This window comes from Molossus molossus, unplaced genomic scaffold, assembly GCF_014108415.1.
Source record: "Molossus molossus isolate mMolMol1 unplaced genomic scaffold, mMolMol1.p scaffold_m16_p_21, whole genome shotgun sequence".
In the NCBI taxonomy this organism is placed as follows: Eukaryota; Metazoa; Chordata; class Mammalia; order Chiroptera; family Molossidae; genus Molossus; species Molossus molossus.
The window spans coordinates 27,933,686-28,077,864 of record NW_023425357.1 but is presented as its reverse complement, the minus strand read 5'-3'; the positions used below and the strand labels follow the sequence as shown (position 1 = coordinate 28,077,864).

The 144,179-nt window shown below is 43.2% G+C and overlaps 1 protein-coding gene and 1 pseudogene across 1 annotated transcript; one reads left to right on the top strand and one right to left on the bottom strand.

Annotated features, from left to right (window-relative positions):
• The first annotated feature begins 38,498 nt into the window (after positions 1-38,498).
• LOC118639538 lies at positions 38,499-39,039 on the top strand (annotated as a pseudogene).
• Positions 39,040-50,344: 11,305 nt separating this feature from the next.
• On the bottom strand, positions 50,345-119,705 carry ADAMTS18 (ADAM metallopeptidase with thrombospondin type 1 motif 18). The gene is given in 20 exon segments (XM_036274510.1): positions 50,345-51,946; positions 54,605-54,752; positions 56,990-57,202; positions 59,130-59,315; positions 60,613-60,817; positions 64,114-64,240; positions 67,171-67,312; positions 83,890-84,134; positions 84,842-84,965; positions 85,776-85,906; positions 89,979-90,151; positions 96,651-96,799; positions 100,974-101,069; positions 108,705-108,858; positions 110,516-110,653; positions 114,004-114,109; positions 115,479-115,638; positions 117,182-117,265; positions 117,536-117,729; positions 119,444-119,705. Coding segments are annotated over 20 exon segments (3,153 nt in total). The 3' UTR covers positions 50,345-51,830.
• Positions 119,706-144,179: the final 24,474 nt, after the last annotated feature.

Sequence of the window (144,179 nt, the reverse complement as noted above, 5' to 3'; positions counted from 1 at the left end):
AATTAGCCCCTTATCTGATATATCATTGGCAATTATGCTCTCCCATACAGTGGGTTGCCTTTCCATTTTGGTAGTTGTTTCTTTTGCTGTGCAGAAGCTTTTGAATTTGATGTAGTCCCATGTGTTCATTTTCTCCTTTGTTTCTGTTGCCTTAGGCGATGTATTAGTAAAAATTCTGCTTTGTATGATGTCTGTAATTTTGTTGCCTACATTTTCTTCTAGGATTTTTATTACTTTTTAACACAAGTATAACTTAAATGGGACCTGATATACATTAAAATTTTTAAAAATGTAATTTCCACAATTCTTTTCAATATATTTTTCTTAGTATAATTGCTTTTACATCCAGCTTTACTCCAAGTATTATTTATTTATGCAAGGTTGAAATGAAAGAACCTCTGGATATTTAGACTCCATCATTTTTTGTCATTCTCATTCATGAGCTCCAAATAGCAGACACTTAATCACTGAACCTAGAAGACAGGCCATAAATGTAGTCAGTTGTTATAAGTAGTTTGATTTCTACTTTTCTTTGGTTGAAGACAGTAAAGAATTCTTAGTTTGAAACAAAATTTGTCAGACCAGGAATGAATGTCTGTATATATGTGTGCTTGTATGTATTTTCCCAGGATTTGTTTCTGAAGGATATCAATGATGGCAGGATGCCTGGATTTCTGTCTTATATTCATAAGACTACTATATAGAAATAGCCTTAAAACAGAACTTTCTGACTGATATTTATATAACCTTATGAATTGTCAGGCTCCGTTGTTAAGGCACCCGACAGTTTCTCAGCAGCTTCCCCTAGAAGTTGACAGGAGGAGTCACATTGCTCAGCGGTTTCCACTCTACATGCACAGTAACGGCTGTGCGTGCGCAGGGAAGTGATCGTCACGACGTAAGCCATTGAAGGCCATGGCGAGAAGAGTCTCCGGCTGGGTACACGATACAGGAGAGTGGAAAGGGGCACAGAGAGACCGAGCCCCTCAGCCTGGTCCAACCACTCTCGCTCTGCCGCCGGGCAACTCAGACCACCTGCGGCTCAGCTTTCCCACGCGGGTGAATGACAACGAGACACACCTCCAGCATCCCACAGTGACCTCGTCTGTTCAGACAGGTGTTGACCTGGCCGTTTCTCTCTCGTTTCTTTAAAAGAGATGGACGGTCAGTGCTCTTCGCATTTCAGTTTCAGGACCTTGCTGTCTTGCAGTGTGACGGCTCTCTGCTCTCTCGATGAGGTGACGGCATGTTGTCCCCGGAAGGAGACCGCGATGAGTCCCACCCTGGGGACGGCTTCCCTTCATTTCCTAAAATGTGCCTCAGACAGGCTGCTCGTTTGGGTGAATGATAACACAAAAACTCTGCAAAGCTAAATTAGAATGTTTGCTCAGGAAAAACAAGAGTGCAGGGTGAAATTCTATAGAGGACTAGTAGTAAAAGATTGGGTTTGATCAATGAGATATTTATTATTTCATTTATGCAAGAATCTTTCTAAATGCCCTCCAGGCATTTTACATTTCAGGCACTATGTTATGCTTAGTTATACGTTGATAATAAAAAGAAAACATGACCATGACCCTGGGAACTCAATCTGGGATTCAACCAATAAAGAAGTGGACAAATGAAAATTTTAATTGTATATTAAAATGCATATATTTGATGAATACTATGATAGAGAATAATTTAGTTGGGCTCTTTTTCAGAAACTGTTATGGCAAGTCCCTCAAGGAATTTGTATTTAAACCACGCTCTGAAATGTGAAAAATTGGCAGTGTCATCCTAGGGAAAGGGAGTAGCATAAGCAAACGTCTGGAGCTGGCCAGAGCTTTAGCATATTTGAAAACTGAAAATGGACCCATGTGCTGGGAGGCAGAACTGAAGCCAGGGAACGTGTCGTTTGGATTACATAGTCTTGTAGATGGTGGTAAAATGTTTGCAATGCAAACAAAAAATGGGTCAATATGGTAATCCCACTTCTTCTTTACTAATTGGTATTACTTCTGTTATTCAATACAAATTATTGAATAAAATATTAACTTCTATTATTCTATATACATCAATCGATACTACTTTAATCATGGAAACAATCTCAGATCATCCAGTGGAAAAGAACTGGCATTGTGATAGGCTGACATGCCGAAGGAAATGACAATGGATTTTTTTTTTATTACATATATTTCTTCTTTTTTCCTCATTGACACCCCCCTCCCAATCCCCCCACCCCCTCTGCATTATTGTCTATGTCCTTGTTTACACATACATGCATATAAGTTCTGTGGTTTATCTCTTCCCTCCCCCCACGTCCTCCTCTTCTGAGGTTGTGACAATGACTTTGAAATGGCATAGACTAAGGCTAAGTGGTGGAAACCAGTCAAACTCAATTTATTTTTAATCTTTAACATGATTCTTTTGAACTTCACTGAATTGAAAACTCCTGGGTTTACTGATGCATTATGGTGTGACATGCTGTACTGTGTGAGAGTATGGCAAGCAGGATTCAGAAATCGATCATGTAATGGAGATAGAACCATTTTCTCGTGTGGATCTCTATACTTTCAAAAAAGATGGAAAGAGTAGAAACTTAAAATATTATGAACTACATAAGATGCAATTTATACATGCATGTCAGAAATGGTAAAATTAAGAACTGTACCCAAAATATTTCTAATTATGTGGAACATTTACTTTATTACTATAGTTGGGGAGAGGGTAAAGTATGCAGGATAGATCAATAGTGTGGATAACGTTGTCATCAAAAGTATATTTCTGTAATTATTAGTTTGCCCTACTTTCCATCTCAAAATGTATTTTTCTCTCTACCAGCTAGCCCTTTGTGTTTTTCAGTCTCCTAGGCTCTTTCTCGTTCTTGAGTTCTTTTGACAGTGTGCTCTCTATAAATCCTCCTTTACACAACAATTCATTATTTTTTAATGTTTTTATTGACTTTGTTTAGAGAGAGAGAAACATCAGTGTCAGAGAGAAACACCTATTGGCTACCTCTTGCACAACCCCCACTGGGGATCGAGCCCACAACCCAGGCATATGCCTGACCACGAGTTGAACCCGGACCTCTCAGTCCACGGGGCAACACTCAATCCACTGAGCCATACCAGCCAGGCAAGAATTCACTATTTTTATACAATTGCTAGAACACCTGTTACACAAAACATCCAATAAAGAAGACACTGTCCTTCCTCTCAAAATTTTGAAATGAGATCAGTAGGAAGAAATTATACTAACAAATGCAATATAGGAAAAATGGTGCAAGAGAAATTAAAAACATCGGAGAGGGGAATTCAGAAGAGAAGGTGATAGCATTTGGTTGGGAGGACTGGCATGTGACGGAGGCAGTAGAATTTAAGCTGATACTTGAAGAATGGGCATTATTTTCAGGAAAGGAAAGAATGTGGTGAGCAAGGGGGAGGCATGCATGCACTAGTCTTGAGCAGAATAGACTTATTGCTGCAAATGGATAGTTATTTTGACACAAGCCAGTATTTCCCAGCATGTTCACCCTCTTGATTCATCCTGGTTGGCACCAAACAGCTATTGGTTATTATTAGTAATAGAACTCACCTAGCAAGATAAAAATATTCTGATGTATGTTTATTCTGATTTATGTTTATTTTACTCTGCAACCCAGGTTCCCAATGATTCACTCCCTGTGTACTGAACTCCCTAATAACCTTCCATTTTAGGTAAGATTATCTCCAATCTACAGATGAGGAAACTGAGGCTTAACAGATTAAGTGTTTAAAGCACTTGGCATTGGAAAGTCATTTGGAATTTTTTTTTTTTTGAAGGATGAAAAGAAAGCAAATGAAAGATATGTTACATTTTAAAAGGAAATATAGAGAAAATAATATGACAGGAGAATTTTCTGGAGAAAATGCTTATTGAACAATAATTTTTTAGGGTCTTGATGTAGGCTCTGACAAGACTGCAGATATAGTAGACGTGATCCAATAAGAAAGAAACATGTTGCTTCCCAGCCCCCGTAATGATGAGTGTGGACGGGGGACCCGTGAGAGCTACGGAACTCACAGGAGGGACTGGCCATGGTACAGTGAGACGGGCTACATGCTGAGCCCTGATGGGCTGGAATAGGACATTGTAATGTATTTTGAATAGGCAGAGAGTGAGAAAAATATTCTAGACCAGCAAGAATGGGTGACCAAATAGTAGGAAGGTGACAAGATATATGGGAGGCAAATTTGAAAAATGAAATAAGTGCAGAGCTGAAGGCAGAATAGAAGAGGAAAATCACTGTGCATTTCTCTGCTCCTAAAGGTCAACATCATGACCCGCAGGTCCCCAGTCTGAAACCTGGTACCATTTTCACACTGGCCATGTTAGTTTGCTTCAACTGACAAGACGACTGCAATGGCTGAGCTAAGTGCACTCTTCTTCACTGGATTCGGTGAAATTTCCAGAGGGCTCATTCATCTGGGCTATTTTATTTCAGCTGCTGTGTGCGTGGCTCAGCTGGCTACTGCATATCTGACTGAGGGCAGGGTGCACGTAGAGTTTATATTTGCATTTATCACAGTCCTGTCACAGACCACTGAACAGCAAGGTCTTGGGAAGTATCTGCTGAAGAGCCCTGGGTGGAGATGGGGGAGGGAGCTGCATGGAAACGTGGAACTGGGGGCCCCCTGTGCAGGGAGAAGGAGGGGCGTGTAGCGCAGTTGGGAGCAGCACGGAGAAGCCCAGGTGCTATGCATCGGGTCGTGAGGTCACGAGCGGCCACTGAAAGGTTTCCTGAGCAGCAGCGTGGTCATGAGCAGACCCACTCTGACAAAGCCCACTGAGCGGAGACTGAAGGAGGAAAGATGATGCTGGGATTAAATATACTGTTTCAGGAGGAGGCAACAGGGGCCTAATGAGACAGTGAGAATAGAAGAAAGAGATGATGATAAGAAGATCTAAAGAACAAGAGAAGAGAAGTTCAATTCTAATTCCTCCCTTGAGCAGCTCGACAGTGTGAAAATCAAGGGAGTTATTTCATTTATTAATTGTTGACATCAAGAAGGAACTCATGTTACTTTCTTTTGGTGGAACCTGTGTTGAGCGGTAGTATGTTGGTACAGGCCATCGATCTTTCACAGAGCCTGATGCCTGCCTGATATTCGGGAGAGTGCGGCTCCCAGAGGGAACACTCAGCTGCTGGGTTCAAATCCACGCCTTCCCACTCCTGTGGCTGAGAGTTCCTCGGTGCCCTGCCCTGGTCTCACGGACACACGTGCGTGTAGGTTGGTAGTGGTATGAGTGTGGTGTGGCCACTGTGGGGAGGAAGGGATTTCCATGAAGCGCTGGGCACTGTGCCTGACCCAGAGTAGGTGCCCAGGCTCACTCACCAACATGCAGACTGGTGTCAAGGCACAAGATTCCAAACTCTGATCCTATTCAGTGAACAAGCCAAGGAGCATATTGTCCCACTTGATAGGGTCTGCCTGTGTATAGCATGTTCTTAAATGTCAGCCCTGCAGTTGTCTTTACGATGAAGCCTATTATGCTTATTTTGTTAAGAACAAAATTGCTATGTGGTGCCCACTCTCAGTGAGCAAAATACAAGGTTCACTTTCAGACTTTCTTCTGAACAAGAGGAAGATCCCCACACAATGGAACTGTAAATTTAAGTGAAAGAACACACTTTGGAACTGACAACAGATGGCAGGCTGTGTTCTTAGTCTTCCTGAAGGTGTGAAATTGTAGTTAATTGCTCCGTTCTCAATTTTAAAGAGCAAAGAGCTCATAAATAATAAGTTCGAGTAGCAGTTTGCAAAGGATCTAAAACCTCTCAATGTATTTCTTATTGCCCAAGATGTAATTCTTCTGAGTGTTGATCACCCCCATGGATTTTAAGGTGCCCCACAGAGACTCGGCGGATGAAACCATCTCTGCTCCCTCTGGATACAGAGCTGCCTGTGTCAGAGAGAAGCCCACTGACTGCCTTTGGTTCCTCTGCACCTGCGTCCTTGATTGAGATACAGCATTTCTTAAAGATATACTGTAGGGTCCGGCCGGTGTTGTTCAATGGTTGAGCATCAACCCATGCACCAAGAGGTCGCCAGTTCGATTCCCAGTCAGGACACATGCCCAGGTTGTGGGCCCGATCCCCAGTGGAGAGCATGCAGGAGGTGGCCAATTGATGTCTCTCTCTCTCTCTCTCTCTCTCCCCCTCCCTTCCTCTCTTCCTAAAAACCAATAAAGGGAAAAAATGTTTTTTAAAAAAAGATATAATGTAGGGTCATATCATAAAATATAAATAATAAAATTTCTACTTCCTGACTGGGTAATGATGGTAAATTTTCCCTAAAGCAGAAGTAAAAGTTCCTCTGAACCTGCAGGGGCTCCACTCCCTTCAGCTCAAAATAATTCAGATGCCAAAGCAGCACAGCTTGGGGAGGCCTGTTCGGAACCCCTTCAACAGCAAAAAGTAGCAAACATAAAACAGTATGTTCTTGTAGGGAAGGAAGAATTTTCTTTCTACCCTTCTTGGTTCTTGGCTGAGACCTTCTCCCTGAACTCCTTAATAAAAGACAGATCAATGGGAGAGAAAGAAAGAGGTTTAGGAACATGTGTATCTCCTGTGTACAGGGGACATGCCCAGGAACACTGAGTAACTCCCCCAAATGGCCCAAGCCACCACTTTAACATCTCCATTGAAAGAGGAAGGAAGACTTTGGGGAAGGCGTGGCCGGCTACAGGAAAAGCACAGCAAACAAGGGTCAGGTTGTTATGCAGATTTAAGTCCTTGGCTTCTCCATTGATAAAAATATTTAATCACCCTCTTCTTCCTGGTATAGACACCCTTACAAAGGGGACATTTTCATTGTAAACATAAATGTTTCTTACAAAGGGTCCCTTCTACTACTCAGTTTTCAGAGCTTCTTCCATGTCTGCTGTTTCTTAAAAATAACCATCTCAAAATAATCAATAGACCAAGGAGACATATTTTGGGGTGCATATTCTGTTCCCCTGTACTCCTAAGAGGCTCTGGGGCCAATAGAAAGGGTACCAGGCCAGGACTCAGGTGCTTCCTTTTTTATTTACTGTGTGACCTTGTTGGGGAATTATAACTAAAACAGTCTCCTGCCAACCCAGAAAATCTCTCCAGAGAAACGTAGGAGAGAAAGGAGACAGTTGCATTCTAGAATAAGCATTACACTAGAGTGTGATGGACGTCCCAGGCAGCCACTAAACAAGAGCCAGAAGGAAATCTCGCCCTTTTACATAGCCAAGCAGATAGACAGCCACTGACAGACAATAACTAGCCTCAGACAGAGGACTTGACCACCATTTGTCACGTATAAGTCATCCGAAATTAATTTGGTAATTGGGGTGACCTTCTGTGATAGCTAATTGGTTTTATCCAAAGGACAATTAAATGACAGGAGGTAGTTTGGGAGGAAGGCACCTGCCAAGTCAGCCTGCTATCCTGCCACAGAAACTGGGTGACAGGGGCACTCCTCCTTGATGATTACATTTCAGAGAGATGGGTCCTAGGTCCTTGCGGCAGAAATTCCTGGGCTGTACACGTGGTAAGAGGTCTACTTAGCTTTGTCAAGATATGAACTTCCCAATCTTTAGAGAATTTTTATGAGTTTGAACCCAACCTGGTAACATTTGCCAGGAAGCAGGTCCTTACATCCTCTGGAGAGGGACAGTTTAGCAGTTTCTTTTATGCATTTGAAATTAAGGAAGGGACCTTAGGAGATTGCATGAAGGTGGAAGGAAGGAAGGAAGGAAGGTGGGGATTGGATTACAGGATCGTTAACAGGATCGTTAACAAGATCGTGAGCTTCTGAGGATGGTTAGCCTTCAAGGGGCATTACTTCTGGCATTCCACAGGTGTGTTAACCCAGAGGCACAAGCGCCATGGTTAGGGCTGGCCTGAACACCTTTCATTAAGGAAGTTATAGGCCTGGGCTTTGACTACCCACTGTGACCTGCCCAGTTAGGAGTTTATGATCAGATCACACTGTGAGGTTACTCTCTGTAGAACCCCCTTTTTCACAGCTTTAGAAAGCTATACTTTTCAAAGGGGAGAAAAAGGGCCGATAAGTTTTCTAACGTAGATTTTCTCAGAAAAGGCAGGTAAAGTCTCTTCCCTTATTTTCAACAGGGAGAATTCAGTCTCTCTCTTAAAATGGGTGTTTGCTCTCACAGCCTGGCAGAAGTCACTTCCTCTTGCTCCTCATCTGTACGTAGAAAGGGCAGGGGTCTACATCTGCGCTCACAGACTGCTTGCCCCCCAAGTTGGAGAACGACTGAACTGCCACCGGAAGAGCTTTCGCACTTTGAAACTTTTTTCAGGTCTATTCTTGTGGTGGAATCAACAACAACAACAACAAAACCGAAAACGTAGCCTTTGAAGGCAGATAATGTCAGGTTCAAGCCTGGGATCCTCACCACTAAAAATGTGACCCAGGACAAATTATATTCCTCTCTAATGTCCAGTTTCCTTGTCACTGGATGGGTTCCGTGGCGGGGCTGGGATCTAGGGCCTCCAGGTTCCTGCCTTGTGCAGGAGAGGTTTCAGGAACAACTGGGGGGAGAAGGAAAGCAAGCTTACTCAGGTAGGCTGGAGAAAGAGGCCAGGACACAGGGTGCTGTGATAAAAGAAGCATAAATACAGGTACAAGGACGTGGGCGGGCCATGGAGCTGTGCTGCGTCAGTCACTTGGGATTTCATGTGTTTCCCAGGGTGGGTTGTTTCTGAACTTTGTGGCAACAAATTCTGACTTTACTTTCTGGTTGGTGGGGGCTGAGGGGTGAGGGGGGGGTGAGGTCTTGTTCCTAATATGGTCCTCTCTGGAAGCATCACGAAGTTTGGCCCCTCTTCTGCTTGTGGTATTCATTTTCATTATGACAACGGTACAGTGAGCTTGGGGTGGGTCTCTGGTCAGTTTTTCCTCCATCTTGGGTGGGTTTGGTTCTACCAGTCCTTGCTGTTCTTCACTTCTGGGACCACCCCAGGGGTGCCCTGCCAGTCACTGTTTCTTTTTGATCATGCGTGGAGGTGGGAGCTCTGATGAGAGGACCTAGCTGCCTACGGGTTTGTGATGTGGACCCCTACTCCCTCACCCCAGGGACTTTCCCTAGCTTCCACCTTGCCTCAGCCTCATCTGTAAATAGAAACTGAGATAATGGTTTCATCAATGTTATTGGAAGGATGAAATAAGACATTAAGTTTCCTCACTTCCTTATTAAAGGGATCACTAGTTTATGATATTCTGTCTATGCATTAGGGAGAAGGATAAGCACAGCGATGTTCCACCCTCAATCCCAGCTTTGAATGAATGCTAAATATATCTGTCAAAATGTAATCAGTGCTCTTTATCAGTGGCTTAGGTCCCTGTTTCTCCAAGATATGGGACTCATGTCACTCTCGATTCATGTGGTCCAGGTGGCTCATGTTATACTGAATCATGGGTGCAGATGATTCAAATCAAATTTTTAAAGGGGAATTCTGCCCCTTTCAAAATTTTCATAATGGTTAAATATGATTAAACAAACACATTTTTTTCAAAGTATTTTTTTAATTTTAATTAATTAATTTATTTTTGTTACAGATGTTTCTCCTTTTCCCCCCCCACTGATTCCCCCTCTCCCACCCTCCCTGCCCTTTTCCCAGCTTTGTTGTCCATGTCCATTGTTCATGCATACATGCATATAAGTTCTGTGGTTTATCTCTCCCCCACCACCCCCCTCTTCTGGGGATTGTCAGTCTGTACCCCAGTTCCACGTCTCTGGGTCTACCCCATTCCTCAGACTGTTATGTTCATTATATTCCACAAATAAGTGAGATCATATGATACTTGTCTTTCTCTGCTTGGCATGTTTCACTTAGGATAATACTTTCCAGGTCCCTCCATGTCATCTCAAAAATTAGAGATCTTTCTTACAGCTGCATAGTACTCCATTGTGTATATGTACCACTGCTTTTTTTATCCATTCGTCTACTGATGGACATTTGGGCTGTTTCCAGATCTTAGCTATTATAAATAGTGCTGCTATGAATATGGGGGTACATATATTCTTTCTGATTGGTGTTTCAGGCTTCTTAGGGTATATTCCTAGAAGTGAGATCACTGGGTCAAAAGCAAGTTCAATTTTTAATTTTTTGAGGTAACAGCATATTGTTTTCCATAGTGGCTGCACCAGTCTGCATTCCCACCAGCAGTGTACTAGAGTCCCCTTTTCTCCACACCCTCACCAACACTTGTTGTTTGATGATTTCTTGATGGCAGCAGCCATTCTGACAGGTGTGAGGTGATGCCTCATTGTTGTTTTAATTTGTATCTCTCTGATGATTAGTGACGTTGAGCATTTTTTCATATGTCTCTTGGCCATTTGTATGTCCTGTTTGGAGAGGTGTCTATTTAGGTCATCTGCCCATTTTTTTTTTTTTTTTTAATCTTTTCTTTTTATCCTCACCTGAGGACATTTTTTCCATTTTTAGTTCAGATAGAGTGGGAGGGAGAGAGAGGAAGAGAGAGAGAGAAAGAAACATCGACGTGAAAGGGACACATCAAGTGGCTGCCACCCGCACAACCAGCCAGGGCCAGGGACAAACTGCAACCGAGGTACATGCCCTTAGTGGGAACCAAACCCGAGTCTCTCTGGACCACAGGCCGATGCTCTAACTGCTGAGCCAAACCAGCCAGGGCTCTGCCCATTTTTTAATTGGGTTCTTTGTCTTCCTTTTGTTGAACTGTATGAGCACTCTATATATATTGGAAATTAACCTCTTATCTGATGTATCATTGGCAATTATGCTCTCCCATAGAGTGGGTTGCCTTTCCATTTTGGTAGTTGTTTCTTTTGCTGTGCAGAAGCTTTTGAGTTTGATGTAGTCCCATGTGTTCATTTTCTCCTTTGTTTCTGTTGCCTTAGGTGATGTATTAGTAAAAATTCTGCTGCGTATGATATCTGAAATTTTGTTGCCTACAGTTTCTTCTAGAATTTTTATGGATTCATGAGTCACATTTAAGTATTTTATTCATTTTGAGTTTATTCTTGTGTATGGTGTAAGTTGAAGGTCTAGTTTCATTTTTTTTGCATGTAGCTGTCCAATTTTCCCAACACCATTTATTAAAGAGGCTGTCTTTACTCCATTGTATTCTCTTGCCCCCTTTGTCAAATATTAATTGAACATATTGTTTTGGGTCCATTTCTGGGTTCTCTGATCTATTCCACTGGACTATATGCCTGTTCTTGTGCCAGTACCAGCCTGTTTTGATTACAGTGGCTTTGTAGTATAACCTGAAATCTGGTAATGTGATCCCTCCACCTTTGTTCTTCTTCTTCAAGATTGCTGTGGCTATTCAAGGTCTTTTTTGTTTCATGTGAACTTTTGAAGTATTTGTTCTAGTTCTGTGAAGTATGTCATTGGTTTTTTTATTGAGATTGCATTGAATCTATAGATTGCTTTGGGTAGTATGGACATTTTAATGATGTTACTTCTTCCAATCCATGAACAAGGCATGTGCTTCCACTTTTTTATATCTTCCTCTATTTCTTTTTTTCAATGATCTGTAGTTTTCTGCGAATAGGTTTCTTATCTCTTTGGTTAAGTTTATTCCTAGGTATCTTAATTTTTTTGTGGTGCTGGTAAGTGGGATTGTTTTTTTAGTTTCTCTTTCTGTGAGTTCATCATTGGTGTATAAAAATGCCATCGATTCTTGACATTAATTTTGTATCCTGCTACTTTTCCAAATTCATTTATTAAGTCTAGTAAATTTTTGATGGAGTCTTTGGGGTTTTCTGTGTATAGTATCATGTCATCTGTGAATAATGACAGTTTCACTCCCTCCTTTCCATTTTGGATCCCTTTTATTTTTTGTTCCTGTCAGATTGCTGTGGCTAAGACTTCCAGTACTATGTTAAATAAGAGTGGCTAAAGTGGGCATCCTTGTCTTGTTCCTGTTCTTAAGGAAAATGCATTTAATTTTCGCCCATTGAGTATGATGTTGGCTGTAGGTCTTTGATATATGGCTTTTATTATGTCGAGATATGATCCCTCTATTCCCAAATTCCTGAGCATTTTTATCAGAACTGGGTGCTGGATTTTATAGAATGCTTTTTCAGCATCTATTGATATGATCATATGATTTTTGTCTTTCATTTTGTTTATGTGGTGTATCACATTTGTTGATTTGCAAATATTGTATCAGCCTTGCATCTGTGGGATGAATCCCACTTGGTCATGGTGAATAATTTTTTTGATGTATTGCTGGACTCGATTTGCTAGTATTTTGTTCAGGATTTTGGTCTTTAGGTTCATCAGGGATATTGGTCTCCATGTCATTTATTTCTGCTCTGATCTTGACTATTTCCTTCCTTCTATTTGCTCTGGGGTTTTCTTTATGTTTGCTTTCTAGTACTTTAAGTTATGAGGTTAGAGAGTCTATTAGAAATTTTTCTTGCTTCTTGATGTAGGCCTATAGTGCTATTAACTTCCCTCTCAGAACTGCTTTCGCTGCATCCCATAGATTTTGTGTTGTTGTGTGTTCATTTTCATTGGTTTCCAGGAAGTTTTTAATTTCTTCCTTGATCTCCATGGTAACCCATTTATTGTTCAATAGCATGCTATTTAGCCGCCATGTGTTCAAATGTCTTTGCGTGTTCTTGTTGCAATTGATTTCTAGTTTCATGCCATTGTGATCTGAGAAGATGCTTGATATGATTTCAACCGTCTGGAACTTGTAGAGACTTATTTCGTGCCCTAACATGTGGTCTATCTTTGACAATGTCCCATGTGCACATGAGAAAAATGTGAATTCTTCAGTTTTGGGGTGTAATTCTCTGTAGATATCTATTAAATCCATTTGATCTAGTGCTTCATTTAAGAGTCTGTGTTTCCTTCTTAATTTTTTTGTCTAGAAGATCTATCCAGTGATGTCAGCAGGATATTGAAGTCCCCTGCTATGATTGTATTGCTATTGATTTCTTCTCTGAAGTCCTCTAGAAGATTTTTAATATATACTGGTGCTCCTATATTGCGTGTATATATGTTTACCAAGGTTATATCTTTCTGTTGGATAGATCCTTTCAATATTATTTAGTGGCTTTCTTTGTCTCTAGTTATTGCCTTCATTTTGAAATGTACTTTATCATATATGAGTATTGCTACCCCAGCATTTTTTTTGCTTTCCATTTGCTTGAAAGATTTTTTTCTATCTCTTCACTTTCAACCTATGTGAGTCTTTTGTTGTGAGGTGGCTCTCTTGTAAACAGTATATATGTGAGTCATGCTTTCTTATCCAGTCAGCCACTCTGCTTTTTTTTTTTCCATGGGAGCATTCAAACCATTCACATTTAAGGTGATAATTGATATGTACTTTTTTATTGCCATGTTTGTCTAGTGTGGTTCTATTTTTCTTCCTATTTCTTCTACTAATTATAGCAGTCCTTTTAGCATATCTTGCAGTGCTGGTTTGGTGTTAATATATTCCCTGAGCCTTTTTTGTCTGGGAAGCTCTTTATTTGACCTTCTATTTTGAATGATAGCCTTGCTGGATAGAGTAATCTTGGATTCAGATCCTTGTTTTTCATGACCTTGATTACTTCATGCCACTCCCTTCAGTCCTATAGTGTTTCTTGTGAGAAGTCGGCTGAGAGCCTTATGGGGGTTCCTTTGTAGGTAACCTGTTGCTTCTCTCTTGCTGCCTTTAAGATTCTCTCTTTGTCTTTAATTTTTGGCATTTTAATTACTATGTGTCTTGATGTGGGCCTGTTTGGGTTCTTCTTACTTGGGGCTCTCTGTGCTTCTTGAACTTGAATTCCTTCTTCCTTCACCAAGTTAGGAAAGTTTTCTGTCACTATTTCTTCAACTATAATCTCTAACCCTTGTCCACTTTCTTCCTCTTCAGGGACTCCTATGATGCAAATGATATTACATTTCCAGTTGTCCCACTGTCCTCTTAAGCTTTCTTCCTGTTTTTTAATTGTTTTTTTTCCTTTTGGTTTTCTGATTGGTTGATTTTTTTCTACCTTGTCTTCTAATTCACTGATTTGGTCCTCAGCTTCCTCTACTCTGCTGGTTAGTCCTTCCGATGTGTTCTTAATTTCTGCTATGTCATTCTTCTTTTCCACTTGATTGGTTTTCAGTGTTTCTATATCTTTCTTTACTCATGGTGCTGATGTCCTTATTTATGCTATTGAGCTTCCTCAAGATCATGGCTCTGAACTCTACCTCTTAGAATTTGCTTAGCTGCATTTCATTGATCACATCTTTGATAGAGTTCTCTTGTTTTCTCATTTGGGATTTGTTTCTTTGTTTCACCGTTTTGGCTATTTCAGTGGGTTTTGGAGCCTGCCAACTTTTCCCTGTGGGTGTTGGTGTTCTGCTGTTTGTGGCTCCCTCTACTGGGTTTGGATGAGCCTGGGTGGGCCCATGTTAAACACCACTGTCAAGTCTTACTTTCTTGGGTAGATTTTCAAGCCCAGGAAAGTTTCAGTTATCCTCTAGCTTTTTCCTGGAGGCTAGTAGTCTCAGTTAGTCAGTGCCTTGGAATGTAGCCCTGGTGTTCTGCATAAGAGGATTTCCAGAGGGTGGGATAGATGCTGTTTATTAATGAGCCTCCATTTTCATTTCTTTGCCTTACCTGGGAAAGGCTGAATCTCCGTGGTGGGGGGGGGAGGGGGCTGTTGCTTTTCCCCACCACTCATGGAAGGAGCACACTGGCCACTGTCCTTTGTGGCTGCAACTCAGCAAAAACTCTGAGTGCCCTCTAAATCCTAGGTGTCCTCACAGAATTCCAGCCCAGTCTGCCCTCCCTCTGCTGTAGCCCCCAGGTGAGTGGCTGTGGCTATTTAAGTTTTCTGTCCCAGCTCTCTGAGCTGTGGAGCAGGCTTGGTCTTTATTCCCGAAGGGCACTGCTCACAGCTAAGACTGCTGCTGTCTGTGGGCTCCCAGCCCGCCACCCTCTCGTGCCTCCACAGATCCTACCAGTGTCCCTGGTTATATGGCCCTGTCCTGCTGCTTTTCTGTTGCTTTTTCCCGAAGGATTTGTCTCTATTTTAGTTGTATTTCCCATTTGGTTCTGGGAGATCATCTGCATAGCTTCTATTTACTCCACCTCCATTTTCACATCTTTAATGCCTATCTTGTGAGCAATTGGGTTGCACAGGTGTTTCTAGTGCCCCCGCACCCTGCAGGTCCTGTGGGTAACTGGATCACACAGTCCCATTGGGGACCTGGCTCTGTGCCTATGTTATGGGCTGCTGGGTCGCACAGGCCTCTCTGATGCTTCAGCACCCCGCAGGCCCTGTGGGTAACTAGATGGTGCCGTCTCTGCTGGGTTGCACAGTCCTCTCTAGTGCTTCAGCACCCCACAGGCCCCGTAGGTAATTGGATGGCACAGTTCCTGCTGGGTCACACAGTCCTCTCTTGTGCTTCAGCACCCTGCAGGTCCTGTGGGTAACTGAATTGCACAGTCCCTGCTGGGTCACACAGGCCTTTCTGTTGCCCCCACACTCTTCAGGGCTCACGGGCAGGCAGCTGGATCACACCAGGCTCTTGGGCTCCAGCTTCCTACTGCACTTCTGAGCTACTGGGCCACACAGGCCTGTGTGAAGCCCCCGGTCCCGCCCCTGGAGGTTGGAGAGTGCTGCTGCCCTGTGGGGCTCAACTCCTGCTCAGCTTTTGCTGTAGTTGTTGGGGATGGGTCTCAGCTGCTGGTCTGTGCTTCTGTTGCCTGGGGATGGATGTCTGCTCCCCAGCCTCTGCTGCTGGGGGTATATCTCGACTCTGATCCGGCTGCTACTGTGGGGGATGGTGCTGGGCTCCGGGCTGTCTGTGGCTTCCGTGACCAGCACCTTGGGAGCTCCGCTACTGTGCACCAGTCTGTGTTGACACAGAGTGTCCACTGGTCCGATGGTGCCAGGTGTGCTGGTGGGCTCAGGTTGCTGGGCCCTAGCTACTCCCATTGCCTCCTCTCAGGGAAGACCCGGGATCTTCCAAAATGCTGGGACCTCCCTGGGGCATAAGGAGAAGCGCCCTGAGGGGCCGTTCACTGTGGTAGCTGCTGCTCCGTCCACAGCACAGGGACCTTCTGCTCCGGGCTCTGCACTGCTCGGGTGTGGTCGTCCACCTTCACGTCCACTCACACTCTCTACATGCTCACTGACTCTCTCACACACTCACCCTCCCCCCGGTCCTGCCTGCCACCATCCTCAGCCTGAAGTATTTTTATTAGTAAAATATACATAACATAAAATGTACCATTTTAACCATGTTAAATGCACCTTTCAGTGATTTTGAGTACATTTATAATGTGTAAGCATCATCTCCATCTATTTTCAAAATTTTCTCATCACCCCAAACAGAAACTACCCAATTAGCAATGACTCCCCAGTCTTCCCTGAAAAAACACCCTTATTTTGGTTCAAAATGCCTAAAATATTCCTAAAATTTCTGATGTCTTCCCTTTTGATAAAACATTTGACAAACAACTATGTTTTTCTAGAACTTAATGTATTTGTCTGGTTTTCCTTCTATTTACTTTTACATTTTCCTCTAAAGACAAGTGGTGCTAGATGTTCAGATATGATGGTAACAAAAACAATCTTTTAAATAAATTTAAGTAAAATGTGTTTATTTAAAGAAATATTTAAAATAAAAGGAGTAAAGGCCCTGGCTGCGTAGCTGGGTTGGTTGGAGCATTATCTGATATGCCAAGGTTGTAGGATCGATCTTTGCTCAGGGCACATACAAGAAGCAAACAATGGCCCTGGCTGGTTCGGCTCAGTGGTTGGAGTGCCAGCCCATAGACCAAAGAATTGAGGATTTGATTTCCAGTCAAGAGCACATACTTCGGTTTCAGGTTCAATCCCTGGTCCTGGTCAGGTCATGTGGGAGGCAACCAATCGATGATTGATGTGTTTCTCTCACAACGATGTTTCTCTCTCTCTTCCTCCCTCCCACTCTAAAAATGTCAATGGAGAAAACAACCATGTCCACATCTTGGCTCTGCTATACATTAACTCTCTGATCTTGGGCAAGTTACTCTCATTCTCCAACCATTTCTTTTCTTTTCTTTTTTTTTTTTTTTGACTCTTAATCAATTTATTAATGTTACAGATGTTTCTCCTATTTTTCCCCATTGACACCCTCCTCCCGATCCCCCCCCACCCCGTACCCAGCTCTGCTGTTCGTGTCCATCAGTTATGCGTACATGCATATAAGTTCTGTGGTTGATCTCTTCCCTTCCCCCTTGCCCCCCTTTTCTGAGGGTTGACAACAAAGCCAGGGACGGAGCGGGGGGGGGGGGGGATGGGGAGGAGGACGTCCTTAGCAAAGTATGTGATATATAATAAACATTTAATAAGAATTAACTACATTATCCCAATTTACCCATCTGATAAACCTTACAGCCTATGTCAACTATTTCCTGTTGCTTCTAGCTTTCCCAGACTCTTTCAGAGTCAAGGAATGTATTTCTTTGTCTTATGTTTTCCCTGCACCTGTACCCTGCAGTGGGAAGCTTCTGTTAAGGCTCTTGGAGGGCAGACTATCTTACTCTTGTTTGCATCCCTGGCCCCTAGCACAGAGTGTGGCACCTATTATTCATGTGTCATCTAAAATATCTCCATTTTGCCTCATTATCACTTAATGCTGCATGATACGCCACTGAGGAGATCTTCTTAACCATTCCACTTCTGTTTTGCTTATTATTAATAGTATAATAAACAATTATAGTTTAAAAAAATAAAATAAAAATGTCAATGGAATAATATTCTCGAGTGAGGATTTAAAAAAAAGCAGCAGCAACCAATGGGTGTATAAATAGATGGAACAATAAATAGATGTTTCTTTCTCTACCCCCCCCCAAAAAATCAATAAAATTAAAAAAAAATAGAGTCAATGTTGTGACCAGTGAGGGGCATGTGTTCAAGTCAGTATTTCCCATACTTCAAGGATGGGAAACAGAAATCACAGCCTTGAACTGCCCTAATCAGAGAGAGAGGACGAGTATATGAGAAGTCTGAAAACAGAGGCCAGAACCAACCTCGTCATGGTGTGCATGGGAATAATTTATAGATGCTAAAAGACCAGGGTGAATATATAAAAAATCTATCAGATGTTCCTGGGGAAAAGATCTGGATGACCTTGTGCAGACAGGTTTATTAACCCTTTAAAACCATATTTATGCATCTTTAAAGACATTGATACAACTCTAGTGTTCAGAACAAGGAAATCATGGTTTGTTGATTTAGTACTGCTCAGGGCTTTTTTTTAAAACTCTGATAAACTCAGTTTGAGATGGATATTACAAAATGGAGCACATTCAAATAAGTAAGATAAGTACAATAAAGATTTTGAAATGTATGTTGTGAGTGCTAAGTCTGAAGAACCTAAGAATATTTATCCTGATGGACAGAGACCTGGATACTGAAATTCTCTTTGCATATCTGAACAGATATGTGAATAAAGGAACCAGTGAGACAAATAATGAGGACTTGTGAACACATACCCTTGTCCAACAGTAGAATCAGGAGCCACATTGGGTATTGAGAGCTCCGTCAGCAGAGGTAATCAAGCAGGTTAGGCGGCAGCTGATGAGTATGTAGTGTCAGATGTGTGCAGTGATTGGGATGCTACTGTGAAAAGCTTGGTTGGGTTGTGGTATGTTGGGGAGCATTTAGAAAGGGAGTTAATATGGGAAAAATACTTATTATGTTATAGTACTTTGGATCACCTGTTTCAGTGTAGGAAAAACTTTAAAAGATTACTTTCTGGTAAAGTTGTTTAATTCCCAACAACAACAACAACAAAATATTTATATAACATTGATACTTCAAAGACCTGAAAGAAAACTGCCTGCACAGGCCAAAGTGGAGTGGCAAAGATTCGTGTAGGGGATGAGGGTCAGATTATGTCTTAAGGGAATTATGGGCTCTGCTGACAGTTTGCTTATTTATTTATTTTTTTCCATGCCTTCTAAAAGCCGACTCTGATTCTCCTGGGATACAGGTGAAAGAGGCCAGAATTTGGCAGCTTCCAGCCTAGAACAGTGGACGTCCTGGGATTTGCTAAGTGTGACAGTAACCAGGAGATGGCAGCATCTGCCTAGAGATGCACCAACCAGCCCCTTTCTCACCTCACACCACCATGGAATTTGTTTACGAGACACTAGGGGGCGCTAAGCTCTCACCGCTAGTTACAGAGGGGGCTGCTTCAGAGGGTCTCTGTAGGAAACAGTCCTCCTGTGTCTGCACCCGATATATAACTACCCTCCCCCAACACACACCTACACTTATTCACAAAGGGGATCCTGTGGCTGTACAAAGCTTTGGCTATTACATACACACAGGTACACACACACACACATGCACACACATACAATCTGCCATCTGAGACGGCCAATGAGCCCCCACATCCCAAGGTGCAGAGGGAGCTGTCATCTTTCTTTATCTACTTTTGTACACTTCGGTGATCACAGGATGTGTTCTTCATTAAACGCATGTTTCAGTGGCAGGACTTATTAGACTCCAAGGTCAACCAGGGTACCAGACGGACAGAGGTCGTGTCCAGTAGGAAATAATAGCAAATCAAGAATGAGGACTGAATTAGTGCCTCTGTGTGCCTGGTGCGGGTGCGGTAGTTATGGAAGCACCATCCAAGGAGGTTTTAGACCTGTGTATGGTTTCCTCTTGTGAGAGAAGTAACTTGATTCCCCCTTTACACCTTAGGCAACTGGTTCTCGGGGTTACTTCTTAGTTACTCGCCACTGTCATAAACTGCCTAGTGACAGAAAAGAGATTTAATCCCAAATGTATCTGATTCCAAATACTCTGTTCTTTCTTTGCTTGTAAAATTGATCTTTAGCCCCGCCAGTGTGGCTCAGTGGCTGACCCATGCCAAGAGGTTGCCGGTTCGATTCGGTCAGGGCACATGCCCAGGTTGTGGGCCCGATCCCCAGTGGGGGGCATGCAGGAGGTGGCTAATCGATGTTCTCTCTCCCTCCTTCTCTTTCTAAAATCAATAAAGAAAAAAAAATTAAAATGTATCTTTATTGTTGAAAGTATTACAGATGTCCCGCCTTTACCCCCACGGACCCTCTCCACCTTGGTCCCGCTACACCCGCCTTCCCAGCCTCACCGCACTACTGTTTTTGTAAGTGGGTCATGCATCTCTGTCCTTTGTTTCATCTCCTGTGTGCCCAGCCCTTCCCTCTGAGATCCGTCAGTCTGTCCTTTCTACAGCCTGTCTCTGCTGCTCCCCCTACAATCCGGGCACATTCAAATCTCTGAAGAAATATTCAACTCTGAAAGGAATTTAGTGTCATGTGCAATTGTGTTTTTTGTTTTCCAAATAGAATACAATCGAATTAAGCAAAGACTTTTGCCAAGCGCTAAATAGAACCTTCTCTACCAAGGGCCGGTTCCGGTCAAGTGAATGCAACGTGGAATTCGGGCCTCCTGAGACTCCGTGGGAGCATTGCGTCCTGCCCCGTTTCCTGTAATCACACCGGCACCTGAAAGCCCAGTCACTGTACCCGTCAGAACGAGGCTAAGTGACCATTGCTGTGCTTGTTCTCTAAACGGTTAATAAAGAAAATGACATCAACTGCACCTTCTCGGGTCAGCGTGAGACGTGGATGAACGGGACCCAGCGCTCCTCCCCCACGGGCTGCTGAGGGCGGGTGGCCTTCTGCACAGTGAGTCCGTCCAGGGAATCTGGATGAACTTCAGGGGCAGTCACGAAAGAATAGAAGTTCTAAACAAGGAATGTGGTCGTTCCTCTACTGTGGTTTGGTCAGATCCTCCCTGGCGGTGCTAAGATCTTGTTGCCACATTTTGGCAAGAGACATAGGCGGCCTGGTGAGAGGGATCAATAAACACTTGATTGACTGATGAGATACCGAAGCAGAAAACCCTTTCCACGTATGGCACGTGCTAAACTGAACCTGGGAGCACGGTGGTGACTTAGGCAAGTTCTGCCCTTGCTTTGTTGGACCTTCTTCTGATGGAGAAAACAGGCATTACAACCATGGGGTATAAAATGACTGCAGCGGGGAAGAACTGGGTGGAGAAGAGCCCACCGGAGAAGCACCCACCCCCATGTCGGGGGAGTCGGAGAATTCCCAGAGAAGGGTGGTCTGATTTGAAACCTGAATAGTGCATAGGAATGAATTCGATAGAGAGGGTTGGAGAACGGGAGGATTTTCCCAGGAAATAATCTGCTGTCCCAAACACAAAGGTTCCTGTGACTGTCTCTATGTACGTGATCTTTCTAAAATGCCAAGAAAAATGTCTTTTGTAGCTATTATGTATTGGTTCTTGCCGTGTCTCCTGGTTTGATCATCTCTGTAAGTCCCACGTCCTCGTTTTGGGTCATGTTACTTGAGTGGGAGTGGAGGCGAGGTTCTGCTCTGTAGCTGGCCGCAAACCTCCTGGCTTCACTGTGGACACCGACACCAGCGACCGAGGACCGTTACCAATGCACACAGACTTCAGCACGTGAGGGCAGGAGCCTCTAAGCCAGCATCTCCTACCGCCAGTTGGATTTCCACGCTTTTCCCCGCTCTATTTATCCCCACTCAGTAGGGAGAAGACATGTTATTGCTGAACGGCCTTTGAGAGGAAGAATTGAACAGCAATCAACTTTTTGGCAAAGCCAGGGTAGAGGTGACTTAGATCACCGAAGGTCATATGATAGCCAAATGACCTAAGCCACTGGGGATGGATAGCAAACATTTCCTCACATGTTTGGTTGCTCTGTGGGTAGGAACAAAGCATGATTGAAAATTAAAGTGCAAACTCTCTCTTTTGAGTAAATCCTTCTGTCATTTTGAGGCGGGCTGGCAACCACCTAGTTTATGTTCAGAACGTCTTTTGAAAATCAAGTCGAGGCATGTCCTAGAAGCCATAGCAAGGAAAACAAGTGTCTTCCACTTCCTTGGTGTACTCCTTTGTTCCTTTAAACCCAAAGGAGCATCTGGAGAAATGCAAACTAAGAACCCAGCCATTCTCAATAGTTGGCAGTTGGGGTTTATGTTGTTCAATCAACCTTAATGCTGGCAAAAATGACTCCTTTGTGTTGCTCTGGGGAGAAACGGAGTCTCCTAGAGATGGCAGGAATGAAGACCTGTTGATTCAACGCATTTTGTGTTAGATTAGCTGGACTCTACAGAGTGACCTGCCCTGCGCCTCAGGTTGCCTGTGTTTTGCTAAGATAGGAAGGATTCCCTCAGGGACCCACAGGCCTGGGGCTAATTATGCTGTAGGGTGAATTCATCACTAAATCTTTTTCGCTAACAAAGACAAATGACCTCATGCGTTGTAAAAGGCCCTAAAAAATTAGGTGAGTGAATCTAACTTGCAGCCAACACATGAACCCAGAGTCAGCAAATGGCAGTCAGCCAGAGAGGCTCCTCATTGTTGGTTTGCAGAGACAAAGGCAAGACGAGCAACAGGCAACCAGCGCCGGGCATACAACCTCTGAGTCTCGCACATGCCGCGGTCTTCGCCGCGGTCATCGAGAGGGAGGCATTGTTAGGATTTTCTGTGCAAACCCCGAAACTGTGGTTCAGGAACTTCAGACTCACACGGTCAAAGGAGCTTGGGTTTTGCAGACGTGCAGCTCCACCACTCGTGGGCTGTGGGCGTGACATTTGGCAGATGTTTACATCTCTGAGACTCCGTCTCCTTATCATTAGAATGGGGATGATACTACCTACCTCCCAGGCTTGTGACAACAGAACTGGATTCATTCACACTCACACACTCACACACACAACACATGCACCTCAAAGCGTTTACGAATTGAAGAACTGGTTTAGCTTCTCTGTGTCACATTTTCTTATTTGCAAAATGTGGACAATAATAACGGCTGCTCCAGTGGTTGTTTTTTTTTTTGGTTTTTTTTGTGTGAAGCTTAAGCTGATAATTGTAGGTAAAGTCTACCAATAAGCACCTTGATTATGATGATGGTGGTGGTGGTGGTGATGATGATGATTATATTGATCCTCTTATCCCTTGAATGATCAGGCCAGGGTCACATATCATGTCAGTTCAGAGCCAGGGTCCAACCCCAGGAGTTCTAACTTTAAGATACAAGGTTTTACTGTTGTGAGAAAGGAACACAGAATTTAAGGGCAAGGATGGGAAACAATGTGAAATCCTGAGACTTGTGATTTCTGTGATGGGATGAAAAGACTGAGCTGCTTTCAAGAGACAATGGAAGTGTGGGAGGGCTGGGCTAATGCCTTCCTGATGGCCAGGCCGATGGGGGTGGCTCAGACGGATATTATGTTGCAAGACCCGCATAGCCTCTGTGTGGGTCATGGGTCCCGGTTACAGAGCTTCTGGATCTGCAGTGCGATGTTCAGGTCACGTTTGAGAGCAGGATCTGTCCTGATCAAAGGGAGACCAGATTCCTTCAGTATTTCTCCCTTTTATAGCTTCCTCTTTCAGGGGAAGGATGCGGGGGTTACTGATTTATATCTGTAGTAAAAAGTGTCTTATCCTGTATATTCCTTCATTTACTCATTTTCCATGTACTACCACTAGCCCAAGGTCAACTGGCTAGTATTAAGTTTCTATTTCCTTATCTGCAAATTGGTAATAAGAGGATCGGTCCCTTAGGATTTTAATCAAGATGTAAGACTATGAAGGGAAAGCACTCAAGTATCATTTATTACTCACTGCCTTACTAGTTATTGCTAACCCTGTTGAAAACACGTTAGGGATACAGCCGCACGAAAGGGATTTGGTCCTTTGGTTCTTTTCTGAAGGTCTAGGGTCGAGTCCTGGTTCCGATGACGCGTACGACCTAAGGAAAGTCATTTTTTTCCTCTCAGACTTTTATTTTTTCTCATCTGTACAATTAGGATATTGGAGAAGGTCAACACTTAAAGGTATTTTCCAAGAAACCTTTGTCCCCTGAGATGGTCCTTCGATGAAAGGAGGTCGGTGGACATGCACGTCCGGTAGAGTCGGTGTCTTGTGTTCCTTCCCTAGACATCCCCGGCGCACACTGCCGCGGAGGCTCTGCAGCGGACGGGTCCTCTGGTAGAGAAACCGTGTCACTGACATTCAAGTTGCCCCGAGTCATTTCACCTGGGGAAACATTTCTCTCCAGGACAGCAGATCCCCTTCCTGTGGATTATTCTTTGGGACATGCTGAACCAGGTGCTCTCCCAAGAGCCTTCTCAACTTTGACAATCTTTTTTCTCTACCAACACACCTGCATTTGATGTTTCTTTCTGTGGTTTCAACGTCAGGTACAAGTGGGGACATTCTCCAAAGCATGTGGCGTAGGCAACTGACAGGTCCGTGTTTACACAGAACCACACGGATAACATATACACCCTTCAGTGTCTGCACAAACAAGATGATAATATGCAAAATCTAGACATGCATTTCACAACATTCTTATTGCTGCCAAAACTGTTCTTTTTTTTTTTTTCCTTTTCTTCCCCCCTTCTCCCCGCTGTTCCCTGGGTAGCCTTTTCTCTCAGAATTGTATCCCATTTTGCTCACCCAAATGGAAAGAAAAACTTGGAACCAGAAGCCTTTCATTTCTTTCTGAGCAGTGGAGCCAAACGAGAGTGATGGTCTGGAAACCAGACAGGTTGGAATCTAGTTCTGCCTGCGCTGTGACCTTGACCTTGACCTGGAGCAAGTCATCTGTCCAGTTGGATCCTGCATTTCTCCATCTACAAGGTGAGAAGTTGAGCTAGATTGGTCTCTGTGTTCTCCCCTAGCCTGCGACGTGGTTTCTTCCAGATGATTGGCATCGGAAGGCAGATGCAGCAGAACCAGGGTCCGTCCCTGCGGTCTCCGGCCGTGGCCACCTGACCCTGCACGGTTTGCATCGGGCTCTCTCCACCACAGACAAGTGCAGGGTATGGACAGCTCAAGCCCCTCTGGCTCTTCTAAAAGGGGCCGCACTTCACAGCACATTGCCACCCCACACGGATGTCACCCTCGTTCTCGGGGCAAAGGCTCTCTCCATCTGTTAGGCCAGCCTGTGTCCGCTAGATCAGTGGCCTGGATTTTAGGGATTTGGGTGTTTTTCTTTTTCTTTTTTTATACTATAACAAAAGAAATATCATCAACACAAAACCTAATTTAAGTTATGGAAAGGATTTCACTTCAGTCCACAAAAGCAATGAGAACCAGACCTGGGCTTGCAAGTGGGGCCAGACACAATGGATTCGATTAAGGCACAAGGATCAGCCTCAGTTTTGAGGTTGAAGATTGTTCTGTCTTTTGTGGCTCTGTCGGGCCCTTAACATCACTTAAGCATAATTGATTCGGGGGAACTGAATGCTGTGAATGTGTACATTGGCTTCTGTTTCCCCCAAATTGGGCTTTCATGGAGCTCACATTCCCCGAGCGCCTGAGCGCAGAGAGCTTCTCTTCGGAAAAAGCCTCAAGTGTTGATTTTGAGGTTGTTTTCTGTGTCCCTCTCCCCGCTCCATAGGCGATCAGCTGATTAAGGGCTGCTTGGGGCTTGTCTGGATCACTCAGTAACTCCCAGGAGAGGGGCATCAAAGTGCTGGGCTGTGTCTCTTGGGGGCTCAGTGGCTTTACCACTCTGTGATCCTGGGCCAGGTAGTTAACCCCTCTGGGCCTGCTCAGCTTCCTTCTCTGCACAATGGGGCTGATAATCCCTGCCATGAGCCCTCTACTGGGACCCTTCTTCCCCTTCGTCAGTTTCTGTATAATGTCTATGGAGCACCTTGACTTTGGCTCACTCTGCCTCCTCCTCAGTGTCTTTGACACTGGGCGAGGGCTGTCCCTTCTTTCCCTTTTGCTCGGGGAACGTGTACTCATCCTTCCAGACTCAAATAGAGTTTCCTCTCCAGGTAGTTTTTTCATGACATTCTAGGCTAGATTTTCCTGCCCTGTGCTCCTGTCTGTGTTTGCATTTGTCAGAGCACCCAGGACACCCAAAGTCACTCTCAAGATGCTCACAGACTTGTGAGAGCCATGTCAGACTCTCCTACAAAAATATGTGTCCAGCGTCCCATCTCCCTTGTGGTGGTTAAATGCTATCCTAGGCATATTATAGTTGGTGAATAAAAGTGAGGAATGTGTTATATTTTTACACACCAGTGATGAGAAAGATCCTACTAGTGAAGTGAGTGAAGGGGACAAGAATATTGGTGACAGTCTCCTATGACCCAGGGCAGATTCTTTCTTCTACCTCTTCACCTCTTCAAATTCTGTTGATGTATGTGCTACAGTGTAATTTGAAAGAGGAAGATGCTGAATCTCACAGAGTTTAAGTAACTTACTCTTGTCAGTTGGATCCTTTGGGAAGCAGATACTGAGATGGAATTAATAGTTCAAGTGGTTCACTGTGTGTGTGTGTGTGTGTGTGTGTGTGTGTTGGGGAGTGGGTGGTGGGGCAGAGTGGACTTTAACAAAGTATAGACCAATTCAACAGGGAACTCCAGAGCCCAAATGCCCATTAGAGATGCTCTACATTCAGCAGAAATGGTGATGAAGGTTCTGCAGCTGGAGTTCTCAGCTAACTGTATCCCTTGCCATAAGGAATCTAGATGTCCCAATGCAGCCATGATTTGAAAAAGTGTTTCAGTTTGTCTTTGAAGTCCATTTTTTCCTACACTACACTTTTCACCCTTAAGAGACTTTCTGTTACATGTATTGACAGAGTTTTAAAGATCACAGAAATGACCAAGATCAGTGCAATACCAACACAGATATGATACTCGAGTCTAAGTTCCCCTGAAGAACCAGATTCAAGGTGACCTTCTCATTCACAACCTTGCTTCCATTACTGTTTCCTCTTTCTTGAAACTGTGTCTTGGCAGAACCTATAGGGATCATATAATAAACGAAATGATTAAAAGTTATTAAAACCCCAGATGATTGAACCTACTGATTAAGCAGCTATATGGACATCCAAATCATTTAACAGGGTTCTGATGGTCGCCAAGTGTCGTAACCCTGGACTGGGAAGTCAAGGGATTTATACAAGCTGGAATGCTTCTGATACTTCCTCTACCAGAGATTGGTCTGAGCCAAGTCTTGATTAACCATGACCTCATCTTCGTTATAGACATCCTGGGACCACAGCCTTTCAACCACCTCCATCTATGGCCACTCGAGGGCCATCAGAGGGGGGTGGCATAGGATCTGTTACAGTATGAACTCTCTGAAGTATTCAGAAAACTACAAATCAATACAAATTCGTTTTAAATCCAATGCTTTAAAATAGCTGCAAAATACGATGTCAAGTAGAGAAATTGAGATGGGTTCAGCTTTCTCTCAGATGATTCTGTTGCTCAGTTTGGTAAAGCCTACAAATGGTAGTAAGTGTAAAGTCTCAACCACTCTACACCACAGACCCAACCTGGAGATAATAAGTATCTCCAGGGTTGGAGCTCAGAATCATCACTTTATTACTGATTCATGTGAGTTCATCTCAAGAGAGAGAGCCGACTGGTGGCAGGCACTAGAATCTTGAACCCCATTCAAGTTCATGCTGATCTTAAAAGTTCTAGTCCCAAGGTCACCAGTTTTTTAGTGAGAGAAACAAGCCTAAACCCCAGTCCAGTAGTCTGTCAGAATTATAGGGAGTCATACAACTCTTTGAATCAGCATGTCGATGGCGGGCTCAGTTGGTGGTGAGCTTCCCATCCATGGAACTATTCAAGCAGAGGCAGGAAGGTACTCTGTCATGAAGGCTGTGGATAAGAGTCTTGAAGAGGGAAGAAGGTTGGAATTCATAAATTCTCCTGCAAGTCTGAAAGTTAACCTCTCAATCTAGTAGGAAGAAAATTCGATATAATTCATGCCTGATGTATCTACCCACACCTTTCTTCACATCATGATCTAGTGTCTAGGTATTTACTTTCTACTCACAAATCCAACGCCATCATTTCATTGTTAAAATCAACAACAATCCCCTTTTATAATTCTCTGTGGTTTACCCTGAATACAAAACCTTTCCAGTTGGGTCTCCCCCTTTCCCTTTGTACCCCCATCCCTTACCATTTCCCTTCTTATCTCAGAGAATAACATGAACTTGGATGCCACCTGTATTAGCTGTCTATTAGAGTGTAACAAATCACCCCTAAGCATAGTGGCTCTCAACAGTTCCAGGAATTCGGAAGTGGTTACCTGTGTGGTTCTGGTTTGAGGTTTCTCGGGAGGTCGCAGGGAAGATGTCAGACAGGTCTCAGTCTCTGAACTCTTGGTTGGGGAATCCACTCCCAAGATGCACTCTCCCTTGGTTCTAGCTGTTGTCAGGAGGCTTGACTTCATTTCGGGGGCTTCTTCATGGGCTGCCTGAGCCTCACCACAAAAAGATGACTGACTTCCCCCAGGTGTGAAATCCAAGAGCGCCCAAGACAGATAGCACACTATTTTTTATGGTCTGGCCTTAGAAATCACACACAATTATCCTAGCAATATTTTATAGTTCCATGGGTAAGCTTTCATTTTCCCCTTCAGTATGAGAGGGAACTACACAAGGGCCCGGACCAGGGGGGCAGAGATTATGGGGGCTTTCTTGGAGGCTGGCTGCTGACTCATAACTCTGAACATGCTTCTGCTTTTGCCTTGATTGCCCAGGCTTCATCTTTACCTAAATCTCTCCTATCCATCCTTCTCGAATCTCCTCACCTTTGTGACGTCTTCTCTGAATCCATTAAACAGAACTGAGACTATTCTTTTGTTTTCCCATAGAACTTTGCATGTATTTCTATTAGGTTATCTCTTTTCAAAAGATGCATTTCATTGTAAAACACAGTTTTGTCTCTCTACCAAGAGACATACATAGAAAAGAAAGGGCCATATCTTATCTGGTGTCTCTAATACTGAGTTAAATTTTGGCAAATAACAGGTACTTATGGAACATGTCAATGAATTAATATCACTTCTCTTATCTGATCATCTCTAACCTTCTTTCAGGGGCCAACATTAATACTGAGGAAGTAAAAATACAAAATAGTACCTAAGATAAAGTAAAAGGCACCAAGTATTATTTTTCACTTAAATCATAAACTTACATATCATTTTGATAAGAACCAATCTTCTATGCGGAAAAGTTGAGATAAAATGGAAATCATAACCGTTAGAAAAAAAGCCTTAAAAATAATGTTGTCCAAAGTTCTCCTTTTGGAAGTGGGAAGAACTGAGGCCTGATATTAATGCATGTTTTTCATGGCAGATGCTCGAAAAGAGGGTTCACTAACTTGGATAGAAAGAAGAGAATTAAGTCACCGAGTAGCTTTGGTTTTTATTCTTGTATCCCTCTCATAACCCGACATCTCTAGTTTCATCCCCATGGGTCTTCCTTAGAGAAGAACAGTGTAGAGTGAGTGAGTTGATGGAATGAGTCGCTGGGGACAGGAAAGCAGATGTAAACTCCAAAGCGTTCAGAGAAGGCTTGGGCATGTGGTGCCAGGCGCAGGTAGGGAAGAGCTTCTCAAAAAGAGAGAGAGCATCCGGCCGGTGTGACTCAGTGGTTGAGCATCGACCCACACACCAAGAGGTCGCCGGTTCTATTCCTGGTCAGGACACATGCCCAGGTTGTGGGCTAAATTCCCAGTGGGGGGCATGCAGGAGGCAGCCAATCGATGTTCTCTCTCATCGATGTTTCTATCTCTCTCTCCCTCTCCCTTCCTCTTTCTCTAAAATCAATGAAGGAGGGAAAAAAAGGGCACCTTCAGGCAGCCCATTTACCTCTCCTCTGAGCTCAGTGTTCGCTGATCTTGATGCAGAACCTGAACTTCTCGAGTGGGTGGATTTTCTTTGGAGAAGGAAAAAAGATATACAATGACAAAGGCTTGCTAAGCAAGTCCTGGAGCTCACTTCTCGGCAATAAAAGGGACATTCTTTTAGGAGTGGGAAGTCGAGGAAATTGGAAAGGGGACAGAGAGAGAACACTGCCTTTTCCAAATCCATCTTGAATGTAAGCTTTATTCTTGTTCTCTGGGGAGATCAGGGCTCATTTACACTGTCTCATTCTTCTGTGACCTTCGCCGTCCTCAAGGGGTACAAGTGGTTTCTCCTTGTCAAGGGTTATGTCAATATCCATGTAGGTTTTCAGATGTTCCTGGATGAGGAGAAGGGAAATGAGGTACCTGAGAGCTTCAGTGCCCGCTGTACCAAACCCACCAATGAGGTGTAGGCAGGGCATTTGCTGCTAGCACCATAGCAACAGTGACATACATCTAAAAAGGTTTTGGTTTGAGTTTTCCAACAGTAAGCTCCCTGAGAACCCTTCCCCCCATTCTTCTTGTGTCCCTTGTCACTACAGCAACTAGTACTCAGCACAAATGTTTTTAATTTTTGTTTGTTGAACCCACCCAGGGAAGATAAAGAAATTGCTTTAGCAATTGCACTTTCAGACCACTTACACAATAGGCTGAAGTCATTCTTAGATTTTCAGTGAGAATAGAAACCATCGTAAAATTATGGAAGGTTCCAGGGCTTGGAAGAGCCCTTAAGTGACTCATCTACAATGTTGTTGGACTTGAACCAATGGTTCCCAGCCCTGCTGAATAAGAATAACCTGGGGAACTTGCAGCTCTATTTCAAATCAGTGGGATTAGGCTTTCTGGAGGTGAGGCATGGGCATAATCTTTCTTTGCATTCTCTTTGGGTGATTCTAATGTACATCCAGGGTTGAGTGTCACAAGATCTCGATGTGAGAATAAAGCAAGTTCTTCCAGAGGGTGCAAGTTTATACTCCAGGTGTTCTGTCTTCCTTTATTTAAAGGCACCAGAGCACTGTGCTGAGTAATTAATGCACTTAGTAATGCCTGCTTAATCAAGTTAGGGAATAGAGAAGTAGATCTGAAGATCTTTTTCTTTGATTAATGAGCCTCCGGCATCCAAGGTTCTCAGTCACCAGAATATTGGGCTCTGATGCTTGTTGGTAATTGGGCTGAGTAGATTCCTCCTGGGAAGCAGCAGAGTGTGCAGAAGGCATGTTGGGCTGCAAGTCAGGCAAAGTGCAGGTATCAGCTTTGCCATAGACTAGCCATGCCATGTAGGTGGATGCATTCCGTCTAGGCCTGTGGCTCTCCAGCCAGGCTGCATACCAGAATCACCTCGGTTAGCCTGAAAATATATAACATCTCCGACTCTACGCTCAAGTATTTTCATTTAGAAAATCTACGGTGGCTCAGGAATATGTATGTTAGAAGACCCTCGGGTGACCCTGATGTCCACCCCTAGTTGACAAATCCCTGGACTAATGTTTTCCAGAGAATGTTTATTTTTCAGTTCTGATATTCTGTGGTGAAAAGATTTCTATGCTATACTGCTTACATTTTTGTTGTTGTTATTGTTTTAAAAACAGCTTTATTGGGATATAGTTTGCATGCCATACAATTCATCCATTTAAATGCAATGGTTTTGATATATTCACAGATAAGTGCAACCATCACCATAGCCAATTTTAGAACATTTTCAAAACCCCCAAAGAAACCCCACATGCATTAGCTATCATTACCTCCTGACTCCTAGCTTCCCCCTAGCCCTGGGCGACCACTAATGTACTTTCCGAATCTATAGATTTCCCTGTTCTGGACATTTCACATGAATGTAATCTTATGTAATCTTTTGTGGGTTACTTCTTTCATTTAGCATAGTTTTTCCAAAAGTCATTCATGTTGTAGCATATATCAGTACTTCATTCCTTTCCCCCCCTCTTTTTATTTATTTTAATTTTTTAATTGAATGTATTGGGGTGACATTGGTTGGAAAAAGCATATAGGTTTCAAGTGTCCAGCTCAATAAAACATCATCTGCACACTGCATCAGGTGCCCATTGCTCCAAGCAGAGTCTCTTTGAATGGCTGAACAATATTTCACATTGTGGTTATACTCCACGTTGGTCAACCATTCTTCAGTTGATGGACATTTGGGGTGTTTCCAACTTCTGGCCGATAGGAACACAGCCTACCAAGACTAAATCATGAAAAACGGGAAGCTTAAACAGAAAAATAACAAGCAGGAAGATTGAAGCATTAATTAAAAACCTGCCAACAAAGAAATCCCAGGACAGATGGCTTCATGGATGAATTCTTCCAAACATTTGACAAAGAATTAATGCCAAACCTTCTCAAACTCTTCCAAACGTTGAAGAGGAGGGAACAGGTCCAAACTGATTTTACAAGGCCAGCGTTACCCTCAGACCAAAGCCAAATAAGGACACTATACGAGAAGAAAATTACAAGCTCTATCCTTGATGAAGATGGATGAAAAAAAATCCTAAACAAAAATACTAGCAAACTGAATTCAACGGCACATTAAAAGGATCATACACCATGATGAAGTGAAATCTATCCCTGGGATGTAAGGATAGTTCAACATACGCAAATCGATAAACATAAAACACATGAACAGAATGAAGGCTAAACATCATATCATCTTAATAGATGTACAGAAGCATTTGACAAAATTCAACATCCTTTCGTGATTAAGAAAAACCCTCTTATCTAATTAGGTATAGAAGCAATATACCTCAACATAATAAAGGCTATATATGACAAACCTGACAGCTAACATTGTATTCAATGGTAAAAAGCTTCCTCTAAGATCAAGAACAAGGATTCTCAATCTCACCACATTTATTCAACATAGCACTGGAAGTCCTAGCCAGAGCAATTAAACAAGAGAAGGCATCCAAATTAGAAAGACAAGGAGAGAAATTGTCTCTCTTTGCTTATGATATGATCTTACATCTAAAAATCCCGAAGAGTCCACCAAAAATCTGTCAGAACTAATCAAGTTCAGTAAAATTGCAGATACAACATACAAAAACCAGTTGTGTTCTTATACTAACAACAAACTATCTGAAAAATAAATTTTATAAAATTCCATTCACAACAGCATCAAAAGAGTAAAATACATAGGGTTAAATTTAGCAAAGGAGGTGAAAAATCTCTACCCTGAAAACCATAAGAATTTGATAAAAGAAATTGAAGAAGACATAAATGGAAAGACCTCCTGTGTTTATGTGTTCAAAGAATTAATGTTGTTAAAATGTCCATACTACTCAGAGTGATCTATAGATTCAACATGACCCCTATAAAAACGCTAGTGGCAGTTTTCACCTAAATAAAAACAACAACCTTAAATTCATAGGAAACCACAAAAGGTCCAGAGAGCCAAACAAATCTGAGAAGAAAAGAACAAAGCTGGCGTCACCACACTTTCTGACTAAGTGATATCACAGAGCTATAATAATCCCAACGGACCTGTGTTCAAGTTCTCGGATTCTTTCTTTTGCTTGCTGAAAGCTGCTTATAATATTTTGTTTCATTTCAAAACGTTTAACTTGTTTTTGTTTTTTAAAAATAATTTGTCTTGCCCTGGCCGGTTTGGCTCAGCGGTTGGAGCGTCGGCCTGCGGTACAGAGAGACCCGGGTTCGGTTCCCGCTAAGGGCACGTACCTCGGTTGCAGTTTGTCCCCGGCCCTGGTTGGTCGTGCAGGTGGCAGCCACTCAATGTGTCCCTTCACATCGATGTTTCTCTCTCTCTCTCTTTCTCTCTCCCTCCCGCTCTATCTGAACAAAAAATGGAAAAATGTCCTCGGGTGAGGATAAAAAAAATAATAATTTGTCTTTTTATTGACATTCTCTGTTTGGGACTCTATTCTCATTCTTTAACATCATTCTTTTTTATTTTTTCAATTTTTATTAATTTATTTTTGTTACAGATGTTTCTCCCTTTCCCCCCAGACACCCTCCTCCCCACCCTGCCCCCCCCCAGCATTGTTGTCTATGTCCATTGGTTATGCATACATACATGTAAGTTTTTGGTTTCTCTCTCCCACCCACCCCCCGACCCCCTCCTCTGAGGTCTGTCAGTCTGAACTGTACTCCTTTCTATGTCTCTGGGTCTGTTTTGTTCATCAGCTTATTTCGTTCATTATATTCCACAAATAAGTGAGATCATGTTTTGCCATCATTCTTACACTTTACTTTAGTTCATTAGACATGATTTTTCCTTCCATTGTAAAGTGCTGAAAAAGCAGATTTCAAACCTTTGTTTACCACGTCTGACATCTGGGTTTCCTCGTGGAAAGGAAATGAAAGGGAAAGAAACTGACTCCTTTGCTCTGCGCTGCCTATTTATGCCACTCTCAGATCCTTCAGCAGGTGTCTTTCATATTTTGTCCGAAGTTTGTCTGTATGAGAGCTGGTCCTTAGGCGGCTTATACCATCATCCTGTAAGTGCAAACCACAACGTTTCTAAACAAATATTATCATTGGCTTGCTTTTTAAAAATGGGCTCCTCTCTTTTCTAAGTGGAAATATTTTATAACCTGAAACAGACCTGTGTTCTAAGCCCCATAATGTTATGTCTTACTGTGTAACCTTAGGTGAATTATTTACCTTTATTGAACCTCAGTATTCGTGTCCTTAAAAGGGAGGAAATTACAGTAAGGGATTTAATGTGAGAATTAAAGGAGAGGGTGCAGACCGAGTGCCGCAGACAGTATCTGGCACATGATTGGGGCTGGGTAAACGTCAGCCTACTTTCCTTTGTGTGGCCTTAAAGGCTTTGGAAAAGAATCGAACTAGCTGGTGATTGTCTGGCTACCGCTTTTGAAGGCAGTAAAACAGACATCTGAATTATCTAGGTCGATAAGATTATCTAGATCACTGCTAAATCTCCCTGCTACTTTGTAGTGGGGACACTGAGACACCTAACTCCCAAACGTAATCTTCCAAAAAGCAATCCTTATAGAGTAACTCTGAAAGCCTCTTTGTGCTCGTGAACAATACCCAGAGTGTGCCTTCCAGATAGACAGTATGGTAAAGCAGCACGTTAATCTTCCCCAATCCTATTTCACGTCTTCCGGACCCTGCGGAGGGGAGATGGGTGGAAACAATTGATCCATTGAGAACCACAGGCTGACCTCCAACGCAGACCTCTACCTGGGTGAGCAAATTTGGATGGAGAACAAGTGCTTTGGCCCTAGCCAAAGGTTGCTTCCTGTTCCCTGACCGAGGCTGGCTGCCGTTCAGTTATGAACTCTGCTGGTAAGACCGCCACTGGAAAAGACGTTAGAAGTGCCCACCCAGTTAGGATTTAATTAATAGTCACACAGGAAACAGCTTCCTCCCACTCTGGGGAAAGGAGGATTGGCAGCCGGCCATGCCCGGGCTGCCAGCTCTCAGTCCTTTGAGGACCTCAGCCATGCACCTGTGCCAGGGGCTGGCAGCAGAGGGCCCGGTCCAGAGCCTCAAGAAATCTTGGCCACAGATGAACTCGCTTCTCATTGTTTCCTGAAAATCTTCGACATTATGAACTCTTCTTTTATGCTTCAGATCTCCTTCGCTGTTTGTAGAACATCTCTGGTGTTCTTTACTATGGTGTCTTCTCTTTCTCGATTGTCCTTTTCTGTCGTTGCTGTTTGTCAAGTATCAGCCCGTGCCAGGCATTTCTGCTCAGTACAGAGTGCCTTAGTAAACATCCGAACAGTTCTAGTTACTATAGTTACTGCCGACTCGGGCAGTCACTAGTAACGTTGGCTGAGGGTCTTCCCAGGTTGAGAGGGCAGTGCGTTTCCAGGCACTTGTGGTTTTCTTTGTTTGCAGCAAAGTGGATGCCGACAGCAAGACCGTGGCCTTGGATAACGAAATGCAAGTGCTGGCTTTGGGAGTAAAATCACACCAAAGACTGGTTTGTAAGAAAGTGAGTGAGGGTTCCGATGACTATGTAGCTTCTGTTACAACCACACAGCTTTTCTGCTCAGCCCTTATTTTGTATGATTTTGTAGGGTTTTTTTCAATGAGATGTCTTGGTTAATGGCTGTCCTCATTCATGACTCATAAGCCCAATGAGGGCAGAACCCTATTTCTCCTCAACCTGGAAGTATCCAGCACAAGTGGTGTAAACTTTGTCGAATAAATGATTAAATGTTTCTAGGTGAAGAAATTAAAGTTCAAAGCAATGAGGTGACATTGCGATTGAACAAATGAATCTTTGGAGGAAAGTCAGGATATGACTTTGAGGTTCCTGTGGATGCAAATTCCTTGCTCTTCATCAACACAGTGTCTCCATGAGTCCAGTGTCACCCTATGAAATGACTGTGAGCTGCGATTCATATGCAAAATTAAGGGAGTTAATCATAATTTCACATGTTTAAGATTCAGATAACCACAGAAATTCACATTAAGGTGTGGGAGATACAATTGTATCTAGATACCTTTGTATCTAATGCAGTTGTGCATTAATGGTAGTTATTATACCATCATCTCTGCCCCTCCCTGCTCTCCCCACTCCTGCTGCTAGTCTTTGGGAACTCTGGCATCTTATTACATTGTTATTCTTGAGTTTCCAAGCAAGTCCTAGGAAAATTTTATGGAATTAAGCAAAACATTTAAATTTTATCACATGACTCTTAAAACAGAGATTTAAAACAAAAGATCTGTTTTATATAATCCACAAGATATTAAAGAACATTGTGCCCAAATCACTTCCCCCAGGTATATCTCTTTTTTATTTTTAATGTACAGGGTAGAAAAAATGGAGTAAGATCAAATTAGTTCTTCCTTCCCTCCATCATTTCTAACCTCAACCTTGTCTCATATATATATATGTAATTTCCCTTCTTAGGATGCAGGGACCTACAAATTCAGACGTAGCTGCTTCTGCCAAACTCTTAAAGAGTAGGTTGAGTAGTAATGTGTAATGTCCCCATTCTCTAAATTGTTCTCTGCAACCAGAGCTCAGGGCTTTGATAGGGCTTCCCACCCTACTCTTATCCAGTAGAAACAGTCCCATTCCTGATAGGTCCTTATCCTTCAATGCCAACATAATAAGAATGAAGGGCTTACTTTCAATCTGGTTTATTTCTTCATGTGACCCAGTCAGGGGCAGGAGGATTTAATTATTATCGTTTCGATTTTTCTATTGTGTGTGTTTTTAACACAACAAGCCTAGTAAATCAAACTATTCTTTTAACTGGGCATATATGGCCATTTTAAATAGATTGATTCATGATATTATTTGGGTCAAAACATGCTTACTATCTGTGCCCTTAACATTGATACTGTGAATGTTTCTCCGTTTGGAAAGGGTATAGGGAACCAACTTAGAAAATGTTTAAAACAAATGCTAGCATGAAATTTAACTTTTTCCTCTCTATTATCAAGTTAAATGATCACAAAAGGGAACTTGAAAGGCAATCTTATATGGTGCTCTCTATCGGCCGCATAGAGTTTTCTCTCATAGATAATTCTGTATTAAAAGTATGATTTGCTGACCGGTGTGGCTCAGTGGTTGAGCGTCGACCCATGCACCAAGAGGTCGCTGTGTTGATTCCGGTCAGGGCACATGCCCAGGTTGTGGGGCCCGATCCCCAGTGGGGGGCATGCAGGAGGTGGCCAATTGATGTTTATAACTCTCCCTCCCACTCTCTCTCTCTAAAAAAAAAAAATCATTAAAGAAAAACACATTTTTTAAAAAGTACAATTTAATTTTTTTGAATCTCAAATTAGATTACTCATTGGGTGAAAAAGCTAATGAATGAATAAAGTTGCCCCTCCTATAATTCAGATTTGTGTGGGGCCCTGTGTTGTACCAAGAAAATAGCTCCAATGGGCGTGATCAGTCCAAGAAGAAAGGGAGCTACACAGAAACATTCCTGTGTGACCACAGGTGTGAGCGCAGTCCTCATTTTAAGCATATTCCTTTTATTTTAAGAGTTTTATTGAAATATAACTTACATGCCATAAAATCAACCCATTTAGTGTCCAAGCCAATGATTTTTAGTGTATTTACAGTGTTTTTCCACCTCCAGCCTCCTTCTTAATTCAGGCTCATTCAATAGCTCGGTTTCCTGAAGGTATCAGACCTTGGAGAAGGGAACGGGTCAGACAGATTTAAAAACTGGTACTTTGATGAGGTCACCTTTGCCCTACATAGAGGAAGTATGAAAACAGCTTTATGCTTCTCGTGGTACCAGAGCCTCTCTTTCGGAGGAGGGGACCTTGAGCTAATATTATAGGTATCAGAGGAGCTCAGTAATGTTTCTTCTCAGGTTTCTATTTCAAACTTACTACTCATTAAAATTGTCCTTAAACTCAATAAAAGTGTTTGACTGTCAAGCGAAAAACTAGTAAGTATTTTATAAGGCAGTGAAAAGTATGTTTACATGAAAATCATTAAAACTGACTTTATAACTGCACTTACCATGAACTCAGTAGGTGATTGTAGGAAGCTCCTCGGATGTTTGGGTCTCAGGGTCCACATTTGAGAGAGAGAATAAAATAACAAGCTCCTTTTCCAGTTCTTAACTTCTGTATGTTAATTTGCAAATGGACCACTCTCTCCTTAGTGCAATTTTTAAATTTTGTTTTAGAAGAAAAAAACAAAAACCCATGTCTGCAATCTGCACGACCCTGATTTGCCCATGTGATACTGATAATAATAAAGACCAAAAAACAAGCATTACCGGATGTTGACTGGGGTGAATATAAAAGTGAGGAATTAAAAAAAAAATCTTCGGCTTTTTTTTCCCCCCAAAAGCGGCCAGAGGTGACCTCTGAAAATGGTTTGCTATTCACTTGACCCAGAAAACCCCACAAAATCATGCAAGTCAAGACGTTCAAATCTTCATGTTCACTTTAAGAACACTCGGGAAACTGCCCATGCCATCAAAGGTATGCATATTCGAAAAGCCACCAAGTATCTGAAGGATGTCACTTTACAGAAGCCTTTCCGTCGTTACAATGGTGGAGTTGGTAGGTGTGCCCAGGCGAAACAGTGGGGCTGGACACAGGATCTGTGGTCCAAAAAGAGCCCTGAGTTTTTGCTGCACATGCTTAAAGATGCTGAACTTAAGGTTTACATGTAGATTCTCTGGTTATTGAGCACATCCAGGTAAACAAAGCTCCCAAGATGCGCAGTAGAATTTACAGAGCTCATGGGCGGATTAACCCATACATGAGCTCTCCCTGCCACATTGACATGATCCTCACTAAGAAAGAGCAGATTGTTCCTAAACCAGAAGAGGAGGTTGCACAGAAGATATCCCAGAAGTAACTGAAGAAACAAAAACTTATGGCCCGGGAGTAAATTCAGCCTAAAATAAAAACTAATAAAAGTAAAAGCAGAAAAAAATCTTAGGACTCTATGACCATGGACCAATGCCTAATTGTTGTGTAGATAAGCATCCGTATTTTCAAACACCAGTTCCTTTGGGTCAGAAACAAAACCTGTTTCTGTGCTTGGATTTCACCTGCCAGCTGATGCTCAGTAAATGCTGACAGAATGAGTATATTTGAGACAGGAAACATGTAGAAAAAGCGTAGGTGGTCAAACTACAAAAGGGTGAGTGTGATTGTGTAGGTCAGAGATTTTAGCATGAAAACAAATATTAACCTCTAAGAAAACGTGAAATGTTGGACCCTGAGCAGACCTATTTGCAAGTAATAAAAGCCCTGGACATCATAACAAAGGAAGAAACCTGTTGAATAGAGTTGTATTGGCTTAGGACTATGCAGATATATACGTAGACATTTTCGTTTTATTTATTTTTAATGAAAATTTGTTTCAATTACAGTTGACATGCAATATTATATTAGGTGTAGATGCACAACATAATGAGTCATCATTTCCGTACCTTTTGAAGTGATCACTCCAGTAAGTCTACTGCCCACCTGGCACCATACATAGTTATTGCAACATGATCGACTATATTCCCTATGCTGTACTTGACATCCCTGTGACTATCTCTATAACTGGCGGTTTGTACTTCTTAATCTCTTTTACCCTTCTCACCCATTCCCCCCAACCACGTTCTCATTGGGCAGCCAACAATTTTTTCTCTATATCTATGAGTTTGTTTCTGTTTCGTTTACTTATTTTGTTTTTAGATTCTGCATATAAGCATATAGTATTTATCTTTCTCTGTCTGACTTATTTCACTTGGAATATTCTCTAGGGTCCATCCATGTTATCACAAATGGTTTAATTTCATTTTTTTAATGACTGAGAAATATTCCATTGTATATATAGACTTCTTTATCCATGGACATGTAGGTTACTCCCATCTTTTGGCTATTATAAATAATGCTATAATGAACATAGAGATGCCTATGTCTTTTCAAATTAGTGTTTTGGACTTCTTCAGGTAAATATCCACAAGTGGAATGACTAGGTCATACAGTAGTTTTACTTTTTTTTTTTTTTTTGGTGGTACGTGCCCCTAGTGGGAACCGAACCCAGGACTCTCTAGTCCGCAGGCCGATGCTCAACCCCTGAGCCAAACTGGCCAGGGCTGTAGTTGTACTTTTTTGAGGCCTCTCCATACTGTTTTCCATAGTGGCTGCACCAATTTGCAAACCTGCCAAGAATGTATGAGGGTTCCCCTTTCTCCACATCCTCTCCATAACTTGTTGTTTGTTTATATATTGATTATAGCCATCCTGACAGGCATGAAGTAATATTTGATTGCGGTTTTAATTTACATTTCCCTAATGGTTACTGATGTTGAGCATCTTTTTATATGTCTGCTGGTCATCTCTATGTCCTCTTAGGAGAAATGTCTATTCAGGACCTCTGCCTATTTTTTTAATCAGATTTTTTTGTTTTGTTGATGTTGAGTTGTATGAGTTCTTTTTTTATCCTCACCCGAGGACATTTTTCCATTTTTTTGTTCAGATAGAGCGGGAGAGAGAGAGAGGAAGAGAGAGAGAGAGAAACATCGATGTGAAAGGGACACATCGAGTGGCTGCCACCCGCACAACCAACCAGGGCCGGGGACAAACTGCAACCGAGGTACATGCCCTTAGCGGGAACCGAACCCGGGTCTCTCTGGACCGCAGACCGACGCTCTAACCGCTGAGCCAAACCGGCCAGGGCTGTATGAGTTCTTTATATATTTTGGATATTAACCCCTTATTTGATATTTCTTTGGCAAATATCCCTTTCAGTAGATTGTCTTTTCATTTTTTTGATGGTTTCCTTCACCATGCAAACAATTTTTAGTTTGATGTAATATCATTTGTTTATTTTTATTTTGTTTCCCTTGCCCAAAGAGACCTGTCCTATATATATATGAGCAATGTCAAAGAGTTTACTGCTTATGCTTTCTTCTAGGAGGATTATGGTTTCAAGTCTTACATTTAACTCTTTAAGTCATTTTTAGTTTATTTTTGTATATGGTGCAAGAAAGTGTTCTACTTTCAGTTTTTTGCATGTATTTGTCCAGTTTTCCAAATACCATTTGTTGAAGAGACTGTCTTTACCCCATTGTATATTCTTGCCTTCTTTGTCATAGGTTAATTGACCATATAGGCATGGGTTTTATTTCTGGGCTCTCTATTCAATTCCATTGAAATATGTCTGTTTTTATGCCAGTACTATGTGGTTGTTGAATACTATAGCCTCGTAGTATAGAATGGTTTGACATCAGGTAGCATGATACTTCCAACTTTGTTGTTCTTTCTCAAGATTGCTTTGGCAATTTGGGGTATTTTGTGGTTCCATATACATTTTAGGATTATTTGTTCCAATTCTGTGAAAAATTCCATTGGCATTTTGATAGGGATTGCATTGAATCTGTAGATAGCTTTAGGTTCTATGGACATTTTAACAATATTAATAATCCTATCCACAACACAGTATAGTCATCCATTTTTTTGGTATCATCTTTAATTTCTTTATTCAATGTATTATTGTTTCCCAAGTACAGGTCTTTTACCTCCTTCGATAAATTTATTCCTAAGTATTTGATTCTTTTTGATGCAATTTTAAATGGGATTGTTTTCTTAAGTTCTCTTTTTGAAAATTTGTTATTGGTATATAAAAGTGCAATCAATTTCTGAATATTAATTTTGTATCCTGATATTTTACTGAATTTATTAGTTGTTATAACTTTTTGGTGGAATATTTAGGGTTCTCTCTACATGGTATCATTCATCTGCAAATAATGATTATTTTACTTCTTTTCTAATTTGATGCCTTTTATTTTTCTCGCTTGATTGCTGTGGGTAGGACTTTCAATACTTGAATAAAAGTGGTGCTCCTGATCCTACGGAAAATGCTTTTAACTTTCCATCATTGAGTGTGATGTTATCTGTGGGTTTTTCACATATAGCCATTATTATGTCGAATATGTTCCCTCTATCCCCACTTTGTTGAGAGTTTTTATCAATAAATAGATGCTGAATTTTGTCACATGATTTCCCTGCATCTATTGATATAATCATGTGATTTTTATCCTTCGTTTTGTATATGTGGTTTATCACATTAATTCATTTGTTGATACTGAACCAAATTTGCATCTTGGGAATCAATCCCACTGGATCATGGTGTATGATCTTTTTACTATATTGCTGAATTTGGTTTGGTAATATTTTGTTGAGAATTTTTTTTCATCCATATTCATCAGGGATATTGACCTATACTTTCCTTTTTTGTAATTGTCTTTGGTGTTAAGATCAGGGTAATGCTGGCCTGATAAAATGGGTTTGGAGTCATCTGTCCTCTTTAATTTTTTTGAAATAGTTTGAGAAAAATTGGCATTAATTCTAATTTGCATGTTTGGTAAAATTTGCCCATGTAGCCATCTGGTCTAAAACTTTTGTTTGCTGGGAGGTTTTGGTTTGTTTTACTGATTCAGTTTTGTTAGTAGTTATTGGTCTGCTCAGATTCTCTGATTCTTTCTGATTCGGGCATGGCAGCTTGTATGTTTCTAGGAATGTATCCATTTCCTCCAGGCTGTCCAATTTGTTGGCATATAATTGTTCATTGTATTGTCTTACCGACCCTTGTATTCAGTTGTCATTACTTCCTGTTCATTTCTGATTTTATTTATTTGGGACCTCTCTCTTTTGTTGAGGGGTCTGGAAAAAGATTTATCAATTTTCTTTTATCTTTTACAAAAAATTAAACTCTTGGTTTCAGTGATTTTTTTTTTTAAGGTTCTATTTTGTCTATTTCCATTCTGATCTTTATTATTTCCTTCCTTCTTTTCACTGTTGGATTTGTTTGTTGTTCTTCTTCTTTTTCCTTTAAGTGTATATTTAAATGGAGATTTTTCTTGTCTTTTACTTTAGCATGGCCTAAAAAGCATCCGTCTAGCATCTCTTCTCTATATTATCAAAGATATTGTTTCTTTTGTCTTCCATAGTCCAACAGCTGAAGTTACAGTTATTTATTATTATTATTTTAATATGTTTTTATTGATTTTAGAGAGAGAGGAAGGGAGAGGGAGAGGTAGAAACATCGATCAGCTGTCTCCTGCACACCTCCTACTGGGGATCAAGCCCACAGCGTTGGTGTGTGCCCTGACGGGGAATCCAGCTGGTGACTTCTTGGTGCATGGGTGATGCTCAGCCACTGAACCACATCGGCTGGGCTGCAGTTACTATTTTCATTCAATTGAGTCAGCCAATGCATTTCTGGCAATTTGTAAGAAAGTTACAGTTGGCCTGATTCTTAAAATGATTAATTTACCCCTTGGCACCTAATGACTGGGCAGGAAATAGGACAGGAGCCTTCATTCTGCCTTGACTCAGTCTCAGAAGCACAACTGTTTTCATGCACTGTCGGTTGTCTCCCCATGTCCCTCCCTCTCCCCGCGTCCCTCCCTCTCCCCCTCATACTCTCCCTCTCCCCCGGGAGTAACTTGCCAGAAGACACCTTCTGCGGGTGCTTCCTCTGGTACGCCTTTTCCTTAAAGACACAACACACAGTCACCAGCCCTTCACATGGGAGCTGACTGAGAGAGGAGAGATGGCCAAGTGCCTGAATACCGCTGACGCACTGCCCAGCAACCCTGCTGTAGGCCACTGGCATGCTTGGGAATGAGAAGACTTTGAGAGGAAGACGCCCAGGGAGCTGGTCCCTGCCTGTGAGTCGTCCTCTTGCCCCACTGCTTACCACCCAGGAGCTTCCCAGGCGAGACACACGCAGGGGATGAGAACAGGCCAAGGCCCCTTTGTTATTGGCTGGGTTTGGCCCAGAACATGCCAGAGCTGCACCAGCGAGTGTGCCCCACGAGGCAGGCCGACCCGGGCACTTCTTTCTTTCCCCGAGACCCGTGGTTCCCAAACTAGCTGTTCCTTGAGAAACTTGAATGCCTTTTACAAGATAAATTTTGCCCTGGCCGGTTGCTCAGTGGTTAGAGCATCGGCCCGGGGACCAGAGAGTCCCGGGTTTGGTTCCCACTAAGGGTACTTACCTCAGTTGCAGTCTGTCCTCCAACCTTGGGGTCGTGCGGGTGGTAACCACTCGATGTGTGTCTCACATCGATGTTTCTCTCTCTCTTTTCCTCCCTCTCTCCCTCCCTCTCTATCTGAAGATAAATGCAAAAAAATGTCCTCGGGTGAGGATTAAAAAAAAAAAGATAAATTCCAGGTCCTACCCTAGACTTCCTTAATAAAATTTCTGAAATGGGGCCTGGGATGTTTTGGTGAAATATTTTTGTGATTGTGAGGTTACTAATTATTTAGAAATTATTGTCCTGAGCCCTGGCTGGTTTGGCTCAGCGGTTAGAGTGTCGGCCTGCGGTCCAGAGAAACCCAGGTTCAGTTCTCACTAAGGGCACGTACCTCGGTTGCAGTTTGTCCCCGGTCCCGGTTGGGTCATATGGGTGGCAGCCACTCGATGTGTCCCGTCGATGTTCCTCTCTCTCTCCCTCCCACTCTATCTGAATAAAAAATGAAAAAATGTCCTTGGGTGAGGATAAAAATTAAAGAAAAAAGAAAAAAATAATAAATTTGAGGGGAAAATTATATTTTAAAAAAAAATTATTGTCCTGAGACTTACTCCAGATCAAATGAGCTTTCAAAGGGGACAGGGCAGGGGAGAGAGGACCCTCTTTCCAAGACAAAAAAGACAGACAGCTGGCCCCACAGTAGGTGGAGTGAGAGGTCAGAGCAGTGGAGCTGGCCAGGCCTTCATCCCAGCGGGCTGCCCTATTCCTGTGCTCCGGTCACAGAGAGGGGAGGGCAGGGAGTCAGAGAGACACATGTCTCGTCTTTAGCCCCTGGCCCTGGTTCGCCTTCAAAGTCCATCTCCTCCAGGAGCTCTGATTGTTAACTTATTCCAGCAAAAATGCCACTTTTTGTACTGCTCGCCAGTTTTAGAAAGTCTGTTAGCCATGGGGACAGAGGGTTCAGGAGTACCAAGCGTTTATTTAGTGTTTTCCAGCATGTGGTATGGGCATTACAGTGCCACACAGGTAACGGCAGGCCGTGTCCTGACCTACATGAGGCAGAGGCTGCCTAAATGGGGAGGCCAGGCAATGCAGGGAAGAAGAAAAGAAGGGTAGAAGGAAACAGAGGGGCTTGGGGACAAATGGCCTACAGGGTTTCATTTTCCTAGACATCGGTGCCTCTTTCTCAACCCAGTGAGGACCTCATCTGTTAATTAAATGAACAAACAATTATATAAATTATTATTATTTTTTTAATCCTCACCTGAGGATATTTTTTCCATTTTTTTGTACAGATAGAGTGGGAGGGAGAGAGAGGAAGGGAGAGAGAGAAACATCGATGTGAAAGGGACACATCGAGTGGCTGCCACCCGCACGACCAACCAAGGCCAGGGACAAACTGCAACCGAAGTACGTGCCCTTAGCGGGAACCGAACCCGGGTCTCTCCGGACCACAGGCCAACGCTCTAACCACTGAGCCAAACTGGACAGGGCATGTAAATTATTTTTTGTTACTGGATGACCTGACTATGAATTCAGCTGTGATCCTCACTAAACCCAGTTCAGGAACACACTTAGAAATAGCTTGCAAGTGTATCTTCATAATATTCTAACAGGATGGTGGCTGTGCATGGGTAAGACAATTTGCCATTGCTCTGCTGGACAAATAGCTGGACACAGTCAGAAAACTAGATTCTGGATATTGCTCCTGATGGCTTCTCTATACACAAAAATTTGTTGAACAAAGTTGCTTATATCATTATTCTCCATGTCTAACTCTATCAGCAAAGGTACAGTTAATGGATGTAGTTTTTCTTTCCTATGTACAAATATAAATTAGGATTCAAGATAAAAATAATCTTATTGACAGGAAATTTCATCTTTATCCTAAGCTTAGCGATGCAAAACAGAATATTCTGAAGGAACTATAGAAAGTTCCCTTATCCTCATTGGGGTTTTTTTTTTTTTTTTTCAGTATAAATTCTGTAACTAATTATAGTGACAATATTATATTTCTACTTAAAATCAACAACTTAAATGTTAATATTATTTGGTGGGCTTACTTTTCTAGTTCCTTACTGTTTATGGCAAATCATATAGATTTTTCCATTTTAAGGCGTTGTAAGAAGTTTGCTTTTTAAATAATATTTTATTAGATCAAATAATGTTTTTACTAAGGTAACTTCGAAATTTAGTGGTGGTGGTTTGTGTCTACAGGAAACTCAAGATGATAACAAATGAATGACAGCAGTTCAAGAATCACTTCTCGCTGGGGTCCTCGTTGGAGGAGGAAGGTGGTGACCCAGATCCATGGTGACTGATGAAAGCTACTTCGGGTGGAGAGTCTGAGCATCAGTGGAAGCCACGGAGGTGTTAGAGGACCTAAGATCCTCTGAGAAAGATAAGGTAAGGCAGCCAAAACATGAAATTCGTATCCAGCAGGTCCTCAGATATCACTCTTCTGTTCAGTATCGTTCTGTTATAACGTCAAAAAGATGCTGTAGGAACTTAACTCTCGTTTATATCTATTAGCCTGTGGGAAAACTGGTTTCATGACATGTTTCACTTAGTCGCAGAACCGAGTGATGACACTGAGTGAGGACTTAACAGCATATACTTTCATTCCTGAAAGAAACCCACATAGAACGTAAGTGAATGGCCTTTTTCTACAATGCATTTAGCAAGAACGGGTTCTGTGCTGTTCATTCCCTAAACCATCTCTTGTATGGTATATGCTGTTGTGAGATCATCCTTCCCTCCGGTAAGCATACAGAATCCATACCATGCGCGCTGTTCCTCACTCTCTCTATCCTAACGGACTTGACGTTGTAGGCTCCAGACTCAGATTCTGTTGCTCAGGAAATCCTATCATCCCAGAGAGAAGCAGTTATTAGGGGATAAAGACGGTTATGCAACAAGTCTTTAAGTATCCTTTACTGAAAAGACAGGCTAAGTGGGAATTTATTACCTCCCATTCCCAATTCCCCGTCTTACATCATCCCAGCTCTGCCCATAATTCTTCCCTGCTGAGTCATTTATTTCCAGATCCTCCGCACACGGATAGAGTTCGAAGTCCTACCTGTTCTTTTCGTGTTGTCTCTCCCAGTGTAATGCAACAGTGACAAGAGAATAATAACCTTCTAAGTCCAGTGGACCTGGGTTTGAGTGCTGACCCACCTTGATGACCATGAATCCAGAGTCCTCATCTGCAATGGGAAGACAACACTGTCTTCCTAACTAGGCTGTTGTGGATTGAATGAGATAACACATATTAAGGCCTTATTAGTATAGTACCTGGCACCCATTAAACACAAATATATGGTTACTTTTATTAATATATTATTACCTAAAGGTGTAAAGAGATACTGTCTTTTTTCTGCCATCTATACCATTTTTCATTTTTAACTGAATTTTTTTGTTTGCCCATTAGCGATATTTCATATAAAATCCTCTTAAATCTATTTTAAAGGTATGCATGCATGAATAATCCACATATTACATATATGCAGGGAAAGGCACTTTTTATTCAGGTCAGTTGGATTCACTTTGCCCAGATAGCTTTTATTCTCCACTAGTCTGATGATTCAAAATTTGAAAAGCCTGAGAAAAATTGCTTTTTAATTTAATTTTTGGAAAAAAAAAAAAGTGAATGTTTACTAGGGTAAAAAATTGATGATTGCACAAAGATTTGGTATAGTAGTCAATAAAAAAAATTGTATATAAAATTTATAATCATGGCCCAGAATGATCCTGAGCTGGGGGCACAATTATGTAGAAATTTAAGAAACTTATGGGTAGGGACTGTGGAGTACTAAATACTGCTGAAATAAATTCACTACAACTGAAGTGGGCAGGGCCCACTCTTTAGAATTAGAATTTGTAAATGAAGCACTAAGTTTTTTGTTTTGTTTTGTTTTGAGATTGTTTCTTTTGAGGTTGACATCACAGCTCTGGGCTTTAGCTCCAATTACAGCCCTTTCCTTAGTCTCTGTTTTGAGGAAAACCAGCCAAAGGAACATAAGCACAGTTTATGTTTTCTATTTTTCTCTTCTTCTTTCACTTTTAAAAATATTTTTCTTTGATTTCCAGTTGACATACACAATATTATATTAATTTCAAATGCACAATATAGTGATTGGACATTTATGTAACTGTTAAGTGATTACCCCAATAAGTCTAGTACCCATCTGGCACCATACATAGTTATTACAATATTATTGACCATATTCCCTATTCTGTACTTTACATCCTTGTGACTGTTTAACTGCCAATTTATACTTCTTAATCCCTTTAATTTATTCACCCATTCTTCCAACTCCTCTCTCATCTGGCAACTCATTTTTTTTCTCTTTCCCTATGAATTTGTTTCTGTTTTGTTTGTTCATTTATTTTGTTTTTTTAGATTCCACATATAAGTGAAATATATGGTATTGGTCTTTCTCTGACTGACTTATTTTACTTAGCATAATATTCACCAGGTCCATCCAAATGGTAAGATGAGACTCTTTTTTATGGCTGAGTATTATTCCATTCTACCACTTCATTATCCATTTATCTATTGATGGACACTTCGGTAACTTCCATATCTTGGCTATTATATATAATGCTGCAATGAACATAGGGATGCATATATCTTTTCAAGTTGGTGCTTTGGGTTTCTTCAAATGAATACCCAGAAGTGGAATTTCTGGATCATATAGTAGTTCTATTTTTAATTTTTTGAGAACTTCCGTACTGTTTTCCATAGTGTTTGTAATCCCAGCAACAGTGTATGAGGGTTCTCTTTTCTGCACAATCTTGCCAACACTTGTTGTTCATTGATTTATTGAGGATAGCCATTCTGACAGGTGTAAGGTGATATCTCATTGTTGTTTTTTGTTGTTTTTTTAAATTTTCACCTGAGGATATTTTTCTATTTACCTTCAGATAGAGTGGAAGGGAGAGAGGGTGAGAGAGAGAGACATCAACTGCTTGCCTCCCACACGACCCTGACTAGGGATGAAATGCAACTGATGTACATTCCCTTGACTGGAATCGAGCCCAGGGCTCATTGTGGTTTTAATGTGCATTTCTCTGATGATTCATGATGTTGAGCATCTCATATGTCTGTTTGCTATCTGTATGTCCTCTTTAAAGAAATGTCTATTCAGGTTCTCTGCCCATTTTTTTAATCAAATGGTTTGGTGGTTTTTTGTCATTAAGTTGCGTAAATTTCTAAGGGTTTAATTTTGAATATTAAACCTTTACTGGATGTATCTTCTCCCATTTAGTAGTTCTTTTCCTTTTGTTCATGGCTTCCTTCATTGTTCAAAATCTTTTAAGTTTGATGTGGTCCCATTTGCTTATTTTTTTCTTTATTTGCCATATCCAAAAAAATATTTTTAAGAGTGATGTCAAAGAATTTACTTCCTATGTTTTCCTCTAGGAGTTTTATAGTTTTGGGTTTACTTTTGTATATAAGGTAAGAAAGTGATCATTTTTTTTTTTTTTGCACATATCATGTCCAGTTTTCCCGACACTATTTATTGAAAAGGCTGTCTTTACCCAATCATACAATCTTGCCTCCTTTGTCATAGATTAACTGCTCATATAGGCATGGATTGATTTCTGGGCTCTTATTTAGTTTTATTTTCTTTCCTTCTCCCTTTATAAAACAAGTTTTTACCAGAATGACTTTCAGCTGGGAAAAAAGAAAACCAACTACATTAATGGTTTATCTAACTAACTTGGACAATTTTCTTAAATGTTTACATGACCATTAGAATAAAAAAGAAAATACTCCTAAGATGGTAAATAGTCACCTGTTTCTGATCTTTTGCCCCTAAAAATCTCTCAACTCTTCCCTAAGAAAACGTAACATCTCTACAGTTAAAGCACCTTGGAAATAACCGAATTCTCACTAATTTATTCAAGAACTTAACAAGTTTCAAAGATAAACAGAACACTTTATTATAAAACTTATAAAATAATTAAATATTACACATATATTCTGACTTTTCTCTTTAACCCATGGTTTTATTCAACACTTTTCCTCAGAATTAATAGCACTCAGAGAAGCAAGTGAGAACACGTAACAATAGGCTATTAATTAATAAATTAATTTTTCCATAAAATAAAATGATAATTATATAAAGAAACAAAGAACTTGTAATTTTTCAGAGGGTGGTGATGTAGAACTCTCCCCCCCACCCCTACCCCAATGATAATAACCACTACTCTAGACGCAGAGAGTTAAGGGAATATTCCAATTGGTTCTTTGAGACTCGAGAATGGAGGATTTGAATGGGAATGAAGGCTGTTCTAACAAATAAACCACTATCTAGTTGGTTGGGCTGCCCAAGCCCTGTTTGAATTGAGACTTTTTAAAGCAGTAAAAACTGGGTTACATTCATTAAAAAAAACAACAACTGAGGACTAGAGTAGAATTATATAAATACATCTTTTATAGCCACATCTCAAAAAAATCACAGAAGGACCCAGTCTTGTAAGTTACTTTGGTTTTGGCAAAATAGCGTGGTGTTTCTGCAATTGAGAACAATTTTAAGCTCATTAGTGCCAACCAACAGTTGGCTTTTGAAGACTGAAAATATCATCTGAAAGATTGTAAAATCCTCTTATTCATTGAATGGTTTGGCATATTATGACTTATTAATATTAACATATCAGGAAGACAGATGGATTTTTCTATTGCCACTCTGACTTTTTCTCTTGTTCACGACATCTCAGGGCAAATTTAAACATGTCAGTTGGTAGGAAAGAACCACAAGTGGCCTTTAATTTTCCAAGCAGCTCTGACAATAAGTAGGAAGCATTACGAATAATGGTCTCCTCTCTTTCAACACGCTGCTATTTAACACCTCCTAGATTTTTACCAGAAATGTGCATTTCACCAGTTCTGATTCCCAAAGAACAGACTCGAGGACCCTGCCTAGCACCAACAGTGACGAGGTTACTATAATGTGTAGGGCATCAACAGTTATCTTTCTTAAGAGCTTTTTTTCCCCCAGAGTGTGAAGTTCAATTAAATGGAGATCTTAAATAGTCCGTGTTGCTCTGTTTTGAGAATATTCCTTGGAACACTTTTCAAGTTGTGAATTTTAGTCTTGGAGACTCTCTAGAAGCAGAATATACTTTCAACAAAATAATAAAAACAACACACACACACTAAATAAACGTAACGTGAAGCTTGCTAGTCCAGCAGCAAGCACTGTCGTTAGCACCATCTGGCTTCTTGTGTAACTCCTGGTTTGGGGGATCCGCAGTGTCAGCCCAACTGGGAGCTCCAAGAATACGTTCCGTCCATGTCTGATTCCCCCAGCTCCCCGTCTCTGACCCGAAGTCTCGAAGGACCCTTTTGAAACAGCTGTCTTTGCCATGGAACCCTTTGCAATTCACGGGGAGGAGGGTGTGTCCCCAAGTTGACCAGATTCTCACTTGGACATAATTAAAAGTTGACATCTCTCAGTGTGATTCATCCCTTCTTTCATGTCACAGTGCAAATCAACGTTGTTTTCATTTGTCTTTCTTTTGTGAGTCAGATTTGTCATCGCTTCCCATTTTCAAGTGCTTCGGAGTACCTTGTGCCTTGGGGAACTGAAAAAGAAGCCCATCTGTTCTTCGGAGCTGGCCCCTCAACACCGCGAACCACCTGTGAGCTCTTGCGCTGACAGGTGAGACCCTGGCCCCAGGTGCAGGGAGGGCATCAGCTCTTCCTCGTGCATGACTTACAGCACTGTTTGCCGTAGAACTTGTGGTTGCAGACGCCGTGTTGAGGGACTAGATGACACCAGCTGAAGAAATCTACACAGGATGGATCCTCTAAAATGAGAAAACATATTTAGCAGGTTAGGAAAAGGCTCCGTCTCTTTTTCTTACGGTGAAAGCCTACAGCTGAAAGACCTGCCTGTAGTTCTGAGCGGTTTTTCTTCTTAACCATTCGGACTTTGGGAGGTGGGTGGGGGGAGCAGGATTAAGACATCAACAATGACTATGACCATTAGCAAAAATTGATAAGGGGGGGAGTGGATGTTAAGGGAAAAAGTCATATGTAGCCAGAGATTATCTGATCCTTCCCAAATAGCCTGTGGGGTACCATTTTGCATCCAAGGGAAGTACCCAAAACAGCGGAGGGTCCATGGTGAGTGCCAGGATTCTATATTTCTAATAAGCATGCAGGGGATGCTGCTGGGTCATGAAGTTACTTTGAGGAGTAAGGAGCCCAACGTATTGGGAGTTGGGACACCTGGATTGGAGGCCCAGCTGCAACACTCTCTGTGGGTTTAAATCTTTTTATTTATTTATTTTTATCCTCACCCGAGGACATTTTCCCATTTTTTTGTTCAGGTAGAGTGGGAGGGAGAGAGAGGAACAGAGAGAGAAACATCAATGTGAAAGGAACACATCGAGTGGCTGCCACCCGCACGACCAACCAGGGCCAGGGACAAACTGCAACCAAGGTACGTGCCCTTAGCGGGAACCGAACCCGGGTCTCTCCGGACCGCAGGCCGACGCTCTAACCGCTGAGCCAAACCGGCCAGGGCTGTGGGTTTAAATCTTAAATCCATTTACTTGCAGATTGGTTATATATCAACACCAGTCCTTTCCTACTTCTTTAAGTAGGAAAACAGATGTGATTATTGATTAGGGACAGTGCACATCAGGGATTCTTACCCAGAATGCACATGAGATTGTACAATGTTCTTTGTGTAAACATAAATACATGTTTGAGGAGTTAGGGCCCAGTCGTGTTACTGGATTCTCAAGAAGTTTTGACTTCAATAATATTTAAGGTCTACCCTCGACGTGAATATTCTCTTTCAAGGCTGGGATGGTTTTCCTCTCCTCTGTGCAAACCTGAAGTTGCCTTAACTTTCAATTCGCCCGAAACCACACACTGGCATCTACTCATGTGCCTTCTGATTCCATCCTTGAGTGGCTCTGCACTGTGCCTTAGGTCACAGCATGCAAAGCTCCCAATTTGTAGCCGATCATTCCATGATTCAGAACTGCCTACAGCTCACTCTTCAAGCCTTGGTTCTTCTGCCTAAAATTCCCCTTTACACACACATTCCATCTAACAGTGATCCCTTGAAAAATTAAGCCAGTGTATGTCACGTCTCTGTCCCAAACTCTCCTGTTAGCTCTCAGCCACTCAGAGTAAAAAGGCAGTTCTTACATTGGTGGGCGAGGCCCCAGATCTGGTTCCCACAGTCTCTGCATGTGAGGTTGCGTCTGAAGCCATCTGACTGAAGGGTGGAAGTGGTTTGGGAAAACATGACCACTTGCTCAAAATGTGTGCACCACCCCTCAAACCCCCGTACGCCTTCTGTTGAGAAAGGCTGCAGGTTTGCAGAATTCCAGCATTGCCCAGAGGTGACCTGTCTCTGGGCAGCTGCTCCATTACTAGCTTTCTGGTCCTGTGCAAGCCTCAGATAAGATAAGGGAGAGGGATGCCAGAGGCAGGAGCTAAGGCTATATAAGAAGGAGATAAACTACTGTGTAGGCAGAGGTGGGAAGTGAGGAGCAGTCCTGAATCTGATTCACCACAAATTGGCAAGCACAGAGTAGGAGATCAGACAGTCGTAGGAAAAGCTGGGATTCCAGAAAAAGACAACTCAGCAAGTACACGAGTCCTCAGCCCAAGGAAATCTGTTTAGGCTGAAAAATATCTTGTGGTGTTTGAAATACGCTGCGCTAGTGAGGAATGGTGTAGTGCAGTCATTGACTTTTTCCCATGAGCACTCACTGCACTTCATCTGAATTGAGAAAACATTTCAGCTATTGTCCTGGGACAATACCTAGTCACTGTAATTGACTGTAAAATGTCTTCTCAATTAAAATGTGAGCTCCTTGAGGGCAATTCTTTTTCACTCATTCATTCCCACGGGTTACTATAGTCTCTGGCACACAGAGACTATAACTATAAACACTCATGTGTTTATTCAATTAAAATTTACTTTAGAGCCCCGGCCAGTTTGGGTCAGTGGTTGGAGAGTCGGCCTGCGCTCCGGAAAGACCCGGGTTCGGTTCCCGCTAAGGGCACGTACCTCGGTTGCAGTTTATCCCTGGCCCTCGTTGGGTTGTGCGGGTGGCAGCCACTCAATGTGTCCCTTTCACGTTGGTGTTTCTCTCTCCCACTCTATCTGAACAAAAAAGTGGGAAAATGTTCTTGGGTGAGGAAAAAAAAAATTTTAGAGAAATGGACTCTCAAGATGACCATTTCTCCCTTTTGAAGTAAGAATTCATGACTAAAAAGCCTTACCCCAGAACAAAGTGTTCCCTGCACACGGGATCATGTTGAGAAGAACTGCCTGGATTTGCGCCTTGCACACCTCCAAGGAGCGCTATGCACAGAGACTTTGACGTGAATGGCACCCCCTAGAGGCGTGGACTGTACAAGCTGCACAACCAAGTATGGGGTTTTGAAATATTCTTTGAAGACCAGTAAAATTGACTGGAGTGTGGGGTCCTTTTTACCTCTCTTTGCAGGAGCCGGGCAGAAGTTAGTATTACAGGCTCGTATCACTGGAGGTTTCTGTCGGAGCAGGCAACTCGAGGAAGGCCGGCCCTGCTGGACACAGTGGACGGATCGGGTCTGGACCCCTCCTCCACAGGTCACTGTGCACTGCGGAAGAGGGAAGAGAGGGAGGAGTCAGAAACGCAGCTGGATGGTATCCTTCCAATGTCAGTGACATCAAAGAAGAATCTCCATGCTCCACGACATTGCCAAGGTGCCTGCTGATAAAAGGAACCGTCCAGAGCCAGGTACACGTGCTTGCGGGCCACAGTCTTTCTAACATGTGGGAGTCATCTGACCTGATTAGAAGGGTCTCCGGCTAATGCTATCTGTCTCACCCAAGAGGGTGTCTCTCCCAGTTAAGTGACTCATAAAGAAGAGAGCTTCCAGAAATACAGAAGCTGCCGTAAGAATGCAGAAACAAATACAGACACATCTAGGCGATTAATCACAGTAGTTAGAGAATTCCAAGTAATCCCTGCAGATGCATTCGTGGAGGGGATGGTTCAAAACTAGGACGGCAAGAGACGATGCTCAGACAGCTCTGGAATTGTGCCGGGTGCCCCGCCAAGTCCCTGCCCCGCATGGCGGATAGGGTCCTGTCCCATTAGAATAAAAAGAAACATAGATGACTAACAAGGACTCTTAATGTTCTTACATTTTCATGTGCGTCTGAGCAAAATAACATAACAAAAGAATGAACAAGAAAATATCAAGGAAAAGGGCAGCCTTTTCAATTGATTATTTTTGTTTTGCTTTCTAAAATTCACTGGGTTATAGTTTTTATTTTCTTGCAGCTGAAGACCTCCTCACTATCTAGACTGGTATTCGGGGTGGAAAGAATATGAGTTGATAATTCGCCCCAGATTCAATATAGCTGTATGTTGGTTATCAAATCATCTAGGCCAGGAGTTGGCAGACTCTTCCTGTGGACCACCTGTTGCTGCATTTCCGCTCTGCCTTTCTAGCACCGACGGGCAGGGAGCGTGTTTGGCTTGCTGGCAATTCTGCTCTAATCTAAATAATCGTATAAGAATCAATTTCCAAGCCTGGAAAATAATGATAAATTATTAAAAAGCAATCTATAGCAACAGGTATTGCGCTTAGTAAAGAGATAACCACATAAGTATAGTGCCTAGCCACTTAGAGAAATAAAACCATGCTAATTTCCTTTCCTGCATGTTTTACTTCCCAGACCCCCCCCACACACACACACACACGCACATACATACACAGTTGACTCTTGAACAATGTGGGTTAGGGGTATTGACTCCCTGTGCAGCTGAACATCCATGTGTAGTTTTGACTCCCCGAAACTTAACTACTGATAGCCAGCTGTTTGACCAGAAGCCTTACCGATGACATAGTCAATTAACACATAGTTTGTATTATTTATATGATATACTGTAGTCTTACAATTGAGTCAGCTAGGGAAAAAATGCTATGGAGAAAATACAGTATTGAAAAAAATCCACGTATAAGTGGACCTGTGCAATTCAAACCCATGTTGTTCAAGGGTCAACAGTATACAGACATGTGTATATAAACACAGAAACACACACATATACACATCTTGTACTCGCACCCACCCCTCAAGCCAGCGAGTTCTCTCAAGAGTGGTGCTCCATCTGTTGGTTGGAGTGCTGTGAGGGCCAACACATAATTGAGGGTCCCTAGGGACACACTGTTCTCTCAGACTTAGCATCACCTGCTCCTACCAATAAGAGCCAAACCAGTGTGACCAACACATCACCTAAGTCTTCCAAGATGAAGGGGGGCACTAACACCTGATAAGCTGAAGAAGCTGGAGGGGGGAGGTTCTTTGGCTGAAATGCCTAACTCTGAGCTTTGCCAACCTCATCCACATAACAGGGACGAGAATGCCCACTGATAAGACCATTGAAAGGAGGCAGAAAGAGAACAGCAGATGCATGTAAAGTATTCGGCATGGTGCACAGCAGTGGTTTGAAAACGTTAGCTATCCTTCGGAAACGTGACATGAGCACCAGACGAGTCAAGACTGGGAGTGACTTTTCTAGAATATAGAAGACGCTAGTGGTGGATTTAACAGCAACTGCAAACACCAGCACTGGGTACTAAGTGCTTTATATTATCTTATTTACTCATGAAAAAACAACAAGCCCTGCAAGACATCCTCTCAATTACTTTCAATGTGCAAACTGAGGCTCACAGATTCTACAGCCTTCCCAGGCCACGCCGGTGGTAAAGCTGGCCAAAGGACGCAGCCCTTCATTCTTGACACGTGGACAGGTCTCTCACAGCAGACCCTGGTGGACCGTCTGAATCTCACTTAAACACCACCCTCGTAACCGCTGTGCGCTCACCTGTTGCCATGGCGATGAATACCATCCAGCTGCCACACTGTACACCTGGCGGGCCGGACAGGCCCCTCGGTTGCAGGTTTCTTCCAAGTCCAGGTTTGGTTTCTTAATGTTGCGGCATCTGCGCTCTGGGAAAGTGAGCAGCTTCCCCTGGAAGGCCTTCTCGCTGCACTTCAGGTCCCTCTTCCTCACCCCCAAACCACAGGTCGCAGAGCACTGGGGGCCAAGAAAGGAGGGGTAAGTGTGCACAGCTCCCCATGTCTGCTGAGCAGGTGTGTTCCAGCCCGAGGGCGTGCCCTCCACGTGGGATTAGAGGGATTGGGTGACGGCAAGTCAACCACACGCACACAAGGATCCCACAGGTGTGGACCAAGCCCCTCGTGCTACAGGTGAGAGAACCCGTCACAGGGCTCATCAGCACCATAGAACAAAATGGGGCACCGTCCCCATGGATGTGAGTGAGGCCAAGTCCAGACAAGGTCAGGTGGCAGAGGATGGATCAGGGTCTCTGGGTGGTGGTGATTTGGATGTCCAGGTCTACCCGAGGCCTGTGCCAAGGACACGGGGCACAGAGATGAGTTAGAGGCTCCTGAGTGGGAAGAACAACCCTGTTTCACCCTGCCCCTCTCAGTGGAGATACAACCTGACGTGTTATGGCAGGAGAGAGAGAGAGAAGGATGGGGACTGATGAAATCAGCATGAGAAAACTTGTTTTAGATATTTTCAATGTTATCATGAGAGAGCGTGTAGGGCCTCCATGTACTGAATAAGAAAGACTTGGCACCAATTTAACACTTATAAACACCGACTTCGTCCGTGCAACAGCTCTCCGAGGGAGATATGAGTTCCGGCTCCAGTGCACAGACCAGGAGAGTGAGCCTGAGCCGTGGTGAGTGCCAAGCCCAAGGTCAAGCCCACGGGCAATCCTGAAAGCTGCATTCAAATGGGGCAAGTCTGATTTGAGCCCAAGCATTTGGCCATTAGGGTTTTAATCTCTCTTAAAGAAAATGAGTGAGGAAGAGAGAGATGGACGGCTGGCTCTATACTCATCGTTTGGACAGAGTCAAGGGCATCGCTGGAAGAGAGCCAGAGCAGCTGAGCGAGAACCCCTCCTGCACTGACCCTCACCATCGTCTTCCGCACCAGACCGAACGGGAGAGCAGAGCCCTCTTCTCAGGTAACCGGAGCCTGCTTCTGGCTTGGTCCTTCTCGTGTTTCCTACATCTGTGAACTCCTCGGAGCTTCCCAAGCCAGAAATCTCGGAGGCATCTTTGCCTTGCGCGTGTATTCCTGCAGGCACCACAAGGCCCCTCTGGGAAGTCTGAAAGGCTGCGCTCCTCTCCATCCCGGAAACACTTCACGTTTGGTCTTAGTCACTGTGATGCCCCTGCAACTGCCTTTCCTGCTTCTGCCCATTTTGCAAGGATTCTACTTCGTCAACGTTAAAAAAAAAAGTTTTTACTGATTTTTAGATTAAGAGGGAGAGAGAAAGAAACATTGATCAGCTGCCTCCTGCCTGCCCACAACCTGGGCATGTGCCATGACTAGGAATTGAACCAGTGACCTCTCGGTGCATGGGACGATGCTCAGCCACTGAGCCACACCGGCCGGGCTTTAACATTTTAATTGGCTCCCCAGTGTTGAAAAGATATACTTCTAGTCTGTTCCCCGAGGCCCTCGTGATCTGTCCCTGATGATGTCTGTAGCTCCACCACCCCTTGTCCCATCCTTGAGTGTGTCCCAGCCTCTCCCTGTGTGGGGCACCCTCTGTCTGCAGCACCCTTTCCCCAACCCCACCTCTGCCGGATCCCTGCTCAGCCTCAGGCTCACATGGCTGGAAGGGCTCCTCTGGCAACAGTTACCCCTGGTGTCGGGTCGGGCAGACCTGAAGCCGTCCCATGACGGACCCTGTCACAGCACTCCTCACCCGTCTCGATCCCAGTGGAGTGTGGTACCTCCACTGCCCAGGTACCACCCGATCAGTGGGGTCGGGGCTTTATCGATATTTGATGAAGACATCAGACGGGAAGAGTTAGGAGGTGCCTGGAATGTGCGTGTCAAACAGATGCTTTGAGCGTCTGGGTGCTGGTGTTTGAGCTGAGCATTGGAACACACACCCGGACCCCGCAGCACAGCTACGTACCTCGCTCCACGAAGAGACGAGCCACTGCAGCCGGTTGTTTTTGGGGCATCGCCCCAGGACACAGCCCTCCTGCGCCTCTGGTCGCGGGACGCCGGAGCACAGGCTCTCGGGGACGCCCTCTGCCACGGAGGGGCTTTTACACAGGACTGCCCGCTTCCGCACCCCTCGCCCACAGGTCTTGGAACACTTGAGACGGAAAGGAAAATGCCATTGGCATGCGGGTTTCAAATGACTTTCAAGTTCTCAGACATACTTGTTTTTAGTAGTAAAAAAAAAAAAAAGAAAAGAAAAGAAAAATAGAACACTCTTCTCAAAATGTTGCCATGTAAAATTCTGGGTCAACTGCATGAATTAAGGCTCCTTTTCATGGAGAACTCGCCCATTTCCTTTACCCACGTCCAGCACACTCTCCTTTTGTAAATTACAACTCCGAATTGCAAAGAAAAGACCAAACTCAGCACCGCGTGACGCTTAGCAATCAGTGAGCATATGCCCTCATTTTGAAAGTCCGTATCCCAAGCGTGCTCTGATATCTTCTTCCCCACTCCCTGCCTCGAACAGATATACTCCTAACATAACATTTTCCATGCTGTCCTAGCATTAAAAAAACAAAACCTCATTCTGACCTCTGGGGGGGACACGGCAGTACACCGTTCAATTTACTCAGACATCAACACCCTCCAGGATATAATGTGCCCTAAGGGGCAGCATGGCAGAAATGGGGTCAGGAGCTGCTCCCTGGTCTCAGAGTTCAGGCAATAAAACCCCTGGATTTTTTAAAAATTATTATTATTGTCTAAAATTATCTTACCATCTGTGGGCTATGGTAGAGAAGACTTCTCACCCTCAGCACAATTTGGGGAACTGTCCAGTCCACTGGCGGATATTTATGTCACTAGCACCCATACCCCCATTGTGCCAATGAAAACCGTCTCCTGACAGGGCCAGATCCCCCCCCCCCCCCCCCCCCCCCGCCTTGAGAACCTCTGAATGACAGGTAGTTCTATGCTGCTTCCCACTCTATAACTGGGAGTTTGTCACCACAGCAAACGTTAGGCCCAGCTCCTGTGTGTATTCTTCTAAGCCCACCTCTTTCACTGAAGCAAGCGTCAAATAGCCTTTTTGGGCATCGCTCTTTGAATTCGTTTTTGCCAAGGGCTCTGGAGAATTCAGTGGCCAGCTCCCCCTGCCGGTCGCCTGCCCCTCGAACACTGTCTAGCGGTGCCCACCCCCCCTATCCCCCACCCCCCGCTAGTCTCAACGCCCCCGCACTCACTGCTGGACCTGTACGGGTTCCAAACTGCAGGTTGCATGAGAATCACTACAAACGTTAATTAGGGTGCCCCGTGGCCTTGAGGCAGTGTGTTCTCGCGAAGGTACCCGCGGCTGAGAGTCTCTTGGGAAGCCAAGATACCACCGCTCTTTTCGTCGCCTCCGTTTTCCTTGGGGAACCAGACCAAGGACTGTAGGTCAGGCCGGTTACCTGAGACCAGGGCCCGGGGCTCCACTCTGGCGGGCAGGCGTGGCTGTTGCAGACTTGAACCTGGGTGGGTGTGCTCACTGGGCAGAGGGAATGCAACACTGCCGCCTCCTTCTGGAAGGGCTTCTTCTGGACACACTGGATTTTCCGGCTCTGCTGGCCCCCCGCGCACGGCCTGCTGCACACACTCCATTCGCCTGGCCGCCAGCTGCCAGTGACAAGCAGAGTTACCGCCCGCGAAGCTGCAGCTCCGCATCCCTCCCAAAGCAGCTGCCCAGGCTCCCCGCCTGATGAAGAAGCCGCAGGTCCATCTGAGAACCAACATGGGCGACTCACGCTAATCCTTCTCCTACAGGTTTGGAAGCCCACCCGAATGTGGTCCAGTTATAGGGAGTCATTTAGTCACTGCAAAGTTCTGGGGCAAAATACATTCCTGTCCTCTGCAGGGGAAGAAGCATGTGCCATTTGGAAATCTGAGCAATCCATTCACTCAGCCAAATGTCTTGGGCTCCTAACTTCGTGCCAGGCACTCTCCTAGGCATTAGGGTTGGAAAAAGGAACGAGGCAATGTTGTTTCCATTAAGGAGCCTACAACACAGGGAAGGGGCATACATGTGGACACATCGAGACAATACTTTCTGATAAGGGCCACACTGTGAGTTAATGTACAAGCGACAATAGTGGGATTGAAGGAAGGGGGGGTCAATGAGAGGTGTGTGCGCACACCCACGCACGAGAAGGGTGCATTCAGAGAAGGTCTCACAGAGGACATGTCTACGTCGGCAATTCCCCCAACTGCTTTTCTGGTTAGTCTGAACACTGACTGATGGGTTAGAAACACGACCTGTGTTCTTTATTTAAAAACTGCCAGATCAGCTTTTTCACAGCTTTCTGAGACTTGGTCTCTATCTGAAGGTTAATCAACTGAAACTACTAATCCTTTTCAACAACTCTTGATTCATTGACATTCTATTGTTTGAAGGCCTAGCATTAAAAAGATCTATCAGCTATGATCGTTAATACATTTGTGCCATGGCAGCAATGTCTAAACTCAGCTCGTGCCACCGATATTCTAAATACCACTTTAAGAAAGATAACATCACAAATATGTTCTCGTCCTGGCTTTGCATTTCTCTCACCTTTCCTAGTCCTATAAATCTTTTCTCTGGTTTCCCACAAGCCTAACGTGTGAAATTAAAGACCTTTAGGTCAGAGAATGTAGCACAAGGATTCTAGAATTATATTCTAGAAACATTGTATAGTCCATTTTATCTTATTTTCTTAAAGAAAGTGTATCAAATAAAGCAATTCTTTATGTTCGTACAATGATTTGTATCCTACAATAAGATGTAAAGAAAACATATATTATGAAATTAGCAGCTTCAACATTTGTCTATAAAGATGTCATTTTATTGTCTACCAAATTCAAGTTCCTTCTCTTCAGGTGGCAAAGATGATGATTTTGTAAAAGTACTAGAAGAAACATTCACAAATAGACTTTGTGCATGACATGCATGATTCTCCACATCGGAACCCCAGGCTTGCTTTCCACTGAGCCTCCTTCCCCATCAACCCCTACACCCCAGAGCCCAGACGCCTACAACGTCCATTTCTCCCATACTGCTTTTTTATATACATTTTTCTTAAAGTCTGTATCTCACTGCATCTCAATGACTTCTTTACACATCGATCGCTTCCATTCGGCTGTGGGTTCACTGATGGCAAGAACCACCAAGTTCCTCATTTCCATACCCCAGGCCTCAGCTCAGAGCTGACATACAATGACTGCCACATGGGGAAATACTGGAGTTAGCTCAGATCAATGCCTTTTCCCTTCTAGCTCTAATAGCCTGCACCTAAATTTTATTTCTAGTATATCCCAGGGGAGAAGAGGCCCTGCGAGTCCCCATTAGCACCACAGAAAATAATGAGAAATAAATAACGGTGAAAAAAGGAAGACGGCCAACGATCATGCCCCTTGCAGCCCTCCAACGTGGCTGCTTTGAAATAGCCAGTAAACCTGTTAGTGCACAGAGCATCGTCTCTGCATGCGGTCATCAGGGGAGTTCTGGGATGTATAAATAAATGGAGCCCCTTCCTTTGGCTGGCTGAGATAACCAATGATGGGAAGGAGGCTCAAAATAAGAAAACATCAGCTTGCCATTCAAGCATACAATTCCTACATGTCCATAAACACACACACCTACACCGAAAGGAGATATTATGCTATAAGGGTCAGTAACACTGTCTGGTAATCATGTCTTAGAGACAGATTTTTTTTTAATCCTCACCCAAGGATATTTTTATATTTATCTTCAGACAGAGTGGGAGGGAGCGAGAGAGGGTGGGGGAGAGAGAGACATCGATGGGAGAGAGACACATCGATTGGTTGCCACCTGCACGACCCCAACTGGGGCCGGCGATGAACCACAACCAAGGTACGTGCCCTTGGCTGGAATCGAACCTGTGACTCCCTGGTCCACAGGCCGACGCTCTAACTGCTGAGCCAAACCGGCCAGGGCAGAGACACATATTTCTTATGTGCCTGATATCTCTTAGCAAAAGGGGAAAAATCCATAAAAGCCCCCCAAGTTTCTTTCTCTTTTGTGTGGGTGGGTGTTTAGGACACAGCTGGCTCCAGATTCGAAGAGAAAAACTGGGCTGACAACTGGGCATATGGGATCAGTAAATAGCTAAAGCCCCAAACAATGATGACAAATACACTTAAAAATACATGTATGTGTATAAAAAAGCTTGTGTAAACTCATTGCATTACCACAAAACAAACACTACTTATTAAGATGATCCGAAACATTAGTGAACACAACCTTGCTTGGGAAGAAACTCTGTCCATTCTATATAAATACATTTGGCAGGAGATAAGTCACGCAAGAAAGACTTCATTTGGCTGGGGGAGATTACTGAAAATTATTGCTCAAACAATAGTGTGGCTAAACTCCATCCAAAAACAAACCCACTGAGCTCCCCGTAGGTTGCCATCATCAGAAGTGGATTACCACTTGGCCTCTTACCTCTTTCTTTTTATTTTGTGTCTTGCTACCGTGTAATTTGCATTTGGGGTTTCGTGGTCTGCATAGTATTATGCTTTTTAAATTCTTAGACAACTATATAAAAGCTAAGCACACAACCACATGTAAATTTAACTAATGTAGAAATCTGTGTTATTTAAAATATCTGTTTGATTTGTGCAGAGGAGCCTCTATGTAAAAGTTGTTTTTTTTTAAATAAAAACACATCTTTATATCCCAAGGTTAGGTTTGCATAGCCAGAGCTAAATGAATGTCTAAAGCAAAACTGCGTTTTTCACGTTTTTATTGTCACCTCAACTACCTTCTTTCTTCTGTTACTTTTTTTGGGCATTCTGTCTATCTTAACCTCACTGTTGATCAGAAGCACTGACACATGAGCTTTAATGATCTCATACCAACAATAAAGGCACATAAAGAACAAATATAACCAGAAAGACATTTCCAGATGACTTACTAGGCAGGGCAGGAGAAAGCATTGCATACTTTGGGTTCAGTTGCTGGCTTGGTTCTTACATTGCAGAATGAGGAATTGACTTGAGTATTTTGATCTCGTAAGCAAATGGCCTTTACACTTATGTAACCTAATAAGACATCAAAAGTTAGAGTCAAAATTACAAATAACCAGTTCAATTTTGTTTCCAACTTTAGCTTCTGATGTACCCGGGTTTTGATATTTCATTTAAGACACGGAATCCATATATTGTGTGAGACCGCCTCCTTTGGATAAAATCTGCAACTAATTTGAATCCCATTTCCCCCCAAGATAATAGTTTTCACTTCTTAATAATTTGAACGTGTAGCTTCTTTATTTTCAAGATTGCTGTGGGTTCTAGAACCACACAGTGATTCGTACAGCTCTTTGAAAACAGAGCACTTGGAAGGGAAACATCCCACCAACTCACACTCACACTGCACACATCAAGCAGAACTACTCTTCAAAGGAAAACCACTGGTGAGTTCTGTGCAGACACTCATAGGATTCTGCTTCTCCATGAGAGTATGGTGCAGTCCGGCCGGTGTGGCTCAGTGGCTGAGCATCGACCCATGCACCAAGAGGTTGCCAGTTCGATTCCTGGTCAGGGCGCATGCCCAGGTTGTGGGCCTGATTCCCAGTGGGGGGCATGCAGGAGGCAGCCAATCTGTGTTCTCTCTCATTGATGTTTCTATCTCTCTCTCCCTTTCTAAAATCAATAAAGAAAAAAAATAAATTAAAAAAAAAAGAGTATGGTGCACATATAAACAAAAAGGGAGCTCACTGACTACGCACGGATCCGTACCTGCCAGCTAAGACTGGTTTTCCGTCCGTCTGTTTCAGTGGCATTGCACGCCTTGTTTGCTCTGTTCATTTTGGGAATTCTCCTGAGGCATAAACTTGGTGAATAACTGCATCTGTCAGCTCCCCAAAGGGGAAGTCTACCACCTTTCTGAATTGTTTATATTTACATGCTGCTTTCCCTTAAAATGAATCTGAGAAGCAATGAAAAGTCACTCCTGCTATTACGACGAGGTTGAAGAAGATTTGCCTTCAGGAGGCCCTCAACAAAACCACATCAGCATTCCCTAAAGTTAAGGGGTTACTTCCGGAGAACTTATTCATTTGAACTCTTTCATGTGCCTTGGACCCAACATGGCCTGTGAGCCCCGTGAAGGGGTTGCTAAATCGAAGCAGGAGGGAATCCCACAATGCACTTCTCCAGCATCCCCCCCTTGGCTGGGTTCATTCCCTGTAAATGGAAAATGGATCGAATCTCTCTCCTTCCCAAGGAACTGTGCTCTCCCTGGGATACCAGGAAGTTATTGCAAATGATCACAAAGAACATTCGCTATGTGAACAACTAACTGCTCATGCTCCAAAACTAAGTGAGAAAGTGTAAAGATATATGTCTACAGAAGCGATTTTCGATTGGTGTGCTGCAAGAATTTTTAATACATGCAATACTTGACTAGTCAGGAGCACTGACCTCTTTTCTCTTAGATTGTCGAATAAAAAAAAAAAGACAACAGTTAACACAATAGCTTTCTGATGTGACTGAATCGAAATTATACCTATTTTTTTTTTTGTCAGATCAACAAAAAATACATTTTTTGGTATGCCGAGGAATTTTAGTAATACGTTTATTTGTGCTAGGAAATGGAAAGGTTGAAAACCACTGGTCTATAGCATCGTTTCTGTTCTGTAAAAATAAACAAAAATGAGCCCTGGCTGGTTTGGCTCAGCGGTTAGAGCGTTGGCCTGCGGTCTGGAGAGACCCGGGTTCGGTTCCCACTAAGGGCACGTACCTCGGTTGCAGTTTGTCCCTGGCCCTGGTTGGGTCGTGTGGGTGGCAACCACTTGATGTGTCGCTTACACGTCGATGTTTCTCTCTCTCTCTCTCCCTCTCCCTCTATCTGAACAAAATATCGAAAAATGTCCTCTGGATCAAAAAAATAAAAATAAAAAAATAAAAATGATACATATGGCACGTGTCTGAGGAGGTCAAACACACGTTTTTATGTTTGCATAATAAAAGGAATAAAATGATATAGTCCAAAGTATTTAACATTGGGATTGTGGGAATTTTTTGTTGTTGTTTATAGCCTATTGCCCTTACAATGTTTATTAATAAAAACACATTGCCTTTTAATTATTTAATATTTGATAAAAAGTATGTCCACATATTTTATTAATTAGCATGAGCACCCGAAGAACGAGCCTTATAGACATAAGCGTTTCTTCACTTTTCTACATTTCTGCTCCGTCTCTCATTCCAAGACGCCCCACTGTGCTGGGTGGGAGGACAGAGCCAGGAACCCCACCGTCACCGGGTGCCCCAAACACGAGGTGATGAGTGACCCGCCTCCATGCCTCGGTTTCACGGACCTATTTATGGGCTTTCCTTTGTCAGTGTGACCAAGACTGACAAATATGTGGGGTTTGGGGATCTTGATAAAAGCCAGCTTTCTACTTGCTGGGGGCATACCCGTTGTTTTTCCTTCCTTACAGAAGTTATTTCTCAGAGGTAATCCTTCTCCCTGCGGAGAGGCTGCTGACCTCACCCCTGCGGCCAGACCGGCGGGGTGTCGGGGTGTCCCCCGGAGCCCGCGCAAGCCTGCCTGGCGGGCGTCCTCGCCTGGCCCGACCCGCCTCTGTACAGCCCAGCAGGAGGGCTACACAGAAAAGTCCCGGCAAGGAGAAACAAACTGTAAGCCGAAAGACCTTTAAAAATGTACAAATACATACGGAGATATTCTTACATTTCTAAACAAATAGACAGATTTCATATCTTTTCCCCCTGTAAGTCTCTGATGCGTGACTTCTGAGTCCGAGTGTGGCTGACCTGAGTTTTGTCCGAATCGGTTCCTTTCTGCATAGGAAAAGCCTCAGAGAGTACAATAATATTTGCCTTTTACAGGGATGGTTCCCGTCAAAGACAGCTCTTTTGTGGCTTGTTCAAACCATGCAGTGTAAAGAGGCCTGGAGCGCGAGCACCTGCTTCAAGAGGCTGGGAAGAAGGAAGAAGAATCAGCTCACCCCCACCGCAGGAGACCGGGCACTGGGACTGCACTGTCCCCCAGGCGTGGGCGTGTCTCTTCGAGGCTGGCTGGCTTCCATTCGCGACCTTGGGAAGGGCATACTTCCAAGCTATCCCCGGATTTTTGCCTTGCATCAGAATCTGGGCAGTGTAAGATACAAATCAGATACCGAGTCAGGTCAGACCCTGGAATGCCAGGAAGCTCACTGAACATGTTAAAGATATTTATGTGACATTTTGACCTTGAAGTTGGTTCACATCATTGTTCCCAAGTATGTTTTATGTTGATTTAAAGTTTTCCCATGACACTTAAAAATGTGTATGCCATATCGTCCACACTTTGAATAAGATTAATGCTAGACCGGGAAACGTGACTTGACATTCGCCATAAGCCCACAACCCTGAACTCTAGGTATACATTTAATAAATAATTGCATTAATAAACCAAAAGAACTTTTTTTTACATTATATTGAAGACAAGGTTATATTATGAGGTCTTAACCACGGAGAATGTGTCTGTTAACTATATACCAAGACAAGCAGCAGATAAGACAAAAAGAAATACGATCAGAAGTAGGGGTTGGTTTTATATATATATAAATCCATATATATATGGACTTAAATTTAAAAGGCCCAGGACTTAGTATACATCTGATCCTGTGAGATCTACCCACTAAAATAAGAGCAATCATGCCCTTGCTGGTGTGCACGGTGGTTAGAGCACTGGCCTGCACAACGAAGGGTCACGGGTTCGATTCCCAGTCACGGGCACGTACCTGGGTTGCAGGTTCGATCCTTGGCCGTGGTGGAGGCGCATGTGGGAGGCGACCAATCTGTGTGTCTCTCTCACATCGATATTTCCCTCTCTCTTTTGCTCCATCCTTCCCTTCCACTCTAAAAAAAAAAAGAAAAAAATGGAAAAAAGTATCCTCAGGTGAGGATTAACAAAAAATAAGAGCAATCATTTACTGGCATGTTCTAGGTGCCAGGCTCCCTGCTTTTTTTCTGTGCATTAATCTCAAAATATTCCTCTAACCACTTCATAACGTAGCTGCCTACTTTTTCATTGAAAGAAAAAGGCTGCAAAGACCTTGTGTAAGACACACAGGTGACTAGTGAATGAGCTTCAAACAGGACAGCTTGGGACCTCCAACAAAACATGTCTCAATAGTGCAATATGTCACCGTGTTTGTGGTGTGGGCAAATATTATTTCCCTCTCTTTCTGATTCTCTCTTTTCTTAACGACTCTTCTCTTCTTTCAAGCTCAACGCACGAATATAAATAGCTGCTTGTCTGCCCCATGAGTCTTGTGGAAAATTCTTTACCACCAGAACTGGGCATTCATGCCCAAGAAGCAAAGCAGATTTCCCGTTAAAAATAGAAGTCTCTGGCTCTATCGCTGTCTGGTGGGATCCCACCTCAATTAAAGTTGGGTGGGTGGTGGCTGTTCAAGGACCTCTATTATAGTAGACCACTCCTTAGGATGGTACAAACTGGTTTCTACTTTGCTATTAGCTTAAATGTATCCAGGAATATAATGGTTTATTCGAAAGATTCCATGGTGTGGACATGATTTGTTGCAAAACAAAACAAATCTTGGGGCCTCCCAGAAACCCAAATATTAATAGATGGGTCTTTGTTCTCAGCCCCCTCCAAACCAAAACCAAAAACAACAACAGGTGGTACCATTAAAATTGACAAATGCTAAATTCTCTTTAATTGCCAATGAAAACCTCCTTAAAGTCGAGATCCGAGGGGAGTTTTAGTTCAGAGGCTCGTTTTAGTCTTTGCTTTTCTTATTTTTGAGCTAAATTGTACAACTGTTCTCAGAGTCATGTGTTCGATTGTGTTAACATTTCATACATTGTGAGTAAACAGCACACTTTCCTTATTTGAGATTTTTGCAGTGTTTCTGTAGCTGTCTTCATGTGCTATTAAGTAAACAGGCACTTGAGTTTTTTTTACAAACTGGAACTTTTTTTAATATGTTTTAATTTTATTTATTAAAGAGAGAAAGAGAGAAAGGAAGAGAGAAACAGAAACATCGATGTGAGAAACCTCATTGGCTGATTCCCACCGGGAATCGAGCCCACAACTCAGACATGTGCCCTGACTGGGAATCGAACTGGGACCCCTCAGTCCATGGGACGACGCTCAATCCACCAAGCCACACCGGCTGTGCCAAACCAAAATTTTGAGAGAAATTTCTTTTTTCTTTTTTTTTTTTTTAATCCTCACCCGAGGACATTTTTTCATTTTTTGTTCAGGTAGAGTGGGAGGGAGAGAGAGGAACAGAGAGAGAGAGAGAGAAACATCGATGTGAAAGAAACACATTGAGTGGCTGCCACCCACACGACTGACTGACCAGAGCCGGGGACAAACTACAACAGAGGTACATGCCCTTAGCGGGAACCAAACCCGGGTCTCTCAGGACCGCAGGCCGACGCTCCAACCGCTGAGCCAAACCGGCCAGGGCTTGAGAGAAATTTCACATTCAGAAGATATTCTTGATGCTCACTGATTTCTCAACTCCATTTCTCCTTCAATGAAAGCAGTAGCTCCAATGTAGCCCTTGGGTTGCTATTTTCTTTATGCACTAGGAATGCAGGAGAGAAGACGGTGCAGGGCACCACACGTACACGCAGTGCAACACAGGAACTGCATGCGAGTTACAGTGAGCGAAGGCCATGAGGCAGGACGATATTCCCGCACAGGGAAGCTGCATCACACACGCGTGTGAGGAAGGCATATTGCAGTGTAAGTGTGATACAGACATCCACTCCCTTGTCTCCTCTGCCTAGGACCGCCCATTTCCCCCCTGCAGACTAGATCCTGACTTCTACTGCCTTAGGGGAAAGTGATCCCTTAGGGCAATGCAAAGGAAATTAAACATTAGTTCTTGCCTTTGGGATTTCAAGGACGCGTAGTCTGGTGATTTAACAGTGGTTTAACACATTTTCAAAGGGCATTTAGAATATACGCTACTTTCATCTTTTAGACAGGCTGCAGGACTTACGCCATATATGGCATGTGGTTTCGCTGTAAAACATTTTGAAATGTTATTGTGAACAGCAGGATGCGTTTAAGAAAAAAAAAAATTACACTCTAAAGATCAAAGTGTCATCACTATTGAACAAACACAACCAACCAAGATGTCAAGTTTCCCCAGATCTCCAGGAAAGCCGACCATAAAAGATTATCAAAATTATCTTGCTACTAACAAGAGAACTAGACCATCTCCCCCCGTCAGAGCTGTTCCTGCATCTGTACCCTCACATGCCTCCTCTCCCGTACCCAGGATGCTCTGTGCTCACTCAGGTGCTAGTCCAGGTGGTCCGCACCTGCTTACGGACATCACTGCTACAGTTGCACTCTTTACTGAACCTTACATTTCCCTATCAATTGGGTCATTCCCATCATGCATCCAAATACGCTAACATCTCTCTCATCTGAGGAAAAAAATTATCTTCATATATTCCTCCAGTTCTTGTCCCATTTTCCCCCTTTATAGCAAAAGTGCCTCCCAGAGTTGCCTCTACTGTCGCCATATCTTTCCTCATTGGGCCATGATTCTTCTCTGTCAGGTGTCCCTCCCCACTGCATCACTGAAATTGCTCTTTTAAGAGCACCTTGTTGCCCTGGCTGGTTTGGCTCAGTGGATAGAGTGTCGGCCCTCGGACCAATGGGTCATGGGTTTGATTCTGGTCAAGGGCACGTACCTCAGTTGTGATTCGTCCCCGGCCCGGCCCTGGTCAGGTTGTGTGGGAGGCAACCGGTCGATGTCTCTCTCTCACGTCACGTTTCTCTCTCTCTCCTTCTCCCTCCCTCCTACTCTATCTGAAGATAAATAGAAAAATATCCTCAGGTGAAGATTAAAAAAAAAAACCAAAAACACCTTCTTATGTTCAGTAGTTGCTAGGCCTTGTCTCACCCAACCCATCACCAGCAATGGACACAGATGATCACTTCCTCCTTCCTTTGCCACCAGACACCCATTTTCCCAGTTATTGTCCTAACTCACTACCTTCACTTCTACTTTCCTTTGCTGAATTCTCCTTATCTCCTAACTATTCAATATCAAATGACCTCCAACCCCTTGCCTGCTTCTCTTATGGATCTCCACTCACCTGTCTTGGTGACTGCTTCGAGTCCTGTGGTTTAAACGCAATCTACATGTCGACCACCCCCCAGTTCACACCACTGCACCTGCGCGTCCCCACGCAACTCTCTGCAGCGATGATAATAACGACAACCCTGCACTGTTCCACGTGGTAGTCACAAGCCACGAGTGGCCACTGAGCACTAGTGTCCTAGTGGGACTGAAGAACAAAACTTTACATTTAAATTATTCAAAATGTAAACTTAACCACGTGTGGGAAGCGGCTACTGCACTGGACACAGCCATAGAGGACACCCATTTTCTGACGTCCATGTTCGTATCTTCCACTGCCTACTTGGCATCTGCACTTGAACGTTTAAAAGGAGCATCAGCATCCAAGGCCGAGCTCCTGATTCTCCTCCCTGTTCTTTCTGATCTCTCAGAACGGCCACCCTGTCCTTCTCGTTGTTCAGGCCAAAATAAAAAGAACTGGAGGCTCCTTGATCTCCTCTCTTTTCTCATACTCCGTAGCAAATCAATCAGGAAATGGTGTTATCTTTACTTTCAACAAGTCCCAAGTCTGACCATGTTTCCCTTTGTCTACACGGTACTTCGGCCGCCCGGATCTAAGCTGCCGCGACCTCTCCCGATCTCCACGGCCGCAGCACCCACTGGATGAGGGTGGCGTTGTCTCCCGTGGAGGAGGGGAGCGGGTCCTCACAAGACAGACAGGGACAGTGACTGAAGAGGTTAAACACTACCACACACCTGCAAAGGAAAGCCAAATGCCACAGGAAAGGTAGGGAGGGGATCACATGCCTGAAGAAGCTTTGTAGCTGTCATTTAATTAACAAAGCGTGTTGGTGGATGATTTCAGCACAAAAGCCACAAAACAACAAAAGGGAACTTAAGTTTTCTTTGAGGATTTCTGTTCACCTCAAAAGGACAAACTTTTATAGTGAGTTTCCCATGTGCCTTCACTGATAGCTTAAACAAAAATATGCCAAGACCCTTGGAAGAGTAAAATTTTTGAGCAAAAATTAAGAATAGTAGCAAACAGAATATTTAATAGTAAGAAGGCAACAAATCCATTTCATATCATCATCAAGGTAACAAGGAGTCTACTTACCCAGCCAAAGCAAGAGATAAATAACTTACACAATTTACTGTAATTGTTCAGAGGATTATGCAACTTTAAATTACTAACTCATAAAATACATAGAGCTGGATAGTGTTGTATTGCTGTTATAGTTTCATAGCTGATGGCATAAAGGATCTATTGTTTACAGTTTGTTTGCTAAACATACTAATGCATTCCATGAATGAATAAATGAATAAAAGACTCTCAGCTTTAAAAAATCAAATGACTCAAGGCCTGATTGTAGTGTCTGTGCGGCGGTGAATTCACATACAGAGCTGAACATGCGATCACGTACACTAAAGGACAATATTTGTACAAAGCAGCAGAAAGCTGACTTAAGAATTTCTTTTAGCAACCCCTCCTAAAAGCCTCTTAAAGATAGTAATTATTTAAACAAATAGATGCCTAGACCAAATGTATAAAAGACGAGCATTGCTTGGTTGGTGTGGCTCAATCGTTGAGCATCGACCCATGCACCAAGAAGTCGCCGGTTCAATTCCCGGTCAGGGCACATGCCCAGGCTGTGGGCCTGATCCCCAGTGGGGGGCATGCAGGAGGCGGCCAATCGATGTTCTCTCTCATCGATGTTTTCATCTCTCTCTCTCCCTCTCCTTTCCTCTCTCTATAAAAGTCAATAAAGGAAAAAAAATTAAAAATAAAAAAGATGAGCATTTGCCAATTGTAACATATCATTTACTTCTTGATGATAATTAAGGTATATTTCTGCCCTTTTCTTTACCTTGTATTGAGGTGAACAGAATACAGAGCAGTAGTCTTGTCTCTTACTTCTTCCTATTTCCTTTGGAAACAGACTGTCCATCTGGCTAACTGAAGAGAGATTCTCAAGAAGACCAGACTTTAAAACATTGTTAAGAATTTCAAGTTGGTGACAGAAAAGCATTTCACCAAACACCGGGCCTTCTGAGAAAGGTCTTGTGCGACTCTGCAGATCCCACACCGGGGAAGCCGGCTCCGCCCAACCTCAAGGGGGAGGTTTTCTCACCTGCAGCAGGTTTGAAACACATTTAAAAAGTTTCCAACTTCCAAATGGCCCTGGCATCTAACAACGGCGGCTCCTGTTCTTCCTAGATGAAGACTAGCACCCCCAGTTGGGTGGGGTTGTTTCTACCTACACACCTCAGGACCAGGCCCATCACCTTGACCACAGACAGTCCGTCCCACCAGAATCTGGGACGATGTGTGATAACCACATAGCTGAGATTCTAAGTGCCTCTCTGAATGCTGGGGGACACATTTGGGACAACACCTAATTTGAAAATAATTCCCACCACTCCCATTTTAAAACATTTTCAGGGACCTTCTCAGGAGCCGTGCATAACTTTTCTCAGCACTAGTGGGGAAGACGAATGCCCTGCAGGTCACGGGAATGTCCATCGCCCCCTCCCCGACCTCCGTCAGGGCGCGACATCCAGCAACGCTGCTCTGAGCCACCCCGCGCCGCACGTCAGCCTGCACAGCGCGCTGATGCACAGACTTGGAACCGCCAGCGATTCCGTCTACTTAACTGGTCTTAGTCCAGAGAATTTTCCAGCCAACTGGCATTGGGTCTCTAATTTACAGCTGGCGAGCAACCCCCTTAAATGCTTCCAGGTCCTCAGTAGAACTGTTTAATGTCTACCTTTAACACATGAACCACCTGACTTCAGACACAACACTCAGCAGCTTTGACCACAGGGTGCAGAGTTATAAAATTTACAGCTTCTTAAGTTGGAAAACCACAGCCGGGGGCTGGACTCTACCAACTGCCCTGTGCAGGAGGGGGGTGCAGCTTCTGCCTTGGGCACACAGAGTTAACACGAAGGACATGTTGAGTAATCTTGGGGAAGCAGCGCTCATGTTTAATTTTTAGTGTTAACACTATAAATGACTTCAACCAGCTTCATATTTGTTTCATTATTTAGGTCTTAAAAAAAAAAAAAGAGAGGTTGTCTTAATTCTCCCATGGAAATCAAAGAGTTATGGATAGGCTGGGAAGACTGGCTTTTTATTTAATGCATACTAGAGAGCTCGCTTGTCTTCAGCAATGTACTTGACTGCTTACAAAATACTAATAGCAGTACTTATTGTACGCCAAAGTATTGCACATGCATTATCTCGTTTACAGTTGATAACACTGTGCGGAAAGGGCGCTGCTATTATTATCCCAATACTACAAACGGATAAACCAATAAACCAACACACAGGATCATGAAACTAGTAAACAGAAGCACCGACTGGCGTCTCTAATAATGCCTGACTCCAAAACTCAGCATCTCAACTCTCGTGACCCTGCCTCCCCAGCTATGAAACTGTGTCCAGGAGTCTAGCTTGAAGTTCTACAAACTGTAGCAACTTGTTGAAAAGGTTCTGTCACTAGGCTTCAAGGACATGCTGTACCATTTACATTGTGCTCCTGTGTTCCAAACCCGGGACATCTTATTTCTTGAAAAATGCTAATATCTGATTGAAGCATCTATAATTTTTAATCTAAATCCATTTCCTGCTTGTTTTGTTTTGTTTTTATCCTCACCCAAGGACATTTCTCCATTTTTTGTTTAGAGTGGGAGGGGAAAAAGATAAAGAGAGAAACATCGATGTGAAAGGGACACACTGAGTGGCTGCCTCCCACATGACCCCAACCAGGGCCAGGGATGAATCGCAACCGAGGTACGTGCCCTTGACCGGAATCAAACCTGGGACTCATTGGTCCACTGGCCAACGCTCTAACGCTCAAACTGGCCAGGGCTCCCTGTGTTTGTTTGTTTGTTTGTTTTTAATAATCCTCACCCAGGAATATTTTTCCTTTGATTTTCAGGTTGAGTGGGAAAGGGACGGAGAAAAAGAGACACATCAACGTGGGGATCCAACCACAACCAAGGTTTGTGCCCTTGACTAGAATCGAACCCACGACTCTGGTCCACAGGCTGATGCTCTAACCGCTGATCCAAACCAGCCAGAGCCCCCCGTGTTTATTTAGGTGTGTTATGTAACCACTGTTCTAACTGAAACACAATACTCTTTCCAGACTGGCCCTTCCTGGTAAGTCGCAAACTGCACCGTCCGTTCCAGGCAGCCCGGTGCTCTGGGAGGGACACTTCCGAGCGCGGCTTCATGTCTGTGCACGTTCCTGTGATTTTTGGAAGCCTCCCTGCCGTGAAAAGCCAGCCAGCTGTCTTTGCCTTCTTGTTTGCTTTAAAGCCTGAAGAACACAACCGGGTAGCATCATCGCTATGAAGTGTGAGTGAGTCGGATTTGTCCAGAGGCAGCAACACAGAGCTGCGGATGGGGACTTGCAAACGCATCTTTCAGGCAGCTTCAAAGGTGCGGTTGACACACTGAACCCTGACTATGGTCCTAATTCAACTCATCAACATTCCTCAGAGTGCAGTGAAGAGGAAGGGCGTCCTCCCACCCGGCCCAGACGGATCTGCCGTGGGTCCACTGAAGCTTACACTTCTAACAGCAAATGGCACTTTCTAGACAAATGACGTGGCATTGCCAAAGCACCTCGGAATGGTCCCCTGGAGTCTGAGCTTTCTGTCATCTGTTCCGAGTTAATCCTCTATTACGTCTTTGCCTCTTCTGTGCTGTGTGTCTGCACTCAGTCGGCGCTGCTTGGCCGCTCTCCTTTCTCAAACACTGAGTTTATCTGGAGGCTCATCTTCGCTCATTTCAGCTCCTTTCCCTGGGGGGATTCAGACAGCGGGGTCACAGGGAAGGAGCTAAATGAGGAGGTAATACTCCGTCTGGTGCTCACACACTGTCATCTCCCTGATCTATGTGCCGGTCCACCTGGTCCCCCGCCACTCCATCATCTCCTTGTGCCAAAGAGTGGAGGAAGTTGTTTATTATAGTAATTTTCTTAGATGTCTTTTTCTGCCTTGAAACTGGCCTGTGGTTAACCTATTTCTCACTCACTGTCATTACAAATGCTGCTGTCCTTTTCCATGCCGAGATTCTCCCTTGGTACACTATTCACTAGGAAGGGGGTTTCGAAGAGTTAAACACCCCTTTTGCCACTGAACAGAGACAAAAAAGAATCCTTAACATAAAGGAGAGCTTTTATTTTTAAGACTTGGAAAAAAAAAGGAATGCTGTAAAAATACAGGTGATCACATTTCAGTCTCAGAATAGCAACCTGTGTGATCATGTCATTCTAAATCACGGTTAATCAGACAGAGATGGAGTCGCTTTATAATGAAACACTCATGATGAATTTCCTCACCTACCCTCCGACTGCGAGACAGTTTGATAGAGAATGTGTGTTTGTGTGTGTGTGTGTGTGTGTGGTTGTGTGAGACAGAAACAGAGATGCAGAGTGAGGAAGAGAGGAGGTGGAAAGAGAAAGAATGTGGGAGAAGAAGTGGACAGGGAGGAAAGGGATGGGGTGGGGGATGGGAGAGAGGGTATCAGCTAGCAAAATGCTCACCTTAGTCACTTGGAAAGAATATATCATCTCTAAGTGGTCATCTTAGCTAGTTGTGAAAACAAAACAATGTTTGTGTTTTTATTATTGTCAAGGTGCCCTAAAATTACATATTAAACAGGCCTTTGGCACGGTGATTACACACAAAACAGAGCCAGTGACCTTATATGACCTGTATCGTATCTCAAAATGGAAAAAAAAAAGTTTTCAGCCCAGTACATTTATGTTGACTTCCGATTAAATGATTATTTTTCAACAGGCATGTGTACATTTCAAGTCTGATCTTCAGTTTACACATTTCTACCACTTCCTTCAGAATGTAATTCCACACACACACACACACACACACACACACACACTCTGTAAATGTGGGGTGTGGAGGTAACATCGATTTCATTTTCCTTGGTCTTCCCGAACCCCACAGAGTAAACAGTGTGCTGGTCTGTACATGCTGTCCTAAAGGCTATCAGAATAGAAGCTGACGTTTAAATCTTTCAGATGACTGACAAGGAGAGATTCCTTAGACTTTATCCCAGGCTTATGTTGTGTGGAATTTGTTGAATAAAAAAAATATATGTGAGCCCGGCTGGTGTGGCTCAGTGGTTGAGTATTGACCCCTGCACAAGAAGTTGCCAGTTCCATTCCCGGTCAGGACACACGCCCAGGTTGTGGGCCTGATCCCCAGTGGGGGGGGCATGCAGGAGGCGCCAGTCGATGTTCTCTCTCATCGATGTTTTCATCTCTCTCACCCTCTCCCTTCTCCTCTAAAAATTAATAAAGAAAAAAATATATATATGAAAATTATCTAGTTTATAATAACTGCACCTGCAGTGACCTTGGAATGTGTGTGATTACCAGATCAATGCTGACTTTTTTTTGCTGGGGTGCAGTTGTTTTTCCCAGACAATGCAGACATGTAAAGCAGGGTCATGAAATTAGATCTTTTCCTCCAACTCATTTACATATATATGTGTATATCGAAATGAGAATTTGATTGGTGGACTTAAATAATGCATACAAATGTTAAGATCTGAGACAATCCTGTAAATCCTCTATTCTCCTATGCATTTCCCTTGGCCACGGAGGAAACCACGGGGCTGGCACTGTTTCCATCGAATGTGGACACGTGCGGAGCCCAGGTCCCAGGACAAGGCCTGTGTGTAAGGGGACTGGTTTTAACACTGGGCGGGCACATGACTCAGTGATAAAAGTAAAGCCTATTTTCCACTTACACTGAGCTTCCCTAGGAAGACATTCTAGAAAGCTTTGATAAAAATAACCAGAAGCAGCTCTGGCTGGTTTGGCTCAGTGGTTAGAGTGTCGGCCTGTGGACTGGAGGGTCCCGGGTTTGGTTCCTGCTAAGGACATGTACCCCGTTTGCAGTTTGTCTCCAGCTCTGGTCGGGGTCATGTGGGTGGCAACCAGTTGATGTGTCTCTCTCACATCGATGTTTCTCTCTCTCTCTCTTCCTCCCTCTCTCCCTCCCACTCTATCTGAAGATACATGCAAAAATGTCCTCGGGTGAAAATAAAAATAAATAAATAACCAGAAGCAGAAGACCCTTTTATTTGGTGGCAGGCCATGTGACTTTTTAGGGGGTGCTAACTGACAGCCGTCCATTGTTCCCAGGATTGCATCAGCCTGTCTTGCACTAGAAAACGATCAGAAATAAGCAAAAAGGGTCTGGGAAGCCTACCACCTTGGGGAGGCAAGTTGCTACTACTCTCTCAGATCGAGGTGAGTCTCTTGTGAACCAACGGGGTCAGCAACTTCTTCTGTGCAAACTGCTCACTTTGGGAGAGAGAAGCTTATCAGCACCCATGCTGATTCCTCAAACGCAGTTGAGATCACGTTTCGATACTTTACATGCTATTCACTGTACTCAACTTTAAACTCTACCCAGTTCTAAGACTAGTCCTGAAAGATGATGAAATCCAGTGGTTTTTACAATGTGTCCTTTAGCAGTCTGGGCCTTTCGGAGAACTCCAGATTACAATTGTGGTTTTGGACAGAAGGGAAGAGCGAGGTAAGGAGAGGCTAGCCTCTGGGCCTGTCACTCCTGACTTCGGTCAGAGAAACTCTCCTGCCATTTCTTTCAATTTATGTTTCTATTGATTTTTTGGAGAGAGAGAGAGAAACATCGCCATGAGAGAGAAACATCAATCGGCTACCTCCTGCATGCCCCCCCCCACTGGAGATTGAGCCCGGAAGCATGTGCCCTGATTGGGAATCAAACCAGGACCTCTCAGTCCATGGGATGATGCTCAGTCCACTAAGCCACACCAGCCAGGTGTCTCTCCTGTCATTTCATTTATCACCTCTATGGATGGTTTTTCAATTTGGAAAGAAAAGCTCTACATTTAGACATATAAATGGATTTTATCATTGGATGTCTTTCATCCAATAAATATTTTCTTGAGCATCTAGTGTCCCAAGTACTAAAGCCAGCCCTGGAAGCTACAAAGATGAGTCAGTCTTTCGGCTAATATGGGGTTGCAGGTGCTATTCACGTGCATGAGGACGGTGCCATAGGATATAGTGGAAGACATCAGTTTAGCATGGGTTTGGGGAAATCACTTCCCAAATGAGAGGACTGGGGCCCAGGTAGTTGAAGGGACTTGTGCCAGCGGCACAGGGAGGGGCACAGTAACCGGAACAGCCAGCTGTTTATACGGATGCTCACTGCTCCAGCCCACGTGCTTCCAGAAAGAATGGGGTCCACGTACCAAAACTCCTTCTTCACATCCTTTGAAGACCCGAGACACGATCTACATCTTAACCACCGAGTATTCCAATGTCTAGTACAAGGTGCCCAATAAATATTTACATTTTCTTCAGACATGGAGAAACAGGAAGCAGAAGGAAATTACTTTGAAGGTAGTTTCCTAAGTTATACATGCCAAGGGGGTTGAAGATGGGAACTAGCTAAGGCACTGGGAGGGTTTGATTAATACATGTAACAAGATAAAAATAGGGACATGATCCTTAAAGTGCCACCCTTGTGTGTTTTGGCAAACACACCCTTCTGCTGGATGTTACACATTATAATGAGAACTTAGTGAACGCGCAGATATTTTAAGTGGCCAGGGGAGAAAGTGCTTTCTTTCACAAACTTACACTTTCTGTGGATGGAACGGCACTTTTTATTTTGGTAGGCTCCCTTACTTTGATTTTCAGCATCCCACAGGACTGTAAAATGCATTCAACATTTTTATGTTGGAGTGAACATATTTTTGGCTCCAGAAGTAGTCATTTTGGTTCAATTCATAGTTGTAGGGAAAGGCGTATGAACTTGAACTTCCTTTAAGGAATATAGCCATGGATCACTTGGATACTGATATACAGTCTAGTTTTGAAAAAATAAAAAAAGTAATTTATTGCTTATTGTGATTTTAACTTTTTAGAATTACAGTGTTGTATCGATTTAGGAGCGGTCTGAGCATGTGATAAAAACTGGCCTGAAATTTGATGTTCTCCAGAGAGGAATAAAGTAGAATTTAAATTTAAAGTCATTAACCCCAATATTTTAAAAAGATAAAACAGACATAATACTTGGTCACTGGATTTGATTTTTTTTTTGAGCTCCCAACATATTTGCAGATTTTGAATGAAACCATAACTCCTTTAAAAATCCAAGTAATTCATGTTCAATTAATCAAATAAGTTTCCCTCTAGGTTGTTTCAGACAGGTCACATTCCTCTGACATTAATTTAAGCTCTCACTGATGCCACAGCAGAATGAGGACATAAAATGTGGCTTTTGTGAAGCCATAACTAAGCAAATGTGACCTTACTCCACTGCAGTGAGACTATGATTTTTGTATTAATAGAGATATTATTATAATTCTTATTTCTATTCATCTAAAAGTAAAAAATATTTTTAAAAGATATATTATACATATCCGATTAAAGCTGGGGAAGATTTTGTGTTTTTATCATTTTATTTAGATCTACCCAATATTTCCCCTTCTATTTTGTCCCCCCACCCCCAAGACAGTGCCTGTATTTGCAAGAAGATAGATTGATGAACTGGACCAATTTTGCAGAACTCCATCACTAACTAAGGTTATCCTTCTATTTCTCAAATGTAGCACTGAAACATTGGAAAAACAAAATTGGACCTAGTGAACAGCCTAAAGATTTAATTTTAGTCAGGGCTATATAATATAGATGAATAAGATACAGCGCTCTGCTTAAATTAAGCAAAGAACAAATAAAAATTCTCAGCTTGAAGCGGGTACAACGTTCAGTGACAATGTGTCAATTATCCGGGTAATTGGATCAACACAGACAGTGCCAGGGGATATTTCAGGCCACAGATGAAAGCAAGAAGGGACTCTGCTATTCTGCTCTGTACTCTCCGTCATTCTTGTCTTCCTCTTTGTTGTGGGTTTCCTATGGATGATGTATGTTTAACGGCAAACCTTACATTACCGACAGGACTGGGGCTACCTACTGAACGGCTCTGTGTTTACATGCAAAACTGGAGAAACAACAACAAAGAATGGTTGCTCATCACGAGGGAGTAAAACACACGCTTCTCATGAGGGGTGATCAGCAGAAGCCATGAGGGGTGATTAACAGAAGCCACAAGGGGCACCTCGCCCCACTTCCCAACTGATCTACCTTATTTTCAGCCACAAAACGTAGTGTGTGTACATTTGCTTAGACATGGGTCAAAGACCTCTTGGCTAAATTAATGAAGCCATGTTGCTCTACAGCATAAACCTTGCAAGCTTTATAAAAAGCAAAAGATGCCTGTGGCTTAGATGCTGAACAGAAAAGAAAGAGAACAAATATACGCATCTGAAAGAAAAGGATTAGGAAAAAAAAGTCCAGAAATCCTTAATCAGAGTTCAAGCCCTGTGTGTTAGTTTTAATGAACATGCAATTTCAGGGGTTCACTGTCGAGCTTCAACCACCCAGACTATAATCCAGTTTGATTTGGGGTTCCTCTGCCCTTCCTTTGACAGGCCTGAGAGGTTGGTTGGAAGAATATTTTGTAGTGATGGCTTCTCCTGGAGTTAGTGTTGTGAAATCTTTCAGGGACCTTCTATCACAGACAGAGGTGAAAGGACCCAGTACCTCAAGTTCATAAGATAATGATGGGAAGTTAACTCACGGTCAAGATCGAGGGCCTGGATTGCAAACTCAAATGCTGCACCTACTGGCTGCCAGAAATTCTTTTTTCTTTAGAGATCCCCAAAATCTCTATTTTTAAAAATAAGAGATCACCTCATATTAAAGCACTGATTCGTTTTGTTTTAATATGCAGATCTGGAAGATGAATTGGCTTGTGGTCAACAGTTTGCTAACCATGGTCTGAGGTTTAGACTGGAAAAATATACATGTGATATGCTCCGAAGGCAACATGATGATCACCGTCACAAACGTTAATTGCCAAGTACTCTGCAAGCATTGAACTTATCCTAAATTATCCTTACAAGAGCCCTCATAGTTAGCTAGTATTGTTTGCCCATTTTGCCAATGGGTATTCAGTGGCACAGAGGTTAAGAAACATGCTCACATTTATAGCTAGTTAAGGGTCTGTACTCTTAACCATGCCACATGTACAATATCTGACTTAGAATCCAAAGCTACAAGTGTTCATTTTTTTTTTTTAAATCCTCACCTGAGGACATTTTTGCATTCATCTTCAGAGGGAGAGAAGGGGGAAGAGAGAGAGAAACATTGATTGATGTGAGAGACACACATTGACTGGCTGCCACCCACATGACACCAACTGGGGCCGGGGACAAACTGCAACCGACGTACGTGCCCTTAGTAGGAACCGAACCCGGGTCTCTCTGGACTGCAGGCCGACGCTCTAACCGCTGAGCCAAACCGGCCAGGGCCATGTGTTTATTTTTTAAAACTGCCTTCAACTCATTTTTCTTAGGAAAGGTTTAAGGTGAATGCCTTTAATAACAATTATTGTTATTACAATAATTATGACGATTATTGAACTAAGCTAACGTTCCCTTTAATTGAGAAGAGCAGTAGGACTGGACGGGGCGTAGCCATCTAACTCCTAGAGGGAAAAGTTTTGGGCTACAGTTCAGCTCTGCCTTTTCTCTCGCTGTGTGAGTTAGGCAGATCTTTTTCCTTTGTATCTCATTGCTTTCTTTTTTTATTGATTTATTATTATTCTTTTTTGAGAGAGAGAGATACAAACATTGATGTGAGAGAGAAACATTGATCTGCTGCCTTCTGCACACCCCCAGCCAGGCATGTGCCCGGAGCGGGAATCAAACAGGGACCCTTCAGTCTATGGGAAGATGCTCAATGCACTGAGCCACACCAGCCGGGCTTCATTGCTTCTTTTTCTGGGGGTCAGCGAGGCAGGTTTTCTATCCCAAATTGCGGGTGAGAAACGGGCGCTCGAAAGGTCTAACCTGAGTGCCGGGCTGCGTGAGGCCTCAGCACGCGGGAGCCAGCGGGCTCTGCGCAGCCCGTCCCTGGCCTCTGAACGCAGAGGGCCAGCCCCGCCTGAGAAGCCAAACGCTGCGAGGACCAAGGAAAACACATCCCTGAGGACAGTCCACAGAGCCACTGGCAGACACGTCGGCTGTTGTCACTATCATTCTTACCCATGAATTCATTGTCCTTTCTTACCTGGAAGAAAAGGACGACCCGCGAAAGGAAGCTGGTTTGCTACAATTAAACCGTCCCCGGTGCGCAAGCTAGTGCTCTGTGTGACCGCTATGTGGCAGGTGACCTGCGCGGGGGAGTGGACTATCCGAATGGCCGACACCGACAAACTGGGGCGATACCAAGGCTCTTCCTCCTCTGTGTACCCTGAGCATCCGGGACAGCCACGTGTAACAGGGACAGCCGGGATCTGAACGTGACACTCACAGTCTCCTGGAGACCCACTGGATTCCTGCCCCTCCCCCCTTGGAGCTGCTGTCCCTTCCCCTTCACACCCTCAGATTTAGCCTGTTAGGAAACATGAACGAGGAGGACTGGAGTCCCTCAAGCTGGCTCCATCTGGGGTCATCATGAGACACTTAGCGAGAGGCAATGGGAACCGAGAGCGGAAGGGGCTCACTTCAAAGACCAGCGTCTCGTTGGTGGGTCCCGGTGCGGACAGGCGCTCGGGCCGGTTGAAGGCGCGCTGGTACTCGAACACGGTCCCCGCGAAGGCAAACTCCCCGGGCCAGTCGATGCTCCAGCCCCCCGTCAGGTAGTACTTGTGATGGAGGCTTCGGGCCGCGAGGTAACTGGAGGAGATCTGCAGCTCCTGGACCTCGATGCTGCGGGCCCCGGCCGGAACGACGACCACTGGATAATACTCTGAGAGGAAAGAAGAACTCTGCTCTCGTCCACTGAGGTGACTGGAAAGCCCAGAGACATGCCGTGGCCAGTTGTATAGAGTGAGGTTTTTGAATCATTAACCAACAGCCCTTTCTACTCCTATAAAGTGCACCTGATCAATTATTTCATTTTCCAAGTGGTAGGAACACCAGAGAGAGAAGTGCATCTGGCTTTCCCAAGCAGTGGTGTGCGGACAGAAGAGACTCTTCAAGGCCCTGAAACTCAAGAATGCTTTTTATTTTTCATCTACCTACAAGAAAGCGATAGCCATGTATGTTCACAGTGACGTTCACAGAAACAGGCTCAAAGTGTAATCCTGCTCAAGACGTTTAGGTAATTTCTTCCAATATCCATCGAACGCTGTGAAGGGTGTGTTATCTAAGTTTCACAATATGTTCTCTATTTAACAATGGGTGTGGGGTGTAAGTCAGCCTGGTCGGCCTATTAAAACTGCCAAGTCGAAGGGCACCGGTTTCACACATCTCTGAGACGTGTGTGCTGATAAAACTCTTTGCATGAAAAAACCCCATCTACCCTCCCTCGCTCCTGCAGAATCGTCCAAAGCCATCATCGTCCATGCGTGAGGCCAGCCAGGGAAAGGCTCCGCATTTAGCATCACTCGAACTTGTTCAGTAGCGAAAGAGGTTCCCCAACAGCGACAGCGCCACGACAGCAGCAAGTCTTACCGTTTGCTTTATGCTGGTTGAGGTACAGGCCCTTATAAAACTTGCAAGTTGAATTATCACCTTTGCAAACACCACATGCATCAGAAACTGCTTTAGAGCCAAGTTCATGATCGCATCCCACTGGCTGTGACAAAAAGGAAAAAAAAAAATGGGAGAAAAATCAAAGGTCAGAGAAGCTGGTGGCTAGGAACAACCAAGAGGTTTGTGGTTTTCTGCGTTTACAGAACATTAGGAAGGAGGTTCAGCTTTATGATCGAAAGCACAGTGTCAAGTTTGGCTGACTCAGTTTAAACCCTCCTCTGCCATACTAGACGTATGTCTAGGCAGTTATATAACTCATCTAGGCTTAGCCTCTTCGTTTGTAAAACCAGAATAAAACGTCACCATCGCTACCAGTCACAGGTGAGCTTTTCTGGGCCAGATCTACTCCTGAAATCTGAAAATGCTGAAAAACACACACATCACACACACACACACACACACACACACACCCCAAAGCGATCAAAGATCTCACAATCAAATTCAAAGAGAAAGTGGATACCCAAATAGAAAACTAGCAGAAATAAATGATAGTACCATTTCAAACACATTTGTGAGGTTCTAATCATGTAGTGAATGAACTTAGTGAATATACTAAGTTTACTATTACATACACTCTTAATTTTTAAAACTATGTAAAGTAGGCTATATCATCATCTCCATTCTATACACATAAAAATCGAGTAAAAAAGGAAGCTCAAACAGTTGGGTGGGGACCTGCGGCACGTGGGGAATTTGGAGACAGGGCTCACATCCAATTTGAAAGTGTTGCCCTCTAACCCCACACCACCTGTTTTTCCGCAGACAGACTCTCTTGCCACTCGTCCCACATCTGCATTTGATATGAGGAAACACAAACATGATCAGACATCCCAAAGCAGAAAGGTTCTCTTACTTCACAAATCCCATCAATACAAACATCATTTTTGTTTGGGGAGCAAGGAGTTCCGTCTTTCACCTTGCTGGACATTGCGAAAAAAAACTCAAAGTTCTCAGCCTTGCAGTACAGTCTACATCGATCTTCCTCTAGAAGCAAACAGATCAAGATAGAACATGGTCAAGAGGAAATCACAGGAAAATGACATGCCCTCCAAAGGATGAATTAGTTGATTGAGAATGCTAGCATCAGCAAAATGGAAAATGTTACTTACCGGTGTGCGTGTGTGAGCGTGCACATGCGCATATGTTGGTGCCTGTGTGCTTATGTATGTGGCTTTTAAAAATATAAATGCCGCCTGGCCAGTGTGGCTCAGTGCTTGAGTGTCGACCCATGCACCAGGAGGTCGCCGGTTCGATTCCCGGTCAGGGCACATGACCAGGTTGTGGGCCAAATTCCCAGTGGGGGGCACGCAGGAGGCAGCCAATCGATGTTCTCTCTCATCGATGTTTCTATCTCTCTCTTTCTCTCCCTTCCTCTCTCTCTAAAATGAAGAAAAAAAATTTTAAATATATAAATGCCATTAAGTAATCCATATAAAATTGCTTTAACATTAGTGTATAAGAATTTACTTCTCGAATCCTTAGTAAACATGGCACACACGTGGGTTGTGTGTACTCTCCTTGCAAAGCAAATATCTGAGGTTTCACAGGCCCTACGGTCTGCCAGTAACAATATATAAATGAAGACATGCTTAAAGTTCCAATAAAACTTTAATTTTAAATTACGGTTGACATTCAGTATTATTTCATATTAACTTCAGGTATACTGAAGAGTAAACATTTATATAATTTACAAAGTGATCCCCCTGATAATTCGGGTATCTACCAGGCAGCATACACAATCATTACAATAGTATTGACTATATTCCCTATGCTGAACTTTACATCCCTGGGACTATTTTGTAACTACCCATTTGTACTTCTTCACCTTTTTCATCCAGTCCCCAACACCCTCCCCTCTAGTAACCATCAGTCTGTTCTCTGTATTTGCGAGTCTGTTTCTGTTGTATTTGTTCATTTATTTTGTTCTTTAGACTCTACCTATAAGTGAAATCATATGGTATTTGTCCTTCACCAATAAAACGTTATGTTTTTTTAAAAAGCAGGTCAGATTTGGCCCATGGGCCATAATTTGCTGACTTGTGCTTTAGGACATGGCTTACTTTAGATATTTATTCAATCAATTAAGAGAAAATAATTTAGGCATTTCTGAGAAAAAGCATATGGTTGATAACGTTCATAAAACGTACAGAGAAGGATCATATCTTGAAAAAGAAGAGAAAGCAAATAAACTAAACCTAAAGGCTAAAAAATAATGTGACTTTTACTGACCATTAAGTTTCTGAGGTTTCTGGTATCAAAGGCAAAAAGAAAAAAGTATTTTACTTATAGAGCTCTTGTTATCAGAAAGAAGTTTTCACGCTAATTTCTCTGATAGAAAGAATTTTTCCAGGCCAGGAATTCCAGATGACATTTCTCACGAGACCTGAAGCAGGCAACACTGATATCCCTGACAACAGTGTTACAACAATTATGTCAATAGTTTGCAGACAGTTGTGCTTCATAAAACCTCTCAATAAAGGGCAGAGCCAAAAATGAAAAAGAAGTCCAATTATTATGTTCCAAATATGCAGATGTGTGGATGCATTAACTTTGTTTCTCCCACCTAGAATTTTTTTTTTTTTTTTAAATAGCAGTTTTATATAACACATACTAATTTCTCCATATGAGATTGGGGAGCTAGAATTAACAAGTTCTAGAAAGTTCCATTTTCCCAACACAGGTTCCTGAGCAAGTCGTAAATTAGTCCATTAGAAACACAGAAGGAAGGAAAAAGCTCACTACTATAAGACAAAGATGGTCTACATTTATGAATGTCATCCCATGTTTTTCCCAAACAGCAAGAAAGTCACAGGACTTTGAAATCACGGTCAGCCTTTTCTGATTCTAAGAAAGCATAAAAGGAGAAGAAGGAAGGACAAGGACTTCACTTTTCTGTCCACTAGGATTTGAGCTCCCAAGGCTGGGGTCTCTGTTCTACTCAGTGTAGTCTCCTCTCCATCGGGCAGGCTGTCGCCGTGCAGTACATGCTCAGCAAACATCTGTTGAGTGACTGAATTAAATGGCATGCTCCCTACTTACTAAAAACTCCAGTAAAACCAGTGAAAGAACTTTGAAACCAAAAGAATCTTACACGTTACAAAGCTCATTTGCTTCACTTCCTCCTGATGGATTCAAGATGGAGCCTATTTAAAGAATGATTTGAATCTATGAACCAATTCCATAAACACCATATTTGAACAAAAGATGTAATGTGGGAAAGGCCAAGGAATATCCAAGAAGACAAAGCAAAGAGCAGAGGAGGAAATGAAAGGAAGGACAACAGAGTCTTAGAGAAAGAACTACAGATAAGAAACATGGAATTATGGGAGAATACAACCATGAGAAAATAAATCTTCAAATGTCAGAATTGAAAGCAACTGTAGCAATTCTATCGAGTTGTCCACTGACCCTGTTGCACAGCATCCTTTGTAGGTAATTACTCGATTCTCTTGTGATGGAGAGCTTCCAACTCATACAGGGACACACTTCTATTATGGATAGTTGACATTTATCTATTCATTCATTCCAAAAGTTATACATATATACTAAGTGCTATTCTCAGATGATTGAGAGACAAGCATACTCATAATGGACAAAGTTTTCATCCCTGTAGAACCTAAATTCTTGCGTTTGGAGGGAGAAGTAGTAAATAAATGACTACATAATATAAACTCAGGCACTGGTAAGAGCTATGTAGAATAAAGCAGATTAGGGTTCAAAGAATGACACAAAGGAAGGATTTGGACAGGCCAGCAAGTAGGGTCTCTTATGTGGCTAGAAAGTTCTTAGCCCCTGAATTAATTCTATTCATTGAAACAACTTCAAATAAATCCAAATCCCTTTCTATTCAATAACTCTGAATTTTTGAAGGTAATGATTTTTTTTTTTTTCCCTACAGGATATAGCTATATAGATTCCTCATTGCTTCCTCCTAAGACACAGATTTCAGAATTTCCATGTCTGTCTTCATGAGTGTTTTGGATACTCATGACCCAGAAACAGATCAATGCTTCTACCCTGGCTGGTCTGGCGCTGAGCGAAGTTGCACCATCATGGTTTTAGCTTTGGAGGTGTTCCTTGTTATAACGAGGTCTCTAATTCCATGAGCTGCATTGTGGGAATTGATCATTGAGGCTCATTATGAATTTTTGCACAGGAACTTCCCTCAGGCTTACTTGCCATGAATTGTCATTAAAGTCAGTCTCTTTCCATTTTACACATGTGTGGCTGAGATTCCCATTTTTCAATTTTCAAGGGAGCATGAATGAGTTCTGATAAATCAGGTGATGGAAATAATGAAAAGGAAACAACTAGAATGATGGCAGCTTCTTCTGCACAGGTGATAGAACGCACATTAAATTTGCATATTATAACTAAAGTGAATGTTTTGATGCTTACCCAAAATTTAAAAAATAGTAATGTAAAAGTAAATTGCACAGTGGACACAGACAACAGTGTGGTGAAGGTGGAGGTGGGGATGGGAGCAGGGAGGAGGGTCCATGCGTGAGAAAAGGAGGGACATCTGTCATACTTTCAACAATAAAGATACATTTTTTAAAAAGTAAAATACAAGCTATTGCTTTAAGTTAGGGTGAGTACTAAGAACCTTGTATGGAGACATTTTTATTAGTGTGTGTGTGTGTACATACTCTGCTTGTAATCATCTAACATGTCAGTTACTGAGTATGGTGTCTCTATGGGGCATATATGGTTTCATGAGTTTTTGGTCTGGATAATTCATACCAATTTCAATTAACATCCCTGGGAGACTTCACTGCTGAAATGTCAAAGGTAAGTTTAGAAATATAAGTGCATTCCAAACACATGAATACTTTGGCTTACAGAAGTGGGACACAAGGGGTGTCCTGTGAAAAAGAAGTGTGGAAAAATAAACAAAACCTACGGAACCAAATGAAAAAATGCGTGAGGACAGGTCTGGGAAAAAAAAGATAAAAATTGAAACTCTTTTATATAAGCAGCAATTTCTTCTGTGATGTTCACTCATTTTACTGACCACGTAGAGACATTTATTTGAGGGGCACGGAGACCAAATTACCTTCCACTTTCGTATAGGGTTTCCACTGGTAGAACCATCCACGGAAAGGCTTGCTGTTATATTCTGCACACTGCTGGGCTCGAAAATCCAAGCTATTTTCATTGCAAGGGTTAATGTTGCACAGCTGGTAAATGCGGCTAGAGCCTGGACAGAACTTGCCACCATACTGAGGCCTGAAAACAAAACGAAAGAACTTTAGTGCTAGCGGTCAAAGGACTCACATTACTCACAGGGCACAGTATATGGAGGGACGATCTGGAGGAGCGCTCACAGTGTATGTGGTCTATTGTGAGCATGGAAGGATGTAGCACACAACTTGTCACGGCCCTTCTTCATCCAGCAGACATAACTCATCAATCTGTGTGTGTGTGTGTGTGTGCGTGTGTGCACACGCGCATGTGTGTGTCTTATATTTGCCAAAGCCTGATATGCCCTCAAAATCCCTCTCAGCACAGCCCTCCGGCAGCCACTACCACAGCTCGTCGATTGGAATTGGCAGGTTAGATGCAAACTTATTTGTCATCTCTGATCCAATTTTTATATTCTGGCAATTTCCTTCAAGACTGAGGAAAGCATATTCCTGACATTCGTGCCATCACCTTATGTGTTAGGAAATCTGCAAACGCACCTCAATGTTCTTGTTGATGTAGATGTGTGCTGCACACGCAAACACACATGCCCTCATGTTGGCGTTGAAGCTCTCCAAATGAGAACCCAAACGATTCTCTGGCTTCTCTTCCCACTTCTTTGTTTTTGTTTTGTTTTTTTTTTGGCGGGGGGGGGAGCACGACCCTGACCAGGGCCGGACAGAAGCACAACCAAGGTACGTGCCCTTGACCAGAATCAAACCCGTGACTCTTTGGTCCGCAGGCCAGCTCTCTAACTACTGAGCCAAATCTGCCCAGGGCTTCTCTCCACTTCTCAACACTCATCAGCTTCCCACAGGTCGCCCTGCACCTGCTGCTGTGCAGAAATCCAGGGCAAGGGGAGAAAGAGCAGAAAGCCCCAACTGCCACGGTTTCCAATCCAGCTTTGTCAGCCACGGAGCTGATACTTTGATTACTGTCTGACTGTGCATTTTATTCTAATTGTTCCTAAACTCCAAGACAAAACATTCCCCTGTTTGCATCTGCACAATCACTTTTTAACTTTGCAGGTGGCCTACTCTGTTCCTGCCAAGCACAATGGGAAATGAATTTCAAGAGTAGGGAATCCCATTAGAACATAAATAATTAGCATCTAATGGCAAACTCTTTAAGATCTTGGTAGGCAGGCCACAAAAACCAGAAAGCAAAATAACAAAAAAAGGAGCGCAAACCACACTGAAAATCACCAGTAGCATCTTATCCAGCTTAGTCTGGGCACAAAGCAAATGCTTCTTTTCATTTCCACTTTTTTTTTTTTTTTTTCCTGGTAGTTTTCTCCAAAGGCTAAAACCCAACGATGGATCATCGCACACCAAAGCTCAATGCAAACATGTAACATGAAAGGAGACTCCAGGTTAATAAATGTATGTGATTAAAATTCCTTGTCTCTTTAGGAAGCACAAGAATGCTATAAAACACCCCTGGATTTGCTTCAGCATATTTTACCAAATCCTCCTATAACTGCGTGCTAGAATGGATTCAACAGAAACGGGAAGTGTCATGCTGCCAGAGTGAGATTTTTCTGCTATTTCAAAACATTCTGGAGTAACTACTTAAACATGCAGCTGTCATTGTGCTAGAGCAAATCCCCGAGGACTTCTTAAATCATTATCTAAAAAGCATTTAGAAAAACTTGCAAGTGCAATCTGACAGCCTTCCTATCGCTGGTCATCTTTACAAAGCATACATCAGACTTTCTCGGTGTAAGACTCTCTGTCTGAGATTTTACAAATAACCTTCATTTAGATGATTTAAATGCAATAAGGTGAAAGAGGACCACACGGGTTACTTTTTTCTTCTTCTTCTTCATTGATTTTAGAGAGAGAGGAAGGGAGAATGAGAGAGAGAGAGAGAAACATCGATGAGAGAAAACACTGATTGGCTGCCTCCTGCATGAGCCCCACTGGGGATCAGGCCCACAACCTGGGCATGTGCCCTGACTGGGAATTAAACTGGCGACCTCTTGGTGCATGGGTCAACGCTCAACCACTGAGCCACATGGGCAGGGCAGCACATGGGTTACTTTTTTAACTCAGAAACTATAACATGGAAAAGACCTCAAAACTCATAGTCATCTCCTTGTTGGATAGATGCAGGGACAAATGTCTGACACAGCTCACAAAACTCACACAAAGATCACAGGGCTGGTAGAGAGCAGAGCTAAACCTCTTTTCTCCAGACTCCCCAGGGTTCTGTGTGTACTCCACTCTGTCTGCACGCACGGTTAGGCAACAGGACCCGGGCAAGGAAGAGGAGGAAAGTAAGTACAATGGTCGGGGAGCTAGCCTTTTCTAACAAGGCAGGTCCGGATTTTAAGATTCTCTGCCTCTTCCAGGCTTATCTTGAGGCAATTTCATGCTAATCTGTAAAGTGGGTGCAGTTGTGACAATGAACTGAGATAACATTTGGAAAGAATTTAGGGCAGAGTCTAGGGCCCAGTTAGCACAAATCAAACATAACCAGTTTAAAATGCTTTCTACTTTTAATGACTGGCAAGAATTTGGACTTTTCCATCAAATTTCAAATACAGGTACATTTTCTGCAGCTATGAGCATGAGCATCAGGATACATTAACAGAAAATTCTACTCTGGCATCCCTTGGTATAATAAGTTCTTTAAGATTAACAACAAAAATATAAACATTCAGAAAACAAATGTCCAGGCACATGATTTTGTGTTTATATTAGATTATTACCAAGTATGCTCATAATTTGCTTCTGCATAATTGCTCAGGTCCTCCCTGTAAATGGGTATAATATGGGCCAGCTGGCTGATATTAAAACCACTTGGGGAACTCTGCTAAATACACATACACACTCCCGGGCTCCTCCCTAGACATTCTCCATAAGAATGTTTGATAGGACGATCCAGATATTAATTTTTTTAAAAACACACTTAGTGATTCTGATAATCACCTGAGCCTGGAAGTTACTGGTTGGAAAAATAGCCAGAGATTTGCTTCTATTATTCCGGAGCTATGGCCCTAGTGGCATAATCTCCTTTCTCAGACTCACATTTTGGGACAGTTCCATAATGCCTCCGCATGTTTAATTTTTAGTTTTAATTTCACTGTTTTCTTAAAAAGAGTGGATAGAAATTTTACTAGGCTCCCTTAAGTGTAATAATTTAATAGTCAGGGATCCAGGAAAAATGTCAAAGGAGTAAGACTGTGGGCTTTTGAGGTCTGACTCTAACAGGACCAGTTGGTGACGTGGGTGAGAACCGGCACAGTGACTGGGACCCTCTGCCACCCTGTTACCCACTTCGAAAACAACTGGATTAGATGAGACATTGCAACTCGTGTATCTGTGGTAACCAGATTGGGAGCAAATGCCCGGAGAAGTGTTTGAAGGAGGTTCCGGGGGTTCACAGAAAACAGGCCCGCAGATGTGGGAGAAATGAAAAGGGCCATGTGTACCTGGTCCTGGCCGTCCCAGGACCAGACAACCTGTACACGCTCGTGAAGCTGAAAAGCTTGATATACACCTATGAATCGGCCAGGAATAATTCATCTTTTATGAAACAAAAATATGCTCTGGGAAAACCATCATCATGTGAAATAAAAAGCTCACACTGCTTTCCCATGGAAAAAAAAGGCAATGGCTAGGCTTAGTGATGCGAACAGACCGTGTTTAAGCTGAAGGAAGGAAGACATCAGCAACTGGAAATCGGGAGAGAAAAGCAGCTGTATGACAACAGAGGGAAATAAGAACAGAGAACCACCAACTCAATTGCCTTGGGATAGCCGATCACTTGCTTTATTTGTGACTTCGAACTTAATTAAAGCAAACAGTACCCTGGGTAGACTTAATCTTGTTTAAAATGAAAACTGCACCAAGTGGAACTACTTTAGTGATTAATTCTTCTATTAGGCATCTCTAAAATCACAACAGATTTCCACGAACAATGCCCCATTATGATGGGAGCTCTCCATCCCTCAGATATGGGAGAGGTTTTCCCCGAAACCTCAGGGGCGCCATCCACCACTTTACCAGCAGGGCTATTAAGTTAGGCAATCTACTTCTTTCTCGGGAAAATATCGAGATCGTAAAATGTTGTGATGTATGAAAACCAGACCCATGAAATATGTTGCAAAAATGAAAATATAATGAATTCTAACAATTCTATCCAAGACACAGGCTATGTTCAAAGTAGACAAGGGTGGTTTTAATAATCTGATATAAACTGTACATGTATCACAATGCTCGCTACCACGATACATAGTTGCTGGGTCTGATTAGAGCAGTCAGTCTCCACTGGGGATGACTCTGCCCCTACGGGACATTTGGCAGGGTCTGGAGACATTTTTGGTTGTCACAACTTGGAGGCTAGGGAGTGGGATGGGGGCAGGGAAAGTCATCTTACTGGCATCTGGTGGGTAGAGGCCAGAGATGCTGCCAAACATCCTGCCATGTACAAAACCAACCCCCACATCAAACTTAAAATGTCAGTAGTGCCCTGGCCGTTGTTAAAGACTTGTCTCGATATGCCAAGGTGGTGGGTGCGACCCCTGGTTAGGGCACATATGAGACTCAACCAATGAATGCATAAATAAGTGGAACAATAAATCAATGTTTCTCTCTCTCTCTCAAATCAATAAATAAAAAATTAAAATTAAATGTCAACAGCGCCGGAGTTGCGAACTCCTACATTAGCCTGAAGGATCCCAGGTGCCTGGTACACCGCCGGCGGTCACTGTGTCTCCCGATCCTCCCTCGTATCGTGGAACAAACGGGCCTTTGGATCCAGCTCGGCCGCCTCCTGCTCGCTCACATGAAGTACCATTTGTCTCTTTCAAAATGTGCTTGGACTTTTGTTTCCTTCTTTAGTTCTCAATCTACCAAACATTTGCACAATATTTACAACCTACCAGGCACTTTTATTTATTTATTTATTATCCTCACCTGAGGACTTTTTTTTTTGCATTTAGTGTGTGGGAGGGAGAAAGAGAGAGAGAAACATCGATGTGAGAGAGACACACCGAGTGGCTGCCACGCACATGACCCCAAACAGGGCCGGAGACAAACTGCAACCAAGGTACGTGCCCTTAGCGGGAACCGAACCCGGGACTCTCTGGTCTGGGGGCCGACACTCTAACCGCTGAGCCAAACCGGCCAGGGCCTACCAGGCACTTTTAGAAAAGTACTGTACAAATATGAGTTCAGTTGCTGAAGGTACTATCTTTATCCCATTTTACAAACAAGGAACCTAGAGTGGGGGAGGACGCCGTCTGCTATCCCCCACTCACATCGTGTAAAATCAACCCCGTCGTTCAACATTCCATCACACTTTCCTCCCTCCACAGCATCCTCCAAAGTCCAGTTCCATCAGCCTGGGGTCTCCCCGCTGCTTCTGAGGGCTGGCCCTTTGTCACCCTATGTTCCTAGCAGTTTAAGATGAAATGACGAAAACCACATGAACCTCTGTGGAATGCCCACTGGACGCTCCTCAGTGTGGCCGACATTCTACAGATGCATTTTTATCCCTCCCCAGACCTTCAGAGGTGAGGATTATTGTTTCTATTCTATATACATAAACCCAAGCTCAAAGTGCATGTGACCTTCGCAAAGCCACACAGTGAATAAGTGACGAGCCAAATGTTTGGAGTCCTATCTGTCTGTCTCCTGAACCTGGGTTCTTTCTACATAACCATGCCAGTCGGGAAACAGGCGTGTTATTGGAGCCAAAAACGGTAACGTTAAACCACCTTCTTTACACGGCCCAGCTCTAGACCAGAGGGTGCCCACAGGTGATCAGGGGCCAATTTCAATCCACAGATGTTTCTATTAATATGGTATTTTTTTTTTTTTTTTAAGAAATTGAATTTGTTGTCAATATTTTAGAAATTAGGAAATTTCATACACATTTCTTTTTAGATTTCTGGTTTCTCTTGAAAAGTCAGGCAGATCTGTCAACACGCGTGGATGTCCATTCCCGCAAGGCGAAAATCAGCATACTTTCTCCAGTTCCTGAGTCCCAGAGAGAGACGCTCCAACAGCCACGCCCCTCTGCTCCACAGTAGCACAGGCGGTTGGCTGGGTGACTCTGTAGCTCAGACCCTTCCTACCATCACTGGAGCCTTAAGCATCATATTCACACGTGAAATAGCTCCTTTGCCGTTTCCCTGTCTCTGCCCACCAAGCCTCCCCCCCGGGCACACAACCCTCCTGTGCAGCAGTAAAGCCTTGGATGATTACTATGAACTGGGGAGAAGAAAAGTGCCCTGTAGTCCGGCAGGTGTGGCTCAGTGGTTGAGCATCGACCCATGCACCAAAAGGTCACAGGTTCGATTCCCAGTCAGGGCACATGCCCAGGTTGTGGGCCTGATCCCCAGTGAGGGGCATGCAGGAGGCGGCCAGTTGATGTTCTCGCTCATCGATGTTTCCATCTCTCTCTCCCTCTCACTTCTTCTCTTTCTAAAATCAATAAAGGGGAAAAAAAATTAAAAAACAAAACAAAACAGAACCCGTATGTTGCCGGCGGTAGGTCAATGCCTTACAAACACTGACTTCTCGCGGGACCTTACTTGGGGTTGTTGCAGTGTCTCTCCTGGTAGCGGACTCCTCCACCACAGGTTCGGGAACACTCCGACCACTTGGACCAGGCGGACCACTGGCCGTGGATGGGCCGGGGCCCCAGCTCCCCGAACTTCACACACTGGCCTTGCCGACACCACTGTGGAAAGAATACGGGACATGTTTCCTGTCAGAAGCCACCGGGAAAGGGCAAGGAGATGCAAACACCGGCAGGTGAACAGGAAAAGCGAGTGTGTGAGCGGGGAAGGCGGCGCCCGGCCCCATGCCTTCGCGGCCGCACGGCTCACACCGCTGTCTCTTTCCCCTGTGCGTGGACTGATGCAAAGCGGACACCCAGCGAGCAGGGCGTCTGTCACCCACAGGTGCTTTCTGAGCTGTGGAGGGAATCGTTCAGACGAGATCCCACCCAGCAGCCGAGGGAGCCAGAGCAGAAAAGGGACAACAGAACCTCCCTGGACGTTTAGCCAGCAATTTGGATCATGCACTCAAGGAGAACCAGTCTTTAAGATAGTAACAGAATTCACCATTCTGGATGGTTATCTCATCATAAAAACAGATACAACTCTACATATATGTTTTTCATTCCACCTATAGAGCACGTCTTACAACACTGAATAGCTTTCAGCCTACGCACACTGTGCTGCTAGATAACACCCTTTTGTGTGTATAAAAGGTCCCGATGTGAGGCCCTCAGATGGATAACTGGGAACTCCGAGTGTCTTGTACGAAGGAGCTTTGGGTCTTCTGTTTGTCAAGGATCGGCTCAGGGCGAGAACGGTTTTCTGTGCTACCCTTTTCGTTTTCCTGTGTAATGCATTCCAGGCATTGCTGGTCATCGCTGTCCTTGGGGGTTGCATTAGCCTCTGCTAGCGGTTTCTTTCCTGTGGTGCTTTTACTACGAGCAAGTTCTGCATGACTTAGCGTAACTGCACCCTTTTCTGAAAGCTTCTGCAATCAGATCCAAAGGGCTGGGGTTTGGACCGCGCCAGGGCCTGCGGAGGAGTGGGGGTTCGGTTACAGAATTACAGGGAGGTTTGACTTTCAGAGCTTCTCTCTCCCTCATAATACATTTGGTTTGTGCTGTTTATTGTGTTGCTAGTGCATTTTGTCTAGGTCAAGATATTGCTTCCTGTCTTCACATTCTTGCCATGAGCGGATTAATTCTTCTGTTTAGAATTTTTCTTTGCCTTGGATTGCCATTTCAGAGTTTGCCCAAAATCATAAAACATTGTTGAGGACTTTGAGGGGTGGGGAAGCAGTCGGTCATTTGAGGATTTTGTCTACCATAAGCATGAATCTGAACCTTCCCTACCAAGAGTCCCTGCACCTCTCCAGGACAGAGCTCAGTGGCTGAGACATAGTAACAGCAGCAGCAACAGTGTATTAAATTGTTTCTATGTGTCCCAAATGGTGCAGGCAGGGCTAAGAGGGAGGACTTCACAAACAGTGTCTAATGTAGTCTTCAGGAAGGGCTTAGGGGTTAATAACTATTTTCTGGATGAGAGAACTGTAGCAAAGAGATACAAACTAACTTGCCCAGAGTCACACATCTACCTAAGTAGCTACACAACTAACTGAGGCTGGATTTAAACTTAGCAGCTAAAAGTCCTAAATAGGACACACAGACTTCTCACATCAGTGGCAAATTGCCCACAAGGTATCTGAACTCTGATCTAATTTCTTTTTCAAGAATGAGGTTTTTAGCTCTGTTCCAACCCTTCGAATTATTTTCACTTTCTTTTATTCTGGTATTCACCCTAGTATTGACAGTCTCCTCTGGGTCTTTCAATTAGTATAGGAATCAGGAACATATAGGAATATACACCCATACATTCACAATTCACATGTATGTATAAAAGTCTACCTGTAACATGTAAATATAAAATAGACACATATATAACTGTCTCTATTCATACAGATTTATTTCTAGCACTGCTTCTAATTTCAAATTGAATGGCCATGACTTGGGCAAGTGTCTTTAATGATAGACAGCAAGCACAAACTTTTCTTTCCTTGCACACAATCTAGATAAAAGGATGTGCCCTTCACATGCTTACACATTTACTGAACAGTCATGGTACAGCTATCCCTGCAGGATGGGGATGGGCGGATGGAAAAAGATGGAGGATTCAGTTGGATTCCAGTTATGGAGAAATAAACAAAACACGGAGTAGCTGCCACTCTGCAAGACCCTTGAGACAAAGCATGACTAAGACATGGCCCTGGCCTCGTGGAGTTTACAATCTAATAAATAGCCAGTTACATCCCCCTAGTGGAGGGAGACTCAGAGATGCATCTATATAAAGGAGGAATAATTACACTGGATAGATGATAGATGAAACTTATCAGAATGCTTTCTATTGAGGGTGGCCTTGTAATTAAGCCCCACCCCCTCATATATATAGCCATAGTGTGGCCTTTTAAAATAATGGGGTGCAGAAAGTGGTATTAGGACATCTATTTTCTAACCCAGCTTGATGCGTGTCATGTTATAATAGCTAAAGTTTAAATCAGGAGCATTCTTGTCCCCCTGGAACTAGATCCCAGGTGTATTTATGTAAGAAACCTTAGACCTCAGGTACAATATGCTATTATATCTATCTTTTTCTCATATGTTTAATACTATCGTTTTCTTAATGACAAAAATACCTATTAATTAAAGTAGCAAGATATAAATTTTGCTTTAACAATACAAATGACTTGAACAGTACCTATATTTTCAATCATTCAATTAATTCTGTTCTGTGTCATCGCAACTAAAACACTCCTGTGCACGGTTTCAATGAGAATACTTATTGCACATGCATCTGATTAAAAATTGCATGCAGCCCAGACATAGTGGCTCAGTAGTTGAGCATCAACCCATGCACCAAGAGGTGGCTGGTTCGATTCCCGGTCAGGGCACATGCCCAGTTTGTGGGCTCGATCCCCAGTGGGGGCACGCAGGAAGTAGCCAATTGATGTTCTCTCTCATTGATGTTTCTATCTCTCTCTCCCTCTCCCTTCCTCTCTCTCTCTAAAATCAATAAAAAAAAAAAAATTCATGCAATGACTCAACTTTGAGAATGTTCCTTTAAAGTAAAAGAGAGTTGAAAATTGCAAATATTTTGAGATGCTAAATAAATGACTTAACAGATATCAGCAGGCATTTTTGGACACATTTGTTTTCTTATGTGTCCATCCTTGCCTTTACTGTTACTCTGTTACTAAAAGTCTCTCATCCGATGGAAGAACTTCAATTCCGATTCCAACATCGCCTTGGTGCACCCCTCACTGTAGTTCATTCAAAGTGCACACCCAGTCCCAGATGCCAGAGCCAGATGCATTTCTCATTCATCAGGGCTTTGATTCTGTGCTTGAAGAAGGCGTGTTTCTAAGGAACGTTGGAATTATTGGTTTCCCCACTCGACTGTGAGAGCTTGAAGAGATAAAGCTGAGTGCTATTCATCTGTGTATCCCCAGAGTGTTCTCTCTCTGATATCTAGTAGAAAGGAAATTACTGCGGAAATGAATTCACTTTCAGTGACCGATTCCTCCAGGCAGGCGTGTGCTGCCTCGAGAGAGCCTAGTGCAGGGATCAAAAACCCTGGAACATCACTTGTCGCTCTTAGCTCGGTCTTTCAGAGGAACGCCCCAAATCCGGATCGCTTCCTACACTCCAAGTGCACCTTTCCCTCCAGATTCTACTGGGACAGGGGAAGAGAAACAGAAACTAATATGTGAGAGTTCTTCATTCAAAACACAAAAATCTCCCACGGTCTTCCCCAGTAAAAGTGGTTCTTAGGGTTGAAGACATTGGCTAGCAAAGAGACTTTCTGGTACAACACAGATGGAGATGCGGGTTACCCTTTGACAGGAGTCACTGTATATGATGGGACTCTACTGGGCGCTACAGTGGGTCCTGTGAGGTGATTAATAGAGGCCTTATATGGAGAGACCATCTTTTCTTTGCTATTCAAAGTGCCATCTGCTCCCCGAGGCCTTTCTATGCCAAATCAAATTTAAAAGGCAAACAGCATACAATGAAACCTACCAGCTCATTGAAAAGAGAAATATTTTGACCCAAACTTCCATCAAAAAATGGAAAGTAAAGGCAAAAGCAAAAAAACGAAACACAATCTTCGTGAACAATTCAGCCAACGGGGCTCTGTTAGCATTGAGTTTTCTAACAGGGCCAGGTAATGCTGGTTCATTTAGAGAGAATTCAGAAAATACATGCAGCCAAGGCCTTCCATTCTGAGGGCGCAGCAGAGAATTTGGGCCTATGCTTCATCCCGCTTCTAGAACTTAAAACTAACAAGTATGCAGTTTACCATACTCAAGCCACAAACGGTCCCTTCCGCTGCAGGCATGAACTTGGTCTCACACCTGTGGCCCACTCGATGGCACCAAAGTGACTTGCAAATGTCCTGAAAGGAAAGAAGGAACTGGTAAGGGTGATGTACAGTAAGAACAAACACAGCCAGAGCGTTTGTACACATATTATATTCCGAGGTGGCCGGAATGAGACATTAGCCAGGAAATGGAGGCGAGTGGAGTTGGTAGCAGCAAGGTAACCAATAGTATGTTCTAACCAATGAGTTTCTACACTACCTGCATATTCATGTGTGTCTAGGCATGACTGGGAGGTATCAATAGTGAATTTAGAGACCCCTGGGCTTGGAGCTAAGATGTCTGGTTTCTAAAAACAACAACATAACAACCACTGAAGCAGGATAGGCCAAGACTGGAATACAGCCTGACTCAAATCCTTGTCCTCAGATTCCAGGTTGCCCGCCCTATGGGCGTGTTATAGAAGGCCTTTAAAAATATGTTTTCCCCTTTATTTTCTCTCTTTCCTAATATTTTTCTTTCTTTCCTAATTTTTTTCTTTCTTTCCTAATTTTCCTTCCTTCATTCCTTCCTTCCTTCCTCCCTCCCTTCCTTCCTTAGTTTCTCTCTTTCTTCTTTCTTTCTTCTTTCTTTCTCCATCACTATTCCTCCTCTACCCTCTTTCAACTCCATCTCCCCATCTCCCCACCACAATCACCATGCCTGACCATGAGTTCTCTCTCTTTCCTTTTTTGCTCAACCTCCAACACCCTCCTCAATCATTGCAGTCAGCCTGCTCTCTGTTCACGAGTCTGTCTCTCTTCTCCTTGTTAACTCAGTTTGTTCACCCAATTCTGCATGTGTGTGAAATCAGTTCCTTCCTCTGCAAAGCAGTGGTAAAATCAGCCCTTGCCCCTGTAGGGTTCTTCTCAAGGATAAATGATGTAAAGGATCCCTTCCATTACCTTCTCTTTATAGTAATGTTCAAGCATTTAGACCATTTAATTCTCACGCTAGACTATGAAGGAACTGCACTCCCGTGCTCGACTGGAGAGGGCAGAATCATGCCGCCTCCCCCACGGCCACGTCCTCCTAACCCCTGGGAACTGAACATGGGAGGCTGCAGAGCAAAGAAGAATTCGGTTACAGACAGAATTAAGGTTGCTAATCAGTTGACCTAGAGATGAAGAGACTATCTTCAATTTCCCAGAAGGGCCCAAGGGAATCACAAGGGTCCGTAAATGGGGAAGAAGAAGACAGAAGAGAACAAGGAGTTGACGGGGAGGAAGACTTGGAGACGCTGCTGGCTTTGAAGATGGAGGAAGGGGCCAGGAGCCAGGGAACGCAGGCGGCCTCTAGAAGCTAGAGGCGGCAAGAAAATGGCTTTTCTTCTACAGCATCCAGAAGAAACACAACCCTGCCAACACCTGATCTTAGCCCAGTGAGAGTCATGCCAGACACCCGCCTCCAGGTCAGTAAGAAAATGAGCGTGTGTCGTTTTAACTCACTGGGATTGTGGGAATGTACTGCAGCAGCATAGGACACCAACTCTGCTGCTAAAGCCATTCATGGTGGACACTAAACGGGCCCCATGTGCAAACTCACCTGGTGAGGAATCTGAGAAAGCTACAGCTGGTGAGTGGCGAGGGCGGGACCCCAATTGGCCTGATTCCTTGACCACTGGGATTTTCCATCAGTGAGAGAGCTTTCCACCTCTCCAGGCCTCGCCTGCTTGTCTATAAAGTCAGGGGCTCAAGCAGAGTCCTTCCTGCTCACGCAGTTGTCGCTGCCCTTCAGAATCACATTGCTGATGGACTGTCACCAATCACGGACCGGCACAGCCATCCCGTCTTGTGTGCTGTGTTCTATTTACTAAGGTAGGAGTGTGAACACACACATTGTGGGGAACATGTGAACAGCCAGGTTAGAAACACAATGATTTTCTGTGGTCACTTGTTCTACTCCTGAAAATTCAATTAACCAGGCACCCGATTCCCCCAGCATTCCAGTTAATACAGATTTCATGGTTAGAAAGTAGAGCAAGAGCATGCTTAGAAATATTTCACACACACAATGTTTTCCAGAGGACGAAGGAAACGCAGGGAAATCAGAGATCCGTGCAGTGAGTCTGCCTTTGTAGACCATACAGTCCCCCCCGCCCCCCTCCCGCCAAGAGACTGGCAGACTCTTCAGGACGGACACTGCTTGGACTCACCACGGCCACCAACAGCCCTAGACATGCGCCACACTTCCAGACCTCCAAACAGCTCGGAAGACACGATATGTAAGTGTTGCCCATGGAAATGGACCTGCCCCGACAGGAGAAAGCATACGGCAGCTTCCAGCAACGTAAGTCAGGCTCCTCGCCTCTGTGCCGCCACACTGTCACCTGGGTCTGGGGGGACAGGTCAACGCGGGCAAAGAACAGCCTGCACCAAAACGGAAGGATGGGATGCAACCGCCGAAACAGTGAAAGAAGCCACAGTGAGAAAGGCTCCCGGCCTACAGCTGTTTTCCTTCTCCCGGCCAGGGGAAGCTGGAGCGCACACCCTCACACCCGTCGCCGATGTGGCAGCCCCCGAAATGACCCGAGGGCAGACAGACCGAAGCCAAGAGGCCCCGATTCCACAGCCAGTGCCAAGCCACAGGGCCAAGGGGAAGGGGGCAGCTGGAGAAGACCAGGAAAGGAAAGCAACGCATGAAAACCCAGGGATGCCAGAGAGAAAGCAGGCCGGCTGCACGAACGTGTTATTTCTTCTGCGGTGGAGCACAGAAGTCGGACGTAATTACAGCCGGCGGCGTGCTCTGCTGACCATGAGCGCCTCTGAGGGGGCTCCCTTTCAAAGAGGCAGAATTAAGAGTTTGCACTTTTTTGCTCATTCTTGCCTTTTTTTTTTTTCCCCAGCGTCTTCGACTAGCTTTTCCTTATCTATAATTCCCTAGACTTAAGCCATCATTTAAGGGAAAAAGAAGTAACCACAGAGACCTCGAGATCGCCTGCTGCCTGGATGTGATTTGGGGGAAGCGTCTCACGGCCGTCTGCCCCGTCACTCCTCGGCCGTGTTCTCCAGTTGTATTCCCAGGGACAGATGTCCCTTCAGGTAAAACCTGACACGCTCAAAATGTTAATGGTCCTTGCAAATCGAGTTGTATAAAGCATCTCAAACTTAACACATCCAAAACATAACCCCCCATCTGTGCTCCACGTTCAGCCTTTCCCAGCTCACTTCATGACACCCCCATGCTGCTAGTTGCTCAGTCAATAGGTCCCAGACTCATCTTTGACTCCTCTCTTCCTCCCAGGTAAGTCGCTCCTGCTTCCTGGAGGAGAGATGGGAAGGGGACAGAGGCACAAACCTCCCCTTTGTGAAACTGAGAGTGCTAAACATTGTTTTCGTTGGTTATCACTGAGAATCCAATAAATAACCCCTGAGCATTTGCTAATATGGTAGGTGCATGGTAGGCATTGCGGGTCCTCTGTCTGCTGGGGCGAGAGGGCTGCATGGACCGTTATAACACAGCATCACAAGGTTATGACGGTGACAGGCAGGGTGGAGAAGGAGCCCCGAGAAAGGAATGTCTACATCTCCATGGGGAAATAAAGAAGGAACACTTGAGCTGAATCTTTAACGACAATCAGAAATGATGAGGTACTTGTCATATGGATGACCGTGCAGCTTTCTAGGACGGAGAACATATGTGCAAAGGCTTATAGATATGAGAGCAGGAAATGTTTGAAAAACACGCCAGACATCAATACAGTTGGAACATAAGTCCATGGGAAAGTGAATGGAAGTTGAAATGTGACGTAGTCAATGGCGTAGATTACCAAGTAGGTGTGATTTAGATATTTGGAGTTCCTCTCGACTCTCCATTCATTCTCTGATGTCAATGCTAAATCCTTGGAAGAAGGAATACATGCCCACCCTATTTTATTTGCCATGCCTTTTCCTTCAAAGGGAATGCTCTCCAAAGGGATGGGCCTGAAAATATTCAGGAGACTCCAAATACCTTCTCCATCATTCCTACTCTGCTTCAAACCTTCTTGGTGTGTCTCACAATGAACGTGTACCAAGCTCCTGCCATGTGGCAGTAACTGTGCTGGTTACTGAGGTTCAGAGTCTGGGCTGATCATTTCTAACAGTAAAATAACCAGAACGGAAGCATCGGTCAGTGTTTTAGCATGGAGCATTCTAGCCAAAAGTACTGATTCGCTTGCTGAGTCAGTAAGCATTTAATTAAGTATGTGATTATCAAGTGCAAGCTCTCCCTCCATTAGGTCTGTCCAAAAAATGTGCAACCATTTGCCAGATTCACTCATTTTCCTCTACGCGTTGAGAGGGAACAGATATACAGCTTGATACGAGGCTGGGAGAGGCAGGAAGACAGGACAAGTGATGAAGACAGCCAGCCCCAGGCCCTTTGACAAGGAAGCCACTATGAAAAAAACAGCCGGACGTGGTGGTGATGATGCTACTGGAGATCTAAGGAAGAGAGCAAGAGGAACACCCTCGTTATTTATATACTAGTGAAACTATACCAAGAGATTAATCCTCACAATGGCCAGGGAAGAATTATTATCCTCACTTTACAAATGTGGACAGGAAAGCTGAGAGAAGTGAAGTCACTTGCCCAGGGTTCTGGGGAGTGGTGCAATAAGGCTGTAAACTCAAGTCTATCTAACTCCAACAGCGGGGGGGTGGTGGTGGTGGGGGTGGTGGTGGTGGTGGTGGTGGTGGTGGTGGTGGTGGTGTGTGTTTCAAGTTTATGACTGTCTAATTCAGTAGCTCCCCACCCTGAGCAGCCATCAGAATCCCTTGGAGCCCCTGTTCAAACACAGGTCGCCAGGCCCTACCCCAGTTTGTTATTCTCCAGGCCTGGGCGACCTGGGCATTTGCATTTCTACCAAGTTCTAGGTGACACTGATATACTGCCTCTGCTGGTTTGAGAGGACACTTGGAAAAGTATCCCTTTTTCCCCCTATATTTGTTGCTTCTAAAGAGTATGCAAAACTGCCTTTCTAGGAGGTATAGGAAAAAAACTGCAGCGAGGAGAAAAGGCCAGAAAGGGAACATAATGATAGGACGATGAAGACCCGAACAGAAACATCAGCCCTTTCTTGCGCTGCTGGCGCTGGTCCGATCTGCCGAGACCCAGCGAACAGGAGGTGGTTGTTCTGAAAGCCCTCCTCCACAGGGCCTGGCAGGCACCGATTTCTGATCCTCACAGATGCAGCCATGCTTCAAGTTGCAAGCAGTGTGGGAATATTACCATAAGGTTGGCACAATATTCCACATTCAGTATCCACCTACCAACCCTACCTTCTCTGCCTTACCTCATAGTCCTTCTCAATGACCTCTCTTAGTCAGATCTCTCCACCCCACCAGGCATTCCTATCTCTGAGCCTTTACTTGTTCCATTCAGTCCTTTGGTCTGGAATTTCCTTTCCTTTCCTCTGCCTCTCAGGGAAGACCATCACACTGAGATGCGGTCTTTGAAAAAGATGGTGTGTTTTCAGATAAAAAGATCTGTAATTTAAGAACGGTTGTTTGAGCCCTGCTCAGTGTCTGACACAGAACAGGCACCCCACAAATGTTTGCTGAATGTATGATCCTGAAGGACTGATAGCAATTTCAGAAACGTCCTTTATATTTCTAAAGAGAATCTAACTCGTTACCAACGGTGCATTTACTGCATAGTAAGTGCTTTATAAATATTTGATTAAGGAATAAGCTAGTGAATCCTTTAAGAATAAAATGACCAGGAGACAAAATTAACAAACATTTTCAACAAAGTAAATGGCTACTTACCTCAGTCAAATGCATCAACTTAATAGGCAATTTGAAATACTTATAAATGTATTAATTTATACATTTCATATAGGTCCATGTACCACGGAGGACACACCAAAAATTGTGGGGGGTTTATGTGCAAACTTTTATAATAGTTATTCATTTAAATTGTATTAGAAAAATATGTGATCCCATATCAAACTTTGATTTAATAGTTATTATTTCCTGGGACTGAACTTAACATTTTTTTAAGTGAGCGGAGTTATAGAAAAACAACAAGTGAAAAATACAAAAATGATACAATACAACTAATGAAGGTAATTGTTAATGACTGGATGTTAACATTAGTACTTAAAGTTTAGGAAATACTGGTATTAACTATGAAGAGAAGGAAGCTGAACATCAAAGTGTGGGTGATGCGATTTGTTTCGGTTCCACCATTTATAAGTTTTGTGGCTTTTAGTAAATTAAATACATTCTGTGAGTTGCAGGTAAAAAGTGGTGACAATTCTCCCTTTAAAGGTTTTTGTGAAGACTGAAGAAAAATAAAAGGAGTGTAAGTAGATGCCTCATGTGGAGCAGAGGCTCACTTAGCAACTGCTGCAGTTGATGGTGGCTGGTGGTGAATGGTGAGGAAGTGGTGGCAGTGGTGGGTGGTGGCGGTGCTGTTGGCAATGATGGTGATGCTGTTGGTAATGATGCTGATGATGGTGGTGGAGGTGGGGCCGGTGGTAATGGTGGTGGAGGTGGGGCCGGTGGTAATGGTGGTGGAGGTGGGGCCGGTGGTAATGGTGGTGGAGGTGGGGCCGGTGGTAATGGTGGTGGAAGTGGGGCCGGTGGTAATGGCAGTGGAGGTGGGGCCGGTGGTAATGGCGGTGGAGGTGGGGCCGGTGGTAATGATGGTGATGATGATGGTGACAGTAAGAGTGGTGGTGGTGGTGGATGGTAGGTGGAGAAAGAGGAAGAGACAGAAGAAAAGAGAAATAGGAAGAAGAGTAAGAACAGAGGAAGGAAAGTGAATTATAAAACTCCATAATTTGCATCCAGACCTAGGATTTCCACATTTCTCTTTGGGTACTAGGAATAAACCAAATTAAAAATGAATCTACTTTTTAATATTTTTTCACTTTATTGATTTTAGAGAGAGAGAAAGAGGGGGAGAGAGAGAGAAAGATAGAAACGTCGATGAGCTAGAACATCGATTGGCCTACATGTCCCCCACTGGGGACTGGGCCCACAACCTGGGCATGTGCCCTGACCAGGAACTGAACCAGCGACCTCTTGGTGCATGGGTCAGTGCTCAAGCAGTGAGCCATACCCGCCGGGCAAGATGAATCTACCTTTTAGTGACTTTGAGATTGTCAGTGATACAGTTTGTGATGACCTGGAACAATGTCTCTCCCATTTCTACATCTTCAACTTTTGCTTTTCCCCATCTACCTTTCTCACAATACTGACAAACACATCTTAACATTGCTCAAGATGTACCTTGAATTCTTACGTGTCACAAAAAGTTGGTTGCCATCAAGAGTTTTTTAGAACATGAAAGGCACATGTATGTATTTTGAGTAGCAATTATTTCAAATATATCACATTGAAAGGGAATATAAACATAATGATACTAAAAAAGATGAGCAGTAAGTAAAAGCTATTGTACCCAGATTTACTACTTGTGATAAAAATCTTTGTCTACAGCAAAGGAATGTTCTTTCAAGGACGCAGTCAGATAGTATTAAAACCAGGCATGGTCTATGGGGGATAACACTGGATAATTCATTGACGGCAAAATTGCCACTTAATTATCATGCCAAACAACTGACATTTTCAAGATAACCCAGACTCTAACCCTTGGCCTTAGCAAACTAAATGTTTATACTTCGGTTAGGTACACAGACACACTGCAGGATCTTAATGTAAGTTCCCAATCACCAGCAAACATACCTTCACAAAACCAAGGCTGCATAACTTGGCTTTTGCTCCAAATTGCCACTTGCACTGCGTGTCAGCATCATAAATCTGTCCTGGTAGTTTGTCCGGATATTTATACTGTCCTGTTTGCTTGGGCTCATCCACCAGACACCCAGCCTGAGGTGTACTGCAGTAATAACACATCCTTATTAATGACCTTGTCTATCTGTGACCTGCACTTAAAGTTATACACTTCTGAATGCATTCATGCATAGAAAAATATAACGTGGCTAAAGAAATAGGTATAAGTTTAAGTTAAAATGTATATCATTCCAAATAGTGAGTTTTATTCATGCCAAAGAAGACAAAATGTATACAGCCATAAAGGGTTTCACATGACACTGGAAGTTATAGCCATCCAAGTGACCTGGCTTGGCCTGCTAAGAGATGGGAAAGGTCAATATATTTGGGAACTTTCCCCAACAGTCGTGTGCAATCATCATCAAGGGATTTTTATTGAGTGCCTACTCTGTGGGCAGCATTTGACCAAGCACTAAGGGTACAGCGTAAACCAGACACAGAGACAGTGCCTGTCTTCATGGAGTTGAAAGTCATGCTATATTTTTTACAGATAATGGGGCAGTCGTCAAAGATGTCCTTGAACTCCATTGATCTTTAAGAGTAAAAAAAGGAATCAGGTTTTTGAAAGAAATCAGGAGAAAGGACACATGGGGGCATAAGGCAGAACAATTTCCCTGAGGCATGCCTCAATGGAAAGAGCTGAGGAAAAAAAATCAGTCTTGATGGCATAGATATTCTTAGAAAACACTTTATCTCCAATGACTTAATTAAATTATTTTACCAGTGAGAGGCAAAACAGCATGGTGGTTAAGTATGACTTTGGTGTCAGACAGATGGGGGTTCTGGTCAACCATGCCACTCTTACATCTCTTAAATCTCATTTCTGACAGTGACTCCCATAAAAGTTGTTATACCGATCAAACAAGAACATGGATAGCTTGTAACACAGCATAGTCAGTACTGTTACAATGGTCAAATAGTCAAATATATATTATAGCTAAATAAAGTGAAAGGGTCCTTCAAAGAGTTTCAACTGTGCGTGCATCATTTAATATGAATCAAGTAGTGTGCTACCTTTCTAATTCCATTTTATTAATGTAATCTAGGAGAGCTTAGTCATCAAATAGATGCTATATAGCTATCATCCCTTTAAATATCTTTTGAACAGAGAGCTAGCTCTTGGTCATTCCAAACAAAATAGCCTGTCGAGACAGTCTCCATTCATTAAAATCATGTACACCATTTTAGAATTTTTTAAAAAAATACTTTTACAACCAAATGGATTAATAAGATTACAGTGATTAATCACAGTACAAAGCCAATATATCTAGCAATCTCTGGAGGTCATAAAGGGAAAACAGTGATAAGCACAGACCTTGGAGTCATAACAGACCTAAGTGTGAGTCTCAATGTGGGCAGCTTACCAGCAGCAGAACCTTAAGCAACCCAGTACTCTCTCTAGGCCTCCATCTCCTCCCCTCTGGAATGAGGAAATGATAGGACTGCTGTGAGGATTGAACGAGGCATCATGCGGAGAGTGCACAGCACAGTGTTAGGCCTTTATTCTGTTTTTTCAACAATGACAGCTCTTATCATCATCATCATCATCATCATCATCATCATCATCAGGATTTGTCAGCCTTTCTGTTCACTGGGAGGTCAGGAGACACGTCCACTGAAGACTGTTTTCACACCTCTCGAACACTGTTCATTGGCACCACCCCTCCAAACCTAGGCGCAGCCTTGGCTTTGGCCTGTCTTACCTGAGGAATTTCTTGAGATACTGCCGGCTGCACGAAGACCACGAAAAGACCCCGTTGTTTCCGGTCAGTGTGGGAGACATGATGTTGCCTTCCGCCTTCCTGCAGGGGTTGCCTTCTCCATCGTGAATCATGCCGAAGCTGAAGCACAACAGCAAAGCAGCAAAGGCTCTGTGAGCAACCCCCTTCTCTGGTCATAACCAGAGGCAGAAGAGGATGCCCGAGGCACCAACCAAGCCACGTGAGAGACAGCTCTCCAGAGCGTAAGAAAACGAAGAGACGACAGTGAACTGGGGCATCGAGTGCTGCGGAATTCAGGGAGAACGTTTTCAAGCACACTGACAGCTTGGTTAGAGGACGTCCCGGCCACGGAAACCAGAGAAGGGTATGCCTGCTACATATTTTGAGAGTGAGAAAATTTGGGTTGAGATTTTTCAGCTAAACTGAAGTGATAAGAGAGTCAAATTCTTTTTTTTTTTTTTTTCAAATGGCAAAAATGTTTTCTTGCCATCAATCATGGAACTGTGGTAGGGAAGTTCAGAGCGAGGAGAGGTAGGTACAGAGAGAAGCTGATGGTAAGATGAGGACTGTTGACGCACAAAGCGAGTGTCCCTTACAAACTTCTAACGGAGATCTATTTATTAACTGACATCACACACTCTAATCGTGATTAAACTCCCATAAATCAAACATCTTTAAACATTAGTGGTTGGCCCTGGCCAGTTTTGCTCAGTGGTTAGAGCATCGACCCGAGGACCAGAGAGTCCCGGGTTCAATTCCGGTCAAGGGCATGTACCTCAGTTGCAGTTTGTCCCTGGCCCCGGTCGGGTCACAACCAGTTGATGTGTCTCTCTCACATCAATGTTTCTCTTTCTCCCTCCCTCCCTCCCACTCTACCTGAAGATAAATTTTTAAAAAATGTCCTTGAATGAGGACTGAAAAAAAATAGTGGTTGAATCCATCTATGAAGGCATAAAAAGGACTTCTTTTGAACGCATTTTATGAGAAAACTTTGATTTGTCCCATTTTACCACAGAAAGTTCCAGCAATTACAGAGTAAAAGTAATTTTAGGTGGTTTCCTCCCCAGAAATCATATACATTACATCTAAATTGTTCCCAAATCTCCTGACTGGGAGAGTGTGACAGTAATGCATATACCCACATGTGATACACACACCATAGACTTATTTCAGGCCATGATAAAGAGGTAGAGGATAGAATAACCGTCTTTGGTCATCTCTAAAAGTTCAGTATACAAAAAAGCTTTTTGTGGTTCTTCTAGATTGTTCTTAACCTAGTTATTTAAAGGAGCATAATTTTCCCCCTGAAGAACATATTTTTATGAGGCAGATATGATTCTTGTGGAAATAAACATGTTATTCTGATATAATCTTTTATTTTAATGTTTTTATTGATTTTTAGAGAGAGAGAAATATCAATGAGAGACATCAATCGGCTGCCTCCTGCACGCCCCCTACTGGGGATCAAGCCTGAAACACAGGGCTGTGCCCTGCCTGGGAACTGGACCAGTAACCTCTTGGTGCTTGGGTCGACGCTCAACCACTGAGCCACACCAGCCAGGCTGATGTAATCTCATTAATGTTATTAGCCTTTGAAGTAGCTTATATCAAATAATATATTTTAACATAATGTAAATTAATCATGATGATATAACCACAGATAGTATTCTACGATGACTCGTGTCTAAAACTAGCCATTTTCCTAACATTACTCTCAATTTATCAGGTTGGTAATACCAGGTGGCTATATACCATTACAGTATCAGCAAATGTCCCAGCTATTTTGAGGTGACAGATTCACAAATAGGTATTTATTAGCTTCAACATATACTCAGGGAAAGCATTTTCTCTTCTTCAGCTTTGCCCAATTCAATTATTCTTTATACCGAACCAGGAATCTAAGGTGGTTAGTTTGGAGACACCCCTTCTAAATGTATTCGTGAAAGTCAAAAACAGAAGGAAATGTATATATGAAGAATCAGATGGGTAGGAATAGGGTGAGGAGAGATTAAAGCCTTTACTCAAGGAACACATGGTAATTAAATTAGCATTTCACTGGGGTTTCAGGAACATAATAAAACCAAGTTTGAACTGAATTTTGAACTTAAAAATGCTAATTTTTCTAATTTATTGTAACAGCTCTTTAGAAAAGAATACACATTTTCCTTAGTACATGTCAAAAGTCATATCAAAATCTCATGAAATGTCCATTTCAAAATTTACTTCTATAAGGCTACTTCATTTAGAACACAAGCATGAATATTTTATTTTATATCTGTGCTTTCTTCTAATTCGGACCATTCTCTCCCCACCCCACCTGGAGGATGCCTTTGTTTTTCCTTGCTAAAATGTTGCATTTCAATTCTATTAACTTTAACTCACAACCAAGACTAAGTCAAGTTTTTAATAGCCAAGTGAAAGATTTGTTAATTGGGACTTCATGCTGAAGAAGCAAGTTTAGACATATGTTTGACCTTCATAGATATTGTATTTCCTGCTCTGTATAAAGGGGTCTTGTGCCTAATGGACATTTTTGCATCCCCATCATTCACAGTAAGATTGGTTCATTCATATCTTGCCAAGAAAGCAGTTGTGCATATACATGAAATTCTGGGAAACTGTTAGATAACAGCAATGGTCAAGATTCAAATTTCCTAATCAACTTAGCTCATGAGGCACTAACACCAAAATATCAAATAAGAATCACAGTTGTGGGATAGATGACATTTGCTTTTATTTTTAAGTCAGAAATTAACTGGATGCTCTGAAATGAGCAGTCACTATAAATGCTGAATACAAGGCACACACACACAAACAATCCTGAAGTCATACATCCAAAGAGCGTGCCTTGAATAGTCATGGTGCAAAGCAGCATGCTTCTTCCAATGAAGATGCTGTTGCTCAAATAATGTTTGAAAATCCGCTGTAGAATTGTATCCACAGCAGATTATACGCCTCGTAAAATGCATTCATCTCATTGCTCTTAGGTTTCTGATTCCTCATTTCTAACTATATTCTCACAAAAGATTTACTGATAGCAAGTAAAAGAATATTAAGTGCATGCACTGACGCCAAATAAAAGAATATCTAGAATATGCATCAGAAGTTTTTAAACAATTAACAAGCCATTAGTTTCTGGGAATTTACATGTCTCCATGATTATTTCCTTAGCATAATAAACGAAAAGTATCTTCAGCAAAACATGGCAGAAAATAAACAAATGCCTATGTTACCAGAGGCTCCATTAGATAGCCGGCAGTCCTTTTCTGTGCAACGTAATGCTGTGTGGTTCCTAAATGTCGCTGTTTAAACACAGCAGTGTCAACAATGACCTTTATTAAGCCCTTCTTATAGTCAGGCACAATTCTAAGCTTCACAGAAGATTTACCCTAATGATCCTACCGAGATCAATAGTAATCTTCAGAAGAATGTCAATGACTCACCCAACCAGTTTTCATATAGTCACTTACTTGTGCCCTGACTCATGAGCGATGGTGAAGGCCAGGCCGAGCCCTGTGTCCTCATTGATGGTACAACTTCGGTATTTACTGCACATTCCACTGATGGGGGCAAACCCTAACGAAAGAGCCATTTCAACTGTTAGTCCAGAGGGAATGCACACAGACACCTCATCATTTCCTATGTCCTCCAAATGTTCTGCAGTTTTAGTTTAATGGATTCATGAATGGGGGGAGGGGCAGGGCAGGAAAACACTAAAGCATATGCCCTCTTTCTTGTCTGCATAGATAAAAGCCGTATTCAATATTTTCTCTCTTCTTAAGATATTAGCATCAATTGATCCTCCTTGTGAAATCTGATTACTGTAATTCTCATTTTACATATAGGATACTAAGCCATAGAACATTTACATGCCTTTTCTCTGTTTAGTATTTGGGCCAGAGAAGCTGCTGCAATTATAGCTGAACCAATGCAAAATGTTCACTTAAGAGTAGCATTAGCGCCCTGGCCGGTATGGCTCAGCGGTTGGAGCGTCGGCCTGCGGTCCAGAGAGACCCGGGTTCGGTTCCCGCGAGTAGTATTAGCATCAAAGCTCAAGATTTATTTTTCTAACAGGACACACATTCTGGTCTATTTCTAAAGCATATAACATGAAAATGCCCAAACAATGTGAATAGATTAAATTCACTTTTCTCCTGTTCACTAAAATGTGATAAATATTCCTGTTTCCAAAAACTATTTCCTTTCAAGAGCAGTTATAAAAGCATTCCAGCCAATCCTTGACTGTATCTTGAACTACGTGAGAGTAGTAAATGACTTTCTTCCCAGTTTTGAGTCCTCATTACCAGTAGAACAAGGCTATGTACCCAGTTAACATTAAATACACACTTGGGAACTGACCGCACCCACCTTGCAGTCATGATGTGAGATCTCTGGGAACCTAATGTATAGACACGTATCATGGGTGAACCATCCCCATCAATACTGATCTAGATGACCACCACTTCCTTTTTAAAAAACTGTTGAATTCCTACTATATGCAGTGGACTACACTAGAAAATATATTTATAATAGAAGATTTAGTGCTTACTCACTGTCTTGTACAAATATAGAAAAGCTGAGTCCTTCAAAATTCAAGTAACTTTCTAAAGGAGATACTGCTACCAAGGAGTATGTCCACAGAGAAGTACCATAGAAATCAATCAAATTCTCTTCAGTCATGATGCTTACAGAATAAACCACAGCTTGTCTAGTTAAATAATGTATCCCGTGCCTCGATGGGCATCAATCGAGTTAAAAAGAAAATTACAGAAAGGAATAAAGTAAGCGGGCTCCCCATTCCACGCTGACTTTAGTTAAACAGAATAAGGGAACCGTGAGGGGACACCGCTATTTAAACAGTAGGTCTCCTTATTAAGGGGCATAAGGGCCATCCACCCAGGAGAAAGATTCCACACTGTGTGCGTGAAGCGTGTTTATACCGTACCTAAAGTGTCACAGGGTTCGTTCTTCCAGGAGCAAATATCAAATCCCGTGAGTAAGATGGCGTGGTCGTGCCTTTTGCCATTCTTTCCGACGAGGGCAGACTGCCACTGGCAAAAACTGTTCAAAGACTGGTCTGCGTGATGGTTGATCAATAACCCTCCCTAGGGAGACCCACACAAATCAGAGTGTGAATTTGCACAGAGATGAGAACGCTGAATCATTCCATTCTACAGGCACACACAGAAACAGCATGTTTCCAAGGAGAAAGGTCAGTAGAGGAAAACACTTGAGCTAAGGTTGGTTACAACTGGTTAAAAAAAGAAGAAGAAAAACCTAAAAATGATTTCAGGTAAATGCTCCCAATATTTAAAGTAACTATAGAGTTTCAGTCGTGTAGTTTATGACCAATCATATTTCTACAGCAAGTAACCTGACATTGGTTAGGAACATCCTTGTTCATCTCTTGCTGGTACCGTTTTTACAAAATTATCATAGCTTTTAGAAGACAGTCATCAACTAATGGTGATAAAGGTCAATGCCTCTTCAATAGAGAGTGAGTAAGGTAGTGAGTATAGCCTAGTTACCCCACGTCAAAATTTCTAGCAAAGGGTTTGGCGAATCATAGGTTACAGTCAGTCAGTCAATCAACCAACAAATCAATCAAATGAAATTTCACTGAGTGGATGAAAAAACACAGAGTTGTAAGATTCTAAAGGGTATGGTAGAACCTACCCTTAAAAGAACGATTTACCAAAATGTTTGTTTAAAATTATTGACGAGTCCAGTTGAGGGTTTTTAGAGATCTTCCATTATGAGTGAATTAGGATGCCGCTGGCTTCAATGTCCTTGAGCAAAGTGCAAGTGGTGGGTTAGAAAAAGGTGTCCAATGACACACACCCTTTCTAACTTCCTATAATTCCAAGAATCATTTGACAAGTTGTCAACCTCTGTAGCTCTATACACCTGGGCAATTAGATTACTTTCCGTCTTGTCTCTGACTTCCTGCTTTATACATTCCTTATTGGGGCAATAAAGATAGAAAGCCACAGGGAACTTCAAAAATAGTCTGTTTAATGGGTAATAACCAGCTCAGAAAAATATAGTTTAGCATCAAAACACTACAAAGCAGTGACTGTTGTACAATTTAACATTTTATTATATGATTTACCCGGGCCTTTGTCTTGTACCTCACTGTCATCAATTCAGGGTGGTTAAATAGTCCTTTTTTATTCTGGACAGTACCCAAGGTGATGCTGGGGAGACAGCAGGTTTACTTCAAGAATTTCCAGTTGCCATTTTCAAAATACCCTTTTGCATATACTTGCTATTATCCAGTCTATCCAACTTGTAAAATCCAATTAACCCTTATATCTTTTACCAAAGACACCTTCCTTATAAAGTCTACATAATATTTATAAGTTTGTATATAATGTAAAATTTGTATTTATATTATACAGGCATATTTAATTATACGTTGCATCATTATTTGTATGCACATATATTATATACACATATATAAATACTTATTTTGTGATGTTTTAGTGATTTGAATACACAACCCTATTAGATTGTACTTTCCTTGAGGGTAGAGTCAGCATATTTTTAAGTTTGAATTTCTAGTGACCGGTAAGTACATGACTGGCACATGGTAGGGGTTTCATAAGTGTATCCTGAAGGAGGAAATACATGAAGTTTGCCACTTACCTGTTCCTGCTCCAGAAGAATGAGGCTCACCACAACAATGTTTATATCACTTCCAATGGTCCCATCTTTAAATAGGCTGGAGACCTGTTGGAATAATTGAAGTCAAAAACAAAATGAACAAAATTCAAAAATTTCCAAAACTGGGGAGGGGGGGAACCAACGAGAAATATTTATATATACAAAGCCTTTAATTTTACCAAATATATGTCCCATGAAGCCAAGTTCTTCAAAACTCGATTCCCTCCCCCAATAAAATGGCATGGCTACATCTTCTATTCAACCCTCAGAAGGGAAGTCTATGCTTTCGAGTTGCTTTGGAGAGCCAGAGGGCTGACGTCCCGACAGCCCCCTTACCATGTTCATGACCGTGAGAATGTACGTGGTGACGTTCGCTTTGCCATGCTTCTCCACCATCTTCTTGTCTGCCACCACGAGGGTTTCCACGTTGAGGCCCTTCTGTGACTTCCCAGCTGATCTTCTTGGCCGCCCTGTGCTCCCGTATTCATCAAACCTGAGATAGGTGTCCTCTGTGGGAGGCTTGGGGGCATCTACAGTGAACGTAAGAGCATTTGGGAGGGATTTCAGTACAGAACATTTGGGTGAGACAGAAATCTAAGCAGGGGGAGGAGAAGGGCGAGGTAAGCAACATGTCACTGATCTACTGATAAGTGATGCCATCAGTGCCTGTCCTGGGGCTCTGCACCTCGTCTGAGCTCAAGAAAGATTCACCCAATAGCAGTGTAGATGGATGAATAGAAGAAGGGGTGGATGGGTGGTGGGTGGATGGATGGGTGGGTGGGTGGATGGATGGGTAGGTAGGTGGGTGGATGGGTAGGTAGGTGGGTGGATGGGTGGGTAGGTGGATGGGTGGGTGAATGGGTGGGTGGATGGGTGGGTGGACAGGCGATGGTTGGGTGGATGGATAGAAGGATTTAATAACTCAAAACATTCTAGCAAATAAAAGAAAAGCTACACTTCTAGTGCATCAAGAAAAATCAATTTTGTGAGAATAGTCTTTAAAAACAGAAAATGTTTATTTTATTTTATTGCTAAAAAATCCCTGCAGAAATAGATATCATTCTTTGCATCTGCATTCATGATAACACTTCGTATATTACTTCCTGTGAATATCATCACAATTACTAATACTACCATTCCCAAAGATCCATGCCAAGTAGATGTCTCTAAAAGAGAATATTTCAATAACACTCCAAGTGCAAAAACCAATGAAAATGGTTCATTATTGCACCCAATCAACACCTCAGTGACAGAACCCCCTTCGCCAGGGCTGGGACCATCACCTGGTCGCCTGTCTAATTCACTTGCCACTTGTGGCTACCGAGCCTTTGAAATGTGGTTGGTGACAACAAAGTTAATTTTAAATTTAATTTACATTTATATTTAAAAAGCAATACTTGATGAAATTATTTAAACACTTACATGTGTTTGGAACAACTTGAATATGTAAATCTACTTGAACTTTAAATTTCATAAAATCTAGGCACAGATTAAGTGTTTCTGATGACTTTATCACATCCATTGAATCTGTGCTCTAAGTACCAAATAAACACTAGATTTCCAAAACTTAATATAAAAAATAATAATTTGTTACAATGATGACATGTTAACATGATATTCTGTATATACTGGGTTAAATAAAATATATTATTAAATCTATATCATTAAAATTAATTTCACTATTTAACATTTTTTAAAAATATGACTATTAGAACATTTAAAATACATTTGGGGCTGGCACTGTATTTCTCCTGGACACAGCTAGTCTAGAAAATGCAGAAGGCTGTGCCTGGGTCCATAAACATGCCCGAGGGTCCAGCTAATTCACTGCCACCTGCACTCAGGTCCAGTGCTCTTATTTCCTGGGAAGTTTTTCCTTTAAATCCTCAGAAGAAACACCCAACCACACCTGAGGATTCACTGTGATTTCTTTAGTTATTGGAAGACTGGGTATTTTCTCATAAGCGCAGAGATAATATTGGAACCTGTGACTAAAATGTAGGAGATGCTAAAAGAACAACAAAAAAAGCATATAAAAAATCTTCCCTAGTTTATCTAAGAAAAATTGAGACCTGATCACCTAGTATTTGCCTGACAGGGTCATGTCTGGTCCATCTCCAAGACTAATTTCTGGGGGTGCTCAGTGTAGCCCCATGTTAATCAGCAAAGCCAGCCCCCGCAATGGCACTCAAAAAAACCTATCGAGGGCCCACATAAGAACAGGACAAGAAAAAGTTTCCTTACATACATTTCTTGCGTCGTCCACAAAAATGCTGCTTCTGCAACCTTTGATGGGGATGCTCTCTTCCTTGACTCCAATACGTGTGGGGAGCGTGAGCTGGGGTCTGACCAGGATGATTCTGGCTGGAGCCCGGGTAGCCATGGTAACGCTGGACCGTCTCCTCGGCAGTCCTTTTGTACAGTACATGAGGATGGTGGCCTGCAGGTGAGCTGTAGTTGTGCTCCTGGGCTAGTAGCTGAGGTAATGGCGAGATGAGGAATTCATTTTTTTGTGTCCTTATTAGACCTGACTAAAAAGCCAAACACAAAGAAAACATTAACGATTCCAGGTGTGCCTGTCTTAGGTGTTGATTTTCAGCAACTGTTTATTGGCTACTTCCTGCCTGCAGGCACTGTGCTAAATGTGTGCACGCAACGTTTCACGTGAGCAGTTGCAACTCTCATCACCCCCACGGTACAGATGAGGAGACCGAGGCTAAGCCAGTAAGTGGGAAAGCTAACATTGCCCCTGCGGGAAAGGAAAAAGAACTGTCCCTCTATCCTTCCAGGCTCTTGGCTGAGAATGCCCCTATCATAAAAAACATTAACAGGAGAAAAACGTATTTAATAACATGTACACCTCGTGTATGCACGAGACATACCCAGGAAAACTGAGTGACTCCTGGAAATGGCCCGGGTCACCACCTGAAGTCTGTTTTATTGCAGGCGTAGCTCAGCCAAGAACTCAGAAGGTGTGAAAAGTTGGCAGACCAGTGCCAGGGTCATTCCAGAGGAACCGTGCACAGGTCTTGAACCTCTGGAAAGTTTGCCGTGGACAACATAACCTTTGCCCTGAGCCGAAACAACCTTGTCTTCCATGACACAATTGTTTGTAACACTAACAGGAAAGCAGACGCCCTGACCGCCAGGGCCGTGATTGCGGGCTCTCTGAAGATAGAATCAGTAATCAGCATGTATGGCTAAAGCGCAACTCAGCTCGTTAGCAGCAATGGAAAGTTCTTTCCTTTCTTTCCGCGTCTCGCCAAGCCCTTTGCCCTCACCCTGCACACAACTTGGGTTTCTGCCTGAGTCTGTGCCCTGGGGTTGCAATGCTGTGATCTTAAATAAATGCCTGGGGCCTTTTGCTGTGGCTTTTTATGTTTAGGTCAATAAAGGATAAAGAGAAAACGACTTTTCCTCCCCTACAACGTTTAAGGGAGTCTGCACAGGCTTCCTTCCCCGCAGTCTTCTCCCTCAGACTGGCTTGGCTCTCTGGTGCTCATGGCTTGTGCCTCAGCTTAAAGACCTCCTCCTTCCTCGGGAGGCTGTCCTCACGACTCTGATGCAAACTATCCTCCCCACTTCCAAATGATCTCAGGCCACAGACTATCTGCATTCGTCTATCTCCAGTGAAGGAAACGAACAAAATGCAACCTTCTCCCGGCACCTCTGTCGTACAATTTCAGTTGCGCTCTCCAATGGCAGGAGCTGGTCAGCATCTCTGGTGTGCGCCACACATTAGCAGCCAATCAGTATTTATTAGCCTATCAGCATTGGTTGAATAAGTTAAGTTAAAGAAACTCAGAGTGGAGGGGATGCTGAGGGCAGGCCAGCACCCCCTCCCTTTACAGACGGGGAGACCTGAACAGCACGCTCACCTCTTCCAAGCTGCACCATTCCAAAGACACCATCTACAGTCCCCAAATCAGTGAACAGACTTAACTGTTTTTGAAAAAAAAAGAAAAGTAGTGAACAATCCTTGAAAGCCCTCCAGCCATAGTAACTGCCTAACGTGGTTCAACTCATATCAAAGGCTTCACCCACTTAAGTGCCTTAACTGGACTGACCAGTTTGCAAGCTTTTCTTTCTCCTCTGTGTCAGGAGAACTGCAGGCAGCTCAAATGCAGAGTGAAAACTTCTGTTTCGAGAAAGCAATAAAAAAATTTTTTTTTAAAGCATTGCCATCTTCCATTGGGACCAACACGCGGGGCCTGCACAGCCCTCTGGTTTTCATTCAGAGTGACAAGGACCGAAATCTAGAACAATTCTTTACAATGAAGCTAGGATTTTACAGTGCTGCATATTACAGAAGAAAAATATTCTTTGGGAGGGGGGGTTAGTTTGACGGAAAACAATGGCGTGTAACCAACACATTGTCTAGTTTAAGGATGTAACCCAGCACATCCAAAAGGAGCGTCCGCTGGTGTTTGCAGACGGTGCGTAGCATCTCGCGTGGCTGAGCACACGCGACGGTCCCACGGATCGGCACTCTCCTGTGGTGTCTGCTTAAATGGGGGAGGCAGGAACTAAACAAAGCTCACAAGTGGGTATGACATGTTCCTGTGTGTCAAGTATGAGGATGAAAAAGCAGGGTGCTGTGGGAGAAAGGAACGGAAGGGCAAAAGGAGGGGGCGACTAATTTGCGAGTGGGAGGTGCCGGGCGGCTTGGCTGAGGGCAGGTGTTCTCACCCACCAGAAGCCCTTCTGGTCCTGCAGGGGAAGCCCCGGTGGTTAGAGATGGGAACTCAGAACTAAGGAGGGAAGAGGCTGGCGAGAGGAGGGAATCAGAGACCCAGTGACCTGCTAAGAAGGGGAATGAGCGTGAGGACACATTTGGGCTTCCCTAGGCTAGAGAAGGACAGGAGAAGCCCCAAGTGTCTGAAGAGGCAGGTGCCATTAGCTGAGAGCTGCCCCCAACTGCCCACCCCAGGGGACTCCTTTCCCTCCAAAGACCAAGGGAACCAGAGATGAAGAACTAGCTGCGCCCCCTTCTGGATCAAAGGGTCTGTGCATATTGTTCACTCCTTGAGAGTTCAATCTGTTCTTGTTTTATTATTTTTTCCTTTATTGATTTTAGAGAGAGAGGTAGAGAGAGCTAGAAACATTGATGAGAGAGAACATCAATTGGCTGCCTCCTGCATGCCCCCCACTAGGGATCGGGCCCACAACCTGGGCCTGTGCCCTGACCGGGAATCAAACTGGCGACTTCTTGGTGCATGGGTCGACGCGCAACCACTGAGCTACACCGGCCGAGCCAATCTGCTCTTGTTTTAAAGACCTAGATAGAAACTCAGTCATATCATTTAGCCGCTAAGTTTAAAAATTAAATGGATACTGACCAAGAGTCAGTATTTCATTCATATTTTACCATTTACACTTTTAGAAAGGAGAATTTATACGATAGTGCGTTGTATTTGTTGTTTCTTCTTTTAGATTTTAGTGGCCGGAATAATTCCTGGAGCACTCATGTCAGGTGTAAATCACACTTCGAGAAATTCCCGTTTCCCTTTCAAACACCCTCCCTATAGGTCATAGTTAAACTCTATCAAACGCTTTAGAATTAACAGAAAGAGGGAGAGTGCTGATTCCAGAAATAGATTAATTAAGTGGTGGTACGAATGCACAAATACTTTTTTAAAGTTCAGAATGAATAGCCTTAAAGATAAACGAGAAGTAGGAAGCTACACGCTCCCTGAAGGCAGGGTCCGTGCCTCAGGAGACTGTGTGCCAGCCGGCACTTACACCTGTTAAATAATCAAGAATTCAGAGACTTAATGGAGGAATGATGTTTGCTCAAAGGGAACCAGAACTTCAAGTGAGACAATATATCTTAAAGAAATTTCTTGGACTAATACTGAAAAAAGATCCCCATGGGCAGTGTCATTATTCTATTCCCAACTTTAGTAAAGACTAATAACAGCATAACCAAGTAGCCCCACTGAATCAGACTGGAGAACTGTTGGCAAAGACATATATTTGTGGTCGTCAATAAGTTTAAAATATTATAATCTAATAATGTCAACTATTTTGTCACTTTTTATATTGTGACATCAGTCAAGATATCACATTCTTTGGGAAAAAAAAACTATTATTTTGTCCAAACAATAGCACTCAAGAGCTGATTTGTTGTCCGACATGTATGAGGACCCCCCATCCCCCAAAGGAGACATCTCAGTTCAGAATAAGCAAAGAGTAAGAAAGGGTAGTCAGTATGAAACAGAAGTCTATGGTCCAGGGGTTGTGGGAGGAGAGGAAGAAAGCATCCAAGAATTGAAAGACTAAGAAGTAAGGAAAAGGCTGAGAAAAGATTTGAGACAAACGATAGGCATGAGGATGTTTTAGGGTTTTGTGAAGAAGAAATAGAAATTAAGATAAAAGGAAATAGGACAAGCACAATGAATGAAGGGAAATGCTCCATATAAAAGTGAGACGGTGTAGTGGTAAAATGTAAGCCCTGCTGCTGGCTAGCTGGGTTTAAGCTCTCGGAACTTCTGTTTGTCTGGTTCCCATCTGTAAAATGGGAATAAAGTTATCCCTAACTTGGGTTTCTCATTGGTTAAGTAAGTGAATCTTTATCAGGCACAGTGCTAAATTATGAATTGCTCAGTAAATATTAACATAAAAAAAAAATGGAGCCACAGTGACTTTTAAAAAGGAAATCAGAGTCTTGAGAGTATATAAAAACGGGTTACCAGGCCCCAGGGGAGAACAAGCGAAACCATCTGGCCCAATGATCACACTGAGGTGACAAAATCTGATGTCATTGTGTAACCCAGAGCACACCAACACTGATAATGTCCAGAGTTCTCTATAGAGCACACAATTCTAAGAAATCAAAACATAACTTTTTGCATCTGCATTAACAGATGTGGAAACAGCTTAAGAGATAACTTGAACAGCCCTCACTCACGGGCACAGACTCTGAAAAGATCATGAATGTTCAGGACTCCCTGTTGTCCAACAAAGGGGGGAAGAAATCTCTCATACTTTGGGAGAAAAAAACAAAACAAAAATATATGTCAACAAAATCCTGTCATTTCCCATCCATTCACTGATATCATTACCATCAACGGGACTCACGACAGAAATAGGGAGTTAGACGGACATTTGTGTTTTCCAGATTTATGTACACAATAATCTTCCTTCAAAAACCAGAAAAGCCCAGACAATCCAAATTTAATCAGTTGCTATCAATATCCCCCATTTTTCCCAGCCTGGGAGAAGAGGGGGTCAGGAAGCTAGTAAGAACCACCACGTACTTTCCATTGGCAACGGTTACGCTTTCCCTCATCTCCTGGGGAAGTTTACAAACCTCTCAGGTACTCAAGTCCCCGACTTGTAAAATGAGAATAATGACAGCACTTCCCTTAGAGGATTTTTAGAGGCTAAATGAGTTAATACTTTTAAGTGCTAAGAAGAGCGCCTGGCACAGAAAAAACGCTCAATGCATGTTTATTATCGTTATCATTATTATATTTGAAAGGACTAAAAACAAGGTTTTAAGATCTGGAAAGAGATATACGAATGAAATTCTTGCAAATGTCACTGACGATAAAGACACAAGAGTAATCAGATATTTTTTTTTTTTTTTTTTACCTTGGAGAGCTGCTTGACCCAAAGAATCTAGGTTTTAGATTTTCTTATTGGTTTGTTTTGCTGGAGATTAGAAAGACAGATGGCAACAGGAAAGGAAATCACTGGACTGCTCCTCTCAAATGACCCTATTTGGATTCATCATGTTCACGGGTCAAAATGTTTAAATCCAGCTTTCGTCCATCCTGCAGCCCCAAGCTCTTATCCACCTGCCCCCCACTGAAAAGAGGCAGCATCATGGGGAAAAAGATACTTTTGATTGGCCTTAAATAAACGAATGGATGGCTACTGCAGCGAGGAAGAAAGCAAAGTGGACTTTCTGGAGAACATGACAGAATGCCCCATGATCATGGACTAGAGGTCTCGAGTCACACGCTGGTCATCACACTAGATGGGACAGGCGAAGGCCCGCCTCCTCCCAGTGAACATCTGAGCCTGTGGTACACGCAGCTGCATCGCTAGTGAAGGTGTTTCTCCAGGTGACCCCTGACCTCAGCTGGGCAGGTAGAGTCTTTGAGCACTCTCTGTCTCTCTGACTTTCCGAGTCACACTGATAGTGATGGATTAGGGGGAAAAAAGTTCAAAAATCTTGCTTCAGAAGTTCTCAGAAACACCTGGCTTTTTTCTCTTTCCTAGCTCGGGATGTTCAGCTCTTTAAAGGCTCCAGTAGGCTCAAAACAAATGGTCCCTTTCTTTCACTGATAGTAACCAACTTTGGCTCCGAAACAATATCAGCCAACACAGCTTTGACCATATGCAATGGTTTATGCTACTGACACAAAGATAAATCATCGCAGTCCCTTCTTCAAAGCACTTAAGCTATAAACCGTCCGTGCTGGTATAGATCATGCCATTCTGGGGGCTCTTAAGAGATATTAATAACATAGTGATGAAACTTATTTATCTGGCTAATTAACAATATTTCTATGGAAATAACTACTTAATGACTTCAACAGCCCTCGTCTCATGAGACCACAATACAGTGGCTCACAACTCAGCTTTGGGTTGAGAGGTGTGAGCCGATTTGATCCAACACATGGCTGGGCCCATTCTCAGAAGGCCCTAGACTTCCCCAAAGCTCTTCCTTTTCAAACGGTGTATTAACATCGACATGGCTGGCACGTTTACCAGAGCTTATTGTAGAGATTTGGAAGTGAAAACTACACGTGCTCATAAATACAGTTTTTCTAAGCAGCCAAAATCTACATTTTAACATTGATAAACGAATCCAAGTAATTTCATTACTCTCTCCTTCCTCCCCACCTTCCCTTACTGGCCGCGCCTGCAGGAGCAGCTGTCCGGGTCCTGTGCCCCAGACACTGTGTGCCTCTCGCGGCGGTCCTGTCGCTCACCTTGCTGTACCGCAAAGTCTCCCCACACCCGTCAACACACATCCCATCAGGATTCAGGAAACGTTCCAGAAACACTGTATTGTAGAACTGAAATGTACTGAGCAAGAACTTGAATGTGTTCGTTTAAAAAAAAATTGTTTTTAAAACGGTAAATATACGAGGTGACGAATGTGTTCATTAACTCGACGGGGAAAATCTTTTCATAACGTGGATGTAGTCAAATCATCACATTCCGGGCTTTAACGAGCTTGCAGTTTTGTCACTTATACCTCAATAAAGCTGAAGAAAAGGAAGGAAAGGTTCCAGGGAGGATATGACGGAGTTTGGAAGAGTAGGTTAGCAGCCCACGTGACTGAGTCTTAAGTATGACTCAAGAACAAAACGTTTCTGAGCGGGCTTAGCGTTGTCCTAACCTCCTGTCACCTGCTTCTCCTGCCCCTTCGTATGGAACAGAAGAGCCCCGAGAGATGCCCATAAACTCAGGTCTCCCAGAAGTGAAGGCTGGGGTGGAGCTGTGCTAAAATCACAGGCATCCTTAGGGCTTCCCTCTCAATTTTCCCACCAAAGGGAGGGCGTTCCCCGGGGTCACTGAGAACACTTCTCCGGCGACCTGGAGCTAACTGGCTCCCCTGATCTCTGGACATGACCAGGCTGGTTCAGAGTCCCCCGCCATGCTCTGGCTGTCTCCCTCCTACTGTACTGCAAGCATTGGCCACTCTGCTTTGCAACAGCCCGGGCACGTCCTGTATGTCAGCGGTACCCCACACATCTCTGGGGGAGTGATAGGTGAAACCCCTTCCTCTCTGCCCCTCCAATAGCTGAATGTGCCCTGCCAACCGAGGCCAATGGCACAGCTGCACGACCCGCACCAGCAGCCGGGTCAGGAAGGCCTTCTCACGGAGGGAAGACTGAGGGAGGAGCGGTTTGACAGTCTTGTGTCACACAGTCCTCTGCGCTCCAGCCTTTTCCTGAGAGTCAGTGATTTCCAAAGGGTTCCAGTTGGGAAACACATGACTGCCATCATGGCTGTCGGCTAATTGTGAGGGACCAAGTCGAGATCGCTAGCATGTCTAGATTTAATAGAAACCAGACATTCTGCCAGCGTCACATGGGACCATGCATCAGCCTTTCCCCCTGGATCATCCCAGGCTTTGGTGCTGTGTCTGCTAATAACAGGCCTCCTTCGTCACGTGTCACGTCAACGTCCTCTGGGAGGGGGGTCATGCTAAACGTCTGGGAGGAGACAGTCATAACTCATAGCCATCTGAATTGTGTTCTTTAATGTCAATTTCAGAATCCAAATCTATCCCAACCCCAAATTTCCATTCCCTCTAAATCACATCCTACCAAATGCAGTATTATGTGGTTAACAATGTTGACAAATTTCAATGTAAAGTCGATCTCTTGAGCTCCTAACTCTGTCCTTCCCTGTGTTCGGCTCCCAGCTCCGTCATGTATCGCCCCAGTTCTAGAATAAAGTGGTGGCCTCCTCTCTCATTTCCCTGTGGCCACTGCCTACCCTCTCTTGCTCCGAAGTCGTTTTTCTAACGCATCACTTTGAACAGGCCACACTCATGCGGTATAATTACAAGATGAGGGGCAGGGCAAGAAATATGGATTTCAAACAATGTTGCAGTCCAGCTCCATCTAAATCCAGCCCCTGGTCACCTCTCTACCCATTTTCTGCTCCTTCTTACTGAATTCCAGGTCCACTGGCCCCATCGCTGTTCCGGCCACAGGACACCAAGCTCCCACCCCAGAACCTTCCTGACTGCTGTTTCCTGCATCTAGAACAGCAATTTTCAACCAGTGTGCTGCACGAATGTTTAAAACATGCAGTACCTGACTATTTATTCAGGGCAATGACCTCTTTTCCCTTAGACTGTCAAATAAAAAATGACAACAGCCAACACAACAATAGCCATCCGGTGTGTACGAACAAAAACTATACCTATTTTGTTGTCAGATCGGCAAAAATATAGACTATGTTGTTTGATGTGCTGCAGAATTTTAGTAACTAGTTTGTGTGTGCCATGAGATAAAAGAAGATTGGAAATTGCTGCTCTATAATGTTTCCCAGGTACCTCACTGCATTTAGAGTTTGCCCAAAGGCCACCTCTTCAAACCACCCTATAAACAACGCAAAAAAAAAAAAAAAAAAGCAAATCTTGTCCTTCTCCATGCCAGTCAGCTTTATTTTTCTGAAGAGCCTTTATCATTATTGACGGTGCACCGTGTAGCTGGTCGCTTAATGTCCATTGCTCCTATTCAGATCATTAACCTAGGGCTTGTGTCTACGTTGCTCATTTCCATATACCCAGTGTTTGCACATGGTAGGTGCCCTGTAAATATTTGTGAAATTAATGAATGAGCCAGAAAGAAGGCAATATGCTTGGTACTCAGGGAGACCTAAGAACAAGCAAGACATTGATGCCTGCACGTAAGGGCACTTCTACTACAGGAGACAAACGCAACCAGTTAATCAGATATATGATATCCTTTCCTGATTCAGCATTCTGATTTACATGCCCCTTGAGAAGGCTTCTTTACCATCCTGAATTTTGCCACAGCATTTATCAAAGGGGTCTTTTATCCTCTCTTCTTGTATGTAAATCCCTGCAAAGTGCAGATCATGTTGTACTTGACTTTGTTCTCTTGATACTCAGATGGCATTGGGATGACATTCAAATCATCCTGAATAAATGAGGAAATAGACAGAATCTTACGGTAGGGCATTTTCCATTGATTTTTAGATAGGGTGGAAGGGAGGGAGGGAAAGAGAGAAACATTAATGTGAGAGAGACACACATTGATCGGTTGCCTCCTGCATGATCCCCACTGGGGCCAGGGATCAAACCTGCCATCCAGGCACATACCCTTGACTGGGAATCAAACCCTCAACCCTTCAGTCCTGGGGCTAATGCTCTAGCCACTGAGCCAAACTGGCCAGGGCCGATAAAAGGTTTTGAAGGGAAAAGCCATAAGAACCAATCTATGTTATAGAAAAGTGGCTGTTTTAGGGACTCTCTGCCTCCTGTAATAGTGAAGGATAAACTAATTTGACACTTTATATTATGCCTGGTGTTATCGTGAAATATGTCCAAAAATTCAACAAGACTAGAAAATAATATAATGAGCACACATTAGCTGACTCCCAGTTTGTCAACTCTTACTACGCCAGTTTTGCCCCCAATTTATTTTTTAAAGAGTCTATTTATTATAGAGGTAGGTATCCATGTATGGAAATCTGAACTCTCAATATACAAATAAATGGAAGCATACACTATGCTCATGGATAGGCAGAATTAAGATCATTAAAATGTCCATACTACCCAAAGCAATCTATAGATTCAATACAACTCCTGTGAAAATACCAATAGCATATTTCACAGAACTAGAACAAATATTCCAAAAATTTATATGCAACCACAAAAGACCCTACACAGCCTCAGTAAGCTTGAGGCAAAAGGGTATGTTGGAGGTATCACACTATTGGATATCAAACTATACTACAAGGCTACAGTAATCCAAATAGCATGGTACTGGTATAAAAACAGACATATAGATAAATGGAATATAATAGAGAGCCCAGAAATCAACACATGCCTATATGGTCAATGAATATTTGACAAAGGAGGAAAGAACATACAATGAGATAAAGACAGTCTCTTCCTTGCCCTGGCCGGTTTTGCTCAGTGGTAAGAGCGTCAGCCTGTGGTCCAGAGAGACCTGGGTTTGGTTCCCGCTAAGGGCATGTACCTCGGTTACAGTTCGTCCCCGGCCCTGGTTGGGTCGTGCGGGTGGCAGCCACTCGATGTGTCCCTTTCACGTCGATGTTTCTCTCCCTCTCTCCCACTCTATCTGAACAAAATATGAAAAAATGTCCTCGGGTGAAGATAAAAAAAAAAAAGACAGTCTCTTCCATAAATGGTGTTAAGGAAATTGAACAGATATAAGCTAAAAAAAAAAAAAAGAAAAGAAAAGAAACTAGACCACCAACTTATACCATACACAAGAATAAACTCAAAATGAATTAAAGACTTTAATGTAAGTCTTTAATTCAAACCATAAAAATCCTAGGAAAAAAAACACAGGCAGTAAAATATCTATCATTTCTCTCAGCAATATTTCTTTTTTTTACATATCTCTTCAGACAGGGGAAACACAAGAAAAACAAATGGGACTACATCACACGAAGAAGTTTTTGCATAGAAAAGAGAACCATCAGCATAACCAAGACAACCTACCAAATGGAAGAAGATATTTGTCAATGATACATTAGATGAAGGGTTAATATCCAAAATTTATACAGAACTCATACAACTGAACACTAAAAAAAACAAACAGTCCAACTACAAAGTAGATAGGACCTGAACAAAAACTTCTCCAAAGAGGACATACAGATGGCCAATAGACATATGAAAAGATGCTCAGTGTCACTAATCATCAGAGAAATGCAAATTAAAACCACAATGAGATATCACTTCACACATATCGCCAATAAATCAACAAACACAAGTTATCAAAGATGTGGAGAAAAGCGAACCCTTGTGCACTGTTGGTGGGAATGCAGATGGGTGCAGCCTCTGTGGAAAATTGTATGGAGGGTCCTCAAAAAATTAAAAATAAAACTGCCTTATGACCCAATGATTACACTTCTGGGAATATATCTGAAGAAACCCAAATCACTAATTTGAAAACATATATGCACTCCTATGTTAACTGAAGCATTATTTACAATAGCCAAAATATAAAAGCAACCCAAGTGCCCATCAATAGATGAGTGGATAAAAAATGCTGTGGTACATATATACAATGGACTATTACTCAGCCACAAAAAAGAACAAAGTCTTACCATTTGCAACAGCATGGATGGACCTAAAGGGTATTATGTTAAGTGAAATAAGTCATTCAGAGAAAGACAAATGCCATATGATTTCACTTACATGTGACGTCTAAAGAACAAAATAGACAAAATTGAAACAGACGCACAGAGACAGAGAATAGATTGATGGTTGCCAGAGGGCAGGAAGGTTGAAGGACTGGGTGAAAAAGGTGAAGAAGGTAAGAAGTACAGATTGGTAGTTACAGAACAGTCATGGGGATGTAAAGTACAGCATAGGGAATATAGTCAACAATATTGTAATAACTATGTATGGTGCCAGGTGGGTACTAGAAATATTGGGGGAACACCTTTTTAAAGTATATAATTGTGTAACCACTATGCTTCACACTTGAAATACAAAGTATTGAATATAAGGTGTAATTAAAAAATAAAATTTAGAAAAAGGAAAAATATTAATGTTCAGTATTGAATCAAGTACAGTGAATATTTTCATTAAAGATTAGTATCCCTTGTTATCAAAACTCTAGCCCTGGCCAGTTTGGCTCATCAGTTAGAGCATTGGCCTGCGGACCGAGGAGTCCTGGGTTTGATTCCCGCTAATGATCATAAGGCACATACCTCAGTTGTGGTTCATCCTCGGCCCCGGTTGGGGTTGGGCGGGTGCAACCAATTGATGCGTCTCTCTCACATCAATGCTTCTCTCTCTTTCTTCCTCCACCTCTCCCTCCCGTTCTATCTGAAGATGAATGCAAAAATGTCCTTGGGTGAGGATAAAAAAAACTCTAACTCCCTGCCCTGGCTGGTTTGGCTGAGCAGTTACAGTGTAAGCCCACAGATGGAGGGGTAGTGGGTTCGATTCCTGTTCAAAGGCACATGCCTAGGTTGCAGTTTTGATTCCCAGCCCCAGTCAGGGTCGTGTGGGAGGCAACCAACTGATGTGTCTCTCTCACATTGATGTTTCTCTCTCTCTCCCCCTCCATCCTTTCCACTCTAACTAAAATTTAGTGGAAAAATATCCTTGGGTGAGGATTAACACCACCACCAAAAAAAAAAAAAAAAAAAAATCTTGAACTCCTTGTTGTCTGAAAATCAATAATCACTACATTATTGGTGTCTCTTACTATTTAAATTCTCACTATCCACATTTATTTGATTCCTGAGTTTGGGCAGGAAGAAATTTACATAGTTGATGCTTAATATACATTTGCTGAAAATAGTGATTTTCCTAGGAGGAACAGCTGACCCGGGCCCTGTGTCTCAGCTGGAGTTGCATGAATAATATCCGTTGTATTTGCAAGACACTGGAGCGATCTGTTCTGCAATCAATGGTGCTCCTGCCTTCCCAAGGCGGCAGCTGCGGAGGCACAGCATCAGGAAGACATATGTTTATACTTGTTTCTGTAGTGCTGATGGGTTATGTCAAGCCCTCCACCCTACCTTGCCCTGCCCACCTTGGAACTGACAGCATTCATTTTTTTAAAAAGACAGCTGGCGCTGGAAGCCATGCCAACAGCCAGCTGTTGGAGAAGTGATGAAGCACACCACGTGGCATCCACCCACTGGGTAGCTGTGCCGAGGGCCCAGGTGACTGGACTGCCCGCGCTCTCCCAGGGGTGGTGCAGAAGAGGCAGAGATGAAGACCGTGTTGGAAACGGCTGGTCCCAATTTTCCTCAGTTATTTGTCTTCTCCTGCCCCTCCTCACTCCCTGACTTAAGGTAAAACCTAGCAAAATAATCATAGGATTATGGGATGTTAGCAATTATGTACTTCATCCCCCTGATTTTACACAGAAAGGAAATGGAATCCAGAAAGAACAACGAAATTGCCCAGAGTCTTGCAACTGCTTGGCAGATCACTCTCGCCCAGCAGTCTGTTTTCTCACCTACTTAACGGAGAGATTGGATTGGAGAACTTAAGGGCCCTTGTACTTCTATGATTCTATTCTTTCTATGAGTTGAGATGACTTGCAGCTTATTTATTGTGATGCTAAATACAATGTCTGCGCAAGATGGCAAAGGTGTATGAGAGCCCGGCGCACACGAAGCAATGAACACGCTTCTTGATGGTGCCGCGTAGGATCAGAACCCAGTTAGGGGCCTTAGAAGCCATCTCCCACCTGGCTGAATTTCAAGCTTAAAGATGTAGACACCTGTACCCGACTCAGACCTTCACAGTCTAAATTTCTAGACTTTGAAAACCAGTCTTCTAGAATAGACTACACACTGGCCCCCATAGACTGAACCTGGCCCTTGGTAGGGTTTCCCTCCCCACCCAAGCTTTACTGAGGTATAATTAACAAATAAAAACTGTGTATATTTAAGCTGTATATGTTGTGATATATGTACACACTGTGAAATGATCACCAAAATCAAGCTAATTAACGTATTGCTTCGCCTAGTTGCCATATAGTTTGCAGATGTGGTGAGGGCATTTATGATCTACTCTCTTAGCAAATTTTAAGTATGCAATACAGTACCATTAACGACAGCCCCCATGCTGCATGAGAGATCTCCAGAGCTCATTCATCCTGCATACCTGAAAGCCATGCCCTTTGACCAACATCTCTCCATGTCCCCCACCCTTAGGTACCTGGCAGTTACGCTCGTCCCTTGCCACTTCGCGCTTTGACTTTTGCAGCTTCACTCTATCCCAGTGGTTCTCAACCTGTGGGTCGCGACCCCTTTGGGGGTTGAAGACCCTTTCACAGGGGTCCCCTAAGACCATCGGAAAACACATATTTCCGATGGTCTTAGGAACGGAGACACCGCTCCTCTATCCATCTCCAGGAGGGTCCGCCCGCATGCAGATCCACCCACATACAACATGAGGACCTGTATTAAAGGGTCGCAGCATTAGGAAGGTTAAGAACCACTGTATCGCAATTTTTTCAACATATAGTATAGTATGTGTAAAAACCGCGAGAGTGTGAGGCCGGGAAAGACTAAGGGCGAAGTGGCGAGGGAGGACTGTGTCTAAGGAAAGAATCCTACTTGGCGGAGATTCATTTATTGTGGTAGAGTCTGGAACTGATGAACCGCGATACACGAGGGCCGACTGTACCACTCTACTCTCTGATTCTATGAGCATGACTTTTTAAAAAATGTGTTTTTATTGTTTTTTTTTTAGAGAGAAATAGAAACATTGAGATGAGAGAGATACATTGATTGACTGCCTCCTGCACACCCCATACACACAACCCTGGCATGTGCCATGACCAAGAATGGAACTGGGATCTCTCAGTCCATGAGATGATGCTCAACCCACTGAGCCACACTGGCCCGGTGAGTGTGACTTTCTTTAGATTCCACATGTAAGTGAAATCATGCAGTATCGTCCTTCTGTGCCTGGCTTATTTCACTAAGCAGAATGTTCACCCTTGTTGCAAATGACAGGATTTCCTTATTTTTTATGGCTGAATAATATTCCATTGTATACGTAGACCACATTTTCTTTATCCACTCATCCCTTGACGGGCACTTCAGTTGATCCCATGTCTTGGCTTCTGTGCATAATGCTGCAATAAACATGGGAGTGCAGACATCTCTTTGAGATTCTGATTTCATCTTCTTTGGCTACATACCCAGAAGTGAAATTGTTCAGTTATATGGTAGGTCCATTTTTTTCATTTTTTGGAGAAACCTCCACATTGTTTTCCATAATGACTGTACATTCCCACCAACAGTGTACAAGCATCCTTCCCAATACTTATCTCCTCTTGTTTTTTTGATATCTGTTCTAATGAGGTGTCAGGTGATATCTCATTGTGGGTTTCAACTTGCATTTCCTTCATGATGAGCGATGTTGAGCAGTTTTTCATATCCTTGTTGGCCATTTGTAAGCCTTTTGAGAAATGTCTTTTCAGGTCCTTTGCCCATTTTAAAATCAGGATATTTGTTTTCTTGCTACTGGGTTTCTTATATATTTTGGATATTAACCACTTTTCAGATGTACAGTGTACAAATATTTTCTTTCATTCTATTAGTTGTCTTTTCACTTCATTGTTTCCTTTGCTGTGCAGATGTTTTTTAATTAGATGCAATTTCATTTGTTTATTTTTGCTTTGTTGCCTGTGATTTTAGGGTCATATCCAAAAATTCATTGCCCAGATCAATGTCAAGAAACATTTCCCCTATATTCTCTTCTTGTAGTTTCACTGTGTCCAGTCTGATGTTTAAGCCTTTAATTCACTTAGCTTAGCTGTTGTGAAGGTTCTCTCATGCATAAATGGTGGTTCAAAGTGATGTTTCTATGAGGGGTCAAGCACTGGAAACGTCTACTTCACCATCTTGCTGAAAATATTCCCCATTTGTAGGTTTTGTTGTTCAACTCTGTTTTAACGTTTTTCTCCATGTAGGAATTTGAACTCAATTTTGTCATTTCATTTCATTTTTCAAAAGTCAGAAATTCTGTTTTGCACATACAACTATTGGGCATCAATCAACGCTGCCCTCTAGATATGACACCATTGTAATTAGTTAGCTATTAATAATAAAAAAGGAGCTAAAGGGAAAGCCAGCTGTTACAGGCATGTCATTTGGGCAGCTTTACCAGGAAGCTGCAACTTTGCACTCTCCAGGGAACCACCGGCCCGTTCCCTGCAGAACACTGCGGAAGAGACGGGACAAAGGGGAGATGGATGCATGCACAGTGAAGTCGGGGCTACACAGACAAGGTGCCTGTCAGTCAAAACTGGGAACAGAGATCATTGGCCAGAATGGGCGGGGCCTCTGTAAACCTGAGAAAAGTTGGGAATATGCAATCCCCTGAACAAAGAAATTCTCTCTTCTGGCTCCTGGTTCTGCACGCTCTCTTGGCTCTCTTGCCATGCAGACCCCGTACGCAATGGACTGCCGGACTGCCGCAGGAAACACAACTGAGCTAGCCTGATGCCAGGTTGGACTCTGCCCCAACACGGAGAGGAAACTCAGGACACTGGCTCTGATCTTGGCCCTGCTAAAGGCAAGTGGGACTTTTTCTCTTGGTGGGACAAAGGGAAATGAGACCCTGGAAACTCAAGGGTTTGATTCCATGCAAATAAAAATCACTCGTTCTCCTGTGCAAGTCTCAGAAAATCCCTTTTCTTGGGATATTGCAAGAAATCTACCCCCACTAGCAACAGGTGGGGACGAGGACCTCCCCCCCCAACAGATATGGCACATGCTCTTCAGTTCATCAAAGTCCCCACCCCTCTCTACTGTCCCACGTTCCTCATTATATTGCTAGTCTGGTGCCTCTGGACATTTGGCTTTGTGACCTTTGCCGTAATTCAACCCTATATGTGACGTATTGCTTATATAAATAAGAGTCATGTTTTATTATCAGAGACTCCTTTTTTCTTCTTTTTTTACCTGCCAGATTACTGAGCACAGTGCTAACTCCACAGATGTAATTATTATTATTTTTTATCTTTTGTTAATCCTCACCCAAGCACTTTTTTCCATTGATTTTCAGATAGAGTGGAAGGGAAAGAGAGAGAGAGAGACAGACTTCGATGTGAGAGAAACATGTCAACCAGTTGCCTCCCACATGACCCCGACCCAGGCTGGGAATCAAACCTGCAACCTAGGTACGTGCCCTTGACCGGGAATTGAACCCATGACCCTCCGATCCTCGGGCCGACGCTTTAACTGCTGAGCCAAACCGGCTAGGGCCACACAAGTGTAATTACTGACTCAAAAGTATCTGGTTATGAACAAAGAATCTATGCTGAGCCAAGAGAAAAAGAACAGGGAGTTGAAGTCTGGACTTATTCTGACTCCACACCTTAAAATCTCTGCAATCTTGGACCACTTGCATCCCTCCCTTCCACCCTTAGCCTTAGTTTCCTCACCTTTTACCATTGTTTGGGATGATATCAGGTAAAGCACACTGCGTGGTGATAGGCATTCATTAAGAGATCAACAAATGCTCCCTGTTTGCATGGGGTGGGTAGATCGACACAGCCTTCTTAGAAGGTCGCAACAGAAGCATAGTTTATTTACCTTGTAAAGTCTGTGAGTTTGCAAATATTTGGTGCCTTCGTGCAGAAACAAACTACAGAAGCCTGCAAATGGGTAAACATTTCTGTTCTGTGAACCAAACTTGCCTTCTGGAGCATCCAAATTACTCCTCCAAACAGATGCTGGGGATGGAGGAGGGGAGCCTGGGGGCAAAAATAGCAAAGGACCATTTGCATTAAATTAAACTAATACCCTCCATCCAGATCCCCGCTTCAGAATGACATAAATAAGATAGGATGTCAGGCAAATGCATATGGTGTTAACTCGTTAACATACAACAGAGGGATTAATTAAATATGTGTGCAGATTTCCAAGTTTTTCCTCAGGCTCTAATAGTTTCCTTGGCTTATCCAACGGTCATGCAAGCCCTCTTCCTGTTACAAGCACAGTGTGGCAGGAAGACGAGGGGTGGCCTCCTTGCCAAATGTTGGGTCACTTCATCTGATGTCAATAGTTACATATCAGTCTGCCACGGGTCACGGATCAGTTTACAAAGTTATTCGGAATGGCAGACGGCTCTGGCCACACTTGTCCGAGGCTGAGCTGTACTTCAACCCCAGCCTCGCTTCCTGACTGCTGATAAAGCAGACGAGCAGGTGCTGGACGGGGTCTCCAAGTGCACCAGTCGAGTGTGTACACACCCAGACGGCTCTATCGTAACTCAGCTCTCACGCTTCTCAGTGACTGCCGTGCGCGCCAGCGGCCCGCGGTCCTGGACGGCAAAGCGTTTTAAAGTGAATTGCTTTTGCCGTCGTGTCTCTCCTTTAATCAGAGATTACAGGCTGCGTATCAGTGGTTTACCAGGGTCATGTTAAGAAAATCGGCAGCAGGATGTTGAGTTCTTTAGCTTCTGCCAAAAAAAAAAAAAGTTCTTTGTTTCTACAGCCATCGCTGAGATAAGGTGTGTGCTGAGATTACAGCTGCTATCTTACATGTATTCCTCAACAACCAAGGCGGAGGACCTTGCTGTCCGCTAGCTGGGTTATTTACCTCACCACTGCCGCCCTCTGCACCGTGGACCCTCTGTACAGCTCCAGTAGGAAAGACGGTGCTGCTCTGATGTTCTGACTCCATCTCTCCCCGCTACACCCCACCCCTCACCCTAATACTTCCTCAGCAGGCACGCTTTCCTGCTGTTCTTTAAACTTGCCAAACCTGTTTGGGGCTTTCTCCAGGAGGAGCACGCTAAACCCCAAGCTGTCTGTAAGATGAATTCACCTTCTCAGAAAGGTCTTCCCTGCCCATCTAATTCAGTGGTTCTCAACCCTCCTAATGCCATGAACCTTTAATACGGTTCTCAGGTTGTATGTGGGCGGATCTGCATGTGGGTGGACCTGCCTGGAGACCATAGAGGAGCGATGTCTGGGTTCCTAAGACCATCGGAAATGTGTGTTTTCCGATGGTCTTAGGTGACCCCTGTGAAAGGGTCGTTCGAGAACCGCTGATCTAATTAAAAACACCCCTACTGACATCACGACTGTGGGCAACATTGTCATCACGCCACAGACTGGAACCAAATATTGTGGTTCGGGTTCTGGCTCCATTGTTTGTGACCTTGGTGGAGTTACCAGACCCTCTGTGCCTGTTTCCTGCGGACAAATGAAAGTCACAGGCTTGTGCTGAGCACTGGAGACAGTAACACATGTAAACCACTTACAACATGTCTGCAATACAGGGAGAGCCTGGCCCGTCTGTAGCGTTCGCAGCTTCACTGCCTGAAAGTATTGTCTCTCTGGACTGACCATGTTATCTTTGCCCAGTAGCATGTGGGAAGCTGGCCGCAGTCAACTGAGTAAAGAAGTCATTAGGTGGAGAACCAGGGATGTGATTCAATAAAAACAAAAACAAGAGTATCCCAAACTTTGTATTATCTAGTTCCACAAAATGTATATAAAATTATAGCCTAGCCCTGGCCGGTTTGGCTCAGTAGTTAGCGTGTTGGCCTGCGGACCAAAGAGTCGTGGGTTTGATTCTGGTCAAGGCCAAGGACACGTACCTCGGTTCAACTGGATCCCCGGCCCTGGTTGGAGTCATGTGGGAGGCAACCGATCAATGTGTCTATCTCACTTCAATGTTTTTTCTCTTTCTCTCTCTCCCCTGCCCTCCCACTCTACCTGAAAATCAATGAAAAAATATCCTTGGGTGAGGATTTAAAAAAAAATATATATATATATATATCTCCTATATGAAGAGTTGGGTTTTAATTTACTTTGGGGCAGGGGTTCTGAAAAACTTCTCACATGATAGCATGTAACTGTCAGATTAACTCATTCCACAAACACTGAGTATTTATAATGGACGAGGCACTTGACTAAACCCCGGGGATAAGGAATGAAACAGTTCTGGCCTCTGCACCTCAAGGTGCTGAGATTCTGACCAGGGAGACCAACAGCCAAGCAGACATCATGAGTCGGCCTCCTTCTACCCTCCCCCACCCTCCCAAGGACCTTGGGAGATCATGGAAGGGGCACCTAACAAATTCTTCGAAAGGCTTGTAGAAGAGGAAATACCTAGTCTTCGTCTTCGGTGAGGCTGGTGTCAGCCAGGTGAGGGAGCAGGGGTGAAAGGGGCATGGCTGGGTGGCCTGCAGCCATGTGATTTGTCCAGCACAGAGTGGCTGTGCTCACTGGCACAGATGCTTTTGAGACTAGAAAGTGGCCGAGTTTAAAGCCCTAAATACTAAAAAGATGTGTTCTCACATGTAATTCCAAATAAAACCGTTAGTAAAAATTGCATCCGCTTGACTTTGAAATAGCCAGAGTTTTCCAATGTGTAAAGCAAAAACCATTAGCTGTATTAAAGCTAAGGACTTCGAGCTTCATCCTGAGAGAAACAGAGTCACCAGGGATTTAATTCTGAGCAGAGTTAATGAGGTTGCCATGGGGCGGAAGAACTGATTGAAAGGGAAACAAGAATCCAGACGAGACTAAGAAATCCATCAGAGGCTATTGCCTGGGTTTCTGCCAGAGAAAGGGGCCATGGAGATTAAGCAGTGATGGTCAAGATGGAATAAAGTACACGTACTAGGAAAAAGAAGAATGTAGATGTACAGGGATTTAATTGTTGGGTGTGGGTAGTTCAGGCAGGCACTCAGATCTCTTTTGTGAGCAACTGAATAGATCAAAGATGATAAGAGGCCTTTTTGTCAATGCTGTCCCCAGCCTACTGACTTCCTATAGACACCTCCTTCAACCCCTCAAATCAATACTTTCCAATATGGCAGCTACTAGCCACATGTAGCTATTTATGCTTAAATTTAATTTACATAAAATGAAAAGTGCTGTTCCTTATTTACACTCACCACATGCCAAGTGCCCATTAGTCCCATGTCCCTAGCGGCTACCACATTGGACAGAGCAGAACACTGTATTGGCTGCACCACGCTACCATCCTTCCATCAACTTCAATAAATTGTCCATGATCGCATACATTTATATTTTGTGTTCTTTTTTTTTTTTTTTTAAACAAAAAGATGTCAAGCTACTTCTAAAGGTGGGGATTCCTATGTACTTATAAGCATGAATGAAATATCACGACATACATGCATCTGGAAGAGGAAGGAGGCAGGGTTAGAAACCAAGCCTTCACGATTCCTCAGTCTGAGATAAGACTAAGAGGCTTGCTGCAAACAAGCTGGGACCTAGTAATGTTAAATCACACGTAATTATGTGGGTGTTTCCGATAAAATACCAACAACCAGGGGAAGGGGGAGGAGTCAACAGTAAGATTCTATTGATCTCCCTTTTAATACACACAAAGAGCCTTAAGAACAACCTATAATCTGCTGGGGTTTAGAGGGGAAGGAGGATATAGGAGTGATAAATGGCGATGGATGGAGACTTGACTTGGGGGGGTGCACACACAATACAGTGCACAGATGATGTGTTGTAGACCTGTGCACCTAAAACCTGCATAATTTTGTTGACCAGTGTCACTCCAATAAATTCAACAAAAAGGGAAAAAATAATGGGAATTATAATATCTGAAAATATTAACAAGAACCACAACAACTGTATTTGGTTTCAAGTTAAACGGAAGGAAAAGGTGTTCTCTTCTTCATGCAGGCAGCAGGCAAGGGGATCCAGGAGTTTGCTTCAGATCAACTGATATGGTCACTTTCCAAGTTTCCAAGCAGCCTCACAAAGAGGATTCATCTATACCGTGGGAGAAGGTGGTTTGGTGATTTGGACAACTGTAATTCTGCTATTGAGAAATGTAGTTTATATAGCTATTAACTAAGAAGATAGTTCCACTGACCACCTATGTTCACAGAAACTTCAGTTCCAGAAAAACAGTCCCTTCCACATAGAGGATACACAGTCATCATGCAGGAAATTGAACAGAAATAATGAGAATCACTGAATCAAAATTTTCGCCACATACTATGTGCTAGGCACAACTGGTAATATTATGGGAAAGGAAAAACTCAAGGTGAGTGATGTCACTTTCTCTTCTGCTCAAAACTCTTGGTCGGCTCCTGTCCAGCTCAGAGTGAAAGTCAGTGTTTGTCACGATCCATGTGGAGTTGTCATGTTTATTTCATGATTGTCATGATCTGAACTTACCCATTCTTCTTTAACTTCACCTGCTCTACTGGCCTGATGGCTGTTCTTCAATATGCCAAGTACAATGCCCCTGTGTAGGACCTTTATAAATTCTGTTTGTTCTGCCCAGAACACTCACCCCAACCTGGCTCACACCCTCATTTCCTTCCTGCTCATGTATCACTTTCAGTAAGACCTTTCCTGACCCCTTGTATAAAATGCCCACCCTACTACCCCCCATACCCACCCTCCTGCTTTACATGCCTTCATAACATTTTACCTGCTGATAGATTATAAATGTGTTTGCTTATGGTTCATTTCTCCCACTACAGTCTAGGCTCCAGGAGGGCACCCACTTCAGTTTGTTCAGGGCTATATTCCCAATGCCTGGTCCATTCCTGGCATAGACTGGGAATGAAAATTATTTGTTGAATCAATGACTACCTCTCTCCTTATTGAATTAGTGAGTACCTTTTTACATTCTCGATGGCAAATCCTTCTGCATTAAGTACTAAAGTAATATCTTTTTGATATAATAATAACAATGTATTTCATTTACTATTGAGTTTAATCGGGCATTAAAGTCAAAGGATAAATGTGAACTATTAAATCCTTTTCTATGCTGACTTGATGAATGGGCTGGCAGGAAACTTTTGGATAGCATGGAAAGCTCTTGCTACCTAAAAGAAGAGAGAAAGGTATCATTAAAGAAGAAAAAGAGCCAGAATCAGGAATCAATGGCCACCATAAAAGGAGTAGTGAGCTGAATTGGCTACCTTCAGGGTGAGGGCTGGAGGGGCAGGGGTTGGGGTAGCTCTCTCCCACAAGTAGGCACACACAACTCACACAAAGGATACCCCTAGAGCATTTGGCTCTGGCAAACTGGAAGACTATACCTCTGGCCTCATAGGAAATGTTCTACATAAGGCCACTGTGCCACACCTGGGAGATGTAGCAGATCTACGTAGTACACTGAAACAAACACAGAGAGTCAGACAAAACAAGGAGACAAAGAAACACATCCCAAATGAAAGAATGGGACAAGAATCCAGAGAAAGAACTAAATAAAAATGAAATACGCAATCTACCAGATGCAGACCCATGATCCCACACATTTATATGCAGACTTAAAAAAACTGGTTATAGTATGCTCCATAAATGTAGGGGAAGAATAGAAGAACTTAGTGAGAACTTCAACAAGAGATAGAAAACATAAAGCAGACAGACTACAAAGAACCCGACAGAAATGAATACAGTAACTGCAATTAAAAATATATTAGAGAGAATAAATAGCAGATTAGATGAAGCAGAGGACTGACTCAGTGATATGCAAGACAAGCTAGTAGAACACACCCAATGGAAACAGCAAAAAGAGAAAATAATTTTTTTAAAACGAGGACAGTTTGAGGGACTTCTGGTACATCAATTGTACCAACATTTGCAACATAGGGGTACCAGAAGAAGAGAGAGATCAAGAGATTTAAAACCCATTTGAAGAAATAATAGCTGAGCCCTGGCCGGTTTGGCTCAGCGGTTAGAGCGTCGGCCTGCGGTCTGGAGAGACCCGGGTTCGGTTCCCACTAAGGGCACGTACCTCGGTTGCAGTTTGTCCCCGGCCCTGGTTGGTCGTGCGGGTGGCAGCCACTCGATGTGTTCCTTTCACATCGATGTTTCTCTCTCTCTCTGTTCCTCTCTCTCCCTCCCACTCTACCTGAACAAAAAATGGGAAAATGTCCTCGGGTGAGGATAAAAAAAAAAAAAGAAAAGAAATAATAGCTGAAAAATTCCTTAACCCAGTGAAGAAAATAGATATAAAAGTCCAGGAAATGGAGAAAATTCCAAATAAGCTAAACCTAGAGAGGTCCACACCAAGACACATCATAATTAAATACTAAAGGTTAAAGACAAAGAGAAAATCTTAAAAGAAGGAAGAGAAAAGTAGTTAGTTATAAACAAGGGCACTCTCATAAGACTGCTGATTTCTAAACAGAAACTTTAAAGGCCAGAAATAATTGGCATGAAATATTCAAAGTGATGAAAAGTTAAGACTGATAACCAAGATTACTATACCCAGCAAAGCTATCATTTCTAATCAAAGGAGAGACAGTTTCCCAGAGACCCCTTTCCCACACCCCCTACCCCGCAAAAAGAAAGCTAAAACCTTTTATTACCACTAAACAACTATTAAAAGAAATGTTAAAGGGAGTTTGTTACATAAAGAAGAAAAGATTAAAATATGAATAAGAAAATAGAGGAAAGAAAACAAAAGATCACTCACAAGGGCAAACACTTAGTAAAAGCAGTGGATCAACCAACTATAAAGCTAGTGAAAAGGTTAAAAGGTAAATGTAGAAAGAACATATGTAATTACGATGACAAATGAAGGGACACAGGGACACACACACTTACAAACACAGTAAAAAAATATAAAAGTGGAGGGGGAGAGTAAAAATTGTAGTGATTTTAGAATGTGTTCAAAATTAAGTGACCATTAACTTAAAATATACTGCTACAAACAGCTTGGTCTAAATAAAGCACATGGTAACCACAAACCAAAAATCTACAAGAGATATACAAGAAATAAAGAAAAAGACATCAATGCCTGGCTGGTGTGGCTTAGTGGTTGAGTGTCGACCCATGCACCA